We start from the raw sequence: 121,896 nt of genomic DNA, 5'->3' as shown, positions 1-121,896 counted from the left end.
AAATAACATGTGAAGACGAAGTCCAACGATTTCTGCCTGAACTGGGCCTCCTACTGGTACGTGAGGGGTAATGCATTTCAGTGAGAACAAGTCCACCATCCAGATGACCTACCTCTATGTACCCTGTTTAGCTTTGGAAACAGGCTGTGTTCGTTTTAGCTGAGCTTTCATCTCAACACATTTTGACATTGATCAACTTTCATACTCATTTGTGTTGACTACCTAAATAACGTTAAATAGTTTTTAAAGTAACTCCTCTAACTTTTCTAACACGAGCTGTATGTGAAAGTCAATTCGGAGTGAGGCTGAGTTTATGTAGGCAACATTGACACCTGATTCGCCCAACAAAGGACACTTTGGCTGCATTTACACAGGCAGACCAATTCTGATATTTTATTCTCACTAATTGGTCTTTTTACCAATTAGATTAGCTCTGAAAAAGAGCTGATGTGATTGTAAAAATACCAGTTAGTGGAAACAATATCAGAATTGGGCTGACCGTGTAAATGCAGCCCATAATTTCAACATGTAGCTAGGTATACTATCATTCATCCACGGTTGATTGGATCTTTGGAAGTAGTTACCATTAGCCCTATAAATAGGAAGCCAAATTCATTATATTGATAATACACTTTTACCTTTGGATATTGTCTTTTATATGAAGGATGGTTGATGGATTTCTAATTTAATCTACAAATTATTAATATGTTGGATTAATGTCGCCATCTCAACCAAACATCTAAGTTGAAGAATAGGACCAAATCAAACTTGACGTGAAGTTCATTTAAAGTTTGATTTGATGTAGTGCTGTTCTTCAACTTAGATTTTTGGTTGAGATGGAGACGTGAATCCAACATATCAATTGCGTTCACAATTCAATATCCAATTTCTCTACAAATGAATGACTGAGATGTTAGGGCCAGGGTTATGTAGGTAGTCTACGCAAACGAGTATGGAAGCTGATCAGTGTCAATCTGCGTTGACATAATAGCTCAGCTGAAACGAACACAGCTTGTTTCCTAAACTAAGTACAGCACATAAACACAGCAAAAAAAGAAACGTCCTCTCACTGTCAACTGTGTTTATTTTCAGCAAACTTAACATGCTTAAATATTTGTATAAACATAGCAAGATTCAACAACTGAGACATAAACTTAACAAGTTCCACAGACATGTGACTAACAGGAACGGAATAATGTGGCCCTGAACAAAGGGGGGCTCAAAATCAAAAGTAACAGTCAGGTGTGGCCACCAGTTGTATTAAGTACTGCAGTGCATCTCCTCCTCATGGACTGCACCAGATTTTCCTGTTTTTGCTGTGAGATGTTATACCACTCTTCCACCAAGGCACCTGCAAGTTCCCAGACATTTCTGGGGGGAATGGCCCTAGCCCTCACCCTCCAATCCAACAGGTCCCAGACGTGCTCAATGGGATTGAGATCCAAGCTCTTCGCTGGCCATGGCAGAACACTGACATTCCTGTCTTGCAGGAAATCACGCACAGAACGAGCTGTATGACTGGTGGCATTGTCATGCTGGAGGGTCATGTCAGGATGAGCCTGCAGGAAGGGTACCACATGAAGGAGGAAGATGTCTTCCCTGTAATGCACAGCGTTGAGATTGCCTGCAATGACAACAAGCTGAGTCCAATGATGCTGTGACACACCGCACCAGACCATGATGGACCCTCCACCTCCAAATCGATCCCACTCCAGAGTACAGGCCTCGGTGTATCGCTCATTCCTTTGACGATAAATGCGAATCCGACCATCACCCCTGGTGAGACAAAACTGCAACTCGTCAGAGAAGAGCACTTTTTGCCCGTCCTGTCTGGTCCAGCGACGGTGGGTTTGTGCCCATAGGCGACGTTGTTGCCGGTGATGTCTGGTGAGGACCTGCCTTACAACAGGCCTACAAGCCCTCAGTCCAGCCTCTCTCAGCCTATTGCGGACAGTCTGAGCACTGATGGAGGGATTGTGCGTTCCTGGTGTAACTCGGGCAGTTGTTGTTGCCACCCTTTACCTGTCCCGCAGGTGTGATGTTTGGATGTACTGATCCTGTGCAGGTGTTGTTTCACGTGGTCTGCCACTGTGAGGACGATCAGCTGTCTCCCTGTAGCGCTGTCTTAGGCGTCTCACAATACGGACATTTCAATTTATTGCCCTGGCCACATCTGCAGTCCTCATGCCTCCTTGCAGCATCCTAAGGCACGTTCATGCAGATGAGCAGAGACCCTGGGCATCTTTCTTTTTGTGTTTTTCAGTAGAAGGTCAGTAGAAGGGTCTCTTTAGTGTCCTATGTTTTCACAACTGTGACCTTAATTGCCTACCATCTGTAAGCTGTTAGTGTCTTAACGCCCGTCCAACAGTTGCATGTTCGTTCATTGTATATGGTTCATTGAACAAGCATGGGAAACAGTGGGAAACTTACAAACCCTTTACAATGAAGATCTGTGAAGTTATTTGGATTTTTACGAATTATCTTTGAAAGACAGGGTCCTGAAAAAGGGACATTTCTTTTTTTGCTGAGTTTAGATGTAGCCATCTGGATTGTTGACTTGTTCTCACTGGAGTGTGTTTCCCCCTCATATACCAGTAGGAGTCACTGTTTAGGAAGGATTTGTTGGACTGTGCCTTCACATTTTATTTCGATATACCTCGTCATTTAGGTTGATGGCATGATGCTGAAAAGATTGATGTTGATTCAAAAATATAATTTTACTATCAACCTTGAAACAAGGTCAAATAAAATACAGTCTATCAAATATGAAATTCAACATAATTTCAACCACCCCAATAAATATTGAATATAGGATGAAAATTATTTTGTAATGTTTCTACGTTTTCCACGTTGATTCCGCATCACAATATGTTGACAAATGACATTCCAACAACGTTGATTGAACCAGTGTATGCCCGGTGGGCCGTGTGTATGAATCTCTGGGTCTGTGTGAGACTGAGATGGATGTCCCATTCACTTAGACTGATCCCAGATCTGTACGAGTTGACAAGATGGCACAAACAGATCTGGGACCAGGCTACTGTTGACTGATATTGAGCGGTTGCCATAATGTATGTCAGGACAGGACAGTTATCTGGGCCTTGACTCCTACTCGACTTCAGCCCCTGACTCCTACTTTCCCTAATGTGTCTGATCAGGTATCCAGGGCGATGACAACCTCCAATCCATGATCGTTGGCACGGTGATGAGGAAGATTAAGTCTCGCACCTGGAAGAAGCAGCGCTTCTTCAAGCTGCAGAAGGACTGCATGACCATCTGGTACAAGTCCAAGAAGGCCGGGAACACCCACTCCACATGTGAGTAGTGACATTTACAGTACATGCTTAGACCATGTTTAGACAACGTTTAGACAACATCACCTACTGACAGACACACATTTTCTTACATTTGATACATATTATATCATTGTCCACATCAAGATTATGTTCGGCAGCAGGCTATATACTGACTGTACAAAACATTAGGAACACCTTCCTTATGTTGAGTTGCACCCCCCTTTGCCCTCAGAACAGCCTCAATTCGTCGGAGCATGGACTCTACAAGGCGTCAAAAATTGTCCCACAGGGATGCTGCCCTATGCTGACTCCAGTGCTTCCCACAGTTGTGTCACGTTGGCTGGATGTCCTTTGGTTCGTGGACCATTCTTGATACACACAGGAAACTGTTGAGCGTGAAAAACCCAGCAATGTTGCAGTTCTTGACACACTCAAACCAGTTCATTCACCCTCTGAATGGCACACACACAATCCATGTCTCAATTATCTCAAGGCTTTAAAAATCCTTCTTTAACCTGTCTCGCCCTTCATCTCTACGGATTGAAGTGGATTTAACAAGTGATACCTGGTCAGTGACACCTGGATTCACCTGGTCAGTCTATGTCATGGAAAGATCATGTTTTCCTAATGTTTTGTACACTGCTTTGAGTAATTTTGTCGTTGCAGTGCTCTAGTTCTATCATCACTGAAGTGAGTGATAATATTGGGCTACAGGGTTCACCGTGTACCTAAAGACTTGACTTATTCCCTTTAGCCACGAGTGGAGCAAAGGGCCTAAAGAAAACCTAAGGAGATAGCTGAATACCTAAAGAGATACCTAAGTAGATAGTATTCAGCTTCTCTTCTCCCTTTCAACAGTCTCTGTGAGTGATGTGGATACGGTGCGTGAGGGCCACCAGTCAGAGGTTCTGCTAAGCATCGCAGACGAGTTTCCCTCAGGCCGCTGCTTCACCCTGGTGTTCCGTGGTCGCCGTGGCAACCTGGACCTGGTGGCAGGCTCAGCGGATGAGGCCCAGTCCTGGATCAAAGGTATGAGGAAGCTGATAGAAAACCTGGAGAACATGGGCGAGAGTGAGAAGCTTGACCAGTATCCTTTCTGACAAGCTAAACCAATCAATCAAATGTATTTACAAAGCCCTGATGAATTTGTTCTGTTCCACAAGATGCTGACCCAGAGAGAGGACGTTCTCAGGGTGTTCCAGGACTACTCTGGCGACGTACAGAAGCTGTCTCTGCGGGACCTGGAGGAGTTCCTGAGAGATGAACAACTGGAGGAGGTGGACGGGGTTCAGCAGCTGGCCATGGAGCTCATCGAGCGCTACGAACCCTCTGACACAGGTAGTACTGACCTCTGACCCTGGCATGATTTGTGGCTATAGCTGAACAATCACACCCTACGAATTATCAGGTCAATAACCATATCATCAGGTCAACATCATGGTCAAGCAGTTCTTGTTATTTCAACCAAGAACAAATATATTTGAATGAATATCATGATGGATGTAATGAAAAATTAAAATATATGGTTTGAACTGATTGCAATGTTTATTTATTATTTTTTTTGTGTTCCATAGCCAAGATGCTGAAGGCTATGTCTATCGACAGTTTCCTGATGTACCTGGCATCGGCTGAGGGCTCCATCTTCCACCCCAGACAATAGAGCTTGTGCCAGGACATGACCCAGCCCCTCAACCACTACTTCTTCTCCTCTTCACACAACACATACCTGATGGAGGACCAGCTTCGAGGACACAGCAGTGTCGAGGGATACATATGTACTCTACACCAGTGGTGGCTGATGGGAAGGCTTAGTAGGCCGTTCTTGTGAGACGATCTTGATCTCTGTCTTGAGGTGAATTACGACACAACTTTTGGAAGACAGAATCTGAGGGATTGATCGTTGTCCATTCAAATGAATATACTCTGGGACAAAGTCCAAAAATGCTAACTTGTTTCTTCCTCATTAGGGCTTTGAAGCGAGGCTGTCGGTGTGTAGAAGTAGACTGTTGGGACGGTCCCAATGGAGAGCCTATCGTCTACCACGGACACACTTTCACCTCCAAGATCCTCTTCAAAGATGTTGTGAACGCACTGAGAAACTATGCCTTCAAGGTATTTATTTAATCCGAAGAAATTGTAATGACAAGATTAAACCTCTTTGCATGGTATGCTTCACAGGTATTCTCTGCACTATCATGACATAATGTTTACATATCAGTACAGAATACAGGGGTGTTTTTAGCATTTTCATGGTCCATTTACCAGTGTAGTACTTTACACACAGGAATCCAAGAACAGTCCTCACTCAACACCTCATTATATGTGTATGAGTCAGGAGGGGGATCATTCCGTCATGATATCCCAAAGCCACGGCCCTTTCAGAAACCAGAGCTCTCACACAGTAAACCAGCACATGACCGTCCTGTCAAAGACTTATCCTGTTCTGTGCCAAAACGGTCCTCCGTGCCGCCAGGTTCATGTTGTGGGTCAGGGTTTCAGGGCCCTGGTCAAAAGTAGTGCACTGCATAGGGAATAAGGTGCCATTTGGGATGCGGCCACTCATACAGGACAGCCCAGAATGTAGTGGATGGACTACATAGAGGGTGCCGTTTGGGACACACTCTCTGTCTGTCTGCAACTGGATGGTGGCCTGGGCTGCTCCATGCGACCCCTGTCCTGTCTGCCTGAGTGGAGAAGCTGCTGGTGTATAGAGACTGGTAGCAGGTACAGCCTTTCTCCTCACACTGAGAATGCTGCAGTCCAGTGTTGAATTATTCACTCCCCCCTTCCTCCCAGGTATCAGAATACCCGGTCATCCTGTCCACCGAGAACCACTGCGGTGTTGAACAGCAGCGAGTCAGGACCGAGTTTGGGAACCCTGCTGTAGAGTGAGTAGAGACTGTCTTGCTACCTACCTTTCTGTCAGTACTGCCTGGGCCATATGATCTGTGCTGTAAGGTGCAACACTGGCACCGTGAACTATTAAAAAGCCACAGTGTTGTTCCCTCAGCACCGAATAGAATACGATTGATTGTTCTCTCAGCCTGGTCTTTTGACATTGTATTGGGCGTGACCTGCAGGTCCATATAGGACAATGAATGCAAAGACATTATATGCCCTGTATCTCAATGTAAAGACTATGATCTGTCTGTGCATGATGTATATTTGTTCTGCCTCAGTGATTGTAGAATACTGTGCCCACAATCACCAAGTATGCAGGTGACTCTAAATATCTATTATGTTCCATTATCAATATGCAATAGAGAGATGGGTTGAGAGAGAGGTGCAGTCGAGAGGCTTTCTGAAACATGCCCTGGTACAGAAGCATGATATCTATTCCCTGGTGATGAAACAATCTAGATCCATTGTTCTGACTAACAGGAGCTGAAGGGGAAGATTCTTCTCAAGGGGAAGCGACGAGGACGACGCGGCTGACATCGATGAGGACAGCCTCCATAGCAACAGCCTCCGACGCATGGCCAAAGTAGGCTACTGGTGTGTCTGTGTGGGTGGGGGTGTGGGTGTGTGTGTGTGGGGGGACCTCCACAGTGGCAGCCAAGGTGGGCTTTTTTTCATTAATTAGTCTATTTTCTCTTGAACCATGTGGTCTATCTACTAGAAACTCAAGGACAATATGGACACAGACAAAAAACAATTTATACTATATTTTGAATATATATATTTTTAAGTTATTCAAGTATAAATTACCAAAGTTACGATAGATAGGCATAGATGTTCTGTTAATTACCAAAATTACTGGGGATTCCGGTAACTTTGGTAAACTACCGGTAGCTTTGCAACCCTAGACCTGTCACTAAACTCTGGGCCTGCCATGATGTAGTTGTATATATTTCAGTCACTCCTTCTCAACTCCATCTCCCGCTCTCATATCCACTTAGCAGAAGACGTCAGTCACTCACTTCTCCATTGTCCCTCAATTCCATCAGGGCAAAAGTGTATCATCTTAGTCCGAATCTGCTGATGTGTTGACTTAACACTGTTATAGGACTGATATTGTCCAAGAGTTGCATTCAACTCTGACATCGCTCATGAAAGATATAGGGCTAAAGCCAGCGACTAGACCAAGTGAGCCTCCTAATGGTGCCATACGAACACCAGAGATAGCCATAGACAGAGAGAGGACGAGAGAGCCGACGGCACCAACACTCTTTCAAGACTGTACTACTGTCTTGAGAAAGAAGACTGACTGACTGACTGGCTGACTGACTGTTTGTTTGTTTGTTTGTTGGGTGGGTGGGTGGGTGGAAGGTTGCGGGTAGAGGTAGAGAGCCCTCTAAAATGAGACACTTAAATTGAAGTCAGGGATCACCTATGTAGCTAAACACTGAAGCACCTCTGACTTTATTCTTGGTTCTTTCATGATATCGGTCAATAACAAGTAGTGCCCATTAACAGATTAGATGGGTGTCCATGGGTCTAAGACATCATTTAACATTGGCACTCTATGTTTAATGAACGGCATAAATTAGAATGCCATACTAGGGATGACATGGTTTGATCATTATGGCAATCAGGGGTAAAGCCAGTAGTCTACAGGAGCAGTGAGCTCTGGGAGGACCTTGACTCTGATGATGGCTGTCCTGTCCTAAACACAGACTGTAGCTCAGAGTCTCTGTTTGTGTTCGGCCCCGGATCTGCTTTCATACAGAGGCAGCCCAGGTGTGCACTAGGACTGGGACACCTGGTTGCATTGCTAATTAGTCTGTCCGTGTGCCCGCCTGCATACCTCAACCTTACGGTCATCGAAGCCTGATTGGCACTGGCAGACCTACTGTGGTTGGCTTCATAGTGAAGTATCACTTACTCCATATTGGGGTTGTCCCGGATCCACTTGCAGCTTTCACCCATGGCTAGCTACACTCCACTCCTTCTCTCGAACTTTACGAGTGCCACGTTGCTCTTATCGCACAGCCTTGTCTTTTGTCAAAACTAGGGTTTTACTGTATATATCCAATCCTCCTAGTGCAGTTGCCCCAAGCTATTGCTCAATTTATATGTAGTTGAATTGAAGGTAGCTTAGTAAGGTCAACACTCCAATTTCCCCGCTGTGGATCAAACAAGCTTATTCAATTCAACTCTCCTTCTTTTCTTCAGAAAAAATGAAGCAGCATCTGTAAAGGGAGCTGTCGGACTGTGTGGTTTACTGCAAGAGTGTCCACTTCAGCAGCTTCAAGCACTCCTGCATTCACTCCAAGTTCTACGAGATATACTCCTTCACAGAGTCCAAAGCCCGCAAACACTTGAGAGAGGCAAGTGGGGCTTGAATCCCTACAGTAACTCATGACATCATCAGTCAGGGTCAACCAGTCACTAACTCACTCAGGACAGTTTGTGTCGTTCTGTTTGGACCCCAAAACAGAAGCCAAAAGTTGTTGATTTACTAAAAGGAAATGTTGTCTGATTTGTGAGATTTAGTCAGTTATTCATTCAGTGGCAAGGGCCGAAACAGAGGCAGAACGACTAGAAGACACAGTGCTTTGTCTGTGTACTGTTCAATTGCATGGTTCCCCAAGCTCATCTCATGTATGATTAACTGCCTGTCTCTCCCAGGGGAAGAGTTTGTGCATCACAATGCCAGGCAGCTGACCAGGGTTTATCCCAATGGCTTCAGAACAGACTCCTCCAACTTCAACCCACAGGTGATGTGGAACACAGGGACTCAAATAGGTAGGTGAGGGCCATTTTAGATTGTTCTAAGGCACGACACAATGATTAAACAAAATATAAATGTCCAATTTCCCAACATGACTTTGTGAATCTAGTTAAGCTCATATTTCTGTTCATTCGGATCAGTTGGTTAATTTCTCTGTTTTCCTTGCTACCTCAGTTGCGTTGAATTTCCAGACGGCAGGGGTTGAGATGAACCTCAACGATGGACTGTTCAGTCAAAATGGCCACTGTGGCTATGTCCTCAAACCTGACTTCATGAGGATGTCAGAGAGGAGGTTCGATCCTGAGGTTCCACAGAACCGGGAAGGCTACCAACCCAGCAGTCTCTGCTTTCAGGTACAAATAACAAACTGAGACCTACCTAAGACACAACCTGAGCTACAACAGAAAAACGACAGCAACCAAGTGGAATGCTAACCTACCCATCTGACCTCAAGCTCTCTCATTGTGTGTGTGTTTTCAAGGTGATCAGTGCACAGCAGCTTCCCAAAGTGAATATCAAGGAGAGCTCCGTTGTGGACCCGTTTGTGAGAGTGGAGATCCATAGACTTCCTCTAGACCAGGCCAAGCAGGAGACCAGATACATAGACAACAATGGTAATATATACACCCATTAAATCCCAACCACATAAATGGTTATAATGTAACTTTTCACAGAAATGCTGATACAAAAAGCAGTATATTACAGTATTATATTATTTTATATATTAATGAATTGTGTTTGCTTTGTGGTTCACCATCCATGTGCCTGAACTGGTCCTGGTACGCTTTGTCGTGGAGGACTACGACAAGGCGTCAAGGAATGATTTTGTCAGACAGTATACCTTGCCTTTCTCATGTATTCAGCAAGGTAAGACTCATCCATGTATTTAAGCGTTTTGTACAAACTCAAAATATAACCTCCTAATATGACAGTCATACACTACCGTTCAAAAGTTTGGGGTCATTGAGAAATGTCCTTGTTTTTGAAAGAAAAGTTGTTGTTTTTTGTCCGTTAATATATAATCAAATTAATCAGAAATACAGTGTAGACATTGTTAATGTTGTAAATTACTATTGTAGCTGGAAATTGCAGATTTTTTTATGGAATATCTACATAGGATTACAGAGGCCCATTATCAGCAACCAACACTCCTGTGTTCCAATGGCACGGTGTGTTAGTTAATCCAAGTTTATCATTTAACAGTTGTATATTTTTGTACACACACTGTGTGTGTTTGTGATGTATAGCAGGGGTCTCCAACCCTGTTCCCGCAGAGCTACCCTACTGTAGATTTGATCTCCAATCCCAGTTATAACTAACAACCAGCTTTATCAACCAGCAAATTATTAGAATTTGGTGTGCTCGATTAGGGTTGGAGTGAAAACCTACAGGACGGTAGCTCTCCAGGAAAAGGGTTGGAGAGCCGTAATGTATAGCCAATTGTATTGTGTTATAGCATATCTATTAAATCTTTTTTGTACTATTGTCCAGTTCAGACTTCATAGACCTTTATTATTTGTATATGCATTTAGCTATGTATGCATGTACTACAGTAGTTCGTTATTTGCCATGTTATTTGCCATATCCATTTGCAAATAAAGATGATTTTCATTTATCTAAGGAGTGCAGAGGCTGGTGAGATTAGATCATGGATCTATATTACAAAGATAAAGTACATATGACATTTTATCTTAATAATTTAGATATACGGTCTTGATTTACTTCACCCATTTTGTTTTCTTGTAGGCCTATTTTTTGGGGGTCACTCCATCATTCACTGCGGGATTTTGTGAGGATGAGGCAGAACTATAGTTTGCACAAAATTGTTTCCCCCGGTCACATATCAGAGGGACGCACATTTTGTTGTTGTCAAAAGATTTTCCACGTTGTTAGCTAGCTAGAGCATGAGTGTGGTTTCGGAGACAGATTGTATCTTTATTTAACTCAGTAACTAAAAGGCAGTATGGTTGGAAAGATAAAGCGGGTCCGTGAAAAGCTTCATCAGGCTGCGGTTAAACTTGACAGTCCTCCGTCCGGTGGCGCAAGATCCACAGATTTAGAAAAGGCACCGATTCCTGTGATCACAAGTGGTTCATTCATCTTCGATGTAAACAAGACAAACAATGCACAGCTGCACATAAAGAAGGATGAAAACGCGAAGGTATTTTATCAACACATAATTTAACGTTCGCTTGCCAACTCCGTCTCTTTTAGATGGTTTAGCTAACGTTATAGCTAAAGCTGTTAGAACAGTTAACGTTAGCTAGCTAACAGTTAGCTATTTCACTAGCTAGCTAATGTTAGTTGTCAGCTAGTTAGGATCATAATGTATACATTTAGCTGGCTATAGAGAAATTAGTATGAAGCGTGTATTTTTTTGCATTATATTTATGTTGTCAATGTGGATGTTCTCTTCCAACAGAAACCACTGAGTTCCTTTCCAAGTGGAATCTTTGCTGGCACACAAATCAGCCCTGAAGCCCTCGTGCAAACTCTGAAGTGTGAAGAACCATCCAATGACACTGGTACACCTGCACAGAAAGGTAAACACTTTGATTGTCAACCAAATATTTAGCTCGTTAATCCGTGGAAATCTGCACGAGAGTACTTGTCTGTGTGTCTCAATAACGAATCATATTCTACCTTCAAGTACATGCATTTAATTTTCGTGACGTTTTAGCTCCCCAAAACGCCCTGGAGACATTGTTTATTTCCAGCCAAATCAACCAGGCACATAGTATTTTTCTGTACAAATTATGTCATTCTCTCCTACCACAAGAGGGCAGAAAATACAAAGGGATCACTCGACAGAAAGTGACTAGTGATGTGAGGATGGCAACAGCTCAAGTCTATGCAGTATATTGCTTACCATTGGTATAAAAGGTGTAATGAAGAAAACTAAGTATGATGGTAACCTATAGATAAGAAACTAACCATCCAAATGATTGCTTATATGGAGGCTTATTAGAACCCTATTTCGTTTATTCAATCTTATTCAATCTGACATGTTTTTTAACAGTGTATATTTTTCCGTTGATGTTTCCATGCTACATGCACCTGCCAACCTCTCCCCGCTTGAATCCTAGGCTCTTTCGAGTAAGTTTAAGCCCAATGTTAGTCAGTCAGAGTGGCTACTCCAGCTGCAGTGGCAGAGCTGCAGCAAGAAGCCCATCTTCCTTATTCGACAACAGAGAACCGGTTCTATTTATAGCCTCTCTGCAGCATAAATAGTTCATGCATGAAATCAAGGTTCAGTTCAGCCGCCAAGCTCCCCTGAATCAGTGTTTATCCCTGACTAGATGAGTCGTGGCACCGCTGACGCACAGAGGAGGCTGGTGCTGCAGGGTGTAGTTCTCTTGGTACGGTACCTCGCTGCGGCCCCATGGGAAAGCATCAGGTGGTCCTGTCCCTTGTGAATTACAGTGTAACAGTGATGATGTCGATACACGGTGTGTAGTAGTCAGTCCTGACTCTTTGTCAGAAAGACTGTTGGAGAGATGTATTGAGTGTCACTTTTACGGTTTGGATTTCTCAGCAAGGTTGTTCCAATGTCTTGTTGTCTCTTGCTTGTTTAGGCTTTTGTCTGTAGTGCATGGTGGGAGAGGTGTTCAGGGGTGCCCGGTCCCTGGCTCGCTCACTCAACCTCTGCAGATGGTGTCTGGCTGTTCTCTGTAGCTAGTGAGCAAGTATTTAAACAGCTTCAGTTTCTGCATTCTGCTGTTTCTTTCCTCTTCTTTCTCTCGTCCTCGCTTGCAGACGCACACACACTGCTAATGAGTACTCACTCTTCAGCCTTTTCTTGCATTGAAGCTAAAAGCGTGTTTAATACGTTGGATGTGTGTGATCTATTAACGACGGGTATATTTAGCTGTGTCTATTGATTAGGCTAACTAATTAAAGCAAGTGCTTTCCTGGCTGCTGACAAATTTATGAAATAAAAAAAGGACAGGGCAATGAGATGCAGTATTCCATCTGTTGCCATGGTGAAATGCTTGTCAGTGTGCTCTTGTTTTCCCAAAACAGTGTCTGTAGACAATTATATTGACCTCTTTGTGAAATGGTTGGTAGGTTCTGGAGAGCAAAATCTAATTTGACAGTACGTTAGTGGGAAAATAAAATTGAAGCGATATAAGTAAGGGTTTAATAAGAAGGCTGTTTTTAAATCCTGTCCACGGAAATGGTATGAATTGGATTTTTACCATCTCATCTAAGCAGATAGACATTGAGAACTGTAGGCTCTTCTAGCTGTGAAAGCTGCTGTGATTAAAGCACTGCCTCCTTCTACACATTAACAATAGAGAGCAGTTATTTTAGCCTACAGCTTATCATTTCAGCTAAATGCTGTCAATTTGTTGTGTTAATAGGGGTATTTCACCTGAATTATCCCAAAATCACTTTCACTGATTCTACTACATTAATATTACATTTCTTTTGGTTCGTCTTCGCGAGCACCCCGTCCTTGGCGCTGTCTTGTCTCTGCCCACAGGGATTAAAGCCCTCTGGTTTCTGTTCAGGCATCTATTCAGCTAGCCACTCTACTATGCTGTTAATTATAAAATACTCTGTTCTCTCAGCCAGAGCAGAAAGAAGCAAGCAAATGCTGTGAGTGTGTCATGTCTTTTCATCCATTGCCTCTTGTATAAGGCCCCCCTGGGGGCTTGTATCCGAGCAGATATAAACTCTTATCTGCCACTTTTAATTCGATTGATTTAAATTACTATTATTATGCACACTTACTGTTGGTGCTTGGTATGTTCATTGGCAGCAAATGCACACTTTGTGTGTGCATGTTTGTGCTTGCCTTTTGCCTAGTTAAATAAAAATAAATAATTCCCCATCCCGCTGACTGAATATCAGTCTCTGCAGTTGATTTTTTTTATTAGGCCTATTCAATTGCCTTAGTTCATAGTCTTCACCAGGGCTCTACGCTGACCTTTAAAAAAAAATTTGTTTACAAGGAGCCCGTGTGCACCTAAGTTAAACAATTTAGGAGCACAATTAAAAATATTTAAAGCAACAAGCTGTTTTCTTTGTAGTGGTGGTGCAAGCACTCAGTGTATTCTCCAAAGCTGCGGTACAGTGAAGGAATCATTGCAACAATTGTCTGGGATATTTTTATTTTCTAGTCACACTGGTGCGCCTAAATTAAAATTCCAGGTCGCACAGCAAAATATTTGAGCTCATTATGCGAGAAAAACGGTCGTGCTGCAGAGCCCTGTTCACTTCCACGTGTTCTGTGCTACATTAGTCTTGACCAGAAAACTCTGTTTCAAAGAGCATAACTCCTTGCTGCCATTCCACGGCGTGATGTTCAAAGTGATGTCTGCGGCAATCGATCATTCAGTGACCACCTCTGTTTTGACAAAGAGCCTTCCCTGCATTTTTTAAATAGGGGATATCCGTATCTGAGCTGGGACCCTGTGAAACCACCTCTTCATCTTTTTGTCAGCTCCCGAAAGGCACTACACCTCCTCTCCTCTGCCTGCCAGAGAGCTGCCTGTCAATTATGCCGGAGAAAAGGGGAAAGCGGAGAGGCTAAGCGGGGGCAAACCCAAGCAGGAAAGGAAATATGGAACTTTCCCAACCACTCATAATAAAGCCTAATCAAGTTTCACGTTTTTGTCACGTGCACTAGTACAGTGAAATGCCTTTCTTGCGATCTAATCGGTGCTATCTATTTCACTGTGTGCGGAGAACCCGATCCTCTCTGGGGGTACAGGGAGGACCAGGGAGGTGGTAAGTAAAGGCTCTCTCCCCACCACAAACAGCCCCAGGTCGGTTTGGGTTTCACCCATCAGCAGTCCAGGACCAGGGCTGTCAGGGACGGGGATGCAGCAGGAGTAGAGATGCCTATCTGGCCCCTGTACCTCTGCTGCTACAGCAGGACAACCCATGTTGTTGACACTGCGGTGGCAGATTAAAGATTGGACCTGGCAGGGAGGAACTAACTGCCCTGTGATGAAAGTTGGTGTGTGTTGCTGCTGGAAGAGCTGTATCTGAGCCTGGGCTGAAGATGCACATAGAAATGAAAAGAGAGCGATGAAAATACTTTTGCTTGGTTTGATAGTTAATTTTATGCCACCATGTTTTGGCTTGAGATAAACACTGTGATATTGAAGCCGTTTCCGATATAGTGTTAGAGATGACACATTTTCTGCAAGGATTTATTAGTTGCCGTGATACACCCCAGGGGTTAAGAATGACCCTGATTTGTGATGTGGTGGCGGGGTCTTGTCCTGGCCCGTCTATCGCCATGGCAGCAGCAACAGCAGTGTGGGTGGCTGGGAATTGGTGAGGTCATCCTGTCAGTGAGAAGCGAGTCAGTAACATCAGTAGATCTAGGTTGCGGTTCGGTGTGGCTCAGTTGGTAGAGCGTGGTGCTTGGACCGCCAATTATCGTTGGTTCCATTCCCGCTGGGGGCCGCCCAAATGGAAAATAAATGCGAACATGACTGTAAGTCATGGGATAAAAGCATCTGCTAGCTAAATGGCATATATACAGTATATGAGGTTAGTTGGAGTCAGTGTCACACTTTGTCTTCCGAAGTAGTAGTGATGGGGGGAAAAAATCTATACAGTTACATATCGCATGTGTATATTATTTTGGATGATATTGAATCAATACTTTGACTCGGAATTTTCGATTTATGAAAACAGCTACTTTGCTACGTAGAGTTACCCACATGAAAAAATACTATAGTATAAATACTGTAGTGTTACTACATTTATATATTATAGTATTCACTGTAGTGTTTTTTTTGTTTTGTTTTTATCTTCGGTCCCCTAAACACTACAGTGAATACTGTAGTATTTACTATTGTGTTTTTGTTTTATCTTTGAAAGAGCCACCACTTCTTTCTCACTGACGAAACCTACGAGACAAATACTAAACGAGCACATTTTTCAGAACCTATAAGTAGGTAGGACTGGAGTCTGAATGGATAGTTCAGAGCTTCTGCTCTTCTATAACCTGTAGGGAACACAACATACTTGGCATGTAGGTTTCTCAATCATGGGTGCCACAAATTGGGGGAGGGGACTAGGTGGGGTATATGCAAATTAAATCCTGTTTTAGTGTTGCTGTAGTTAGTGTATTGTTTTCCTGTCGTATTTACTACAGTGTTTTTTTGTATGGATAATACTGTAATAGTTACTATAGTATTCTATAGTGTACTACACAATTCTATAGTAAGCATTACAGATTTGACGGATACTACAGTGTATAGTATACTACAAAATTATATAGTAAGTACTACACATGATCAAGGGATACTACAGTGTGGAATATAGGGCGGCAGGTAGCCTAGCGGTTAAGAGCGTTGGCCCGTTAACCAAAATGTTGCTGGTTCGAATTCCCGAGCCGACTAGGTGAAAAATATGCAGGTGTGCCCTTGAGCAAGGCACTTAACCCTAAATCCAGAGGGATTTACAGGAGCAATAAGAGCTTTTGTGTGAAATGGCCTTTTAGAAGTGCTTTGGTGTACTTATGAATGCACGAGTCCCCTTTCCCCCACTCCTATCGATTTTTAACCTCACAATTTTTATAAAGTCATACGAAGGTTTTACTATGCGTGAAGTTTGGAATTCATCCTCGATTTACTAAATGTGTCATGTATTTGAAAATAAAATGTAAAAAATTTACACACAAGAACATTGATTAAATATTTTATTAATCTAGTCTTTTTAAATGATTTATTTTATTTTATTTAACTAGGCAAGTCAGTTTAAGAACAAATTCTTATGTTCAATGACTGAATTGTTCAGGGGCAGAACGACAGATGTTTACCTTGTCAGCTCAGGGATTCGATCTTGCAACATTTCGTTTACTAGTCCATCGCTCTAACCACTAGGCTACCTACCGCCCCAGTCTTATGATTGAAAGGGAAAAGGGGATACCTAGTCAGTTGTACAACTGAAGTGTGTCTTTCACATTTAACCCACCCCTCTGAATCAGAGAGGTGTGGGGGGCTGCCTTAATCGACATCCACGGATTGAAGGGATGATGATGATGCATTCTTTGCAAGAGGGAGTCTAATTTCATTGGTCCTCAACTCACGGCTCAAACACTTAATTCAGGGTAAGTGGAGTTAGCCTGCCCCACAGCAGGTTAGTTCTGAAGGAGGCTGAAGAAATACGGCTTGTCACCAAAAAGACTCACAAACTTTTACAGATGCACAATCGAGAGCATTCTGTCGGGCTGTATCACCGCCTGGTACGGCAACTGCTCCGCCCACAACCGTAAGGCTCTCCAGAGGGTAGTGAGGTCTGCACAACGCATCACCGGGGGCAAACTACCTACCCTCTAGGACACCTACATCACCCAATGTCACAGGAAGGCCATAAAGATCATCAAGGACAACAACCACCCGAGCCACTGCCTGTTCACCCCGCTATCACCGAGAAGGCGAGATCAGTACAGGTGCATCAAAGCTGGGACCGAAAGACTGAAAAACAGCTTCTATCTCAAGGCCATCACTGTTAAACAGCCACCACTAACATTGAGTGGCTGCTGCCAACATACTGACTCAACTCCAGCCACTTTAATAATGGAAGAATTACTCATCTCATATGTATATACTGTACTCGATACCATCAACTGCATCTTGCCTATGCCATTCTGTACCATCACTCATTCGTGTATTTTTATGTACATATTCTTCATCCATTTACACTTGTGTGTATAAGGTACAGTGGGGCAAAAAAGTATTTAGTCAGCCACCAATTGTGCAAGTTCTCCCACTTAAAAAGACGAGAGAGGCCTGTAATTTTCATCATAGGTACACTTCAACTATGACAGACAAAATGAGGGGAAAAAATCCAGAAAATCACATTGTAGGATTTTTAATGAATTTATTTGCAAATTATGGTGGAAAATAAGTATTTGGTCACCTACACACAAGCAAGATTTATGGCTCTCACAGACCTGTAACTTCTTCTTTAAGAGGCTCCTCTGTCCTCCACTCGTTACCTGTATTAATGGCACCTGTTTGAACTTGTTATCAGTATAAAAGACACCTGTCCACAACCTCAAACAGTCACACTCCAAACTCCACTATGGCCAAGACCAAAGAGCTGTCAAAGGACACCAGAAACAAAATTGTAGAACTGCACCAGGCTGGGAAGACTGAATCTGCAATAGGTAAGCAGCTTGGTTTGAAGAAATCAACTGTGGGATCAATTATTAGGAAATGGAAGACTGCTACCCCTGCTTAAGCCAGTACATGTCCAGGCCCGTCTGAAGTTTGCTAGAGAGCATTTGGATGATCCAGAAAAATATTGGGAGAATGTTGTATGGTCAGATGAAACCAAAATATAACTTTTTGGTAAAAACTAAACTCGTCGTGTTTGGAGGACAAAGAATGCTGAGTTGCATCCAAAGAACACCATACCTACTGTGAAGCATGGGGGTGGAAACATCATGCTTTGGGGCTGTTTTTCTGCAAAGGGACCAGGAAGACTGATCGTGTAAAGGAAAGAATGAATGGGGCCATGTATCGTGAGATTTTGAGTGAAAACCTCCTTCCATCAGCAAGGGCATTGAAGATGAAACGTGACTGGGTCTTTCAGCATGACAATGTTCCCAAACACACCGCCTGGGCAAAGAAGGAGTGGCTTCGTAAGAAGCATTTCAAGGTCCTGGAGTGGCCTAGCCAGTCTCCAGATCTCAACCCCGTAGAAAATCTTTGGAGGAAGTTGAAAGTCCATGTTGCCCAGCAACAGCCCCAAAACATCACTGCTCTAGAGGAGATCTGCATGCAGCAATGGGCCAAAATACCAGCAACAGTGTGTGAAAACCTTGTGAAGACTTACAGAAAACGTTTGACCTCTGTCATTGCCAACAAAGGGAATATAACAAGTATTGAGAAACTTTTGTTATTGACCAAATACTTATTTACCACCATAATTTGCAAATAAATTCATAAAAAATCGTACAGTATGATTTTCTGGATTTTTTTTTCTTTCTCATTTTGTCTGTCATAGTTGAGGTGTACCTATGATGAAAATTACAGGCCTCTCTCATATTTTTAAGTGGGAGAACTTGCACAATTGGTGGCTGACTAAATACTTTTTTGTCCCACTGTAGTTGTTGAGAAATTGTTAGGTTAGATTACTCGTTGGTTATTACTGCATTGTCGGAACTAGAAGCACAAGCATATCGCTACACTCGCATTAACATCTGCTAACCATGTGTATGTGACAAATAAAATTTTATTTGGATTCGCTGCCATAGAAATTTACCTGGCTAAAAGGTGACCCACTTTCATGTCTCCAGCTAGGCTATCACGAGTTGAACTCGAGAGTGGGCCAAAGTTAGTTCACTATCTAGATTTGTAGTATACAACTCTGATCTCTTTGTGAACCAGTTGCTGCTGTTATCCTAAGGATGAGCTTTGGTCGGGATCCGTCAAGTATTTGCTTCCCGGGTAAAGAAGCAATGAGAGCAGAGTACAATTGTCACTCTACCGATCAATACCTTACATAACTGCTGCTTGCCAGGCCCAATGGTTTTTATCCACATTGCTCATCAACCGTGGTCATTGAAATTACTGTAATTCTATTTGTTGGCAGACTGTTGTTTAACCTTTCAACCTTGTGGCTGGGACAGCAGGAGATCAATAAGGGACAAAGTAGAAAGGAGGCCAATGCAGCAGCGCACTCACCCACCATGAGCACTTTTAACCATGTTAGCTAAAGCATGACTCGGATATGGAGGACATTACCTCAATGTAGATTATTCGTCAAAGTGAATCATTCCCCTGGCATAATTTACGTTTTTAAATACTATTGTGAAAGGTATTATTGGACAGTCTATACCAGTGTTGGGGTCCATTTCAATTCAGGAAGTACTGACACCACAATTCCAAATAAATTCCAGTGCATTTCAATGAAGAAAATGTGTAATCTGAATTTGCTTTACCTTCTAAATTGATTGGAATTGAAATGAAATTGACCCCAACACCAGTCCATACCATAATGTTTGTTTGCATAAAGAGAGAAGCTGTAGGGTGTTTTTAATAGCGGTGAATAGGCGAGGAGGTGGCAGGGGAATGATAAACACTATGAATTCCCTCACGTGTGACTGACTCCCACTGTCCCACACTGACAGTTTCATTGCCGCAGAATGATATTAGCTACCACCACACAACCCGGACATCCCTGCCAGCTCTCCCTGCCAACCACGCTGCCCACTCCTCTCCTTTTAGTTTTTTCCTTCCTGCTATTATTAGAGGAGAGTCATTCCCCCCCCAAAAATCCTTTACAGTGTGGACACTGTATTGTATTATGACTAGTTCTTTCCTCCTTCACTTTTCTTGATAAGCCATATCCGTTTTCAACACGTTACGGTACCTATTCAAATACATTCTACAAGGCAGCTAGATTCAGAGATGGACAGGCACAGTACAGATGATTAGTAATAATTAGGTGGGTTCTTATAAATGTCCTATTTCACACGTGTGAATTGGACATTAAAATGTAAAAAATAAATCAAATGTATATCCGAACTCACTCTGAGACACCCTCTGAGAGTGGGGTCATGGCCAGTAACGAAGTAGCTACACTCAACCCAGTACAGTGATTAGGACCCCAAGGCCAATTCCAGCACACACGCACATTCCCGTGTGTTTCTAATGTCGGTCCTGTTGTACCAAATGTCTGTTTTCAGAAATGCAACGCGAGGACTGTGTTTTCAAAGCTTACATTTCAACTGGAAGTACCTTTTTTTAAAGCCAGAATCCTCAGTTGCTACATCCATTTTTGGACTTAATATAATGAATGCTGTACCCATTGAAGAATAGAACTTGTGAGCTTAGTTCAACTATCATACCCCATCAGAACCCAAAATATATGTTACGGCTTTCTTCCGTCGAAGGAGAGTCGGACCAAAATGCAGCGTGGTTAAATCGAGACATCTTTAATAACGATGAAAACGAACTATACAAAAACAACAAACGGAATGTGAAAACCTATACAGCCTGTCTGGTGACAACTAACACAGAGACAGGAACAATCACCCACAAACACACAGTGAAACCCAGGCTACCTAAATATGGTTCCCAATCAGAGACAACGAGAATCACCTGACTCTGATTGAGAACCTCAGGCAGCCATAGACTATGCTAGACACCCCTACTCAGCCACAATCCCAATACCTACTAAAAACCCCCAATACCACAACACAACACAAAATAACCCCATGTCACAACCTGGCCTGACCAAATAATTATATAAACACAAAATACTAAGACCAGGGCGTGACAATATAAGCTTGTTTACTCCAATGTTTGTAAAGAATGTAAATATGAACAAACACTGGATTGCCTCGAAACATGGTTAAAACAAACTAAGAAAAATGATAATGAATGGTCAGCCCTTGCATCCCTAGCTCTGTTTATGCGTTTGAGGGTGGTTACATTTCTCCAGGCCCATCCCTCAGTGTTTTACCAAAACAGAGGCGGGGTGCAGCTTTGTTATTTTTATTCTAGCTTTAACAGAATACTTTGCTGATGCACCCCATGTCAATGCCTCGTACCACCTGTCTGTCGGCCTCCATATAGGCTTTATCCAACATCGTGTTCTATCCTGCTGCCTGCTCATCTATCCCAAGCTCATCTGCGTCTTTAAATGAGATGCTATTGATCGGGGAGGTGAAGGGAGTGGTGCCCCATTAAACAACATCTCTAGGCTCTCTGTCTCTGCACTGCACAATGCTGTAATCTCAAGTTGCCATTCAATGATTGGAAGTTTCTAATTGAACACTAATGATACAATTGAAGTCGGAAGTTTACATACACTAAGGGTGGAGTCATTAAAACTCATTTTTTCCACCACTCCACAAATTTCTTGTTAACAAAGTATAGTTTTGGCAAGTTGGTTAGGACATCTACTTTGTGCATGACAAGTATTTTTTCCAACAATTGTTTTCAGACAGATTATTTCACTTATAATTCACTGTATCACAATTCCAGTGGGCCAGAAGTTTACATACACTAAGTTGACTGTGCCTTTAAACAGCTTGGAAAATTCCAGAAAATTATGTCATGGCTTTAGAAGCTTCTGATAGTCTAATTGACATCATTTGAGTCAATTGGAAGTGTACCTGTGGATGTATTTCAAGGCCTTATTTCTAACTCAGTGCCTCTTTGCTTGACATCATGGGAAAATCCAAATAAATCAGTCAAGACCTCAGGAAAAAAATTGTAGACCTCCACAAGTTTGGTTCATCCTTGGGAGCAATTTCCAAACGCCTGAAGGTACCACGTTCATTTGTACAAACAATAGTACGCAAGTATAAACACTATGGGACCACGCAGCCGTCATACCGGCTACAAAAGTATCTATATCTCCAGTAAAACAAGTCCTATATCAACATAACCTGAATGGCTGCTCAGCAAGGAAGAAGCCACTGCTCCAAAACCGCCGTAAAAAAGCCAGACTACGGTTTGCAACTGCACACGGGGGCAAAAATCATACTTTTTGGAGAAATGTCCTCTGGTCTGATGAAACAAATATAGAACTGTTTGGCCATAATGACCATTGTTATGTTTGGAGGAAAAGGGGGGAAGCTTGCAAGCCGAAGAACACCATCCCAACCGTGACGCACAGGGGTGGCAGCATCATGTTGTGGGGGTGCTATGCTGCAGGAGGGACTGGTGCATGTCACAAAATAGATGGCATCATGAGGAGAAAAATTATGTGGATATATCGAAGCAACATCTCAAGACATCAGTGAGGAAGTTCAAGCTTGGTCGCAAATGGGTTTTCCAAATAGACAATGACCCCAAGCATTCTTCCACAGTTGTGGCAAATTGGCTTAAGGACAACAAAGTCAAGGTATTGGGAGTGGCCATCACAAAGCCCTGACCTCAATCCTGTAGAAAGTTTGTGGGCCGAACTCAGTTACACCAGCTCTGTCAGGAGGAATGGGCCAAAACTCACCCAACTTATTGTGGGAAGCTTGTAGAAGGCAACCCGAAACATTTGACCCAAGTTAAACAATTTACAGGCAATGCTACCAAATACTAATTGAGTGTATGTAAACTTTTTGACCCACTGGGAATGTGATGAAATAAATAAATTCTGAAATAAATCATTCTCTCTACTATAATTCTGACATGACACATTCTTAAAATAAGGTGGTGATCCTAACTGACCTAAGAGAGGGAATTTTTACTAGGATTAAATGTCAGGAATTGCGAAACTGAGTTTAAATGTATTTGGCTAATGTGTATGTAAACTTCCGACTTCAACTGTAGATACTACATCTAATGATGATGTAATGTGTTTTATCTTAAAGAGCCTGGATGAATTGGCCTAGTTATTGATCCATCATCATGGTTATTGTCATTTACAGACTAAAACAACATCTATCAAACGAAACACATCCCCTTGTTTAGTTTGACAGGAAAAATATATTATCACTGAATAGGCAACCACAAAGTGCTGTAGGATCCTCAGAAAATGTTGTCCCAGGTTACAATGTAGCCTATTCAGAGACAATCCGTTGTGGCACTGTGTGTTGACATAAGGAACATGAGAGTAAGAAAAGTCCCTACTAGAGATGCTGTAGCGTTTGGGTCCCATTCAGTTCGACTTTATCCTCCTCTCAGACATGCCAGTCAAGGACTGCTGCATTGCTAATTACAAAGCCAATTCCGTCAGTAGGCTCTGCTAGCTATATATAGGGCCAGGCTGCAACACTGACACTTCATTTTCCCAAAGTCATGGAGCAGCGCATCGATCCTGTTTCTCTCGATTTCGTCAACAGAGAGTAAAATCACAGTGGGGGATTTAAAAAATAATTTAAATTTAAAAAAACGCAACGCAAAATACTGTCACCTGCCCGTTCAGATATCAAGGTAGTGTTTTGGGTTCAAAGCAATTCAACCGTTGTACTGTAGTTTTAAATTAGTGATTTGCTTTTCATTACCAACTCCATCTTATTTTCTCTCTCAAAAATGTATACATTTTCCACTAGACACTCCAGTGATATGGTAGACAGTGATAATACGCATACTGTCCAGCATCTGTTATTGTCATTGTCCTACAGGAAGCAACTGTCTGTGTGATAACCTCTGCTCTTATCACCCATTGTCAGAGCAACTCTTTCTTTGTCAGGAAGGGCAGAGATGGGAACAAATGCTCACACACATCACAAACACACACACACACACCACTGGGGCTACCCTATGCACAGGGGGCCTCAATGTGGTTGTCCCAATCGCTGAAAACATTCCATCCCAGGACAGGATGTTTTTCTAAAGAGGGAGAACTAGATATAGTGGGTAGTCTTTTCTGTTCTCACCCCCCTCCCTCTGTATCTCTCTCCTTTCTCCATGCCTTTGAACCAGGAAAGACAAGCCACGTGTCCTGATCTTAGCCATATCTTCTTCTGAGGCACTCACAACACTACTGTGATTACTTTCTCCCTTTGAGCGTAACGTTTTTATCCATGGTTTGTATTAAAGATAACATGTTACATGCGTTTATTTTTCCTGTCAAATCAAGCTCTCGCTGGGAAATTTCCATATATATATTTTTTTTACACCCCAAACTCAAATCTATTATTATAATTCTATTCAACTGTGAATTATTTCTTTGGCAATCGGAAACATTTTACTGGTTCCGATTTATCTTCTGGTAAAAGATCTGGCACATTTCAATTTCCAAAGCATTATAAACAGTCGTCACTCTTCCTTTATCGTTAATGAATTGAATTGCTTTGAATGTCGATGAATTGCTTTAAACGTCGATGAATTGAATTGCTTTGAACGTCGATGAATTGAATTGCTTTGAATGTTATTTTCTATTGTTGAGGATGACCTCTTCACATACCCACGAGGAGAAGCCGCAATGCATGTTTTCTCTACTGAATGTGTGAAGTACCAGTGCAACATTGTGGATGCACATCCATCCACTCACTCTTGTCTGTCTGTTCCCAGTCCCTGAGGAGAAGAAGCAGCAGCCGAAGAAAGAGAAGATGAAGGAGAGGCGAGACAGGTGGCTAAACAGTGAGTATTACCACAACTTAACATAGATCTGACTCGTACTGTTTCTCTGAGGGAGACCCTCCTATTTGTCAGCAGGAATAAGGCACCCTCACAGAGAGTTACACATAATCAGGAACTTTATTTGCAGGAACATATGTGACTAATTTGGTTCTGTACAAAGAGAGATGATGAATGAATATACTGTACATAATAAACACATGATAATGAATGGCTAAGCAGATACACCATCACACATGTCCACTTGGAGAGAGACTGAGGAGGCTCTGAGCAGGCCAGGGGACTGAGTCCGGTTCCATAGCAACCACCAGACCCTAGCAACCAATCAGTGGCCTAGTCACAGAGGTCAATAGGAGAGATTGGGGAGCCAGTTCATGACCCCCTGATCTCTGGAACTGTTTGGGGATTGGTGGAGTGAGCTTCATTAAGTGATAGGACTCGCAGGCGGGGGAAATCAATTTTTATTTGTCACATGCTTCGTAAACATCCGGTGTAGACGAACAGTGAAATGCCTACTTAGAAAGAGCGTAAGAAATTGAAATAAAATAATAATTCAAGTAATAAATACACAATGAGTAACAATAACTTGGCTATATACACAGGGTAACAGTACCGAGTCAATGTGCAAGGGTACAAGGTAGATATGTACAAATAGGTAGGGATAAAGTGACGAGGTAACAGGATAGATAATAAACAGTAACAGCAGCGCATGTGATGAGTCAGAAGAGTTTGTGCAAAAAGGGTCAATGCAGATATTCAGGGTAGCTATTGGTTAATTATTTAACTAACTATTTAGCAGTCTTATAGCTTGGGGGGTAGAAGCTGTTCAGGGTCCTGTTGGTTCCAGACTTGGTGCATCGGTTCCGCTTGCCATGCTTGCCATGCTGAAGTCTTTTAACAATTTCAACCTTCTTGTTTTTGCCTTTCGACACTCCCTAATCCCGACATTTGTGCTCTCTCCCAAAAGCGTTTGAATTGATAAAATGTAGGATTATGCCTTTTGTGTTCAAAAATGTTTGAAAGGCAAGACATGGATGCCTTCGGGACATAACAGCATTAGGTTGGTGCAATGAGGAGCTCCATCCCCACTGATCTCTACTGAGAAGCTGAGGTTTCGGCGCTGTGCCTGTCCAGCCCAGGACAGAGCTAGCTGTGTCTATGTAATTACAACCCCTTTTAAAGCTACAGTCTGGCATTTCTTATCCAGCACAACCAGCAGCCCTCTGAAACGACCATTGAACAGATTCTCAGATCCCTTATTGCGCTTTTAACACCACCACCTACTCTTCTAGAATTGTGATCACTTAGTAACCCAATCTGCTGATCCAATCAATTCTCTGTGTAACACAAGATGTCTCCTCTATGCATATCATTAGGCGCTAATGGTCCTTTTGACTCCATCTGAAATTAGAGACAGGCTGTGAGCCTCAGACCTCTGCAGTTTTCGGAAATTAACAAGGAGGAAGAAAGAAAAAAATCGGATAATTGCTTTTCTGTCGTAGACCAACTATTCCAGGAAGAGGCAGGGCTGTCTGTATCTGCAGCGTGGCGTCCTCTGGGTCTCTACTGATGAAGATGTGCAAAATATGTGTTGACGGATAAGGGTTATTATTCAGACTGTATATTCCAGAGGTGATTTTAATGCCCAATGTGTTCCTTCATTTAGCCCAAATAAGAGACAGAGGTGGCAATTCAATCAAATCCACATTGCACGAATATCTATTCTACAGTTCTGCACAATCTGGAAATAGCCTAAGGATTAGCCTAAATGACATGAACAGTGAATAATTTTTCAGCAGACATATATATATTTAAATTTTACCCCCTTTTTTTGCCCCAATTTCGTAGTATCCAATTGTTTTTAGTAGTTATTATCTGTTACTGTCTCATCGCTACAACTCCCGTACTGGCTCGGGAGAGACGAAGGTCGAGAGTCATGCGTCCTACGAAACACAACCCAACCAAGCCGCACTGCTTCTTAACACAGCGCGCATCCAACCGGGAAGCCAGCCGCACCAATGTGTCGGAGGAAACACCGTGCCCCTAGCAACCTGGTCAGCGTGTACTGCGCCCGGCCCGTCACAGGCCCGCTTGTGCGCGATGAGACAAGGATATCCCTACCTACCAAACCCTCTCTAACCCGGACGACGCTAGGCCAATTGTGCGTCGCCCCATGGACCTCCCGGTCGCGGCCGGCTACGACAGAGCCTGGGCTCGAACCCAGAGTCTCTGGTGGCACAGCTAGCACTGCGATGCAGTGCCTTAGACCTTTCAGCAGACATTTTAATACCTTCAACACATCCTGTTTATGATCTGATCGTATCCACTAAAGTCAGAATTTATACTTAAAGCCATAAAGTTTAATGACCCTCAATTTTCAACTGTTCACGAACTGTACGTCTGTACCGATGACATCTGGTTTGAATATTCCTCCCTGGCTCTGATCACAGTATTTATTCAAGTCTGTGGTGATGTAGGGTTTAGTGTTTAGCTGCTGATACTCCAGTTGATACTCACAGTCAATTACATGGGCAAGTCTGTACATAAGAAACCATATGGCTCATAGTCATCATAACTCATGGCTGAAATGGATAGGATCAACACCACTCTATGATGAAAGCCAGGAGGCCCAAACCACCATTGCTTTTAACCATATTCAAGAAAGAGAGATTCTCCTCATACACTATATACTGTATACAAAGTATGTGGACACCCCTTCAAATTAGTGGATTCGACAATTTCAGCCACACCTGTTGCTGACAGGTGTATAAAAATCGAGCACACCGCCATGCAATCTCCATAGACAAACATTGGTAGTAGAATGGCTTTACTGAAGAGCTCAGTGACTTTCAACGTGGCACCGTCATAGGATGCCACCTTTCCAACAAGTCAGTTCATCAAATTTCTGCCCTGCTAGAACTGCCCCGGTCAACTGTAAATGCTGTTATTGTGAAGTGGCAACGTCTGGGAGCAACAATGGCTAAGCCGTGACATGGTGGGCCACACAAGCTCACAGAACGGGACCGCCGAGTGCTGTTGCAAGTTCCAAACTGCCTCTGGATCAACGTCCGCTCAATAGCTGTTCGTCGGGACCTTCGTGAAGTGGGTTTCCATCTGAGCAGCCGCACACAAGCCTAAGATCACCATGCGCAATGCCAAGCGTCGGCTGGAGTGGTGTAACGCTCTCCGCCATTGGACTCTGGAGCAGTATAAAAGCGTTCTCTGTAGTGGTGAATCACGCTTCACCATCTGCCAGTCCGACGGACAAATCTAGGTTTGGCGGAGAACGCTACCTCCGACTACGAGCCAGGCCTAATTGTCCAACCTCAGTGCTCGACCTCACTAATGCCCTTGTGATAAATGGAAGCAAGTCCCTGCAGCAATGTTCCAACACCTAGTGGAAAGCCTTCCCAGAAGAGTAGAGGCTGGGGCCAACTCCATATTAAATGCCCAAAGATGTTCGTGTTGGTGTCCACATATTTTGCTCATGTTGTGTATCAATGCCATTCTACAAAGGGTTTTAGGTAATCTTGGTAAGGCTACTTATTGTTGTGGAGGCACATCGTTGACATACATTAAGTCTCTGCTGCTTGTGCCATGGTGGAAACATAATAACCTCCCTGAACCATCAGACAAGCAAAGCGTCAATACAGGATTAAAATGGAATCCTACTACACCTGCTCTGACGCTCGTCAGATGTGGCAGGGCTTGAAAACTTTTACGGACTACAAAGGGTAACCATGGCGCGGGCTTCCCAGTGACACGAGCTGACCAGGTGAGCAAAATGCCTTTTATGCTTGCTTCGAGGCAAGCAACGCTGAAGCATGCACGGGAGCACCAGCTGTTCTGGATGACTGTGTGATAACGCTTTTGGTAACCGATGTGAGCAAAACCTTTAAACAGGTCTGCAATCACAAAGCTGCGGGGCCAGATGGATTACCAGGACTTTTGCTCAAAGCATGCGCGGACCAACTAGCAAGTGTCTTCACTATTTTCAAACTCTCCCTGACTGAGTTTGTAATACCTACATGTTTCAGCATGTTTCAGAAGACCACCATAGTCCTTGTCTCCAAGGAAGCGAAGGTAACCTGCCTAAATGATTACCGCCCCGTAGCACTCACGTCGGTAGCCATGAAGTGCTTTGAAAGGCTGACATCAACAGCATCCTACCGGATACCCTAGACCCACTCCAATTCGCATACCGCCCCAACAGATCCACAGGTTGCGCAATTTTAATCACACTCCACACTGCCTTTTCCCACCTGGACAAAAGGAACACCTATGGGAGAATGCTGTTCATTGGCTACAGCTCAGCGTCCAACACCATAGTGCTCACTAAGCTAAGAACCCTGGGACTTAATACCTCCCTCTGCAATTGGACTTCTGACAGGCCGCCCCAAGGTGGTAAGGGTAGGTAACGACACGTAGGCCACGCTGATCCTCGACATTGGGGCCCCTCAGGGGTGTGTACTTACTCCACTCCTGTACTCCCTGTTCACCCACAACTGCGTGGCCAAACACAACTCCAACACCATTATTGAGTTTGCAGACGACACAACAGTGGTAGGCCTGATCACCGACAGTGATAAGACAGCCTATAGGGAGGAGGTTAGAGAACTGGGGTGCCAGGACAACAACCTCTCAGTCAATGTGAGCAAGACAAAGGAGCTGATCGTGGACTTCAGGAAAAGGTGGGCCTAACAGGCCCCCATTAACATCAACGGGGCTGTAGTGGAGCGTGTCGAGAGTTTCAAGTTCCTTGGTGTCCACATCACCAACGAACTATCATGGTCCAAACATACCAAGACAGTCATGAAGAGGGCACGACAAAACATTTTCCTCCTCAGGAGACTGAGAAGATTTGGCATGGGTCCCCAGATCCTCAAAAAGTTCTACAGCTGCACCATCGAGAGCATCCTGACCTGTTGCATCACCGCCTGGTATGCTCGGCATCTGACCATAAGGGGCTACAGAGGGTAGTGCGTACATCACTGGGGCCAAGCTTCCTGCCATCCAGGACCTACAGTTGAAGTCGGACGTTTACATACACTAAGGGTGGAGTCATTAAAACTCATTTTTCAACCACTCCACAAATTTCTTCTTAACAAAGTATAGTTTTGGCAAGTTGATTTGGACATCTACTTTGTGCATTACACAAGTAATTGTTTACAGACAGATTATTATTTTACTTATAATTCACTGTTTCACAATTCCAATGGGTCAGAGGTTTACATACACTAAGTTCACTGTGCCTTTAAACCGCTTGGAAAATTCCAGAAAATGATGTCATGTCTTTAGAAGCTTCTGATAGGCTAAATTACATCATTTGAGTCAATTGGAGGTGTACATGTGGATGTATTTCAAGGCCTACTTTTAAACTCTTTGCTCTTTGCTTGACAACATGGGAAAATCAAAAGAAATCAGTCAAGACCTCAGATTTTTTTTTAGACCTCCACAAGTCTGGTTCATCCTTGGGAGCAATTTCCAGCCACTTGAAGGTGCCACGTTCATCTGTACAAACAATAGTACGCAAGTAAAAACACCATGGGACCACGCAGCTGTTATACCGCTCAGGGAGGAGATGCATTCTGTCTCCTAGAGATGAACGTACTTTGGTGCGAAAAGTGCTAATATATCCCAGAACAACAGCAAAGGACCATGTGAAGATGCTGGAGGAAACCGGTACAAAATATCTATATCCATGTAAAACGAGTCCTATATCGACGTTCTGACCCACTGGGAATGTGATGAAAGAAATAATAGCTGAAACGGATCATTCTCTCTACTATTATTCTGACATTTCACATTCTTAAAATAAAGTGGTGATCCTGACTGACCTAAGACAGTTAATTGGCGTTGTCAGAGGAAAGCCCATCAAATTGTCAGTCTCCAGTCACCCAAGTCATAGACTCTTTTGTCTGCTACCGCACAGCAAGTGGTACCGGAGTGCCAAGTCTAGGACCAAAATGCTTCGTAATAGCTTCTACCCTCAAGCCATAAAACTGCTGAACAATTAATCAAATGGCCACCTGACTATTACATTGCCCCCCCCCCACCCCTCCATTTGTTTTGTACACTGCTGCTACTCGCTGTTTATTATCTATGCATAGTCACTTCACCCCTACCGACATGTACAAATGACCTCAACTAACCTGTATCCCGCACACTGAGTCGGTACCCCCTGTTTATAGCCTCGTTATTGTGTAACTTTCTATGTTTTTTACTTTAGTTTATTTGGTAAATATTTTGTTAACTCTTCTTGAACTGCACTATTGATTAAGGGCTTGTATGTAAGCATTTCACGGTAAGGTCTACACTTGTTGTATTCTGCACATGTGACAATTAGTTTTATTTGATTTATATGCATTTTTTGTGTGATATTTAGAGATCAGCTCCATCAAGCTGGCCAAGGAGCAACAAGTGGCCCAGGCTAAGAGGGCGGCCATGCCTGTTGTGGGTGACATGAGGCCACTGGCAGACGCCCTGCCAGAACTCTGCCAGCTCATCCCCGCCACCACCAGGACCTCCAGAAAGGCCTCCAGAAAGAATAGGGTGTAAGTACACATCCCTGTGGAACACCCCAACAATACTATGATTTCACACCATCCTCTTTCTCCTCACACCCACTGACTCTTCTTACAGCTGTTGGTTTGTCTAGCAGGCCTTGTTTCATCCATGAAATGGGTCATCGTTTTCTTTACCGTCATAGTTTACGTTTTTGGCACTCTGTCGTCTCCTCACACTGTCCAACCCTTCCTCTGCCTTTGTCAAGTTGAGTTTATCCAAGTGAATTTCAATCCTCTGTTTTAGGTCTTTCTTAGCATTTTTGTCAGAGGAATACGTGAGCTCATAATGTCCCAGTGGTTGGTCTCAGGGGCCCCTGGTAGAAGGGGCCAGCCCAGCAGCAGTGCTTCAAGGCGCTGTCACTGGGGTTAATGAGCCATGTTACAGGACAGACCTGGATGTAAATTCCCATATATTTTCCACACAGTACATTATGACAGAATCAGAGTGCCACAGCACACAATACTACCCTACCTCTACAGTATGGCCTTCAGCACAGAATTATTCAGACGTTAGTAAGTCATTTTGAGGTGTAGAGGACAGATTTAGCTTCTGTGGCAGGGTTGCACATATTAAGGAAGCAATTGACTTCCATTCAAAACAGGAAGAAGGAAGAGAATTGGGGTGTATTCATTAGTTGGATTCCATTGCAAAACATTTGGTCAAAACATTTTGCAACAGAAACCGTTTACTCGAAATGGAAAATGTTTTGCAACAAAAAACTTTCTGTTAGACAAATGCAGGTAGGTCCCTCCCTGTTTCATTCCATTTGGTTCCTAGCGTAAACGGTAAACACACCAAACATTTTGCAATGGAATTCGACCAATGAATACACCAATGGGTTAGATTATGCCGTAAAATGCACAAAATAAGAGGGGAAGAAATCGCCTCCAATGGCAATCCTGCAAGTAAATGAAGTCTGGTATTGTTCTGAGGACATTTCAATAGTGCATTATAACATTCCTCTTTGGTTTCTGGATTCTTCCAGGGTTATTTATTGCAGTCAAATTCAGCTCAGGAAAGCCTCAGTGGAGCTTGTTTATTGTGATGAGCAGTTTTTCACTCAGTCATAAATGTCTGTATGACTTAATGCCTTGCTTTTGTTTTTTAATGCGCTACTGAAGCTCTCTTTCTTTCTCTCCTGTCTGTTTCTATCTGTATCTCTCTCTCTCTCTCTCCAGCTTAAAGATAAAGTAAACCAAGATGGCGAGCTCAGCTGAGCACACATTGTTACAGTTAGGAGGTAGCCCTATCAGACTCAAAAAAGCAATGCACCATATAGGTCGTATAAAAGGGCCCTTTAGACTATTCCAATACATGCAATTAACTTTTTGGTTCTTACAAAGCCTTCCGTCAGAGTCCACGGAGACATGGTTGCTAGGCAGTGGCGAGGTTAGCTCACTTCTCACAAGTTCCTTCTTCCAGGAGTCCGAAGTAGCAGGCACTATAGAGAAGGTCAAGAACAAGTCTCGGAGAAAGGTTATTGGTTGATGAAAGGCAGTCTTTTGATGAAGACCAGGCGCTGGATGTAGAGTATTGCTTTTGTACCCGTTTTTGATATGCCTGTTGTATATTCATACAAGGAAATCATGTGAGGCTTAATACTCGTCTCTCAGGCCGACATATGGATGTAGTTGAACTGAAAACAGGGATCCTAACATAAGCCAAGGCCAGAGATGTCAGCAATGACTATAAGTGTGTGTGAAGTGTGAACAAGACAGACTTATGACCACCTGCTGTGTGACACTGGAAATCCTCCCTGACTGAAGTTAGAATTTTGGAATTCTCCAGAGTGGATAAAAACAGTACCAGGCAGATCCTGTTAATGGAACATTTGTTCTTTTTCCATTCCAATGATTTGTTTGACTTAATGTCAGATTAATATTCCTTCAATTCCACCTTTTTATCAAAATCCTAAAACGTCTTTGTTATGTTAAAAAAAATGGAATTAAAGGGGACCTGTACCTGAACTTTCACCCCCAGAGGAAGGTTGTTCTTCTTGACACTGACAGACACCTCCTAGAAGAAGATGGGGGTTGTGTGGTTCAGAGTGCAGATGGCGCCGATACATGCTGGCCTACCCATGACAACTTGGACCCTCTTGCCATGTATGTGGTAGATAGAATGTTTGTTGGGCAAAAGATGTTTATGTACACTGGGGTCTGAAGTTGTTGACACCTTTGATAACGATGAGCAAAAATGACTGTAAAACAAATAATCAAAGAGATTTTGTTTAACATGTAAGGTGTCGCCCGAGTGGCGCAGCGGTCTAAGGCACTGCGTCGCATTGCTTGAGGCGTCACTACAGGCCCGGGTTCGATCCCAAGCTGTGTCACAGGGGCGGCGCACAATTGGCCCAGCGTCGTCCGGGTTGGGGACAGTTTGGCTGGGGGGTTTACTGTACTTGACTTGACTTTACTCATCGTGCTCTAGCAAATCTTTTTGGCGGGCCGGGCGCCTGCAGGCTGATCGTTGGTCGTCAGTTGAACAGTGTTTCCTCCAACACGTTGGTGCAGCTAGTTTTCCGGGTTAAGAGGGCTTGTGTTAAGAAGTGCGGTTTGGCAAGTAATGTTTCGAGGACGCATGACTCGACCTGCGCCTCTCCCGAGTCCGTAGGGGAGTTGCAGCGACGAGACAAGATCGTACTTGAAATGAGAAGAAACAGGGGTAAAATAAAAACAAATGACAAGTAATCATTTTTTTCTCAAGAAGGTAGGGGTCAAAATGATTGACACTCCTTTTTTCAATACCTTTCGATACCCCACATTATGAGGATAACGGCACTGACCCTTTTTATGAAATGTTTTATGAGTTGGAGAACACATTGGGATGGCTCTTAGACCATTCCTCCACACAGAATCCTTCCAGATCTTTGATATCTTTTGTTTGCGCTTATGGACGGCCCTCTTCAATTCAAACCACAAGATTTCAATGGGTGTCAAGTCTGGAGACTGAGATGGCCTTTGCAAAATGTTGATTTTGTGGTCAATTAATAATTTCTTTGTGGATCTTGATGTGTGCTTGGGGTTATTGTCTTGCTGGAAGATCCAAGTGTCAGCCTCCTGGCAGAGGCAACCAGGTACTGGGTAAAGGGCATGATGCCTTTGACCTTAACAAAGGCCCCAGGACCAGTGGAACCGAAATAGCCCCATAATATCAAAGATCCACCACCATATTTAACAGTAGGTATGGGGTTATTTTCTGCTCATGCATTCTCATTTCGAAGTCAAACCTACCACAGGTGTGCGTGGCCCAAGAGCTATATTTTCATGTCATCCAGAAAATGTAGACGCCCAGAGTTTGCTAAACGGCGGTTAGCCGAGGTTTGAAATGAGACTGTATGAGCAGAAAAGAGCCCCATACCAACTGTATAATATGGAGGTGGATCTTTGATGTTTTCTTCCACTGGTCCTGGGGGTATTACTTGTTAAACAAAATCTATTTCTCTGTGCAATTTGTATTAGTATAAAATAATCTAATTTCCCTTTTTTTTTTTAAGCATGCAATTTGTAAAAATTTTTTTTTAACCTTTATTTAACTAGGCAAGTCAGTTAAGAACAATTTCTTATTTTCAATGACGGCCTAGGAACAGTGGGTTAACTGCCGGTTCGGGGGCAGAACGACAGATTTGTACCTTGTCAGCTCAGGGATTTGACCTTGCAACCTTCCGGTTACTAGTCCAACGCTCTAACCACTAGGCTACCCTGCCTCCCCGATATAGATCAATATTTGAAAGATTTACCTCACACAAGCCTTGTGAGCATAAAAATTGTGGCCTCCCTCGTGACGGCGAAGATAATTTTTCCCGTTTTAAGTTAACTTCCTGCAATTCTACACATTTTGATATGGGGCGGGAGATAAGATTGTCACGCCCTGGCCTTAGTATTCTGTGTTTTCTTTGTTATTGTGGTTAGGCCAGGGTGTGACATGGGTGATTATGTGTTTGTCTTGTCTAGGGGTTTTTGTAGATTGATGGGGTTGTGTTCAGTAAAGTATTCTAGGTAAGTCTATGGTTGCCTAGAGTGGTTCTCAATCAGAGGCAGGTGTTTATCGTTGTCTCTGATTGGGAACCATATTTAGGCAGCCATATTCTTTGGGTATTTTGTGGGTGATTGTTTCCTGTCTCTGTGTTTTGCACCAGTTAGGACTGTTTCGGTTTTTCCACGTTTTCTTATTTTGTATATGTATATTGTTCACGTTATCATCTTTATTAAAGATGTTCAATCATAACCACGCTGCATTTTGGTCCTCCTCTCCTTCCCAGGAAGAAAACCGTAACAAAGATTATGCAATTTTACAGCGGATTTCCTGCAATTCTACCCATTTTGCCATAGGTTGGGTGCAAATGTTTGCAGTTTTTTAATATCATAACTGATGATGAATGGGTCCCAACTCGGTCGGTAATTCGACCATGCTTGCTACAAGTTTAGATAGCTGGCCGCTAGACTAATTTACCAATACATTTTTGGGGGGCTGACATGGGCTAATTGAGTGACTGCTGATGCACAACCAAATTTTGAAATTGCACCTTGTGTATTCTATTATTCTAACTCTCAACAATAAGTTGAGACCCCCACTGAGTTGTTTTTGTTTAAATTGGTCCGCAGGCCTACAAAAGGGGTACAGCCCATGGACCGCCAGTTGCTCATCCCCGCTATAAACCAAAGCCTTCAGGCATTATTGACTAACTAGCTATTCCGCCAACACATTCTCTCTTCAGTTGCCAAAGAGATCAAGTTTTCAGTTGTGTTCCATCTGTGTTATTATGGGCAGAGTTGATATTTATGATAATATTTGATTAATTCCCGAGTTGAACTCTTGTAGCTGTCCTTGATGGACCTTTTAGACTAGACCTGTGTTTACTGTAACTCCACAAGGCTGTTTTCACCTTTGACCTTTGGCTTCCCCACTGCCTCCAAGCTAGCTGCAGTTCCCATGACCCCTCTGGTGAAAAACACATTTCTTGGGATTGAAATAGTTTTAATTCGCAAGCAAATCCGTGTCTACCCATTTCACTCATGTCTGTCAAACTTGTCACAACTCGCAAGAGCATATGTTTTGTCCCGTCGTGCCCTTGTTATATCTTTGCTGATGTGTTTGGTAAACTCAACATCCATTTTGCCATAGAAAACAAGGTTTTTCTGTACATCACAACTTGGCATGGTTACTTGTTGGACAAGGCCAGAATGGATAATTGGTGGATCAGCTCAGTTGGCCGGCCTCCATCTCTGTCTGTTGTTAATAAATTAAGTACTCGTCTGTCTGGCCCCAATCCTAAATAACTAAACGCATACAGGAAAGTCCTAACTATGGCACTGCCTGGAACGATCGCACATGGACAGCACATTGTGGTCCTAACTGCCATTTTATTTTTTTACCTGTATCTTGTTTTTAATCATAATCATTCCATATGAAATCAGTCACCTTTTGACCATCTTTATCATTTTGTCTTTCCCTCTCAGGCCAGTGAAGAAGAAGCCAGAACCAACAGACTTCAGCCTGATGAAGCCAGCACAAAAACGCAAACTCCTGTAAGACCTCACATTGACCTGTACCCGACCATGGCCAAACCACCACTGATGATCACACGTCGAACTTATTATTCTCCATGAGAAAATGACATGAAGCTAAAAATGAAAATGTTATCCTGCTGATTATCAGAGCAACCAAGATAATAAACTGCCCATCTGCTATTTACTTTTACCGTTATTATTACTCTTTTTAAAATTTGTATTATTACCTTACAACCTACGTGTTTTGTTTTGATCTCAGGGAGAGTGAGACCAGTCGGTTTAGTGAAGCTGTGAAGAACCTGGCACACAGCAAGACTAACCCTCTGGCAGCTATTGGTGAGCATCTCAGGAAGAGACTGAAGCAGGAAGAGGAGCAGGGGCCTAGCTAACCTGTTCGACTGGAGACGCCATTTGGATCTGCAGTTGAGCATTCCCCACCCCCACCCAGAGACAGGGATCGTGTTTGAGATCGACCACGTTGCAGTCGGCAACTGCAGACTAGCTGACTGATCTAGAAATAACCTTGCACACTAAATAACTACTTATTATAATTGGTAGATCAGTCATAAATTGATGCTTTCGAACACGGTCATGACACAAGAAAGCCCCTGCCTTTTTTATTTAAGGGCAATCCTGATGCCTGCATCCCTGTTCCCTGTGCCCAATCTACCAAACCTGCCAAAATCAATGAGATCTTTTGATTGAAGTGGTTTTGGTCATTGTGCACTATACCATTAAAACATCAGAGGACTTACAGGTTGTCTGAGTAACGGCGATGTTTACGACACCTAATTAGATCATGCCCCCAGTTCTGGAGAAGTTGAAAATGAATAGTTACTTTTGTGAATGAGGAAAAATAAACTGATGTTGTAAATGTTGAGATTAGATCTGTCATCAAAATGACTCCTTTCAATTTTTGTACAGTATCTCTTCCACATTTCTTTTAGGCGATATTAAAAATGCAGTACGGTACATTAAAACTTGCCTTTCATTTTGTATAACACTATGTATGTGTCACGTCGTTGTGATATTGATGAATATGAATTTAGATCAGATTGGAAGTCATGTTCTGAATTCTTTATATTCAAACTGCGTTCTGTAATCCCAAGGCCTGAGGCTCAGAACAGCAGCATATCCATGGAAACCAACCCGTCATAAGTAGCAACGGCGGTGTGCTACGCAGGTCCAGAAATAGAAAGGAAACATCTTCAGCCTAGAACTGATGATAAACATGGACGTAGATGGACACTTCAGACTGTTAGAGCCACAGAGGTTACATCCCAAATGGCCCTCTATTCACCATTGCGCTACTTTGGGCCCAGGTCAAGAAGAATAGTGCATTATAGTGAATGGGATGCCATTTGGGATACATCCAGAGGCTACGGAGAAGATTAAGAGGGAACGAAGAAAGAGATCAGAGATGGGGGGGGTGGGCCTAGAGGTTCATTGCCCATTCAGGCACCAATCTGATTACGGTTGAGAGAAGAAGAAATAGCCAATTAATAGAAGGTATGTTTATTGCTGGCACAGGCCATTAGCATCCATTAGTAATGCATGATATGATTGGTTGAATATCTATAGACAATAGTGCTGGGTGAGTCCTAATCAGAGTTGTGTAGCCGATACATGCTTAGTACTCTGCATGTAACAGGGACATTCTTTCCTTCATATCAACACAGGTTGAAGACTGATAGCCAGTGGACCTACAGTAGATTGATCCTGTGGTCCTCTGGAGCTCAGTTGGTAGAGCATGGCACTTGCAATGCCAGGAAAGTGGGTTTGGTTCCCGAGACCCACCCGTATGTCAAATGTATGCACGCATGACTCTGTCTCTGGATAAAAGCGTCTGATAAATAGCCTCTATCATTATGATCTGTTGATGGAGGGAGTAGGTCTAGGTTACTCCATTATGAATCATGTCAGCCTCTATGGTGTTCAATGAAGCATTAATACAGTTTATAGTGCAAATATCAGTCCGCTATTACCCCCCGGTTACAGGCTAATGTTTTAATCATTACAGTGCAGGCAATTGCACTACTATTCAGCACCACCTATCCATCCTGTTTTAATTTCAAATACTGGGCATGACCTTGTAACAAGAAGCAAAGCTGTTCAGTTCCTCACTGCCTATTTCAAAACGATACATGGAATTTGTGCTCTGTATATGTCAGTAGGGTTACACTAGTCTCTTGTAACAGAGGTTCTCGGTGTGAGGTTCGGGTTACTCTGACAGCTTTGTGAGTGATTTGCTCTAGTCTTCCGTCCAGTATAGGGGCTTTAAATGAGCAGTGCTTCCACTGGTACTCTGGGTAGCAGGCTGTTGTTACTGTGATGGCCAATGTCAGTGGGAGAGCATAGTGTGTGATATGTTTTTCAACTAAACTGCAAATAATGATCTGTTGCTCTCCACTCTACATGAGTGATGTGTTGTCTTGTCTATTCATTTTCGTGAACACATATCCTTGGGTGGTTTGTAGATGTTTTTCTAGAACCGGGGACGTTTTAATGTCTGTCTGTTGTATATTCTGTCTGTTTTGTCTGTATCCGTTCCTCAAGCCCAGCTGCCCTATTTCTCATACATGACCCACACTGTAGTTTTATTGTGCATCTGCAGTACCATCCATGACTGTTTTATTAGGCTCATGTTCTACACAGTCATCTGCTAGTAACCTACTCATTAATGAGGGAATTGTGCTATATTGAATACAGCACTATGCAGAATGACTCCATCAGCGTTAAAGAAACTACAGTATTCCCATATCCCCATGTCTTTAGTGGATCTGATGGTTAACTAACTAGAAGTGACTGTTAGCCTCAAATGCTCTGTTGTCGGCTGCAGTCTTCAGGACATTGGGGAGTGACTCACCATACACCAGAGTGCAGCTATTATGTGATTCATGCAGGAAGCCAGCGGTGTTGTGTGTGTGTGTGTGTGGTTTGAACACATTTTCCTTGCTCATCAGTGTTTTGGCTGGCTGGCTCCTGTGGAACGTCTTCAGGGCTGTTTGCAGACATGACTAGTCGCTAAGTCGTTCTCCCTCCAGGCAGGTGAGGTGAGTCAGTGAATCTTAGACACACACACACTTATTCTGTAGTCTTTATTTATCTGCCCTTTATTTAGTGATTTAATGTAAATATTGAAACATGCAAATCGGCCTACTGCTTTTCGTAAACAGGATTCACAGAGTACATTCACTGTTCAGTGCAGTGAAGACCTGTCTATAATGAATGACATAGCAGAGCTAGAAAAGTATCACATTTAAGGTATATTGTGATTGTGGCCTGATCATGTCACGTTTGTCGTATAGAGGAGACCAAGGTGCAGCGTGGTAAGCGTACATCTTCTTTAATGAAAGAGAGAACACTGAACAAACTATACAAAACAACAAAACGAACCGTGAAGCTAATATGAAAAGTGCAGAACAAGCAACTAAACATAGAATAAGAACCCACAAACTACCCAAGGAATATGGCTACCTTAATATGGTCCCCAATCAGAGACAACTCTGATTGAGAACCAATCTAGGCAACCATAGACATAAACACCTAGACTACTAAAACCCCTAGACATACAAAAACCCCTAGACAATACAAAAACTAAACAAACCACCCTCGTCACACCCTGACCTAACCAAAATAATAAAGAAAACAAAGATAACTAGGGTCAGGGCGTGACAGATGAACTCTATGTGAAGGAGATGTTTTGCTTGATGTAAATGGTGGTCACACCAGATACTGACTGGTTTTCTGATCCATGCCCCTACCTTTTTTTTTTTTAAGATAAACTACCGTTAAAAAGTTTGGGGTCACTTAGAAATGTCCTATTTTTCCATGAAAACATACCTGAAATTAGTTGCAAAATTAATAGGAAATATAGTAAAGATGTTGACAAGGTTATAAATAAAGATTTTTAATTGAAATAATAGTGTCCTTCAAACTTAGCTTTCATCAAAGAATCCTCCATTTGCAGCCTTGCAGACCTTTGGTATTCTAGTTGTCAATTTGTTGAGGTAATCTGAAGAGATTTCACACCATGCGTCCTGAAGCACCACCCACAAATTGGATTGGCTTCATGTGCACTCACGTACCATAAGGTCAAGCTGCTCCCACAACAGCTCAATAGGGTTGAGATCCGGTGACTGTGCTGGCCACTCCATTATAGACAGAATACCAGCTGACTGCTTCTTCCCTAAATATTTCTGCATAGTTTGGAGCTGTGCTTTGGGTCATTGTCCTGTTGTAGGAGGAAATTGGCTCCAATTAAGCGCCGTCCACATGGCGTTGCAAAATGGCCTTCTTCAAGATCCCTTTTACCCTGTTCAAATCTCCCACTTTACCACCACCAAAGCATCCCCAGACCATCACATTGCCTCCACCATGCTTGACAAATGGCATCAAGCCCTTTTCCAGCATCTTTTCACTTTTTCTGCATCTCAAGAATGTTCTTCTTTGTAATCCGAACACCTCAAACTTAGATTTGTCTGTCCATAACACTTTTTTCCAATCTTCCTCTGTCCAGTGTCTGTGTTCTTTTGCCCATCTTAATCTTTTCTTTTAATTGGCCAGTCTGAGATATGGCTTTTCTTTACAACTCTGCCTAGAAGGCCAGCATCCCAGAGTCGCCTCTTCACAGTTGATGTTGAGACTGGTGTTTTGCTGGTACTTTTTAATGAAGCTGCCAGTTGAGGACTTGTGAGGCATCTGTTTCTCAGACTAGACACTCTACTTGTCCTCTTGCTCAGTTGTGCACCAGGGCCTCCCACTCCTCTTTCTACTCTGGTAGAAATAGCTGGTTAGAGCCAGTTTGCGCTGTTCTGTGAAGGGAGTGGTACACAACGTTGTACGAGATCTTCAGTTTCTTGCCAATTTCTCACATTGTATAGCCTTAATTTCACAGAACAAGAATAGAATGACGAGTTTCAGAAGAAAGTCCTTTGTTTTTGAGCCTGTAATCGAACCCACAAATGCTGATGCTCCAGATACTCAACTAGTCTAAAGAATGCCGGTTTTATTGCTTCTTTAATCAGGACAACAGTTTTCAGCTGTGCAAACATAATTGCAAAGGGTTTTCTAATGATCAATTAGCCTTTTAAAATGATAAACTTGGATTAGCTAACACAACGTGCCATTGGAACACAGGAGTGATGGTTGCTGATAATGGGCCTCTGTACGCCTATGTAGATATTCCATAAAAAAAATCTGCTGTTTCCAGCTACAATAGTCATTTAAAGCATTAACAATGTCTACACTGTATTTCTGATCAATTTGATGTTATTTTAATGGACAAAAAAATGGGTTTACTTTCAAAAACAAGGACATTTCTAAGTGATCCTAAACTTTCCAATGATAGTGTATCTGTGTCCAACAGATGCATATCTGTATTCCCAGTCAAGTGAAATCCATAGATAAGATACATTTTTTTCAATTGACTGATTTCCTTTATATGAACTGTAACTCTGTAAAGTCTTTCAAATTGATACCTTTGTATTTTTGTTCAGTATACAATCATTTATGCCTGATCTCTTCAAAGATAGTCAATTATTATAAAGAAGTGTAGTGTTTCACTTAAATTAAACTGAAATAAAATGAAGGTCAAAAACTCTGTTTTATTCAGTGTCACTGTTTAGGAGACTTGCTTCACAGTACTAAATGTTCGATTCATGAGTGGATGACAGATACAGTATTTGGGAGATTATGAGGAGGGAAGGGAATTTTGCCATTTTGCGCATGTGCCTACATGACTGAGAGGATGCCTCACTTAAAAATGATGTTGAACCGTAATTAAGATTAACACAGCCATGGCAATGGAATAAATATTTGTGCCTTGGAAGTTCTTGACATTGAAGGACTTCATACAAAAATTCAGGACGTTGACTATTAACTATTTAACAGTCTGTTACCACTTTTTTTTCCAGCCAGGGAATAATGGTCCCAATTAATGGAGCATTCATACCTTTTATGAGGCTCTGGGCAAATTGGCTCTGATAAACCATTTCATGCCTCAGAATATACATAGGTAATTGTCTATGCTCTTATGAATGCTTTATATATGATGACTTTGCTGATAAATTATTTGTGAAGCATGTATGTATAGTGCATAAAGCCTTTATCAATGATCTATACAGACATTTAATATCAGAATAATTTAAATAGTTACACGTTTGAAAACAGTCAGTGATGAGGATGATTGTGTCCAATCGCCGTGCGCAATTCACTTGTCAAAGTTCACCAATCTTGTCCAATTTATTCGTATCCACCTATTTTCTCTTATCCAATCCGGACACGCATCGTCTGACTTGTGTCCAATAAGGAAGCAACAGCATCGCTCCAACATTTCCTTATCCAATGAAGTCGGTGCTTCTCTTAATTTTTATTTCTGGCTGCGTAGATTTTTTTTTTGCCTGCCAAGTTTCGTTGCGGTCCATCACCATTGTTGTGCTCAGTGGGATTCAGCGTAAGCGCGTCTGGACACACATCACCCGTCAAGTGTCTAGTGAGCAGGTTTTGACAGAGGACGAGGGACTGTAGATTGAGCAAGCTGTGTGAGGAACAATTCCTTTCTGGTTGCCCCAGAAACTGTAAGTACCGGCGTCTTATATGATGTATTGCATACGAGATCAGTCATGTTTTATTATATTATCCTACGTAGGCTATAGTTTACGGTCTACATGTCTGTTCAAATAGCCATTCTGGTGAATTGCAGTAGCCTAGGCTACACGCTTTGTTTATATTAATGTCCTTTAATAAATTGCATACCCCCCCAAAAAAAAACGGTGTGTATTTTGGATTTCACATCGCATGCAGTGTTAAGGTAGTTATTCCCATCACGACAGAGATAGCATTCCCTAGCATCACCATGGTGATCATTAGGCCTATATTCCAAATAAAATAACTGATATTAGGCCTATTAGAAACTTTCAGTCAAATCTCCGTGATCATGGGATGGTTTAATTTTATTTGAAAGGAACCTTGCGACACCTCTTCACCGCATAACAGTTCTCTGATACCTCTGAGAAGAGGTCACGATTATTAGGCTAAATGGAAATTGCGTTTGTAGTTTGACTTTCCATAAGGGCAGGTGTGGACAAGGGCATTCAAGTTGACATGTTCCTAAATAGGCCACAGTGCTGTATACATCCACGACTAGGACGCTATGGCAATGTTACTGGGGGAAAACATATTTTGTCACACATACACCAAATAGGTGCAGTGAAATGTGTTGTTTTACAGGTCAGCCATAGTAGTATGGCACCCCTGGAGCACATTATGTTTTTGTGCCTTGCTCAAGGGCACACCGGCAGATGTTTCACCTTGTAGCAATGGGAATTCAAACCAGCGACCTTTCTGTTACTGGCCCAACACTAACTGCTAGGCTACAAGCTGTCCTGTAGCCTGAAAGTGATTGCTGTCCTTTAGAAAGAATCACTAAACATATATAAAATGTGTTATTACTAATGTAGGCTATAGCAAGTATAACTCTGCTGAATGCCTCTTCTCTTTGGTCCAGGAGTTTTTGTTGTTGATTCAAACACTTTTCTTGTCTGTTATTTAAACGTTTTTTTTTATTTCATTCCCTATTAAGTTCAATGTTTAGTACATTGAAATGAATCTATTACACTTTCTCCAATTTTCTTTCATCAAAAAACATGATTGGCTCGTCTTGGTTTAAAGTAGGAAATGAAGACATTACATACGGTAAATAGTTTCACAGCGCCACACTCCAAACAAAGCACCAGTGGACAAAAATTGTATGTGTTCTCAATCAGTCAACCTATTGGCCTTTTGATGGTTAGTGGCTAATGCCTAGGGCTCCAAACATCCTCAATTGACTTATTTGGTGTTTCAATGTGTTACCAAGGTCAGTGCTCTATGCAAACTTTGTGCGTTTATAAACCTGGTTTGAGTCTCTGGTTGTTGTGTAGACTAGTTAGATAGCTTTTATTCTTGCTTTTGTTAAATTGCGTCTTTGATCCTTTATCGTTTCGGTAATGAGATGTATCTTTGTTTTACGTCCATAGACCTTTTATGGGGTTTTCACTTTGAGCGTAAATATGATCTTTTGATGAATAGTACTGAGATCACAGATCACTGGAAACAATGCCATCAAAGATGTTTGTGATAAAATATATTTAAAAAAAATGGTAATTGATAAAATTCTTTAATTTATTCATCTTGGTTTATTGTAGATTGAAGTTGTATTTCATTTTATATTTTTTATTTTGATAGGGAGTAATGCTGAGACCAAGGTCTCTTTTACAGATGAGCCCTCTATACACATCAATATACACTATACACATCAATATACACATCCATATTAACATCAATGCACGAAAAGCAAAACACAAATCATAGAAAACAAACAAATTCTTCATTAAAAAGGCCCACAATCAGCCTTTTGAATTACACTAGAGGCACAAATTCATAACAATTTTGAGAGACTTGGAGATTTGAACGTTTGAATATATATATATATATATATATATATATTAGAGAATATAGACTACCTATTGTAGTTTGAAAACATGTTTTGAAAAGTGCTCAAGCTCTCCATCGATAGGCACAGACATGGCCAGCTAAAAGTCCCCTCCACCTACAATCGAGAGGCCTTTTCTATGATTCTATAAGCCCCTTCAAAGCATACTAGTGGCAACAAATGAGTGATTTTAGAGGAGAAGGATTCTTTGGACAAGTAGGGATTAGGGGAGGGGAGAGTGTAGTCAGAACTAGAGGTTATGGATTTGAGGGGAACTTGTTGTGAAGCCTCTCCATCACTTAATGTGTCTCTCTGACCTTTAACCTCCGTAGTAAGCCATTTCTAGTCCTCATCATTATTATGAGACTATCCCCAATATGGGGACCTGCTACTGTGCTGTATAAAACCTTTTTATGGAACAGAAATGGAGGAGAAATGATTATTCACGTTGCTGGACAATTGTGCGATTGTTAGGGAGACAACGATACATTTGTCATGTATGGTGTTATTTGTTGACGCCCCGATAATGCAGAACACAGGTAGGTATTTACAGCTTATAGACCCCGGCTTTTATACAGTCAATTCATTAAGTCTCCATTAGTGCTGGGAATACCCAGGGACCTCGCGATACGATATTATCACGATATTCACAGTATGTGCCGATAAGATATGTATCGCAACTCTCACGATTCTACGTGTTGTAATTTGATTGTGATTTGATGCTCCAAACATATTGCTCACCATATGTCTGCTGCAGAGGGACAAGAGAGAGAGCCATGACAAAATGTGTTTTGATCAGTCATGGAAATAAAAGTCCTGAAAACAAATGGGCTCTCTATTTTGAAAGAAGAAGGGGAACAAGCTACGCTGGAGTTTTGGTGCAGGTGCAGCAAACTAGCACAAAAAATGACATTAAGGTATTGTCAAAACGCTAAGATACATCATCAAAAAGAATACCCCCCCCCCCACACATCACTAGTCCCCATTAACTGATTATAATGCACTGCAGCATTTGTAATTCTCTGGGCGTAATGTAGATTTCCTCTTTATGTCCTGGCATGATCTCATGTCAAATGGATAAAGGCTGTGTTGTGTGCCGGAGAAAATACACAACTACTGGTCAAACGGCTGAAGCATTGCGTGAGGACATGGAATGATAACAGGGTGTGTTTTTCATGCGGTCCTTGGGACCATTTTGCTGAAGTCATTGATGTATTTGTAGCTGTCGAGAGTGAGGCGACTTGGGGCTTTTTTATTTAGGCAAGTCAGCTCATTGTAACCTTTCAACAGTCTTGCTGATTTGAGGGTGAGGCCAGGCATGGCAGACGCACGTTAATGGACGGACACGCACGCACACACACACACACACACACACACACACACACACACACACACAGCAGCGAGCAGTAAAATGTGATGAAGAAGAAAAGCTGTGTTGTTTTCCACCCTGTCACTCGTTGTGACATTTAAATGGCAGGAAATGATTTGTGAGAACAGAACAGTGAATCCTTTGTAATTACTGATAAGAGCTGGGGTTTTGTGCAAAGGAAAATACTTGGATCCATTTTTTTTGGGGGATCTAGGCCATGGGCTATGACTATGAATTTCAACGTGGTCATGTTTCTCAGCATCATGCCACAGTGTTGTAGGCTTCTTCCAATCATTTCTCATTGTGTTTTGTTGGGATTTAAGGCAACATTCACTCTTTCATTGTTGTACACTGTTAATAATTTAATATGTCATACTACTAGAATCAGGGTGACTTGTTTTCTCTCCATTTGATTGTAATTGGGGATTTGTGTGTGTGGGTGGGTGTGAGTTAGTGTTGGTGACAACAACAGATCTGTTGTAAAGGAATCAATTTAAGCCTCATGAAGATTAGTGTCGCTTGTTAGCATATTAGCCTGTCTGCCTTGTTTTACAGTCGTAATATTGTACAAGTAGAGTTGCTTATCTGCAGGGCTGTACTGTGCGGTTCTACAGCATGGCTCACTGCCTCTTTCTATAACGAATCAAATGTCCCTCCCTCCATTATACCGTCTTGCCAATTCAATTTAAGGGCTTTATTAGCATGGGAAGCAAATGTCTACATTGCCAAAGCAAGTGAAATAGATAATAAAAAATTAACTGTAAACATTACACTTACAAATGTTCCAAAAGAATAAAGACGTTTCAAATGTCATATTATGTATATATACAGTTTGTAATGCAAATAGTTAAAGTACAAAAGGCTCTTCACTTGAGAGCCAGGTCTGCCTTCGGCAGCCTTTCTCAATAGCAAGGCTATGCTCGCTGAGTCTGGACATTTCCTTAATTTTGGGTCAGTCACAGTGGTCAGGTATTCTGCCACAGTGTACTCTCTGTTTAGGGCCAAATAGCATTCTAGTTTGCTCTGTTTTTTTGTAAATTCTTTCCAATTTGTCAAGTAATTTTATTTTTGTTTTCTCATGATTTGGTTGGGTCTAAATGTGTTGCTGTCCTGGGGCTTTGTGGGGTCTATTTGTGTTTGTGAACAGAGCCCCAGGACCAGCTTGCTCAGGGGGCTCTTCTCCAGGTTAATTTCTCCATCTATCCTCCCCCCTCTCTCTCTCCTCCCCCTCTCTCTCTCCTCCTCTGTCTCTCACTACTCCCCCTCTCCTCCTCTCTCTCTAGCTATCTATCCCCCTCTCTCTCTCCTCCTCTGTCTGTCTCGCTCTACTCCCCCTCCTCCTCCTCTCTCTCTAGCTATCTATCCCCCCTCTCCCTCCTCCCCTCTCTCTATCTCTCTCTCTCTCTCTCTCTCTAGCTAGCTATGTAGGGGCAGCAGGTAGCCTAGTGGTTAGAGTGTTGGGCCAGTAACACAAAATGTTGCTGGATCAAATCCCTGAGCTGATAAGGTAAAAAATATTTTGTTCTGCTCCTGAACAAGGTAGTTAACCCACTGGTCCCCAGTAGGCCGTCATTGTAAATAAGAATTTGTTCTATCCTAAATCTATGCTCTCTCTATATCTCTCTATCTCTATCCTCCAAGCTCTCTCTCTTTATCTATCCTCCTCTCCCTTTTCTCCGATAAACACCATCACTTGCCACTGCAAAGAGAGAATGCCATCACTTCACTTATTAAAAGTGATAGTGGCCACTTCGTTCTATTGCTATCTGTGGAATATCTATGATCGTATATGGCTGCCATGTTAACAGGTTATGAGAGGAAGGTACACCAACATTGATGGCTAAACGAATGGCAAATAAGATGTATTTAACAGATGCCCATTGTGTGACATTTTAGTAGAGTTTTTCTAAAATGACCAACTGGCTAGTCTAACAATGTATCATCAGTGCTGTGGACGGTGGACTAGACAGAGCTTGAGACGGGGTGATCATATAACCCTCAGGACAGGAGCAGTGTAGACCTCCCAACCTCTTGCCCTTCACCAGAAAGTTTCTCCCCACTGCAGCAAAGAAAAGAGCGGTGCTTTTGTCCCTTCCCAGCCCTTGGACTCTCAGCCTTATCGTCAACATAACACAGCCTCTCACAGCCTTTTATCCCTCCCTGAGCTTCTGTCCAGTGTCCTCTCTCACCTTTCTAGTTTAACTCAAGTCCCTCTTCACATACATGTAGGCCTAGCTAGGGGTTCTAGCTACGGGTACTAGCTACGGGTACTAGCTATGGGTACTAGCTACAGGTACTAGCTACGGGTACTAGCTACGGGTACTGGCTACGGGTACTAGCTACGGGTACGGGCAATGGTACTAGCTACGGGTACTAGCTACTGGTACTAGCTATGGGTACTGGCTACTGGTACTAGCTACGGGTACTGGGTACTGGCTACGGGTACTGGCTACGGGTACTGGCTACGGGTACTGGCTATGGGTACTAGCTACAGGTACTAGCTATGGGTACTAGCTACGGGTACTGGCTACGGGTACTAGCTACGGGTACTGGCAATGGGTACTAGCTACGGGTACTAGCTACTGGTACTAGCTATGGGTACTGGCTACTGGTACTAGCTACGGGTACTGGGTACTGGCTACGGGTACTGGCTACGGGTACTGGCTACGGGTACTAGCTACGGGTACTAGCTACGGGTACTAGCTACGGGTACTAGCTACGGGTACTGGCTACGGGTACTGGCTACGGGTACTGGCAATGGGTACTAGCTACGGGTACTAGCAACTGGTACTAGCTATGGGTACTGGCTACTGGTACTAGCTATGGGTACTGGGTACTGGCTACGGGTACTGGCTACGGGTACTAGCTACAGGTACTAGCTACTGGTACTAGCTACGGGTACTGGGTACTGGCTACGGGTACTGGCTATGGGTACTAGCTACAGGTACTAGCTATGGGTACTAGCTACAGGTACTAGCTACGGGTGCTCAATGGGCAAAATGTTTCAAATCAAATGTTATTGGTCACGCACATATTTAGCAGATATTATTGCTGGTGTAGTGAAATGCTTTTTTTTTCATACCGTCTAGATTACTGAAAGGCAAAATTAAACCAATATGCAAATATTCCTGTTTGTATTATTCAGTTTATATTCCAAACAAACTGCTTCGCTATTCCGGTACCCTTGACTTCATTAACTTGCTAATAGGGAGCGAGGGCTCTTCTCTATTTGAGGCAATCACACAGAGGAACGACGCAGGCGCAGAGCTACGGACTGACTGACTGACTGACGGCTGAGTTGATCCAGTAATTCTCTGCCAGGCTACACAGCTCGTGGGTCATTTTAAAAAGAAGTTGAATTTCAAGTACCTTGAAAATATTCTACCGGAAATGACTGAAAAACACTTCGATCCACAAGGACGATTTGATCATTATGTGAGTGATCGTTATGTGAGTGATGATTATGTGAGTGATGATTTATGTGAGTGATGATTATGTGAGTGATGATTATGTGAGTGATGATTATGTGAGTGATCGTTATGTGAGTGATGATTTATGTGAGTGCCTGGTGAAAAAAAAGTTGAATAATAGAAGTCACTGTGTAGTACGTAGTTGTCCAATGTTCTCCTCTTGGTTGAGGACTGGAGTTACTGCCGACAGTCACCAGCTCGCTTGGGTTTCGGAGGCCTTTCTCCGAAGACCGGCTGTGGTCCCACTCTTCCCTCCCGCTCTCTCTCTCTCTCTCTCTCTCCATTCCACCTTCATCTCTCTCCAACACTCGAATCAACCCGGGGAACAAAGGACACTGGTTCATTACTAGACTCCTAAATGTTATCCCTGCCTGCTGGAGATGCTTGGCCCAGAGCCAAGAAACCACAGGATGCCTTTAATGCTGTTTCAATAGACAGAATCCCCCTGTACCTCTCATTTGACCACCGCGGTTATTACCAAACCAGCACCTGCTACAGACAACAAATAGCATGATGTCAGTACGTCGTCACAGTCGTTTAGTGAGCGAACATAGGCTCGACGTTATTCCTTTCACGCCGTTGTCGTTTTTGTCTTGGGGGGGACTAATTTGTTCCGTTTCAAGATCATGCATGCATAATCTGACCACCTTCACGTAATGAGACAAGCAAATGAGTGTCCTGCGTCACCTCTTCCCTCCTCCCCACCTGTAACACGGAGCCGGTGCTGCTCACTTCCTGTCTGTCCCCCTGTGTTATTGTTCTATCACAGGGGTCGTGCCCGCGTCTGTAATATGGTGCTGTGGTCCGTTAATGATTCATAACCGGTCTCTTTAATAGAGATAGTGAACAGGCCGGAAGAGTGTGTGTGTGTGTGTGTGTGTGTGTCTCTCTCTCTCTCTTTTTCTATTTCTCGCTCTCTTTCTCTCCCTTTCTCTCTCTCCTGTCTCCATCCCTATCCTCTCTCTCTCTCCCTTCCTCTCTCTCTCCTGTCTCTCTCTCTCTCTCTCTCTCTCTCTCTCTCTCTTTCTCTTTCTCTCTCTACCTCTCCGTAGCGCTGACTGAGAAGATTAAGTATTATAGGCTAGCCCAGCCGGATCCTCTGTGACACGGGGAGAGCGATGGCCTCCTGTTCTGTACAGATCCCTCACAGCTGCCCCTGCACTTGTAGCCATTCAGCCTCAATGAATTATATATTATGTTGGGCTGGTATTAATAAGGCCTTTGAGTCTGTAGCAGGCAGCTTGTCTGGCCCCCCTGTTTCAAACAGACAGTGTATGGTATCAGAGGACATGTTGGTTGATGTATCCCAATTACAGGGAGATGAATGGCTGATAAGACACCACTGTCTACACTCTTTGAAAAAAGGGTTCCAAAAGGGTTCTTCGGCTGTCCCCGTAGGAGAACCATTTTTGGTTCCAGGGAGAACCCTTTTTGGTTCCAGGTAGAACCCTTTTGGGTTCCACGTAGAACCCTCCGTTCAAAGGGTCCAACATGGAACCTAAAAGGGTTCTACCTGGAACCAAAAGAGTTCTTCAAAATGGTTCTCCTATGAGGTCAGCCGAAGAACCCTTTTAGGTTCCAGATAGCACCTTTTGTTCTAAGAGTGAACCTCTGAGACTGGTTCCGCTTGAGGTTTCTTCCTTCTAGGGAGTTCTTCCTTGCCTGCCGCTGTGCTAGTGCAGGGCTACATCCATCATGCTCAAATAGAGAGCGGTGCAGAGATGTAGGTCACTGTGACCAGGACTGTACCGTGGGACTGGTGCAGTGTCGTCACCGCTGCAGGTCAGGTGCAGTGCAGTGCAGAGCCAGGTCAGGTTGAGTGCTCAGCTGGCGGTGCTGTTTCCTGGGAGGGAATCAGCCAGGATACCCCATACCTCCACCATATATCCACAGAGGGTGAATGACTGACACAGTAGCACTACCCGAAAAGTTAGGCAACGCCCTCTCATTTGGCAACCGACGCAGTAGAGATAATAAACAACAATCAACGTTTGGACAGCGAAGCTGCCATCATCAGGGTTTCGTCACGGTCACATTACCAGCCAGATGTGTCTCTGATTGGGCTTGCTGCTCAACAAGATAGAACATCGGTCTTTTGTTTGCCGCTAGTCTGACCCGTCAGTGCTGTACCGGTGCCGGGCATCACGTCGGCAAAGAGAGTAGTAGACCCACTGGACTTGGTGATTGTGTGTCTGTCTTTGTGGTTGCTGTTATGTCCATCAAATCCTAATCTGGTCCTGGAAGCCAGTTCCACTGCTTTTTAAAAAATTCATCCCCTCTAATGGGGGACTCATTTAGACCTGGGACACCAGGTTCTGTGCAATTTCATTATCAGGTAGAACAGAAAACCGCTTTTATTTGTCTTAAAAGGGTCCGTGTTGTCTTTTGAGGCAGGCGAGAATAAGCTACGAGGGTAGCATCATGTCTGATTCTCTGTAAAAACGGTCGTGGTTTCTTGCATCAAACAGCACAACAATATTTTCAGTCACTTCCTTGTCTGAAGGACAAGTGGATAAAACAGGTTCACGTCAAGCCCTCCATGTTTTTTTTTCTTTTCTTCAAAAGTCTCATGGAGTGTAGGCCTACATTGAACACCACACATTGGCTGCTACTGTAGACTGAATGATAGATTAGCTATTTCCAAGTTATGGGAAGAATTTTCTCCATTGTTTTTGATGGTAGGCCACTCTGGTAGGCCTACATTAGGATCAGATAGCCACAGTAGCCAACTTGGCCACTGTCAAAACTGTGACTTAAAAGCGGGTATAGCCTCAGTGTTCACAGTAAGCACACACTGGAATTTGCACAACGTTTAAGTTTGAGCTCAGTAGACCTGAAATATGCTCAGTGCCGAAGAAATTTAGAGGGAACATTGACATGAGAGTGTCAATCCTGTCTAAATTGGTTATTTTAGTCCCACTCTACAGACCTGCACTCTCCCTAGTCCCTCCCTTGAGGGGGATGTGAAGTGGCCAGCAGAGTTATCAGAGTATTAGCCTGGCACTATTCTCTCATTACCATGCCCTACTTTACCCATCTGTATTAAAACCCTCTTTGACAAACTGAGCTGAGTGAGCCTGGCCACCATGCTTAAGGGCATTACAGGCGACGGAGGTTCTACCCAGCAACCCCATTGTTCTCTGAGTTCTCATACAGATGTAGGATCTTAATTTGATCACTCTTTTTTTGCTGAGAATTTTCCTGCAGCAGGAAATGCAAACTTGCCCGAACGAAAAATGTTATCAACCCCTACAATAAATGTCAATTTGCTATAATTCACATAATAATTCACATTTCCTGTTGCTGCAGGATTAGTTTCCTGCTGTAGCAAACTGGCTCAAATTAAGATCCTACATTTGTATAGGTCAGAGGCTCTAGTTTAGCTGGCTACTAACGCCGTTAACTTAACATTGCTGTGTTGCTCTTTTACAGGGATGAACTGAACTGGCAGAACAGTGAGTAAACTGATTGATGACTCTTGACCCTGAACTACTTCCTGCTTGTCTTCTCCAATATACTGTGAGTAGCTAAGATATCATCTGTGGCTTTATGAAGGCTTTTCAGAACATAAAAATCAAATTTATAACCGACAGTTATTATCTCTGGTTCAGACTGTGAGAGTCTGAGAGTAAGATACTGTAGCAGTAAGATAGAATGGTGTTTGCTTGGAGCTGCTTAGTTCTAGTTAAATGTCTGTGGCAAATGCATACATTTCAGAATGGAGTTCTGTAATTCCATTGTAATTCAACACTCATTGAATAATTGTTGAGGATCTGTTGAATGAGATCGCTTTCCTGTGATGAAGTGAAGAAATCCCTGCTTTTTGGTTTATGAGAATGTGCCGTCACACAGGGGTTACTTTGGTGATGGATTATTTAGACAAATCCGTTGTTGTCTTTGCCCCCTTAGACATGGCACATTTGGAAGAGTCTAAATACCCTGTTTCTCAGTGTTTACACCTCTTAGTAAATCTTCGTGGGTGGCTCTGTACCCTCCTATAGACGTTTATCTGGTACCACTGTGGTTCAGTACCAGGCTGAAGGCACCACGAGGGGCCCCCCACGTGACCAGAGTTCCTCTACTTAGACACAGGGTCCTTGAGGGCTACCAGTGCCCAGAGCAGCCTCGTGTCCCGGTCCCCTTAGTCAGACCAGTGGGACTCAGATGAGAGGGGGAATAAGACACATGACGGGGTAGCGTGCAGCGCTGCTCTGCCCTGTTGGAGAATGCTAGACTTGCTGAGTCAAACACCCCGTGTCCCCCTGCCCTCGACCTCCCTGCCCCGATTTGGATGGCGCTGAGTCATTGCGCCGCACCCCTAGCCCTCTGGCGGGAGGAAGGGAAGGAGGGAGGGAAGGAGTTTTCGTGTGCGCTGTGTGGCGTTACTCAGTGGTGGCCTGGGTAGAGTCATTATTCTCCACCAACACGCTAACCTGACCGGTCACATTCTTCCGCTGGCTCTGTCCCCCAGCTGAAAACGTTGCAGTACAACAAAGGGACTTAGCCTAATGACGCGGCTGTGAGTTATGAGTCCTCTGAATGTCATTTCGGGTAAAGCATCTAGTTAAAACTAATAACCGAATTCTATAGTGCAGTAATGTAACCGTAGTTGCTAAGACAAACTGTTTTACAAAAGTAGCAATTTGCTTACTGCACATTTCGGTGTCCCTGACAGTCATCCTCTAAGAGTGTTGATAGCCTTCTTTAACTGTATGAGGCTAGAAATCTGAGCAAGTCAGCAACCATCCATAGCAGGTTTTGCTTCACTGCACGTTTTTCTCCCTTCCTGGTGAGAATTGTGATGAGTGTGAAACAGCTCGACAGCCTAAGTGCTGTGCTTAACTGCCTATGAAACGTATTTCATCTTCCGAGGTGTGGATTCTCATTTGAATTAGGCTACTGTCACAATAACTCAAGGCTATTGGGTGTAAGAACAGGAAGTGCCTCAGGCATCCTTGTGTCAAAGCCACTGATTGGCTGACCAATATGACTAATATAGGCCTACACAGTCATTAGTAATAAAGTTCTCTGCTGTCTACAATCATTAGTTTATCCTTCTATTCAGGTTGGTTATTGAAAAAAACTGATAGCAGGAGCTCAACCGAGCGGTTGGCTTCAGATGCCATCCCCCGCTAGTACTTAATGCTGATTGTTAAGGTCCTGACTCAATACAGGCTGTCCGGCGAGAATAGTACGGATGCTTCACAGTTTTATCTTCGTCACCATCACACATACAGTGGCAAGAAAAATAATGTGAACCCTTTGGAATTACCTGGACTTCTGTATAAATTGATCTTCATCTAAGTCACAACAATAGACAAACACAGTCTGCTTGAACTGATAAGACACAATCAATTATACATTTTCACATCTTTATTGAACACACCGTGTAAACATTCACAGTGCAGGGTGGGAAAAGTATGTGAACCCACTGGCCGAGCGCAGTGCACGCTAACCAAGGTTGCCAGGTGCACGGTGTTTCCTCCGACACATTGGTGCGGCTGGCTTCCGGGTTGGATGCGCGCTGTGTTAAGAAGCAGTGCAGCTTGGTTGGGTTGTGTATCGGAGGACGCATGACTTTCAACCTTCGTCTCTCCCGAGCCCATACGGGAGTTGTAGCGATGAGACAAGATAGTAGCTACTAACAATTGGATGCCACAAAATTGGGGAGAAAAAGGGTATAAAAAAAATTATAACATTTAAAAAAATAATTAAAAAATAACCTCAACCAAAAGTTTTCTGTAGTTGCGGATCAGACCTGGACAACGGTCAGGAGGAATTTTGGACCATTCCTCTTTACAAAACTGTTTCAGTTCAGCAATGTTCTTGGGATGTCTGGTGTGAACCGCTCTCTTGAGGTCATGTCACAGCATGTCAATCAGGTTGAGGTCAGGACTCTGACTGGGCCTGTCCAAATGGCATATTTTCTTCTTTCTTTCTTACTTTCTTTCTTTCTTTCTTTCTTTCTTCTTCTGAAGCCATTCTGTTGTTGATTTACTTCTGTGTTTTGGGCCGTTGTCCTGTTGCATCACCCAACTTACATTGTAGAATAATAGTGAAGACATCAAAACTATGAAATAACACATATGGAATCATGTAGTAACCAAAAAAGTTTTATTTTTCTGAGAAATTAAGGCACTGCCATGCAAGAAATTGCCAAGAAACTGAAGATCTCGTACAACGCTGTGTACTACTCCCGTCACAGAACAGCTCAAACTGTCTCTAACCAGAATAGAAAGAGGAATGGAAGGCCCCGGTGCACAACTAGTTTGAGAAACAGACACCTCACAAGTCCCCAACTGGCATCTTCATTAAATAGTACCTGCAAAACACCAGTCTCAATGTCAACAGTGAAGAGGCGACTCCGGGATGCTGGCCTTCTAGGCAGATTTGCAAAGAAAAACCCTTATCTCAGACTGGCCAATAAATATAAAATATTAAGACACTGAAGAACACAGACACTGGAAAGAGGAACTCTGTTTCAGAAGAAAGTTCTTTGTTTCTGGTCATTTTGAGCCTGTGATCGAACCCACAAATGCTGATGCTCCAGATACTCAACTAGTCTAAAGAAGGCCAGTTTTATTGCTTCTTTAATCAGGACAACAGTTTTCAGCTGTGCTAACATAATTGCAAAGGGTTTTCTAATGATCAATTAGCCTTTTAAAATAATAAACTTGGATTAGCTAACACAACGTGCCATTTGGAACACAGGAGTGATGGTTGCTGATAATGGGCCTCTGTTCGCCTATGTATATGTTCCATAAAAAAAATCTGCTGTTTCCAGCTCCAACAGTCATTTACAACATTAACAATGTCTACACTGTATTTCTGATCAATTTGATGTTATTTTAATGGACAAAAAAAGTGCTTTTCTTTCAAAAACAAGGAAATCTCTAAGTGACCCCAAACGTTTGAACGGTAGTGTGCATATCTACATCAAATAGTTCCTATCTTATTTCACTGGAGCCAGTACATCACTGGGGCTGAGCTCCCTGCCATCCAGGACCTCTATATCAGGAAGGAAGGAAGGCCCAGAAAATGGTTAAAAACTCGAACCACCAAAGCCATAGACTATTCTCTCTGCTTCCGGTGCATCAAGTCTGACAACCAACGGGCTCTTGAACAGCGTCTATCCCCAAGTAATGAGACTGATAAATAGCTAACAAAATAGCTCCATGTACCATCTGAGTTGACCATGTATCTTTATCTTTCTTTTTGACCGTTTATTTGTATTTTTGCACTGTTGCTATTAGAGGTCAACCGATTAATCGGAATGACCGATTAATTAGGGCCGATTTCAAGTTTTCATAACAATCGGAAATCGTTATTTTTGGGCGCCGATTTAAAAAAAAAAACGTTTTAATTACATTTATTTTTTATTTTTTTATAAAATAGGTATTATTAATAATAGGTATTATTATACCTATTTAACTAGGCAAGTCAGTTAAGAACACATTCTTATTTTCAATGACGGCCTAGGAACGGTGGGTTAACTGCCTCGTTCAGGGGCAGAACGATGGTTAGCGTGCACTGCGCCCGGCCCGCCACAGGAGTCGCTGGTGCGCGATGAGACAAGGATATCCCTACCGGCCAACCCCTCCCTAACTCGGACGACGCTAGGCCAATTGTGCGTCGCCCCACGGACCTCCCGGTCGCGGCCGGTTACGACAGAGCCTGGGCGCAAACCCAAGAGTCTCTGGTGGCACAGCTGGCGCTGCAGTACAGCGCCCTTAACCACTGCGCCACCCGGGAGGCAACCTAAAACATCTTACCTGGGAATATTGAAGACTCATGTTAAAAGGAACAACCAGCTTTCATATGTTCTCATGTTCTGAGCAAGGAACTGAAACGTTAGCTTTCTTACATAGCACTTATTGCACTTTTACTTTCTTCTCCAACACTTTGTTTTTGCATTATTTAAACCAAATTGAACATGTTTCATTATATACTTGAGGCTAAATTGATTTTATTGATGTATTATATTAAGTTAAAATAAGTGTTCATTCAGTATTGTTGTAATTGTCATTATTACAAATACATTTTTTTTATTTTTAAATTGGCCGATTTAATCGGTATCTGCTTTTTTGGTCCTCCAATAATCGGTATCGGTATCGGCGTTGAAAAATCATATTCGGTCGACCTCTAGTCTCTATGCACACTCACAGGGCCCTACACGCTTACACACTCACTCACTCCATCACCTGCTCACTCACACGTAATATGCACATACATTTATACTGACTCTACACACAAGCACACCCACTAACATACAAGCTGTTGCTACTCTGTTTGTCTTATATCCTGTTACCTACTCACCTTACCCCTAACCGTATCTACTTCTATCGATCCATTATCCCTACACATTGTAAATATGGTGTTGGAACTAACCCTGTATATATACTGAACAACAATATAAACGCAACTGCCAGATGGTGAAGCGTGATTCATCACTCCAGAGGACGTGTTTCCACTGCTCCAGAGTCCAATGGCGGCGAGCTTTACACCACTCCAGCCCGATGCTTGGCATTGCGCATGATCTTAGGCTTTTGTGAGGCTGCTCAGCCACGGAAAGGCATTTCATTAAGCTCTCAACGAACAGTTCTTGTGCTTCTAGAGGCAGTTTGGAACTTGTGAATGTTGCAACCGTCGCTCCTAGATGTTTCCACTTCACTATAAAAACACTTACAGTTGACCGGGGCAGCTCTAGCAGGGCAGCAATTTGACGAACTGACTTGTTGGAAAAGGTGGCATTCTATGACGGTGCCACGTTGAAAGTCACTGAGCCATTCTACTGCCAATGTTTGTCTATGGAGATTGCATGGCTGTTTTCTTATAGTTATACTATTTGGATATTGAATACTGTACTGTTGGGCAGGGCTCGCAGGTTAGGCATTTTTACTGTACTTGTGCATGTGACAATAACACTTTTTTCCCAGCGTTTTATTTACTGCTCTCTGTCAGCTTTCATTTGTCCAGTGGCACGCTGGACTGGACATGGCTGGACTGCTTTGACAGAACAGATTGAATCCTCACAAACAAAACACGCTCTACCTCACTCTCCTGTCTCTCAGGGATTGACGGTGGTTCTGCTTCACTGCGCCACCTGAGGGGAGAGCCATTCTCTGTCTCGCTCCCCTCTCTCCCTGTCAGTGTTCGGAGGCCTGTTTGTCTGCGGCCTCCATCGGCTGCAGGCAATGTGGACTAGACAGGCCTGGGACTGGAGCTCTTCCGAGGGTGTGAGCTACTGCATCCCACTGCTGCCCTGTCGATCACGATCATCCGCCTCCAGCGTGTGTGTGTGTGCGCTTGCGTACGTGCATGTGTCCGTGCGCGCGCGTGCGTGAAAGTGCAGTGCAGATGTGGGCCGTGGCAGCAGACAGACAGACGACATAAATAGTAAATAGTGTCTCGAGCAGTACGTTAGCAGATGTTAGCCTCTTCTTCCAGCCTGAGCTGCTTCGTGTCGGGTGTGTATGTTGTCCAGACATCTCTCTGTCCGCCAGGGATTCTGTTGTTCCATTCACCACCCCTTTCTGATTTATAACACACCACACATGGTATCGGTTCAGAAAGATTTTTTACACTCACTCTGCATGGTTTGTATATTTATTAAGTGCTATTTTCACAGCTGTAGGACATTTTGAACTTGGAGGTGTGGTGGTGTCACCCTGGGGTCTTTTCCTGATCTGCTTGGTAGCCAAATGTACTGCCTGCTTCTACAGGCATGTCCTTGAGAGAGTGTTTAGCAGCTTTTAAGTCTGTCCAGAAGAACAATGAATTCCGACCTGCTAGAAAAGCTAAATCAAAAAAGGGATAGGGTCTTTGGGGGCTTTTTAAAAAAGGCTTCCAAAGTTGGTAATTTCCCGCTTTGACATTTCAGATTTGATTTGCCCTTAACGAAAAATGTATCAACCCCTACAAAAAAATGTCAATTAACTATAATCCACATAATAATTCACCTTTCCTGTCGCTGCAGGATCATTTTCCCGCTGTAGCAAATTAAGACCCTACATCTGTAGCAAGGCAGATTTCATGGCCTGGCTCTTCGTGGTCCCAAGACAGGGCGAAATCTTGCTTTCATTTCTCTGAGCTTTTCTCTTTACGGCCACTAAAGGTGAATGAGTCCCCAGAGTACGGTAGAGTTACATGGAGACCGAGACCGCTCGATGCGTTGTCTCTTAATGCATCAGAAACCATCTGTCTCAGTGGAAGCACTGTTGTTTGTATTGACAGAAGTGAGTCAAATGACTCCAAAGGGACACTTTGCTGCCTTTTGGATTCTGGTTTTGAGAAGGAGCACAAGTCTGAAGGTATTTATAAAGTGTAGGAGTGGTGACTTTTTAGATAACAATTAATAAGATTATCTGGACAGGGGAGACCTGACCTAGATCAGCTATACTCTTAGGCTGTGTTTACAAAGGCAGCCCAATTCAGATTTTTTTCTCCCCACTATCTGCTCTTTTCACCAATCACATGAGATCTTTTCACATCAGATCTTTTTCAGAGCTGATCTGATTGGTCAAAAGACAAATTAGTGAGAAAAAAAACATATCAGAATTGAGCTGCCTGTGTAAATGCAGCCTTAGGCAGTGTCAATACAGACCAAGAACTCAGACCTCCCATAATACATGATGTTTGTCAGAAGATAGGTCAATAGGAGTCAGTACCTTGTCTCACAAAGTAGCCCTTTCCTACAGTCAAATGACCAAATCACCCTCTAGTGGCCTCATAGGTGGAATGTTATTCATATTTTTCATAATTTCGTAAATAATAAAGAAAACAAAACAAAAAGAAATGACGATGAAAATCTGGTGTTTCTATGTCAAACGGTTTTGTTATATTTCAGTCTTCTGTGATGTATATAAAGTGTAATATTGCAACGCAAACTCAAAATGTAATACAGTTCAACTCTATATCTGACATGGTACAGGCTTTTTACTCATACCCATGTCTGTGAGGTTTATACTTTTGTTTCAAAGTATTTGTTCAAGAGTACCAAGAAACACTCTGTGTGACCCTGATTTAGCCCACTGCAGTAAAAGGTTAAAGGTGAAAAATCTCCACCACCTGTGAGGTGAAGAAGAATGTGTACTGTACTCCCTGCCCCTACAGGACTTGTTTTTTCCCTGATGGTTAGTGAACTCAGGAAATAGACAGGGAATAACACAAAAAGGTGACATTAACATCATTTCAGAGGCCTGTCTGTGAGGTTTTTCTGGTGTTGTGTAAACGAGCTCTAGGAAGTTTAATAAACCATGCTTCAGTCCCTACGGTCATTATTCCGGCTATCACAGATTAGGAGTGATGGCTATTGGCTACACCTTTTTCCACATAATCATTTAAATATGAGCAACAAAGGATGTTAAAGTATTCTGATACAGTGGGGCGGGCATCCTCTCCTGGATCTCTCTATTATTTCTTCAAGGGCAAATGATTTATTTCTGTGTGGATTATTTTCTTTTGCCATCCCCCACTGCAGGTGCTCATCCTTCATACAGTAGGCCCAGTAATATAATCCCCTGAATCTTAATCTCCTCTCTTGGAAATTATTTTTGGAAAACAGATTAAATGCAGAGAAACCAGGAGAAGCGCCATCTGGCCCCGTGGGCCCCACCCTGATAGGAACATGTTGATCTGTGCACTATAGAGATATAGTGTGCAGGGAAGGCATCACCCTTACTGTGTTGCCTTGAATCGGTTATGTATGTATCCCTACACTAAAGGGGTTACCATGGTTTTCACAGTAGCTTACAGGCAGCTCGGTGGCAAGTAGAATTCTGTATTTCATTTTACAGTACACCTACTGTAATATAAATACGGCATCAGAGCAAGTACTGTGTAATGACACAATACAATACCGTAAAATGTACTGTATTATACTGTAAAAAAAAAGTCAACGCTACCTTAATCAGAATGAATGAATGAAATTCATTGAGGGAAGGGTTTGTATTTCACAATATTTTACTGTAATTACAAGCGGTTGGTGCAAGCAGGTTGGCTGCTAGGTAAAGTGTTTACACATTACACCATATTAATGAATATTCGGTGGCACTTCTAGAGGCCTTAAGGCTTCCATCTTGGCAGCAACTACAGGGCAAAACAGAACAAAAGGACATGGGAAATTGCTCAACCATTTAAGGTTTAAGACTTGCTGCCACTCCATTCTGTCCCCTATACAAATTGATGGGGCACTATAACCACATGAGTTAAATTGGTTACAGAATTCTCACTCACGGGTACTAATTTATATAGCCTCTTACAAGGCACACCTCACAATATGTTAATAATGAGCCAGAAACAACAAACCATGCAACTACTAGTAGTCAAAAGGTTTTTGGCTCTACAAAGATACAGTGCGGGACACTGTATTCTGTGGGGTTGATTACAGTGCCATTGGAGATACAGCAATTCTTTCCCCACCCACAACCTTTTCCCACAATGCACCATAATTTACAGTATGCTGCAGTAAATCATTTCAGAGTATTTTACTGTTGACAGTACTCAGAATGACTGTATAAATGACAGTTTTCCGTTACAGTGGAAGAACAATCTGCATGTATCGTGTGTACAGTTGGATATGTATGTAGGCCTGTCCTATGATGATTACACCACACACGGTGGAATTGTATTATCAATGGCAATATAATGGTCTTCTAGAAGTTTTAGAGCGTGGGGCCAGCAACCGAAAAGTCGCTGGTTTCGAATACCCGAGCCGACAAGGTGAAAAATCTGTCGACGTGCCCTTGAACAAGGCACTAGGGGCGCTGTACTACTATGGCTGACCCGGTGAAACAACACATTTAACTGCACCAATCCAGTGTATGTGGCAATAAAACATAGAAATATTTCAGGTATGCAGAATATGTATTGCCATATATCTCCATCAGTACGCCATTGTCATTTCAAAGGGACGTTACCGGCGGTGAATAGATGAATAGGGATTTTACTCTTGTGCTTGAAATAAATCCGTAACATTCAGTCATGTACGTTCCACCGCTGAGAGCAGTAAAACTGGTTTGATGGTCACATGGGAGTCATTCTCTGTAGAGACTGTCACCTCAGGGATTTATTGGAGCCTGTGCATCAGCTCAGTATCGTAAACCCGATTGTTAAAGGTGAAATCTGTGATTGCTGCATCAGTTTTTGTACTTTTAAATTCACTATATTTTTGAAGAATACACTTTTGAAGAATGTAACTTGTAAATTCCTCATAAGCTTAGTTCAGTTGTCTTACCCAATCAGAATCCAAAATAATAAAAAAAATATGAATTTTTTGCATTTATTAACTCAGCAAGTCAGTTAAGAGCAAATTCTTATTTACAATGACGGCCTACACCGGCCAAACCCAGACAACGCTGGTCCAATTGTGCGCCGCCCTATGGGACTCCCAATCACGGCTGGTTGTGATACAGCCTGGATTTGAACCAAGGTGTCTGTAGTGACGCCTCTAGCACTGAGATGCAGTGCCTTAGACCACTGCGCCACTGTATAGCCTTAAAACATGGTTAAAACTATCATATTAATCTCAGATGGGCAGTCCTTTCATCCATAACTCTGTCTATGAATTTTAAAGGGGTAACATTTTTCCAGTCCATCCCTCATCTGTTTACCAAATCAGAGCTGGTGGGAGACCGCTTAACTGCAGATTTCCCAGTAAAAAGATTATTGTACACTTTTTAGCCAGTAGTTCTGAAAATAGCAATCACGAGCCAAAAGTGGTCCCCGTAAATTGCGTACTACATCATATATGTGTGCCACATCATTGCGCTCTCTCTCTCTCTCTCTCTCTTACTCATCATTGGATAACGCTGGGCAGACCTCTTGCCAGCTGTCGCTTAAATGCGAGGGGCTGAACCTCATTGGATAGAACTCAAATTGCTAGAGGGCTTGCCAAGGTGGGGGGAAATGTAGGGAAAATGGCATGGCACAGCTTCAAGAAAACAGTCGCTTTCAAACTAGGGATTTTGTGGCTAATTGAGGTACGACAGTAATTATGCTCGTAGATTATGCATGTATGAACTACACATTGACACATCCAGCCCAAAGCGGGAGGTTTACAAAATGCTTTCTCAGTCGCTAAAGTACCAGAGAATGCCTTTAATGTTTCTCTCTGCTTGTAAATGAACCGTACATAGGCTACTGTATAAGTTTCACACAGCAATACTTAACAGTGAAAAAAAATCGCTCATCACAATGTAACGTTAATGTAGCGTCAATGTAAGATTAATGTAACATGAATTCCATTAAGTGAAACTGTAAGGAAATAGCTGTATAGACACTAAAACCCACATGTTTAAAAGAGCCACCCCCGACTGCTCATCATCAGGACTGTCCGAAAGCAAAGCACTCTTGACAGTGAGTCAACATCACCGGTTCCTTACTCCATGCTCCCGTCTCACTACTGTACTACAGGAATTGGTTTTGATTTCCATACATGAGTTGTGATGATGGGCTTGCCCTGCTCATTCAAGAGGCATACAACTGGAAGAGTTTGGACAAGTGTACTGGACCGGGAGGGAGGCGTACAGGCCAAGGGGTCGGAACAGACGAGTGAGGAAGTGAACTCCCCTCAGGAAGAAGGTGGGGGAAAATCCATGGGCTCATCGTCACACAATACTGTATGCATGTGCGTTGTTAGCTGCAACCTTCTACCTGCCAAAATTGTATTCCTCCTCTCATTCACTCTCATTCTGTCGTCTGGTTGTGGACAATGATAGCTCTATCAGCCCTTTACGAGGGCCACCTTCAGAAAGAGACCCTCTCAAACAGACTTGGGAATGTTTGGTTTCTCTGCATGGTTCAGTGAGGAGATATCCAGTCTTTTTTTAAATTGAGCTAGTGCAGGTGCTATTTGCATGTGGCTCCCACAAAATGTGCTCTAATTATATTTTTTTTGTGTCATATTTCCTTGGCAATTAGAAGCACAATGGACTCTGTAAACTGTACCAATACTCTGTCAAACATACTGAGTTTTCAAACCATTGTCACTCGTGACCACAGTCTCTCTATGCACAGGGAAATTACCCTAAACATCAGGCACCATAAAGCATCAAATGGAATCACTGGTGCACCAAATTACCCTCAGCACATGTGGGTCTGCCTGAGTAACCTACCCCGTAGCCATGTGTCCCAAATGGCACTCTATTCCCTATGTAGTGCACCACTTTTGACCAGAGCTACTGGCATACCGGACACCCCCTGCAAGGTGTGGGGGGGGGCCGTGTGCCTGTCATCGATGTCTATTTTATTTATTTTATCCTCAAAAAATCATTCATAAACCTTTTTCATTTCCATATGCGCTAGGAAGCTTAAGAATTTGTTTCTTGGGCTTCAAGAATGTGACTGATCAAAGTGCCTCAGGCCTTGAAATAGAAATAATTGATTGAAAGTAAAGGGGATATCGGTGAACAAGTGCCGTGGTAAAGGTTACGACGGTGCCAGTGGAATGAGTGGCGCTTATTCACGGGTTCAAAAGCACATGTCAGGCCGAGAGTTTCACGCATTGTTCTTAAGGTAGAGTTTTAGTTTAGAAAACGATCTCTCCGCAGAAGTGACAGATTAGTAAACAAAAAAACGTAATTGCCGTAGCAACATCAGGGAAACTTGGGCAGAAGGGAGTGGTGCTTCAAACGCAGCAGTTCTGTAACATCTTTAATTGAGCCTCGCGCATTCTCCTTATTTTCCCGCCTCAACACATCACGGAAAGAGATGAACTGTATAGGATGCTCTGGGATATGTAGTCTGGATACTGGACAGGCAATTCATTGGCAGATGCAAACAGATCATCTTTAGTGGAGAACAGTTCTTCAAGGGCTTAAACCAAAAAATATGGGTTGCTGATTAGTGTGCTGTGTTTCATTTCATTAAATCATGGCAGCTTTGCGACACCATGTATAGCTTCGTGAAATGTTTGGCTTAACATGAGAAAATAACGACCAAATAGGCCTACCAATAGATACAGTGGGGCAAAAAAGTTAGTCAGCCACCGATTGTGCAAGTTCTCCCACTTAAAAAGATGAGCGAGGCCTGTAATTTTCATCATAGGTACACTTCAACTATGACAGACAAAATGAGAAGGAAAAAAATCCAGAAAATCACATTGTAGGATTTTTTTATGAATTAATTTGCAAATTATGGTGGAAAATAAGTATTTGGACAATAACAAAAGCTTATCTCAATACTTTGTTATATACCCTTTGTTGGCAATGACAGAGGTCAAACGTTTTCTGTAAGTCTTCACAAGGTTTTCACACACTGTTGCTGGTATTTTGGCCCATTCCTCCATGCAGATCTCCTCTAGAGCAGTGATGTTTTGGGGCTGTTGCTGGGCAAGACGGACTTTCAACTCCCTCCAAAGATTTTCTATGGGGTTGAGATCTGGAGACTGGCTAGGCCACTCCAGGACCTTGAAATGCTTCTTATGAAGCCACTCCTTCGTTGCCCGGGTGGTGTGTTTGGGATCATTGTCATGCTGAAAGACCCAGCCACATTTCATCTTCAATGCCCTTGCTGATGGAAGGAGGTTTTCATTCAAAATCTCACGATACATGGCCCCATTCATTCTTTCCTTTACACGGATCAGTCGTCCTGGTCCCTTTGCAGAAAAACAGCCCCAAAGCATGATGTTTCCACCCCCATGCTTCACAGTAGGTATGGTGTTCTTTGGATGCAACTCAGCATTCTTTGTCCTCCAAACACGACTAGTTGAGTTTTTACCAAAAAGTTATATTTTGGTTTCATCTGACCATATGACATTCTCCCAATCTTCTTCTGGATCATCCAAATGCTCTCTAGCAAACTTCAGACGGGCCTGGACATGTACCGGCTTAAGCAGGGGGACACGTCTGGCACTGCAGGATTTGAGTCCCTGGCGGCGTAGTGTGTAACTGATGGTAGGCTTTGTTACTTTGGTCCCAGCTCTCTGCAGGTCATTCACTAGGTCCCCCCGTGTGGTTCTGGGATTTTTGCTCACCGTTCTTGTGATCATTTTGACCCCACGGGGTGAGATCTTGCGTGGAGCCCCAGATCGAGGGAGATTATCAATGGTCTTGTATGTCTTCCATTTCCTAATAATTGCTCCCACAGTTGATTTCTTCAAACCAAGCTGCTTACCTATTGCAGATTCAGTCTTCCCAGCCTGGTGCAGGTCTACAACTTTGTTTCTGGTGTCCTTTGACAGCTCTTTGGTCTTGGCCATAGTGGAGTTTGGAGTGTGACTGTTTGAGGTTGTGGACAGGTGTCTTTTATACTGATTCAAACAGGTGCCATTATTACAGGTAACGAGAGGACAGAGGAGCCTCTTAAAGAAGAAGTTACAGGTCTGTGAGAGCCAGACATCTTGCTTGTTTGTAGGTGACCAAATACTTATTTTCCACCATAATGTGCAAATAAATTCATTAAAAATCCTACAATGTGATTTTCTGGATTTTTTTTTCTCATTTTGTCTGTCATAGTTGAAGTGTACCTAGGCCTGTAATTTTCATCATATCTCATCTTTTTAAGTTGGGGAACTTGCACAATTGGTGGCTGACTAAATACTTTTTTGCCCCACTGTATATATCCATTAGCTAAAGTATGAAAATGCTGTAAGGTGCTCCGGATAATAGCGTCTGCTAAATGACTCAAATGTAAAATGCCTAAAGCAAGGCTAAAGGCTACATGCCCTGGTACCACAGAAAGACTATCATCGATGTAAGTTTAGCTGACGCATTCCACATTTGTTTTTTATGGAGGGGGGGGACATTAACCTTGCGGGGGGGTCAAGAAGCCTGTGTTACGCCAAAACTAGTGCACTGGGTAGGGAGTAGGATAGGCGACGTTTGGGACGCAACCCCCCAGAGCCTCGGAGCAGGTTGGATGTTGAATGGGCTGATTACTCCCCTCTCCCCTGTCCCTAGTCCCTAGCATTTTGATGTGCCGGGGGAGAGAAATGATGCAGCTGACACCAGCAACTGATTAACCTGTCAAGATATTGATGAAACCTGCATGCAGATAGGATAGTGAAGGAGGGGAAAGAGCAGGCCGTTTGCTATAGAGTGCCTGTTCTTCATCACCACTTATCTGCAGATTACCTTCTGCGCAATGCATCCCAGAATGCTTCCATGGCTTTATAATGAATAACTGTTTTGAGGAATGACCTGGAGTGGTCTATGATGAAAATCGAGCAAAACAAGAGATTCGGAGCTGTTTAAGTAAAGCAATTAATACATGTTGGGGTTGAAAGGGCCAAGAGAACACGAGAGTGCGTCCTGCTTAAACATCTGGCACAAACCATGATGCCGTAAATTAAGCTGCAGCTTTGGAATGGGGCATGCAGTCAACCTGTGAAGGAGCGGAGGACCTCGTTAGCATTCTTCTGGAGCCGTGAATGCCTACAGCTGTCTGTAGAGGAAGTGGTGATGTGTCAAAGGAAGTGCTTCTCTGTGATGTCCAGCGGGCAGCATCTGTGCCCTTGAGTTAAATGCAGATGTTGTGAATAAGATGCGCGTGCGCTTATTTTTGCTTGATTCGCGGGCGTAACAAGAGCACACACTGCGTTCGACTTCTTCGCAGACCACGAGTGACGGTACCCCGTTACCGTAGCGATACCAATGCTATGTTCAATTGTTCTCGTTTTCGGATGATTGTGGCCGGCCCTGGCTCCCTGCACCTGCAACTGTTACTTTGACTTTGAGTTCTGTGGGCTGCCAGAGTAGGCTGTAACTGTGTTGATATTAGATAAGGGGAGAGTGTCATTCTGTCCAGTACTTAGTTCATTTCTGGCCTGTAGTTTCAGGTTGGGGTTAGAGGCAGCTCTGCTGTCAAGTCAGACCGGCCCCGTGGCACACTGACAAACCGAGCAGTGAGCGGGGTCCCATACACTCACCCTCCTAGTGCGTCCACTTCTGATCATCATCACACCCCTTCATGTGCACTCTGTCTGTTACCGTGTGTTCTCAACAGGATCGGGCAGCCACTGAAATGACCCTACTGTCGTGAGGGGCTATTCCGTGCTGTGTTGTCAGTTTGGGATCTAGCCCCAACTCTGCATTAACGGTGTGATTCAGCATCATACTGCAGCTGACCAAGGAGCATGATTAATGAATGTGCCCTGTGTGGCTTCCAGACACCACACCACTGCATTTCAATGTGATATACCAAAATGTCATAGAAAGCTAAAATGTGAGTAGTTCAAGAGTTCCATCTAGTGGGTGTTTGATGCTACTACATGATTGTCCACTTTTACCACAGCCAGAGGACTGCAAAGGCTTGGCAGTATGAACTGTACAGGTGGTTTTACTTACTGTTTTTATATATATTTTTTTCAGATCACTGGATCCACCAATTACACCCAGAGCCCTCAGCAGATATAAATCAGGTGGGTGACACCATTTTCTAATTTGATTGACTTTTCATTTTCAGGCCCAGGGCCGGCCCGCTCGTTAGGCAGGATTAGGCGACTGCCTGTGGCAGCTGTTGGAAGGATGCATCACTGCTGCGCTCCGCCAACATTTCGTCCAGAAAAACAATCGAACGTAAATCATGTATCAAGTGAAGCATATGGTAGAAAGAGTATGTGGCCTTTTCTGTAGCCTACAGGCTGGAGATAAAATGGATGACAATGTAATGAGACAGAAACGTTAACATGATGTAGGTTTTCCCAGATCAAATTGCCGAACCTAAAATGGCGCCCAATCAAATAAAAAAAACGACGCTGACATGTTAACAAACAGTATATCCTAAAAACAGGACAGGTCAAAGTGAAATGGACAATATGGAATGGACAAGCAGGCTACTCACAACTGATGTCCAGGAGTTTGATCCCGTGGGCTAAACAGCCGTGATCAGTGGTTTCAAGTTTCAAGGTTTCAAGAGCTGATCATAGCGAAAAAGAAAACACTGCTACATTTCCCGCTGTGTAAACACATTGCTGATATGTTCATGTAGCTGATGTTCAGAGCTTAAATAGCCAAATTCATTAAAGCCAAGGCAACAGCCTGTTTTACAAACGGTGGGCCTACCACATAGATGGGCATTCCTAAAATTCCACTGTGGCCAATATGGTAGACTACACTCCGTCTTTTAGATGTCTTTTGTTTGGTCCTGACCGGATCGGCCGTCCTTTTTGTTGTTGTGTTTTACAGAAGGTAGGCCTACCACATAGATGGGCATTCTTAAAATTCCATTTCAGGCGACACTGTAGGCTGTACCTCAGTAAGCACGGACTGACACTGACGCCTTTTGGATGTCTTTTTTTGGTGCAGTCCAGACCGACATTGATTTGCACGTCCAAGGACGTCGGTTTTTGGTCCAGTCCAGATCAAATCTGAACCAATCATAGGCGTCTATTTTTGGTTCAGATTTTGTCCGGTCTGGACCAGCCTTGATTTGGCTCAAGCATAGAAGTCTATAAATTATGTCTTTTCAACTTCATTCAGGACTGAAAATGAACCTGGTTTCAATGCCCGGGAAAAAACGTCTTTTCACCTTTCATTTAGAACCTAAATTGAACCTAACTTCAACGTTTGGAAAAATCCATATCTTTTCAACGTAATTTTGCTTACTTGGACTATTCTAGTAGTGGCTGCAGTTTTTTGTCATGCTAGGGTGGCAGAACGCCCAGGACCGTCCCTGCCTCAGGCCACACACCTGTTGTCATTTTCTCTATGGATTAACAAAATAGCAGGCGTTAAAAATATCTATAAATACAAAATGGATAATAAAAAAAGTATTTGTGTCCCGACTTTGTATAGCCAACTTTATATAGAGAAATGTTTTGTTTACAAGCAAATGTCATGTTAAGTGATACATACGTGCGCATGCTTGCATCAAAAAGCCCTGTAAGCAGAATAGCTATACGCTGATGTCCGGACATTGACAAACTTAGCAGTGAGTGAATGATTGCTGTGTAAACGCACAAGACTGATTAGCTATGCTCAACAAGTATGCTCTTCTTCGGGCTTTATCTACCTCTATTTGTGATATTTTGCCTTGGCTTGCTGGGTAATCAATCATCCGTTGTCATCTGCAATGTTGTAGAGGATAACCATCTTATTGCGTATTTGTTAACCCTTTAGACTTGTGTGGAATTGGCCTATATGGATAGGGATACATTGAAATGTTTCTTACAGAAGAACTATGAAATGCATAAGCATGCACACAATAGAAAGCGACCATTCGGAGATTACGGGAAAATGATTAGGACAAAGTTGAGGACACACATGAGACTCATTCCAAACATTACACTGTTGATTTGATGTGCGTTTTACATTGACTGTACTTTTTGCCGCATTTTTGTTGTTGTTGATAACAACATCTGAAAATGCTCTGGATACACTCGGTAACATGATAAGAATATTCCTGGGAAATGTGGGGTAGGTGCAACATAAAACAAACAAAAAACAAAAATGACAAGGGTTTGAGTGAGAAGACAAAGGGTTTTAGTGAGACGTGGCCACACACCTCACCAAAGTGTGCACAGTTCCTATGTCATTTCAATGCACTTTTATGACTCAAAGAACAGTCTTCCGGTGCTTTTTTTGAGGACTTCTAGCTGTGCCGTTGAGGAACTAGAGCAAGCACACTTGTAGTTGTTTTGTTTGGAAGACAACCCTGCACCCCCCAATCACACAATTACTTTTGTTGTTCACGCAATCGAAAAACGGCCCTTTACAAATCGCAATCTGGCTCAGGCGGGCATCATTGGAAAGCTTGTTCTATTGCCAACATGACTAGTTAAGTTATAATCTTACAGTGATAGGCTTTTCACGAGGCAATTCAGAGAAACAAATTGTCATTTTGGTGCGCATAGAAAGGAGCCATGAGTGCATTCAGGTGCGTGTTCTTCACAATAGACAAACCCAGGCCCATTCTGTTCAGAACAACCCAGGGTATGACGCCCTGTCATCTTGTAACTGTACATCAAACATACGGATCATGAACGCTGACACTGTATGTGACATGAGTTGCATGATTTGGAAATGTGAAGTGCACCTTGCTTGTATGACGTCAAAGCGGTATTTATTATAATCGTCAACATCTCATCTTTTAAATGAGGTCGAGTCCTCTTAATATACAGCATTTCCATCACTCAGACAACAAAACATGAGTAAAAGTTGCCCAATTAGCGGAAGAGATGGGGGGGGGGCAAATTCTTCATGGGGTGCACAAGTTCAGAATGTCTGTCAGTCAAAACCCATACAATGCTGTGAATCGCAGAGCCTGAGATCTGACGTCATTGATAGTATGTTACTGTACAGCCACTGTGTTCCAATTCAGGCGCTTATTAATGCCCAAATCTGCCATTTTCAACCCGTGTACAGGTACAAGTATAATAACTGACAACTTCAGATGCAGTTTATGTATGTGTTCATATTCCCTTCAATGTAAACAAGCCCCTTACTGATTCTAAACGGCGTGCACCTTTTCATGACACAGCTGGGAAATGGGTCTATTATGATGTTGTTAAAAAATGGGCTTGGTTCATTTGTGGTGATTACACCACTCCAAGACATGCCACAGGGGGGCAGTGTAGGCCTGAGAACCTGTTTCTCATCTGGTGTTGGTACAGCATACTATCAGTAGATGCACGTCATCGCGTCTAACTGTGCATGTGCAGGCCGTCAAATGAAAGGCACTCCTTCGATATGAAGTTGTTTTTCGTCGAAAATGAAAACGTGTTAGTTTGTCACTTTCACGAGGTTGGAGTAATAGCATGTTCAACTATGTAAGACATTGGCTATAATCGAGGTATTGCCTTTAGATTTCAAGAAAAGTAACAACTCAGGTAGAATTCCTCACTTCTCTCATTGACTTCTCAAACCCCAAACTCCAACCTGGTCTGTTTGGTCTGTTTCGCAAGCGCTCCTGGAAGTTTCGCGATGTTGTGCCTCTTGGGTTTAGGAACTCTGTGATACCATGTCAGGTTTTGGTTCCAAAATATCTGGATCGCGTTCACTGTTCACTGGAGGGAGACAGAGGTCCACTAGTAAGTTATACCGTCTTTTTTGTGTTGTCACGAAACCCACAATGCACTACTTGTATTTTCTTACATTATGTGTAATTAATATACAATTACAGCTCATCTCCCTCTCTTTATGAGGGCGAGGAGTTTCATAATAACCCGGGCCAGATTTAGCTGATGCCTGAATGATAGTAGACATGGACACTAAGTGGTGTGGCACTTCTACAGAGACCCAGCCAGGGAGCCACTGGTGCATGTCAGGACAATAATTACACCCAGGATTAGAGAGGTCTGGATGGGGGACAGGTGTCAGGCGATACCTGAATGTGACACTGGGGTAACTGTGACACCATGACAGCAATGGGACAATATAGATCCTTTGAATGTGACATCCGTGACTGTGACATGTGTCTCCTCAGATCACGGGGGTCCGTAAGGAGAGGGCGAGTATTGGCCACCACTGGAGTGACGTTGGTTCGTTTTACAGCATCCATATAAAAGTACCGGCTGGCAAAGCTCATGACATCTGAGGGTGCGAACGACAGACAGGAGAGAGAGAGAGAGAGGAGAGCAAGAAAGAGAGGCATATTTTGCTATATTCATTTGACAGCTGTTTACCATGCTGGATCAACATGCCAGACATCACCCTCCTCCTCCTCCACTGTCATAGCCTGACTGCACCTCCTCCACTTATTCCTCGCCCTTCCTCCTCCTCCCAAAGTTGAGTGTGAGGGGAAGGAGGGAGGGTCTGCGCCTGGCGCCTGTACAGTACTTAGCGGAGTGAGAGAGGGAGGGTCTGCGCCTGGCGCCTGTACAGTACTTAGCGGAGTGAGAGAGGGAGGGGAATTGCAGTGCCTCCTAGACTCTCCAGGCTAAAGAGAGCCTAGGGGCAACAGGGCAGCCTAAGGGGCAAAACGACTGCTTAGAGGCAACAGAAGAGCCCTGTTTGGCATGGCTCTGTTTCTGGATAGCTCCCAGTCCATGGGGACCGTGGGGGCCTATTACTGCTTGATCCGGAGGAGGTTCAAGAGGAGGCGCAAGAAACGCTCCGAGCGCAAAGGTACTCCTCTCCAGGAGGGATAGGCATTGTGTGTGTGTGGAGGGGAGTGCTCGTGTGGAGTTGTGTGTGTATCTGTAGGTCTGTGATTATTTTTTATGTCACTGTACGTAACATTGATGTACTATTGGTTGATTGACGAATGCAAGGATTGCTCTTGTGTGCTTGTGTATTTAGTATTTACGGAGTTGTGAGCGTTATTACTGCACATGTTGTGTCTGAGAATGATGCCGGCAGTTTTCAGATATTGGAAATATGCCATTGAGTTTGTGATAACAATATGGTGGAGAATTCAGGCATAGAAATGAACAATGTTGTGGTTGAGTGCCTCAAATGCACGTTAAAAGTTTTTGAGGCAAACCTGTATTTCTAGTAGAATATTACTTTATTTTCCACAGAAACAGAAACATCTATTTGTGTTGTGGTATTTGTGTTAGAAGGATCAAGAACTGTGTTTATGTCACATATAATCTTGCTGACTTGGACTATTCTAGTAGCGGCTGCAGTTTTCTGTCATGCTAGGGTGGCAGACCGGCCCGGCCTCAGGCCACACATCTGTCATTTTCTCTATGGATCTAGTTTTTCCCCTTTAAAACAGCACTATAGTTGTCGTACATTCAACTCTGAACCGCACTGTCAGTGCCACTCAGACTTCACACACCATATACAGTACGGGTTATGTATTCTGTCATTTTATATGACAGGATACATGCTCAGCCCCTTGCTTTGGGTGATGGCAATAGGCAGATATATTAACTTTCTGCAACAATGGGGGAACCGGTAGTCTATTGCAAGACGAGCAGATAGGAGATTCAATTCAGAGAGGTGTCCATGCGGAAAGTATAAACCCTCCTTCTACTCCTGGGCTTTAATCTCTGGAGCGTGGATACAGCATGGTGATAGGCTGTTTGGTCTCTTTGCATACTGTAACGTGTCCCCGTCATACACAGTCTTTGAGATCCAAAGCTCTACGAGAGAAAGGAGAATCTGAAAGGAGATGAGGAATGTGATGGTTAAGTTTTTAAAAAATGATCTGATGTGTTTGATTAATAAAAATACAACTCTTATAATGTTCCTGATGTGGAGGAACTTTTGTGCACTTGTTTCTTCAGTTGTTCACCCTGTATAGAGTCTGGAAGGTATCGAGAGAAATAGCAGTAGTGTCTCTCCGCCATGCCTCGTTGGTCAAAGCCTATGGGGAAATTAATGTGTTTTGGTTTTTTGGGGGGGGGGGGTAAATGCTAAAAATAAGGTTTATGGTAAACAAAGGCTGAGGATATCTTCTATGTTTTGTTCCATGAGATAATCTTCACCAGCTAATGTCACTTTTTGTGAATTTGTAAGCATTTATGTCATTTTAAAAAAAGCATGTAAAGAACATAAAGGCTTCATAATTCATAAAGTAATGTTAACTGCCAGATATTGTCTCATAGAACAAAACGTATTAGATCTCATAAGGCTGTGTCAATCTCAGGCCTTATTTTTGGCGTTTATGCCAAAACCCCATTCGTTCTCCATTCATTTGCCCCTTAGGAATGGCTGAACAAACCAGAGGTAACTCCTTTCCGTTTTTTAGGAAAGGGAAAGGGGGATACCTCATCAGTCGGACAACTGAATGCCTTCAACTGAAATGTGTCTTGCGCATTTGACCCAACCCCTCAGAATCAGAGAGGTGCGGGGGGGGGGCTCCCATAATCGACATCCACGTCTTCGGCGCCCGTGGAACAGTGGGTTAACTGCCTTGCTCAGGGCGACAAGCTGGCGAGCGCTATAGACAATGTCTAACTTTATAAGGAGCTAGAGGATTCGAGTTTTCCCCAGTCTTCCAATGATTTCTTGGAAGTGCTTGGTCTGATTCCTCAGAGCTACAAAATATCTGCTGATGCATTATATCTGTTGATGCATTACGAGGAAGGACGCTAGTAGGGATTATTGCTTTGTTGCTATAATAGTCTGTCAAGAGGTAAACAATGAGCTGCCACCTTGGCATATTAATCATATGAATGAATTAAAGGGTAGTTCAGCAGAAGCTTTTAATTATTAGACACGTTTAATATTCTGGCATAAAGCCGCCTCCCGTGACTGAATGAGTAAATCAAATCTATTGTAGTGAAACATTTAGTAAGTATATTTGGGACTGGAGATATTGTAGTCTCTCCGAGCATTATCTGTAATGTGCTGTGCTGCCTGCTGAAGTCATTTTTGTAATATCCTCGCTTCATTGGCTTTTGACACGATTGCCAATGGCTGCTAATATTTCGGGGGCTAAATAACTCTTGACGCTTACTCAGCACAACCCTCACAGAATATTTGAATAGCAGATTCCCTGTCTTCTTCAAACACTGAAAAGGCAACGCAGCAATTACTTTGGTCTCATTCTGTCCCATGTATTAAATACATAAATGTAGCTCTAACCCATTGTAAAAAGGTAAATAGTTTAAAAAAATAAAATAAATATGACTAAGATTTTTCCACTGTTTACACCCTGCACACTGGGAAGCTATGCGTACCGTCATTTCCGCTGAACCTTGATGCCAACTGGTGTGCGGCGAGGTGAGGTGAAGTGTGAGTGGAATCTACTGGGGAGGAAAGTGAATTCCAGACGAGGTAAGCGGACGGACGGCGCACACGGCTGCTCTGTGAGACGTTACCTGGCTGCCCTGGGATGCTAAAGGATGTGTCTGCCTGAGCCGTACGCCATGAGCCTCTTGTCAGTCTGTCTGTCAGACGTAGCAGTATCCTCTTCTCTGATAGGTGGGGGTTGATAGTGATACTTGATAAGTGGCTGTGCTGTATCCAGATGATCCGGGTATCCAGTGAACCCTAAGATAGCTTGCGTTCCATTCTAGGTGGTTCTAGGTATATGATTTAATGAACCTAGGTTGTGTTGTAGCTTTGGTACCAGCGCCACTATAATCAGTGGGTAAAATCCCATTTTGCACACACAAAATAAATTGGCCCACCCAGCGAAGGAAAAGCACCCTGTGTGAAGAATTCGATGAGAAACAGTGCATACAGTGACATGCACTAAATGACCTAAATTGATCAACCCCATATTGGTCTCTAACAGTCAGGCCAACCCAAGCTGTACTGTGCAAGTAGGCTACTAGTAGGTCTGCTATTGAAATAGATAAATGAGGCTGTCAACTGAGTCCGAATATACGCAGGTGTCACACTGTTTCAATAGAAAAACAACATAAGCGGATGTTCAAAGTCCACAACAATGCTTGAACCACATCAGGAGACCACCTTTGAGGTCAGATTTTTTTGTGTCGTTACCCTTTCATTGAAGTGTGCAGGCACCTCGCACTGTTTGGTTAGCGGAAACACTGTTGCACATGAGATCGAGTTTGCAAAACAAATGGCCACTGGATTAATGCAAATAATCGGGATATCATTCTGCCAGGTAGGCATAGGCTACTTTGTAGTTCACATTTAATTGACAAGGTTTTTGGGAAAGCATTTTAATCTACCAGAAGACGGTTAGGGCCTGTCATTAGCGTCGCTATTTTGCCTGTTCTTTAATTGTTTGAGACCTGGACGTTTTACGTCAGATTATTTTACAAAGACATCTTACGTCAAAGTAGCCTATAGTGTAAATCCCACCATAGAAACACGGAAGCAATTATTTTATAGAGACGGCCTCATTTGCGTTCTCCAGTTCTGTTGGTTTTCTTTAAACTTTCTTTCGCTGTCTAGAAGGCATTATCCTCGTCATATTAGCAGCCTGTGATAGTTGTTGCATCTTTAGATCTCCCCACTTTCTACGTTTTGAATGGATATTTCCGTCTATGGAACCACTTTTAGAACACGTGTTTTCTGCAAATGTTGAAGAAATAGTAGTTTATCAACATTTCAAGCTAAACATTCTGATCTATCAGCCTTATTAATGGATATGGCATATACCTCCACCACGCTACCATGATACGCATCCTGGGGCTTAAGAAGTGAGCATACGCAATGCCCACTGAAAAATAAATGGGTATACATTTAGCGCATGTCACTGCGGATATAACCTCCACTACACCACTCACTAACTATAATGTTACATGCAGCTGACCCTCTCAAACAGGGGCCACCTCTCCCTCCCCATCCCCCACCTCGCCCCTCTCCTGGGTAGTCGGCCTGTCTGTCAACATTACCTCCAGACCTGGTTAATCCAGGAGCCGTGAGGTGTGAAATTCAACATCTTACCCTTCCCCTCTCTCTCCATTCCCTCCCTTCTTTCCCAGAGATAGAGGAGCACCTGGCCCGGCCTTGACGGCAGCGGCAGCGGGGGAAGACAGCGATAGTCATCTGTTGTGAGCTACGGGGGTAGTGGTGCGGAGAGAATGGCTGGGGATGGGAAGAGAGCTAAGGCAGAGCTAGGCAGAGCTAGGAACCTGGAATCGCTCATCTGTCGTATACCTACCTGCTGAGCACCTGAAAAAAAATGGTGTGCCTCCTCAATGTACGGTGTGGGAGAGAGTACAAAATCACCTGCCTGAGTCTAGGAAGGTAACTGGCTACATGTGACACAGTTGGACCGTCACATGCAGGGCAATTTACACAGTAGCAATTTTCAGCACTGGAGGCCACAGGGCAACCCGTGATGGCGTTAAATGGATTTGATCCAACTGGCAGTCAGCCAGCTGGTTAGGAAGGACGAGGGGCTGCTTCGGTGGGTTGCATCAAGGTTTCAGGACTCGGGGCAGCTAGAAGAATTGAACAGGAATATTGGCTTCCAGTCTGACCTGGTATTCCCAGAAAGATCCAATAATGTCAACTTGTGATTATGATTGTGTGTTCTGCCTTTGTCGTCATCAGGCCTGCAGACCAGAGGCTGAGAGTTATAAGCCTAAGGTTAACCCTTGTTAACCCTTGTTAACCCTTGTTTACCCTTGAGCATGACAGTGACAGACCCCTCTGCTCTGCCTAGCCCTTAGAGTGCAGGTGAGAGGTGATGGCGTAGTGTGTGTTTGTGCCTGTGTGCGCAAGTTAAGAGAGAGAGGTGACTGAATACTGCGTATGAATGCCCGGCTGTCATCAGCATAGATCTGGAGACTTCTCTTCCATTCAAGAAGACCCACAGGGGAGGCTGACCCCCTCCCCCTGACCCTGTAGCCTGTTAAGTGACACTGATTAGCGTGTAGAATATATACAGCTTCCCTGTTGTCCCCTGTGCCATCATAAAGATTTCATTAGTTCCTATGGGGAAAATGGTAAAGGGACCGAAGTCACTTAATGTCCTTGAAGACCAGGAGAGATTTTATTAGCTGTGCAGCAATGGGAGCACTGATCTATATTAGCTAAGGCTACCATTTACAATAAAATGGACAGGACTCACCCTTACTAAGAAGGTTGGGGGGAAAAAACTCATATATTCCAGGTGACTACCTCATGAAGCTGGTTGAGAGAATGCCAAGAGTGTACAAAGCTGTCATCAAGGCATTTAAAAATTTTAAAAAATTCAAGGCATAGGGTGGCTACTTTGAAGAATCTAAAATATAACATATATTTTGATTTGTTTATCACTTTTTTGGTTACTACATGACACTATGTGTGTTATTTCATAGTTTTGATGTCTTCACTATTATTCTACAATGTAGAAAATAGTAAAAAATAGAGGAAAGCCCTTGAATGAGTAGGTGTGTCCAAAATGTTGACTGGTACTGTATATCAGACAGATTGATATATACTGTAATGTTTTTGATTTATTGCAGTTCAGTTTCAGCCCATTTCAAGGTTTAGACAGGTATACTTTCTTCATTTGAGATTTTCATGTGACTACGCCCTAAATGTCACATTTCCATCGACTACTGCAAAATGATTTTTTTCCCCCCTTGGAACTTTCAGTTTAATAGCCACAACATTTGTAACTGACAAACTGAAAAAGGTCAACCAAAAAGGTTGATTTACCCGATTGCATTATAAGGTCAAAAATTGTGGAATTTTAATAACATGTCATTGTTACATCTTCAATTAGCTCCCTCAGTTTGTACACTATTGCTGATGAAGAAAATAAGAGGAAAAGCTATGAACTAGCCTACTGCTCAGTTCCCTCTTGATCTGGTAGTTGATTGTGATTTGATTCATTTCATAGCCAATGAGGTACTATGTACAGTAGGAACTCTAGGAACAGGTACTATGTACAGTAGGAACTCTAGGAACAGGTACTATGTACAGTAGGAACTCTAGGAACAGGTACTATGTACAGTAGGAACTCTAGGAACAGGTACTATGTACAGTAGGAACTCTAGGAACAGGTACTATGTACAGTAGGAACTCTAGGAACAGGTACTATGTACAGTAGGAACAGGTACTATGTACAGTAGGAACTCTGATGATTTGGTTGGAGGTTTGGTCTTCTAGTTTGATACATCTTATGTTTGGATTGTCTCTCTCAACCTGTTGTAGGAAGGCAAATAAAAAGTAGTGAGGTACAAACAGCTCCCGAGTGGCGCAGTGGTCTAAGGCACTGCATCTCAGTGCTAGAGGTGTCACTACAGACCCTGGTTCGATTCCAGACTGTATCACAACTGGCCGTGATTGGGAGTCCAATAGGGCGGCGCAGATTTGGCCCGGCGTCGTCCGGGTTAGGGTTTGGCCAGTGTAGGCCGTCATTGTAAATAAGAATTTGTTCTTAACTGACTTGCCTAGTTAAATAAAGGTTACTGTTCCTTTCCGCTCTCACATGCCTCCGTCTCCCTTCCACCATCTCATCTCATCACCTCACCATGGCACATCGATAAGTCACGCCTGTGGCTTGACGGTGCCTGGTCGAGGGTCCTATCCAGCGTGTCTAAAATGATGTTTCACGGAGAGAAAATGGAGGGTGTGAGAGAGAAATATATGCTGCCGCTGCTGCCGGCACAAAAAGCTTCCTTGAACATTGCCGGCAGCAGCAACACCTTATTTCCCCCCAGTCCGCCCAAACCCTGTGGATCAATCCATCTGCATTAGACCACCGAGGGGTGGCTCTGACAGTTGGTTTCAGAATTCCCTTCCAGCTGTGGTACTATTCCACTTCTAGAACCAGAACTTTCCCCAACTTTCCATTCATCAGTGTCTCCTCATGGGTTGTCTGGTTAGCTCTGACACCTCTGGCTGGTGTCTTCCTCACAGCGTCTCCCATCATCCTCATCATGAGTTTCGCATTGTTTTCCTCTCTGATTGGATTTGAGTCAGCGGATTATGGAGTGTGTTACCGGCTCTTGACAAGGGTTGATGATGGTTGACTGCTGATTGAGAGCAGGGTACCAGGTGGTTAAATACATATTGTGGTGAACTTCATAACATTACATTTCATATTTCCACATTTTCCCTCGCAAAAATTCAAGTTGTTCTTTTTCATCCCCAGAAAGCATGGAATGGGTTTATCCTATATTATCAGGGGACAATACCTCAGGTTTTTAGGAAATATCGGTTTTATATTCCAATAATGATAATAATATTCTTATTTTCTCTTATTTTCATAGGTGTTGTCAGCAAAGCAATGACAGAAGGTATGTTGCTCATATTGTCTCGTTCTATGCCCCTTCAACACACTTGAATGTGGTCCTGCCATTTCACCGCATGTGTGTGTGTGTGCGCTCACGTGCAAGCCTGCTTGTGTGTACAGGATACTATGAGCACATAACAAGAGTTGTAAGATATGTTCCGGCCTGTGTACCTGTGTGCGGTGATGCGTGAATGTCTATGTATGTCGGAGACACGAGTGTATTCTTTGAAGGCGAACGACATCGGCGCAGACATGGTAACTAGGTGTTGGTCTCTGGGGCCCAGGCTGTGTGAGATACTGTCTGTTTCTCCGTAGGATGTGAATGACAGGCTTCATACAGATCTATGTATCAGACATACAGCTCCAGACTCTCCTGGATTTCCTATTAAACACATGTTTACACCACACAGACAGCATACGCTGCTATAGATACGGTACTGTAGAACCACATATTTGATGGTGGATCAGCAATGTAAATATGGCTGTAGCAATCCTTTATGGCTTTGACATGTTGGTCTTAAGGATGAAATAGTGTGTTCGCATTGATTTGCTAATATCGCGGGTTGATATTCATAGTCCTAAGACTCCCAACATTGATAACTTGAGGGATAGGGAATGTGGATAGCAATATGCTCAGATGTGTTGATGCTACATATCCTTGTAAACATACAGTTGAAGTCGGAAGTTTACATACACTTAGGTTGGAGTCATTAAAACTAGTTTTTCAACCACTCCACCAATTTCTTGTTAACAAAGTATAGTTTTGGCAAGTCGGTTAGGACATCTACTTTGTGCATGACACAAGTCATTTTTCCAATAATTGTTTACAGACAGATTATTTCACTTATAATTCACTGTATCACAAGTCCAGTGGGTCAGAAGTTTACATACACTAAGTTGACTGTGCCTTTAAACAGCTTGGAAAATCCAAGAAAATGATGTCATGGCTTTAGAAGCTTCTGATAGGCTAATTGACATAATTAGAGTCAATTGGAGGTGTACCTGTGGATGTATTTTAAGGGCTACCTTCAAACTCAGTTCCTCTTCGCTTGACATCATTTGAAAATCAAAATAAATCATCCAAGACCTCAGAAATAAATTGTGGACGGGGGAGGCTTGCAAGCTGAAGAACACCATCCCAACCCGTGAAGCACGGCGGTGGCAGCATCATGTTGTGAGGTTGCTTTGCTGCAGGAGGGACTGGTTCACTTCACAAAATAGATGGCATCATGAAGCAGGAAGATTATGTGGATATATTGAAGCAACATCTCAAGACATCAGTCAGGAAGTTCAAGCTTTGTCGCAAATGGGTCTTCCAAATGGACAATGACCCCAAGCATACTTCCAAAGTTGTGGCAAAATGGCTTAAGGACAGCAAAGTCTAAAAACGTGTGGGCAGAACTGAAAAAGCGTGTGCGAGCAAGGAGGCCTACAAACCTGACTCAGTTACACCACCTCTGTCAGGAGGAATGGGACAAAATTCACCCAATTTATTGTGGGAAGCTTGTGGAAGGCTATCCGAAACGGTTGACCCAAGTTAAACAATTGAAAGGCAATTCTACCAAATACTAAACTTCTGACCCGCTGGGAATGTGATGAAAGAAATTAAAGCTAAAATAAATAATTCTCTCAACTATTATTTTGACATTTCACATTCTTAAAATAAGGTGGTGATCCTAACTGATCTAAGACAGGGATTTTTTACTAGGATTAAATTGTGAAATTGTGAAAAACTGAGTTTAAATGTATTTGGCTAAGGTGTATGTCAACTTCCGACTTCAACTGTATGCTAGCTAACTTCAATCGTGTTTTAATGTGAAACCTTTTAACATGAATGGCTAACAGAGGCTATAAAGGCTGTGGATACAATCCAGTGTTGATATCTGTGAGCTTTGACAGTGAACAGAATGCCACTCCAGATCCTTGAAGTCTGTCTCCCTACTTCCTTTTTCTTCAAACGTGTGTCCACAAACTCACTCACAGATAACTACATTTGTTGACATTTTCTCATTCCCGCCCTAGCTAAATTCTGTCGCCCATTATCTTTGTGAGCGAATGACAACCTAAGCCTTGGTCTCCGTCAATCCAGCACACACAAAGCACGCAGCCGGCATTTCCAGCGAGGCGCCAGGGCTCGACGGCCTGATAACATTGTCAGCGCTAATGTTCGGGAGGAAGGAGTTGAGTGGCGGCGGGGGTATAAGGCCACTTCTTGTCACGCGGAGAGACGAGATTACACTGTTCAGGCTGAGAGAGAGAGGCTGGTTTGGTTAACACAAAAGCCAGCTCTGGTCTTCGTACAACCAAAGCCGCTTAACAACAAGGCTTTCTTGGTTCTACTTGGTTCACTTATGTGATTTACTTACTATGGTGTGCGCCGTTCACTGTTGTGTGTATAATTCTTGTGTGTCGTCCTACTAAAACTCTAAAACCAGGCTCTTAGAAAAAACCCTGGGAAAGATGACTGCCATAAAGAATATAAGAGGCATATGGTTAACAAAACCACTCTGTATGTAGCACTGTGCAATACCATGTGTCAAAGAAAGGACGGTAAAGACCCTCTTCTCAGCCCTGTCCATCAGCGCCTAGCACTAAGAGCAGCATTCATATCTTGCTGATTTCCCTTCCTGGAATGTGCATTGACCACCCTGCTGATTCTGGTTGTTGTTGTTCCCCTACATTGAATATTAGCTCAGCTGTGGCCCCTAGCAGTCTACAGCTATGTATGTGGCCTAGGAGAAATATAGCAATGAGCACATTACCACACCATATGCTTATTGCTATGGTTCTGGCCAATTCAGTGGCCTGCTGTGCAGCACTAGCGCTGTCCATGGTGCTGACTGCTGACAAAGAGCTACTATATTCCTAATGAAACCTATTCTGGAGGCTATGGCAGCCATGGCCGCTGCCCTTTCTTTAATACCCATCTGGCTCCCTGCGCCTGGCCATTATGAATCTGACACATGTTGAGCCAACAGCCACGCAGTTGCCTCCAGCACCATGTTAGTGGAATAGGACGTGGTGCAGCTGGGTGGCTGTAAGGGGTCTGGATGGATGATACCATTATAGCAAGGTTGGATATCACTAGCTACAGACACCTTGTTTCAGTGAGAGCTCATTTTGGCGCTGACACATGCTTCATCACTCAGCTAAACTGATCTGTTCATGCAGGGTCAAGGCAATATGAAACATCATAGACCTGGTGCTTCATTCAGCATTTGTCCACTTGAAAGTGAGACCAAACCAAACAAAGATGACATTTATACAAAGTAATGAGTAAGACTGTAACTTAACCCAGACCTCCATTTAATCTTCAGTGATGCAAATATGACACTTCCTTGACCTTGGACCCCTGTCATGAAAAAGGCCACTCTCCAGGAAGTGACCGTTCAGTCACCGCCCCCTGAAGCCAGGAAAGCAAGGTCCCTAAATCCCTAGCTAAGAGTGTCACAGTAAAACCTTCCCGTCAATGTTTGTTTCAGCCCAGAAAGCAGCGATGATAATTATCTGGTCATTCATTCATTCATACGTTTCCTGCCTGCTGGATGACATGTAGAGTGGCAGTTTGGTGATTAACCTAATGTGAATAACAGCAGCGTCGCGTCCCTTATCGTCCTGGAAGGCGAGCGCTGCTGTCTCACGGTGAGCGCTACAGCTTAAGACGGGAGGGAGGGGGGTTGCTAGGGAAGTGATGGCTCTCTTGACAGGCAGGCAGGAAGGGGTAGGCAAAAGGGGTATAGGAAGAAATGTGAGCGATGTCATTTAATAGCTTAGACTCACTTCCCTTCATTGACTACAGCTCAGCGTTCAACGCCGTAGTGCCCTCGAAGCTCATTACTAAGATCCTGGCACAAAACACCTCCCTCTGCAACTGGATCCGGGACTTCCTGACGGGCCGCCACTGGGTAGTGAGGGTAGGTAGCAACAGATCTGCCACGCTGATCCTCAACACTGGATCCCCTCAGGGGTGTGTGCTCGGTCCCCTCCTGTACTCCCTGTTCACCCACGACTGCGTGACCAGACACGACTCCAACACCATCATTAAGTTTGCAGACGACACAACAGTGGTAGACCTAATCACCGACAACGACGAGACAGCCTATAGGGAGGAGGACAGAGACTTGGCCGGGTGGCGCCAGAATAACAACATATCCCTCAACGTATGATGATTGTGGACTACAGGAAAAGGAGGACCGAGCACGCCCCCATTCTCATCGACGCGGCTGTAGTGGAGCAGGTTGAGAGCTTCAAGTTCCTTGGTGTCCACATCACCAACAAACTAGAATGGTCCAAACACACCAAGACAGTGGTGAAGAGGGCATGACAAAACCTATTCCCCCTCAGGAAACTAAAAAGATTTGGCATGGGTCCTCAGATCCTCAAAAGGTTCTACAGCTGCAACATCGAAAGCATCCTGACTGGTTGCATCACTACCTGGTACGGAAACTGCTCGGCCTCCGACTGCAAGGCACTACAGAGGGTAGTGCGTACGGCCCAGTACATCACTGGGGCTAAGTTTCCTGGCATCCAGGAAAAATTGTCAAAGACCCCAGCCACCCCAGTCATAGACTGTTCTCTCTACTACCGCATGGCAAGCGGAGCGCTAAGTCTAGGACCAAAAGGCTTCTCAACAGTTTTTACCCCCAAGCTATAAGACTCCTGAACAGGTAATCAAATGGCTACCTGGACTATTTGCATTGTGTGTGTCCCCGTCCCCCCTCCCAACCCCTCTTTTACACTGCTGCTACTCTCTGTTTATCATATATGCATAGTCACTTTAGTTATACATTCATGTACATACTACCTCAATTAGCCCGACTAACCGGTGCTCCCGCACATTGGCTACCCGGACTACCTGTGTTGTGTCCCGCCACCCACCACGCGCCAACCCCTCTTTTACGCTACTGCTACTCTCTGTTTATCATATATGCATAGTCACTTTAACCATACCTACATGTACATACTACCTCAATCAGCCTGACTAACAGGTGTCTGTATGTAGCCTCGCTACTGTTATAGCCTCGCTACTGTATATAGCCTCACTACTGTATATAGCCTCGCTACTCTTATAGCCTCGCTACTGTTATAGTCTCGCTACTGTATATAGTCTCGCTACTGTATATAGCCTCGCTACTGTATATAGCCTCGCTACTGTATATAGCCTCACTACTGTATATAGCCTCGCTACTGTTATTTTTCACTGTCTTTTTACTGTTGTTTTTTTATTTCTTTACTTTTATTTTTGTTCACCTAATACCTATTTTTAACTTACAAATTGCACTGTTGGTGAGGTCCTGCAAGTAAACATTTCACTGTAAGGTCTACACCTGTTGTATTTGGCGAACGTGACAAATAAACTTTGATTTGATTTTGACTCAGGTTTGATTTATCTACTCTGCTTTCAGGTTGACTACAACAACAAACGTGCCCGTTTGCTCCCAAATAGTATTGTCTTTTCTCATTGTCATTGAATGAGAAAAGTTGTAAAAAAAAAAGCAACTTTTCAGTTGGACATTTTTGATGTGTTCTATATCTAGTTGTGTCTGCACCCGCTTCTTCTTGAACGTGTCATTACCGAAGGGATATATGGAGTCTGTATTCCTCAATCACTCCGTCTGTAGTGGCTGGCCTGATTGGATAGATTTAGCAGGCTGCTTTTCTGTGGGAATGCTTATCAAATGCAACCGCTTCAAGGCAACGGCACCAAATAAATGCTTCTGCGGTAATCACAGATCATCTCCATTCAATTCCCTCCCTTTTCTCTCATCTGCAGGAGGACTTAGCATTTGGTTCCTTTTGAGAGAGGGGACACCAATTATACTGTCCCCGTCTATGTGAAGTATTTATATCAAAATATTATTGTTTCTATTTGAAACCCTCAGTCATTTATTTCCCCCCCCAAAATAAATAACGTGTGTTTCGAGATTACTCCAGTAGTGTTTTGAAATGGTATGTTTGAGCAATAGGTGCTGCTGTGGTCCTAGTTGGATATATCCACTCCTCTGAAACTCTGAAAATGTGCATTAGAAATCTCTGCTTCTTTCCGGGCCTATTTGCAATTGTCCTTCAAGGGCCTCTCCCCTCTCTTCTGAGGAAGAGCTGTGTGGACAACACTGAGTTTCTGTGACCCGCCAATGCAATTGCTTTCCCCCCCCTCAGTGTTCCTATGAAGTTATTGCATCTCATTCTGTTGGCTACTCTTCCCTCTACAGAAAGTGCTATGTTGTTATCGCCACACCACAGACCGTTGGGGGGGGGGGACAGAATACAAATCTAACACCCTATTTAATCCCACAGGGAGGAATAGAGAGAACAGGCGACTACTTTTCCATGTTTCTTGGCTTTGGTCAAGATAGATTGTGGAGATGAGTATTGGGGAAACGACCGCATGTCCGATACAATACAGCTTGTATTGACTGATGTGTAAAACTGTAGATTCAGTCACTATTTCCTTATATGATTTCCTCGGCAAACGAATATGTGCAACAGCTTCCTTATTAATGCAGTGACTGTAGGGTTGATTGGCTGGAGAAATGCCCCGTGTAAAATTGAACAGGTGAGTTAGATTAGCTTAAGGCTGTTTCTTTTTTACAATTATTATATTGATTTACTCTCTCTCTCCTTTCTCCTCTTCCCTCTCTCCGTTACATTTTGCTCCATCTGTTCATGGGTTGATATAGTATCTGAGATGAACACCACGAACAGTAGTTTCCTCCCTTTGATTTTTTTTATTTTACCTTTATTTAACTAGGCAAGTCAGTTAAGAACAAATTCTTATTTTCAATGACGGCCTAGGAACAGTGGGTTAACTGCCTGTTCAGGGACAGAAAGACAGATTTGTACCTTGTCAGCTCGGGGGTTTGAACTCGCAACCTTCAGGTTACTAGTCCAACACTCTAACCACTAGGCTACCCTGCCGCCCCCCCCTACAGTTGCTATCACTGTCATGCACATTTGTTCGGGTTACACTATATTCAGACCTCCGATACTCCATTCCGTCAGTGGGTTTCAGTCTTATACACTGTAGTATTGATACTGTATTTTTAACATAAATTTTTTTTTCATGGCTGTCTGGGGAAATATAATTGAGGTATTATATTTCTGGAGGACTTCCTGTGTATTCTCAAATGAACAACATTGGCTACTGTACTGTGTAGTGTGTGAAATGCAGCATTTTCCAGAAGAGTTAGTTCAGGGTTTTCCCAACTTTTTTTGGTCCCACGACCCCATTTTCATATCAAAAAGTGTTTGCGACCCCACCGAGTTATGTAATCAACAGCTTACTTTTTTTTTTTTAATTGGGGGGGCTATGACAGTTCATTACAAATCAGCCTGATAGTACTTTTGACAATATTTCAATCTGAAGGAAGTGACTGAATTGCACCAGAACGGCATTGGGAAGTTCAGAAGATCATCAGGCCGTACTTTTTGTATGATCTTCTGCATCGTTCTTTTCCCCGCTGTCTGATTTCGTGTCCGGTCCATTCTGAGTCCTGTGCGGCTTGTAGAGGGAAACAGAAGACAACTAAGTGTTCCTGAGAGTCTTATACCTTTCAGGGACGGGGTCATAATATTTTCTAGCTTTAAACGGTTTTAAAAGATAGAGACACATTTGTAGGAAGGAAACAGGAACTTCTCTGTTTATTACAACTGTGTCTAGCGGCTCTATGAACCAAGCGCAATGAGCTAGTCGAAACCAAGCGATAATGGGACAGATATTAAAGTCACTAAAGACTGCCCAGACCTATATGGTCAGTCGGCATGGACAGGATTAGTCCAGATGCTGAATATGGACAGTACCAGTCAAACGTTTGGACACACCTACTCATTCATTTGTGGAGTTTCTTTCCTTCTTATTGTGTTTGAGCCAATCAGTTGTGTTGTGACAAGATAGGGTGGTATTCAGAAGATGGCCTTATTTGGTAAAAGACCAAGAACAGCTCAAATAAGCAAAGAGAAACAACAGTCCATCATTACTTTAAGACATGAAGGTCAGTCAATGCGGAACATTTCAAGAACTTTGAACGTTTCTTCAAGTGCAGACACAAAAAAACATCAAGCGCTATGATGAAACTGGCTCTCATGAGGACCGTTACAGGAAAGGAAGACCCAGAGTTTCCTCTGCTGTAGAGGATGAGTTCATTAGAGTTACCAGCCTCAGAATTTGCAGCCCAAATAAATGCTTCACAGAGTTCAAGTAACAGACACATTTCAACATCAACTGTTCAGAGGAGACTGTGTGAATCAGGCCTTTATAGTTGAATTGCTGCAAAGAAACCACTACTAAAGGACACCAATAAGCAATAGAGACTTGCTTGGCCCAAGAAACATGAGCAATGGACATTGACTGGTGAAAATCTGTCCTTTGGTCTGATGAGTCCAACTTTGAGATTTTAGGTTCCAACCGCCGTGTCTTTGTGAGACACAGAGTAGGATGATCTCTACATGTGTGGTTCCCACCGTGAAGCATGGAGGAGGAGGTGTGATTGTGTGGGGGTGCTTTGCTGGTGACACTGTTAGTGATTTTTTTTTAAATTCAAGGCATATTTAACCAGCATGGCTACCACAGCATTCTGCAGCGATACGCCATCCCGTCTGGTTTGTGCTTAGTGGCACTATCATTTGTTTTTCAACAGAACAATGACCCAAAACACACCTGCAGGGCTGTAAGGACTATTTAACCAAGGAGAGTTATGGAGTGCTGCATCAAATAACCTGGCCTCCACTATCCCCCGACCTCAACCCAATAGAGATGGTTTGGGAGGAGTTGGACCGCAGAGTGAAGGAAAAGCAGCCAACAAGTGCTCAGCATATGTGGGAACAACTTCAAGACTGCTGGCAAAGCGTTACTCATGAAGCCGGTTGAGAGAATGCCAAGAGTGTGCAACGCTGTCATCAAGGCACAGGGTGGCTACTAATGTTGAATAATCTAAAATATGTTTAACACTTTTTTGGTTACTACATGATTCCATATGTGTTATTTCATAGTTTTGATGTCTTCACTATTATTCTACAATGTAGAAAATAGTAAAAATAAAGAAACACCCTTTTAACTGGTACTGTATGTATAATATATACTCTAAGATTAACCTTAAAGGAAGAGTACATTTCCTCTAGTAACATCTTGTGTTTTTTAATTTAGCTGTGAGACATGATATATTTTCCAAAAGCAAGCAGTAAAATGTACAGTGGAATAAATTCTATCAACGGTGCATTCGAAAAGTATTCAGACCCCTTGACTTTTTTCACATTTTGTTATGTTGCAGCCTTATGGATTAAATGCATGTTTTCCTCATCAATCTACACACAATACCAAATAATGACAAAGTGAAAATAAAAACAGAAATACCTTATTTACATAAGTATAACGACACTTTGCTATGAGACATGGGGAAGGGTACCAAAACATTTCTGCGGGCATTGGTGGTCCTCAAGAAGACAGTTGCTCCGTCATTTTTAAATGGAAGAAGTTGGGAACCACCAAGACTCATCCTAGAGCTGGCCGCCCAGCCACACAGCAATCGGGGGAGAAGGGCCTTGGTCAGGGAGGTGACCAAGAACCCGATGGTCAGTCTGACAGAGCTCCAAAGTTCCTCTGTGGAGATTGGGGAACCTTCCAGAAGGACAACCATCTCTGCAGCACTCCACCAATCAGGCTTTTATGGTAGAGTGGCCAGACGGAAGGCACTTTTCAGTAAAGGCACATGACAGCCAGCTTGGAGCTTGCCAAAAGGCACCTAAAGGACTCAGACCATGAGAAACAAGATTTTCTCGTCTGATGAAACCAAGATTGAATTCTTTGGCCTGAATGCCAACCATCACATCTGGAAGAAACCTGGCACCATCCCTACAGTGAAGCATGGTAGTGGCAGCGTCATGTTGTGGGGATGTTTTTCAGCGGCAGGGACTGGGAGACTAGTCAGGATTGAGGAAAAGATAAACGGAGCAAAGTGCAGAGAGATCCTTGATGAAAACCTGCTCCAGAGCACTCAGGACCTTAGACTGTGGCGAAGGTTCACCTTCCAACAGGACAACAACCCTAAGCACACAGCCAAGACAACACAGGAGTGGCTTCAGGACAAGTCTCTGAATGTCCTTGAGTGGCCCAGCCAGTGCCCGGACTTGAACTCGATTGATCTCTGGTTAGATCTGAAAATAGCTGTGCAGTGACTCTCCCCATCCAACCTGACAGAGCTTGAGTGCATCTGAAGTGAAGAATGGGAGAAACTCCCCAAATGCAGGTGTGCCTAGCTTGTAGCGTCATACCCAAGAAGACTCAAGGCTCTAATCGCTGCCAAAGCTGCCAAAGCTGCTTCAACAAAGTACTGAGTAAAGGGTCTGAATACTTATGTTAATGTGATATTTCAGTTTTTATTTTCTAATACATTTGCACAAAAAAATCTAAACCTGTTTTTGCTATGTCATTATGGGGTATTGTGTGTAAATTGATGAGAGGAAGAAAAAATCTATCAATTTTAGAATAAGTCCAGAACGTAACAAAATGTGGAACAAAAAGTCAATTGGTCTGAATACTTTCCAAATGCGCTGTATAGCAGGATATCTCTTGATTCCTTTCTGGTGTGTGTGTGTGTGTGTGTGTGTGTGTGTGTGTGTGTGTGTGTGTGTGTGTGTGTGTGTGTGTGTGTGTGTGTGTGTGTGTGTGTGTCTCTGTCTGTCTTACAGGTCGAGCTGGTGTGAAGCAGCCCCGTAACCAGCCAAGGTTCTTCACCATGGAGGGAGATGAAGAAGAGAGCATGAGTGAGTTTCTTCCCCCCCCATTTCACTACACTGGTCCCTCTACTTGCTGTCATGTTGTTTTGCTTGTGAAGTGCTTACACATACTAATAGTAGAATATCCCTAGTTGTGCAAAATTATTTACTTGGTTATATGTTTTCAAGTTGGATACTGTTACCAGTAACACCACATTATTGGAAGGAATCCAGGGAGGAGAATTGTAGGCCTATCGATGTATTAAATCTCCTCTTCCTGATTGGTTTGTGTGGGATTGACCTTGAGAACGTGTCATCAGACTGGGTTTCCTGGCTCAGGAGGGTAGGATCAGAGTTCAAATCTCCCATTCAGTGGGAGATGAGGGGATATCTCCTGTGTTATTTCAGACCATTTTACGAGAAGGATTCTAAGCTTGACCCCCTGCTCCTCTTCTCAAAGCTTCTAAAACCCCACGGAGTACCTCCTTTAGGTTCCGAGAGCAGTTATAGTTCACCCTTAAACTGCCTGCAACAAGCCTGGGAGGGTTATTGAGGAAAGGTTGCTCTTTCTATAGTCAAAGTACAGGGTTTGGCAACAAAACATTTTTTTCCCCCAAGCCCAATGAGGCTTTCTCATGTTGTAAGGTACTGAGAGAGTGAGGGGCTTTATGTATCTATGCCCACAGTATGGAGCAGATGTTGAATTCAGTACTTTGGCCCAGGAACATCATGCGGATCCCATTACACACTTGACAGTTATGATGTTAGGACATGTTATGGGTTAGGACAACCCTAATCCTCCTGCTTCCCTGTTACACCAAGCCCAACCCAGACGGGGGCTCACTTGGATTACTGTGTTGGTCAGGGACGTCCTCGCTGCAGGGAGGGTTGTTGGCAGGCCGACAGGCATACGTTGCCAAGGTTACTCAAGGGCTTTCTGGTGGATGTGTTTGTGTGTATGTGTGTCTGGGTCAGAACTGAGCATGGTTGGCGACGGACAGTGTTGTCGTGGCGTGATCAATCACAATGCTCTGTTGTTTAAAAATCTCTTTCCCAATGGGGTTGTAATCACTACTCCCCTCCTGTTGCGCAGGGCGTTAGCCACATTGTGTTTTTTACAGTTTATATTTTCTCTTGCATGCTTGTTATTTACTTTACCACAACCACCAGCCTAGTCATACAAAATAAATCTGATATATATACTCTGTAAACTTTGTTTTAGAAAATGATGATATGCAACTTGATCAGGAGCTAAGTAAAATGAAAATAAAATTATTATTTGAATACATTTCTGACTGCAGTGGTGCATGAAAATCCCAGAAAACACTTGTTTGTTTGTCTCCATTTTGGGGAGGTGGCGATATCCTTATGTTGTCCCTCTTCTTTCCAAGCCCCTTGTCGCTACCTTCTTCTCTGCTCCTGCATTTTGTACAAGGATGTATTTAATCCCTGAGCGCCGAAAGGAGTAACCTATCGAGCTTTTGCTGGAGGATGTTATAAATGAAAATTTACACCCAGTTCCATCAGCTTTATAATCAGGACGTGGCGATATGTGTTCCCTCAACCACAGCTAGACCTAATTTATTGATACCATGATTAATACAAGCCTTACAGTTAAATTGGTCATGCAGCCCTTCACAGGACATTTCTAGATGTTTTCAGCCCATTCTTCAATAACACAGATGAATAGATTAACACTGAAATGTTTAGACATTTTGGTGGGGCTACTTTTGTATTTACACTGCCATGTCTTTGGTAGTGCTTATTCTGAAAAATACAGAAAAAAACTATGAAGATTTTCCTCAGAAATCTGTCCTTTCCTCAAGTTTTTTTCAGGCCCCCCTTGGATTGTATTGAAGGTTAATGTTGATACTAATATTACTGTGTATTTAACATACACTGTTTTCTGTAATGACTGCTTTGAAAATCTAACATACAAAGGAACACACATCACTTGTCCAGTTACAAAGAGAGATAAAGGAATCTATAAATTTTACATTTACAAGATCCTGCAACGAAGGCGTTGTAAGTTACTCTTTCTGGGCACCGCAGGTTCCAGCAGCACCGACGTTAAGGAAAACCGCAACCTGGACAACGTGGTCTCCTCCTCCAAGGAGGGGTTGGGGGGTGAGGGGGCAGCTCACCTCCCTAATGGGGGCAGTGCAGGTTGTGGAGGGGGCAGGAAGCGTCCCTTAGAAGAGGGTAATAACGGGCATCACAATAACAAGTACAGGCCCAAGAAACGTAAGAAAATGCCCGGGCCCATTCTGCCCAAAAATGCCCTGATGCAGCTGAATGAGATCAAGCCTGGACTGCAGTACAAGCTGCTGTCTCAGACCGGTCCGGTCCACGCGCCCGTGTTCGTCATGACTGTCGAGGTCAATGGGCAGCTGTTCGAGGGCTCTGGCCCCACCAAGAAGAAGGCTAAGCTCAACTCAGCTGAGAAGGCTCTGCGGTCGTTCGTTCAGTTCCCCAACGCCTCCGAGGCGCACATGGCAATGGGTCGGACGCTAACGGTCAACACAGACTTTACCTCCGACCAGGCTGACTTCCCGGACATGTTGTTTAATGGGTTTGAGACCCCGGCCCCTCCGGAGGAGTCCTTTTACCTGGGTTCTAACGGTACCAATGGCTCCTTCAGCTCCCTGGGACTAGTAGAATACCCCCTGCTAGGGAACTCAGGTGCTACCGGCCTGAGTCAGTCCTCGTTAGGCCTACCACTCACCGCCTCCGTCCCGGCCTTCGTCTCCCCCGCTATTGCCAAGAACCCTGTCATGATCCTCAACGAACTACGACCCGGGCTAAAGTACGACTTTGTGTCAGAGAGTGGAGAGAGCCACGCCAAGAACTTTGCCATGTCCGTGGTGGTGGACACACAGACGTTCCAAGGCTCAGGGCGCAATAAGAAGCTGGCCAAGGCCCGGGCGGCACAGGCTGCTCTCTCTGCCCTCTTTAACATGCAACTGGACCAGACACCGTCCAGACAACCCATACCCAGAGAGGGCCTGCAGCTGCACCTGCCGCAGGTAAGAACTACTACTCCCTACATCATGTTCACTCGGAGACTGTTGGATGACATGCTTGTTTCATATGGTTATTTGAAAAGCTTTACTTTGACTCTATGGCACAGAATAGCACATAGTAAACTCATAACGCAGGACAAACTCCCTCTCCCCATCCAACATCTTGTGGAGCAGTAGAACAATTGTAGTAGTATGCAGAGACTCTTCTTAACTCTATCTGGGTGGTTTAACCCCATGAAATAAGAGGGCATTGGTCACATATGTCAGTTTGGTTCATCCTGCATTGCAGGCAGTATTCAGTGTTCACTTCCTATGAACTATTCTCAGTTTAATTGACCTAATGGTTTAACCAGCTCATTATAAGCCTCTGACAGGGCTTAATTGAAAAGGGAGACGAGGCTTTGAGAGACAGTGGTGCATTACAGCCTTGAACGTTCCACGTTGCATTGTGTACACTCAAATCTATTTACACGTCACTTAATCCCGTACCCCTAATCCCTCCTGCCTGAGATAGCGACTGACGAGGCAAGGTAAATTAAACTGCAATCTTAATTAACATCAGCTCCCGAATGCTATTCAAACATACCTATTGATCAGACAAGCTGCCTGCTCCGTTGGCCTGTTTAAGAACAGATCAGTCAATGAAGCGGACGGATGATTTGCGTTGCAGAGTTTAAGCTCCCCGGTGTCTTGTCTGTCACTCATCCCTATCTAAACCCTTTTATCTACAGTAGGTATGTCTGATCCCTGAAGAAGTAGGCACCTCGAATCTATTATACTGCACTAGCCTGTCTCCTGTTCTGCTACCTGAGCTTCAGTTTGAGAAAGCAGTGTCTCTTAGGAGTACCCTGGGTTGTCATTGCCTCTGTGATTTCTAATGTACACATTCGTGTGGAGGTTGGGGTTAGATTTTCAATTGATCATAGATGTTTCATCAGAGCTATATGATAAGCCAGAAGGTGATCGTCGTAACGTTTCAACTTTTCTATTCTGTCGAGGTTTAGTCTCTGGTTTTAAGGCCTGGGTTTTTCTTCGGATGTTATGATGCAGAACCTCGGTATCTCATGCTCTGCTTGGTGGTTATTTCAGGTTCTAGCTGATGCTGTGTCCGGTCTGGTGGTTGACAAGTTCAGTGAGCTGACGGATAACTTCACATCCCCTCACGCACGACGGAAAGTCCTAGCAGGCATTGTCATGACAACAGGTACTGTTAGAATAACTTTTTTATTTATTTTTTACTTCAACTTGATTGTTAATCTCTGACTCTCTGTCAAATCGAGAGAGCCCCGCTGGTGCTGCATGGATCACAACGGGGGCTTTCATTAGAGACTAATCACAAAAGATGTTTGTGTAATTTACATTGTGGATTAGGTATCAATTCACATTTCCTAGTTGATTTTATCACTGCATCATGAAACAAGAAGAACAAATGATACACTGTATTCAGTAGACGATGTCGTTGATATACCATTTTAAACCATTTTTGTCTCACAATCCACACATCTCAACCAGGCACCGATGTCAAGGAGGCACAAGTGATCTGTGTTTCCACCGGGACCAAGTGTATAAACGGCGAGTACATGAGCGACCGCGGCCTGGCTTTGAACGACTGCCATGCTGAGATCATTGCTCGTCGTTCCCTCCTTAGGTACCTGTACGCACAGCTGGAACACTTCCTCAGGTAAGTCACTGTAACCACGGAGACTAGGGTTAGTAGAAACTGACTGGTCAACAAGACTCCAAAAATGTTTTTTTTTTTTTTTTACCGGAAGAAACAAATGCCAATGTAGAGAAACGGTTACCCTTTTCTTACCACGCGTCCGTCTGTCCCGTCTGTCCGTCTGTCTGTCTGTCCGTCTGCCATAGTAACAACAGAGAGGAGCAGCAGAAGTCGATATTCACGAGGTGCGAGAACAAGCAGGGCTTCCGTCTGAAGGACAACGTGCAGTTCCACCTGTACATCAGCACGTCGCCCTGCGGAGACGCACGCATCTTCTCACCCCACGAGGCTGCCTTCGAGGGTGAGACTTCTCACTAGGTGGCTCTTCTTCGTCTTCATTTGAAAAATGCTTCTTCTTATTCCCTTTCCATTTCATCCACAGATCAGGGAGACAGGCACCCTAACAGGAAGGCTCGTGGTCAGCTGAGGACCAAGATAGAGTCTGGGGAGGGGACCATCCCTGTGAAAGTCAGTAACACCATCCAGACCTGGGACGGAGTACTGCAGGGAGAGAGGCTGCTCACCATGTCCTGCAGTGACAAGATTGCCAGGTCTGTGTCTCTCTTTGACACCCCTCCTTTTTTAAACTTTGTCTACAGTTCGATAACCAGTCAAACTGTAACCATACAGAAGGTGTCTAGTCATTTTCATGGAATGAAGATTTACATGTGATATTCATAAAAACACCAACAATGTAAATCTACCATTTTTTTGCCATTATTGTGAACTTTGTTACGACTTTTCACAAGTCAGAGACAGCCGCAAAGGCTTTTGCTTGAGCAAATCCCATGGACAGAAAAAGGCCCAGAGAACAAGCCTCGAAGGAACAATCTAACAACCTTTACTGAGATCTAAAGTGTGTAATCAACAATATTGTTCATGATTACGCACCTGCAGTTTGACGAGCTGTTACAGTTCCTAGGGCACTCCCAGCAGGGATGCCATTTCCGTGGAGATTAATCAAAGGGCTAATCACGGCTCTAGCATAATCACACCTGTAGCACTGCTCTGTTGGCAGAATGATACACAAGTGATTGGGACTTGAGCGAGGGTAGCTAGCCTAAGGAATGCACCAATCAGAATCATTTGAATAGCATCTGACTCCAGGCAATAAACACCCTTCATCACTAAAAGTGGAGCTTAATGTTCGAAAAATAGAAAATGTCCAACTGAGAGGCTATTACATATTATTTTCTTCAACCCAGGATGCATTATCAGGTGGAGAAAAACCGGGTACAAGTAGACACTTTCAAATTCAACCTCTACGTTCAGATTGATCCAAATGTTCAGGGTAAAATCCGAAATGTCAAGAGTTTTTAAACTTAGCCTTGGGTCTTAGTCATATCTTGCGCTCGGGAACGTCTGTGCTTTGTGGTGGTGAGACTCAGAAAGGTCATGTGACTCAAAAGAAAGCAGTGCCTCCCTATGAACACCACTTCTCGCTGCCTCCCTTCTCTCAGGTGGAACGTAGTAGGGATCCAGGGCTCTCTGATGTGTTACTTCACAGAGCCCGTCTACTTCTCCAGCATTATCCTGGGCAGCCTGTACCACGCAGACCACCTCTCCAGAGCCATGTACCAGAGGATCGCTGACATTGAGGACCTGCCTCAGACGTTCAACCTCAACCGGCCACTTCTGAGCGGTAAGGGGTCTGGCTGTCATCCTACTCATCCTACATCCTCCTCCTACGTAGTTTATGTCAGACAACAGCCCCTGGACTGTCCTGAAAAACATACAGTGCCAGAACAAAATGTGTTCTATTTTCTACATTGTAGAATAATAGTGAAGACATCAAACCTATGAAATAACACACATGGAATCATAAAGCCCTTACGCTGCCTGGAGGTGTGTTGGGTCATTGTCCTGTTGGAAAACAAATGATAGTCCCACTAAGTGCAAACCAGACGGGATGACGTATCGCTGCAGAATGCTGTGGCAGCCATGCTGGTTAAGTGTGCCTTGAATCCTAAATAAATCACTAACAGTGTCACCAGCAAAGCACCATCACACCTCCTCCATGGTACACGGTGGGAACTACTGTACACATTCAGAGATCATCCGTTCACCTACTCTGTGTCTCACAAAGAAGTGGTGGTCCATTGCTCGTGTTTCTTGGCCCAAGCAAGTCTCTTCTTCTTATTGGTGTCCTTTAGTAGTGGTTTCTTTGCAGCAATTCGTCTATGAAGGCCTGATTCATGCAGTCTCCTCTGAACAGTTGATGTTGAGATGTGTCTGTTACTTAAAGTCTGTGAAGCATTTATTTGCGCTGCCATTTCTGAGGCTGGTAACTCTAATGAACTTATCCTCTGCAGCAGAGGTAACTCTGGGTCGTCCTTTCCTGTGGCGGTCCTCATGAGAGCCAGTTTCATCATAGCGCTTGAGGGTTTTTGCGACTGCACTGAAATTTTCCACATTGACTGATCTTCATGTCTTAAAGTATTGATGGATTGTCATTTCTCTTTGCTTATTTGAGCTGTTCTTGCCATAATATTGACTTGGTCTTTTACCAAATATGGCTTCTTCTGTATACCACCACTACCTTGTTACAACACAACTGATTGGTTCAAACTCATTATTAAGAAGGAAAGAAATTCCACAAAATAACTTTTACCAAGGCACACATGTTAATTGAAATGCATTACTGGTGACTACCTCAAGAAGCTGGTTGAGAGAATGCCAAGAGTGTGCAAAGCTGTCATCAAGGCACATGGTGGCTACTTTGAAGAATCTCAAATATAAAATGACCTCATGATTCCATGTGCTATTTCATAGTTTTGATGTCTTCACTATTATTCTACAATGTAAAAAATTAAGAATAACCCTTGAATGAGTAGGTGTGTCCAAACTTTTGACAGGTACTGTATATCTCACAAAGGAATCGTTTTATGTCACTTTCTCTTCTCTGCAGGAATAAGCAACGCAGAAGCACGGCAACCGGGTAAAGCGCCTAACTTCAGTGTGAACTGGGCTGTGGGAGACCAGGGGTTGGAGGTTATCAACGCCATGACAGGCAAGGACGACTTGGGACGGCCCTCGAGGCTCTGCAAGCACGCCCTCTACAGCCGCTGGGTGCGCCTATACTGCAAGGTAGGCTACTTAACCCGCACATCACCATATATACTCTCATGTAGCTGTTACTGTGCATGGCTGAGTAGTTGAGACTTATTATGTTCCAATAACTCAATTTAAATGGTTTAACATTCTGTTTGTTCACTTGATTGTTCACTTCAATCATGTCTTACTGTGTTTTATTCTTGTCCAATTAAAACCTCTCTCTTCCTGCCTTTTAGCTTTCACAGACTCTGAGAATCAAAGGTGCCAAACCCAGCTTGTACCATGACGCCAAACAGGCAGCGTTGGAGTACCATGCTGCCAAGCAGACTCTGACCAAGGAATTCCACAAGGCAGGACTGGGAGCCTGGGTCAAGAAGCCTATCGAACAGGACCAGTTCTCACTCCAGTCCTGAGTGGATTTTTTTTCATAGAAATAGAATGACTATGTCGTTCTAAAATGTGTATGGTTGTTGTCACGGGAGGAAGAGGGAGGCTCAGATGACGATACTACTCCTACCAGCTGTTTCGACTTTATTTGTTCTGTGTGTGGACGACACTCGCCCAACCCTTGTTCCCTCTCCTGATCACTCCACTTTTCACCGTTAAGACATTGAATTTGGTTGAATTTTGTCTTGTTGTTTTTCTCAATGACTTACTGTAAAAAGCCTTTGTTTTCATTATTGTTCGTGTCAACAGAATGATGGTTATCGATGTTTTGTTAGTTTAATGTCGTTCATTCCACTTACACTAGTAACCTAACATGTGACATACGACAGCTGTACTGGAAACCTGGGATTTTTTTTACCGGATTTTGTTGATTACATTTTATAAATCAATACATGCAAAAAATCAACTGAAATCAGTTGGCTATCTACAGACAAACCTTGTCTACACTCACTGTATAATTATGCCAAATATATAGAAAGCGTTCAAGCTTACCTCCCAGTAGTGGTCATAACAATAACTATTTTGCTGTCTTTTCCCTAAGTATTAGTGCTGTGGCCGTTCCTCTTGTCTTGAAGGCTGATGTCCTCTCTTGCACTTTTCATGTGCAGTCTTTTCTTTGTTTCCGCTGTGAGGTGTAAAGCATTGCACTGTCTGAGGACGATATGCTCGTTTGTTTTTGAATAGTGATAGATACGTGTGTTTTTTGATTCCAAAAATCTGATTGAGAATGCTCTCTGATAATGACATGTTTTTATCTAAGTCTATCTGAGGTAGGCCTAATTCACTTCTGAAAAATGTTTGATTCCTTTTTCCCTTTACAGTGAATGACGTAAATGATACTAAAGTGCACATGGCCTTTGAAACGTACATTTCTATGGATATTCTTGCAGTGCGGTTATTTGCTATGCAATTGCAGAATGGCTCACACTCTTGTGGTTGCCAGACAGATGCAGTGGACTTTATGTACTGCTTTTTTATTTGAACACACAGACAACATTTTGCTATCACCGTGTAGCATTTGTTGGGAGCTTGACAAAAAAAAAAACGACTGAAATTATTTTAGCTCATATTTAGCCATGAGTGTTGAGGTAACTTGAGCTAATTTTCTTTGTCTGTCATCATAAGCCTTACCTCACCAAAGACGATTTTTATTTGCTTTTTGTTTCTTTAATCTGTCATTTTTGTTTGAAACAAAGTTTCTGGTCTCTTCATTTTGATTCCTGTGTTTTATACTGCTCAATGTCATCTCTTTGGACTATTTATTTTTAATGAATTGAAATGGATCCCTGTGTTTAATGTAGCAATTTAAAAGTATGAAACTGTAGATCATTTTGACCTGTTCTGTGTCGTTTTTAACAATTAACATGTTACCAAAAAAAAGAAAATATACCCAAAATGTATTTCTAACAGGCTCGGAAATGTTCATGTACAGTACTTTATCTAAGTATACTCATTGGAATCAGACACCTCTCGTGAAAAAGCCCATTTTGTAATTTTTTTCCCCTTTTGTGTTGTCACACTTCTCATCCACACTTGGCATGTTTTCTTATTTGTTTATTTTGAATAGAGTTGTAAGAATCCACAAGAATCAAGGCAATTGCAGTTTTTGAAAGGGGACCAAGCACAACTTGTGATGTAAAAAAAAAAAAAAAAAAAAAAAAAACTTGAACTGCATCAGAAGTGAATGGCTGGTTAACCATTGTGAATAACTTTTGATCACTCCCTCCCAACCTTTGGGTGTTATGAGGGGGTCTGCTCTACGTATGTTTGCTTTCTCTGACCAAGTTGTGAGCGTTGACTGTGAACTTTGACCGGGTCTTTTGCCGTCCTGTAATCGTTCATGCACCGTTTGATTGATGTGCCCAGTCCACTGTAGTCTCTAGAATAAGGGCCCTAATGCATGAGCTCTCGCTATAAAGCATGAGGAAAAGTCAAATAAAACAAACCAGATAAACAAAAATCATACATGTAGAAAATGAGAAAAGACCTATAAATGAGAAATATAATAAATGGTAATATAGGTAGATGTTGTATATAGTTGTCTTTCTTTATTTCATACACTATTTTCTGCCAAGTTCACTGCATTAAGTAATTTCTTATTTAATACAAAAAATAAATTAGATTGACAATACAATACTTTAAAAAAATGTGACATATGTATGAAAAGTAAAAAGTGGCACTATGATGATTTTATAGAAAATAGTGTAATAGCGATGGTGTTAACACGACGCTAGGCAGCTGCTCTGTTTGCATTAAAGTACCTGTCCAGTGAAAATCAACATTTAAAATCTTATATTCTGTTTGCTCATACCCAAATAATGTTGTTGACTCGTCCTTGTAGTTGTGGACAAATAATACATTTGAGAAAACACACTCAGTTAAACCCCATCTCAAAAAATGCTTGAAATTTGCTTGGAGAATGACATCATCCTCCTTGGCCGGGACAGGCCTGTCTGTGATTGGTCCAGCAGCTTTTTCCTTTTAACCCCCAAATTCTATGGGAGGCCGCACAAGCGGCTAGTGTTAGCAAACAGGACAAACGCCTATACAACAACTATCTCGCCAGTCACTTCTATTTCAAATGTTGTGGTTTGTAAGAGTTGGCCTGCTGGCTGTTTAGAATCGGTAAACTAGTATGCTAACGTTAGCTATCGAGACTAACTTAGCTAGCTGTCTAGCCAAAGTAGATCCTCCACACAACAACCATCTCGCCGTTCCCTTCTATTTTAAATCCTGTGGTTTGTAGTTAAAAGTTGGATGTCAAGAGGAAACCTAGGTAGCTGTGATTGACTGATATATGTAGCAGCAGTTAGTTAGCTAATTTACAGTAGCGCCTAGAAACCACAAACAAAAATACAGTAATAGTGAAAGCAATGGACGGAAACGACTCACGCTTGTAAAATAATCATTCTGCATTTATTGCTGTTATAATAAAGTGAGGCTGTGCGCAGCCCTGTGGATTTGGTAGCTACCTTTTATATCCAAGTGTATGCTTGTTTTGTCGTTGCCAAAACCACTGTTGTTTCCACTCAGACCTAGCAGGGACACATAGAAAATCTGCTTTTTAACATCCTTATTTATAATCTATTTAATTTATATTTTAATTAAAGGTGGACTCAGCGATATGCCATATATGCAGAAAGTTAACTGCATAGTGGGTCAATTTCTGCAACAACTGAGAGCGTTGAAGCGCGAGGCTCAATTTCTCCGCTGTTTTGGTCCTGTGGCTACCACGCTTTACACAGTGTGAAGCGGACCCGTGCAAAGGCGCAGATACTGTGTGAGAGCGAAGTGTTGCATCTCGCTCATCTCAATAGCTCTAGTGCTGTTTGTGGCAACGTCATTTCATTGAGTCTACCTTTAATTTTAGGTAAATATTTCATAGAAATCTGGAACGCTGGACAGAGACTTTAAATGTTATCTGGACAATCCCTAACACTATCTCCACATGAGGTGGTGCTGGGGTGCTACTTTGTGTCATATCAGCCTCTTGCACCTGTGCTACATGAGAGCCAGATAATCTCCGCGTGGATTACCTGTCCTTTCTGCCTCAACAGGGAGCAAAACAAACAGAAAATAGAGTGAGAGAGACCTTCTCAAGAATCAGTTTCCTTGCCAATTCAGAAGTAAATGTGTGTTAGATGGAAATGTGGCAAATATGTTTTTTTTTGCCCATTACAGTTGTAAATGAATGAATGAATGAAAATTGACAAATGAAAGAATGATGCTGGGAAGTGGGATTAGTGGAGAGAGCTCTTCATGCTTTCCCCACTTTCATGTTGTATCTGCAAATTATGTTTCAGGAAGTTAAGTCTCTAAAATGTGAAAAATAAAACGGTTCTCCCTTCATGACCTTGACAGATGTGACAGCTGGGAGATTTGTTGTAGCCCTCTCCTGTCTATTTCAGTTCATGGTATTGTAGAGACAATTCTCCAAAGTCCAAAACAATACATCAAGTTATATTATTGTAAAAGACAAGGCTCTTAAGTTAACAACTGTAAATATACAGTATTATTTGGTTGTAGAATACGGTCAAAATGGAAGCTACTTTCTTGGCTTTCCAATAATATTGTGTCTATTCAATTGCACAACATTGATAATACAACATGGACATAAACTTACGTTCATATAGCTTCAATTTATATTTGTTATACCTTGTGCATACTTTTGTAACATCCTCCCCCCCTTTATTTCCCACCTCCTGACTTGGATACAGTAGTGGTCCATCCTTTTGAACATCTTTTTCATTTATCACAGCTCATTTGCCCTGACGATGATGATCAACCTCCATTACCCACCTAATGGAGCGGTGGACCCAACGTACATCCAGCACTAGTCCTTAACAGATGGTAAGGAAACAGACAGAACTCTACATCAGCAGTGTTTATCCTCCCTTCCCATGCCCTGCACAATAAAAACTAAACTCGAGTTCCTAACAACATTCAGTTCCTATAGCAGCATTTATAAGAGCAGAAGGACATCCTCATCAGCAGTATACCACCCGCACTATAACCATGCTGCTGTGTTGGCCTAATGTTAGTTTTGGGAGCATCTCATTCTCAACTGCAAATAGTGGTGATACAATGCTGACTTCTACACAGTACTTTGGTCATTGGTCAGCAAAAGAGAAAGCTACAACAGAATGAACCAGTGTGCCATGCAAATAGCCTTAGAATAGATATCAGATGGCACATTACACGTCGCATAGTTGTTTGTTTCATAGAATAAGTCTCCTGAGACTTGAAGAACCGCAGCCAATGCCAGGCTTTCTGCTGAGGCTGCAGAAAGAAACACATTTATACCATCAGGCCACGTGAAACAGATGCCACTAAACTGTTTCATTTAAAATACAAGGACAGCATTAAAAGCTCTTTAGATTAATTAACTGACACAAACTGAAGATAGGCAACTTGCAGTAGAAACAATAAAATACAATAAAAAACCTGCATCATTGAAAAAAAGATTATACAATCCCCAAGTACGTTTTTTTTTTTTTTTTTACAAAGAAGGATGCCAAATTCTACGTTGCAGAGCTGACCTTGGCATGAGGTGATGTGAATGTCAGCTCTTGGCATTTGCAATCAGGAGGTAATTGTTTGGAGACATTACGTGGCATTTAACAACATTTCAGATAACAACATGAGGTTAATTAACTAGTTCTTTGCAAAATATCTTACACTTTTAGAAGTGTAAAAGTAAATATTTAATGAGACAACATTGTTTTTCTCGAAATTTGAAGACATTTGTTTATATGGCCCAATGTCTTCTTATATGGTTGTTGGTAATGGTGGTTATCCAATATCCAGTATCCACTTCGCTTACAGGTATCATTCTATAGGGACCACCCATCTACCATGAATCATTGATCTAAGGCTGCGTTTACACAGGCAGCCCAATTCGGATCTAATTCAGATTTGTTTTCACTAATTTGTTTTTTGATCAATCAGATCAGCTCGGTTCTAATTCAACAATATCAGAATTCGGCTGCCTGTGTAAACACAGCCTTATGTCAACAGGATTGGGCTACCTGTATGAACTCCAGTCTACCTTCCACAGGGAGGCAGGTGATGCCTAGAATGAATAAGGCCTACAGAAATTCTCTAGCTGGATTTGAAAGCCTCACAGCATTCACACATACTCTAGGGATAACATATGGGATTTCTTAGATGGTTCGGCTATATCCAATAGTCTCAAGTGGTTGTTTACTGTATCTGGCCACTGTTTTTTTCAACACCACATTGGCCAATAAGGGAGACATCAGGTAATGTACAATATTTATATTTTTTTTGCCTGGCCAAAAGTCTGAAAAGAAGCAGACAGAATAATTAAAAAACAGACCGTCTATTTATTCACGAGTATACTGTATGGGTGATAGTGTGGCGGCTAAGATTTGCATTTTGACCTTCTTGAGACAATTACAGGTTTGCCCTTTCTCCAGTGTGGCTGTCCAGTGACGGGAGAAAGACATCAAATGCCACCAGCTTGCACCTGCTCATGTGTAAGAGGTTGACAGATATCCTTTTAGTCTCTTTCTTACTAACATTATTATCTTAGGGCAGAGTGATTTTCAAATGTCCATACTGTGTTTAGGTCTATGAAATGATGGGTAAAATTCATATCTAGAAGTCATTGGAGGCTGCTGAGGGGGGAACGGCTCATAATAATGGCTGGAAAGGAGCGAATGGAATGGAATCAAACCATGTGTTTGAACAAAAATATAAATGCAACATGTAAGGTGTTGGTCCCATGTTTCATGAGCTGAAATAAAAGATCCCAGAAATGTTCCATATGCATACAAAGCTTATTTCTCTCAAATTGTGTGCACAAATTTTGTTTGTATCAGTGTAAGTGAGCAATTTTCCTTTGCCAAGATAATCCATTCAACTGACAGGTGTGGCATATCAAGAAGCTGATTAAACAGCATTACCATTACACAGGTGCACCTTGTGCTGGGGACAATAAAATGCCACTTTAAACATTTGCAAAGTATTTGACTTTTCCCACATTTTGTTAGGTTACAGCCGTATTCTAAAATGGATTAAATCGTTTCCCCCCTCATCAATCTACATACAGTAACCCATAATGACAAAATCTAAAACAGGTTTTTAGAAATTTTTGCAAATTTCAGCAAAGTATTCAGACCCTTTACTCAGTACTTTGTTGGAGAACCTTTGGCAGCGATTACAGCCTCAAGTCTTCTTGGGTATGACACACCTGTATTTGGGGAGTTTCTCCCATTCTTCTCTGAAGATCCTCTCAAACACTGTCAGGTAGGATGGGGAGCGTCGGTGCACAGCTATTTTCAGGTCTCTCCAGAGATGTTAGATCGGGTTTAAGTCTGGGCTCTGGCTGGGCCACTCAAGGACATTCAGAGACTTGTCCCGAAGCCACTCCTGCATCGTCTTGGCTGTGTCCTAACGGTCATTGTCCTGTTGGAAGGTGAACCTTCGCCCCAGTCTGAGGTCCTGAGCACTTGTGAGCAGGTTTTCATCAATGGTCTCTCTGTACTTTGCTCCGTTTTATCAGAGAATCTTCTTTCTCATGGCCTGAGAGTCCTTTAGGTGCCTTTTGGCAAACTCCAAGTGGGCTGTCATGTGCCTTTTATTGAGGAGTGGCTTCCTCCCTGACCAAGGCCATTCTCCCGTGATTGCTCAGTTTGGCCAGGCAGCCAGCTCTAGGAAGAGTCTTGGTGGTTCCAAACTTCTTCCATTTAAGAATGATGGAGGCCACTGTGTTCTTGGGGACCTTCAATGCTGCAGACATGTTTTGGTACCCTTCCCCAGATCTGTGCCTTGACACAATCCTATCTCGGAGCTCTACGGACAATTCTTTCAACCTCATTGCTTGGTTTTTACTTTGACATGCACTGTTAACTATGGGACTACATATAGGCAGTTGTGTGCCTTTCCAAATCATGTCCAATCAATTGAATTTACCACAGGTTCACTCCAATCAAGTTGTAGAAAAACCTCAAGGATGATCAATGGAAACAGGATGCACCTGAGCTCAATTTCGAGTCTCATAGCAAAGGGTCTGAATACTTTTATAAATTTCAGTTTTACATTTTTTATAAATTTGCTAACATTTCTAAAAATCTGTTTTAGCTTTGTCCTTATGGGGTATTGTGTGTAGTTTGATGAGGGAAGAAATGTATTTAATCCATTTTAGAATAAGGCTGTAACGTAACAAAATGTGGAAAAAGGGAAGGGGTCTGAATACTTTCCTAATGCACTGTAATTGAATGTTAATTTCTCTACCATAAGCCTCCTCCAATGTAATTTTAGAGAATTTGGCAGTATGTCCAACCTACCTCACAACCGCAGACCACGTGTACGGCGTTGTGTGAGTGAGTGGTTTGTTGATGTCAATGTTGTGAACAGAGTGCCCCATGGTGATGGTGGGGTTATGGTATGGGCAGGCATAAACTACGGACAACAAACATAATTGCATTTTATCGATGGCAATTTGAAGGCAGAGATAACATGACAACATCCTGTTATCTCAAGACATTCACCATCAGCTGGTGAATGTCTTGTCATTCACCAGCTGCCATCACTGTCAGAGCAGCTCACAGATTACTGCACCTGTACATAGCCCACCTATAATTTAGCCCAAACAACTACCTCTTTCCCAACTGTATTTAATTAATTTATTTATTTAGCTCCTTTGCACCCCATTATTTTTATTTCTACTTTGCACATTCTTCCATTGCAAAACTACCATTCCAGTGTTTTACTTGCTATATTGTATTTACTTTGCCACCATGGCCTTTTTGCCTTTACCTCCCTTCTCACCTCATTTGCTCACATTGTATATAGACTTGTTTATACTGTATTATTGACTGTATGTTTGTTTTACTCCATGTGTAACTCTGTGTCGTTGTATCTGTCGAACTGCTTTGCTTTATCTTGGCCAGGTCGCAATTGTAAATGAGAACTTGTTCTCAACTTGCCTACCTGGTTAAATAAAGGTAAAATAAAAAAATTAAAAAATCACCTCATGTTTCAGCATGATAATACACGGCCTCATTTGTGCACAATAAATTCCTGAAAGCTGAAAATGTCCCAGTTCTTCCAGGGCCTGCATACTCACCAGACATGACACCGATTGAGTTTGTTTGGGATGCTCTGGATATACGTGTACGACAGCATTGTCCAGTTCCCGCCAATCTCCACCAATTCGCACAGCCATTGAAGAGGAGTGGGACAACATTCCATAGACCACAATCAACAGCCTGATCAACTCTATGCGAAGGAGATGTGTCGTGCTGCATGAGGAAAACAGTGGTCACACCAGATACTGACTGGTTTTCTTATATGAACTGTAACTCAGTAAAATCTTTGAAATTGTTGCATGTTGTATTTATATTGTTGATACCATTCCAATAATACTGCTCCAGTCATTACCACAAACCTGTCCTGCCCAATTAAGGTGCCACTAACCTCCTGTACAGACGTTTATCATTTTGAGATAAGGTTATTTTGAGATTTATAGCAGATGGCTTTATTCAACTGAAGCAAGTTTGACATATCGTGGGTCAAGATGCTCATTGCATCTTGCTTTCAATAGTAAAAAGCTCAGTAATCATAATAGCTTTAATTCACAAACTATTCTTTGTCATATTCGACTGCAATAAAATGATATGGAACGTATTTTTAAGGTTGATGTGTTAGGTTACTGGAACTCAGAAACCAAACTCGCCCATGTCTGAGAAAAATCTGTCTTCACCAATCAAAATCCAACATGAACTATCCCCTACGTGTTGCTTTATTTTATTGGTTGAAACCGTCCACAATAAACTACTTTACTTCCGCGCGTTTGGTTTGAAATTTGGGAATTGACATTTTTGGAGAAACCAATCATCACAACAAGCACATACATGGTGCATATGTTATGGCCAAACGTTATTGTAGGAAATCTATCTTTTGTTTTGTGGAACATGCAAAACTTGCCTAACTAGTTAGCAACGTAGATTGCTCGCTAGCTAACAGTAGATAGTTATCTAGGTAGCCTATGTGTTCAACATCACTGCTATCTCAGCTAGCTAGTAAACGAACCTATTTTCACTCCTGCAGGTGGAGAAGAGATGGCACAGGTATTACAACTATGTGTGTTTGTGTGTTGTCATGGTGGTCTAAAAGGGGACCAAGTAATTCGATAACCCCATATAACGTTGACTGGGGGGAGGGTACAGTAGGAGGCTGACACACCGACAGCCTCCTGTCAAATAGAAGATGGAGCAAGAGGAACGCTTGGAATTTCTTTATCTCGTCAGGAACAGACAGGGTAGTGTGTATAGCCTTAAGTGTATAACATACTGAGGAAATGGATAGGGAGAACACAAATGCTGTGTTTCATTCAAGAGACAAGACATACGTGTTTCTGTGGACCTACAGCCAGTTTCAGGTAGATCTCATATTAAACATTGTATGAATTTTTTAAATAATTGGGAACAATCTGCATCATACTGCATCCTTTGTGTGTTGTATTGTAATGAACTGTGTGATGTGGTGGTTTTGCTGTGTGTTTGGACCTATCAGCAGGAGCTGTCAGAGTGGGATGCTGTGAACAGACTCCTCCAGCACTATGGGTTCAAGCCGGTTCACTTTGCTGATCCCGTCGCGAATAAGAACCTTGCAGGTAATGGTTTAGTACGTTTTTGTATCATCTTCTTGCTGTAACATTCTGAACTGGCATATCTTAGCTAAATGTCTTAACTCACTTCTTGGATCATGTTGAACAAGTCTATAAGGAGGAGTGTTAATGCTTTAGATTGCTGAACATTCTACTGTCTGTCTTGTGTTTCTGTGTGTGCAAATAATGAATAATTATTGGCTCTAGGTGTGTATTGTCTCGTCTAAGTTAGCACTCAAACTCCCCCCTCTGTGTGATGAGCCTTTTCCCAAAGGGAAACCATTCGGCGCATGCATTGCTCCTATTCTACTTACTGGCTCTTCTATTTCCAGTAGGCTGCCAGCCAGGGTCTTAATGTTTCTGGCTAGTTTTCTCAATGTTATTTAGTGAGGCAGTGGTCATGGTCCCCAAACAATATAGGTCTATAAGTAAAAAGAACAGGAAAGAAAATGGACAATAAGATATTCTACTTTAATGTGTGTCGTCTTGCTCATAGACTTGGTTCTTCTGGAGAAGAAGTCGGCCTGTGACATCAGGACTATGCTGCGGGCGATGCTTACAGACTCGGAGAGGAGACAGACCTTGATTCAGGAGCTCATCGAGTCCAACAACCAACTTAAGTAAGTAGTTATAAAATGTATATTAATTAGTTATATTTATCATTTTAGACACTCACGTACAGGCAGTACATTGCTTTTCCAGTATGTAGGAAACCTCACTTCTTGAAGACTAATATTTTTTAACCCCCAGTTACTTGATCCTATTTCTAACCTCTCAAAACATTCCTCCATCACACCCATCACCTTATATGATTTATTAGAATAATCTCCATGTCAGAAAGAAATATGTTTTTGGCAGGTCTGTTGTTCATCCATCTACCTAATAATATAGACCCATGATCATGTACCTGCCAGCTGTTGTCACACAATAGTCTTAGTGGACATGAGTAGGAAGCCTAATACAGTGAGACAGAGAGGGGTAAGAGGTAGACATGGGGCCGGCTTACACCAGCTGCTCAGCCAGCAAGTGTTAACCATTGGGGCGTGACAGAGGGAGATCACCTGGCCTGAACATCAATCTATCACCATGTTAAGCCTGTCTGTCAGAGACCCTCTCTTTAGCCTGGAATTCAATCTGATATGGTATTTTTTCCCAAAACATCAGTTCGGATTCCAGGCTACCTCACTTTAGCTTCTCTCCTGGAAAGATAATTGATGGTTTTTGACTATGTTTTTCTAGGCTAGGTTATTGATGTATCTGACGAATCAATATATGATTGAAAGTTGGATTTTATATTTCATAATGCCCAGTTGATCACTTGAATAATTATGTATATTCTCTTAACCATTATTTCCTGCGAAAGATCTTCTGTTTGATATGTACTAATCCCAATTAGTTCAATATGGCCCTCAATTTTTATTATCCAATAAAATAGGAGGGTGGCAGGTAGCTTAGCGGTTAAGAGCGTTGGGCCAGTAACCGAAAAGGCACTGGTTCGAATCCGGAGCTGACTAGGTGAAAAATCTGTCTGTGCCCTTGTGCAAGGCACTTAACCCTAATTGGTCCTGTAAGTCGCTCTGGATAAGAGCGTCTGCAAAATGTTCAAATGTAAATGTAGGATTACATAGGATTTAATAATCCTATCTAGCATTTAGTAAGGGTTAATTGTGTGTCCCAAAGGAGTAGTAGCAATGCTTCGAAGTGTGAAATTTCTGTCTTTGTGTTGCTTTACAATTATCTGTATTGTATCAAAATCCATTAGACCTGCCAGCTTTAAGTAAAGTGTTACCGGTGTTTGTTCCAGAGAGGAGGCTCAGCAGCACGTTAGCCGCGCTGCCCGTCAGTCCCAGAAGGTGACCGAGTTGGAGGGAGTTCTGGACAGGGTGAAGAGGAAGCTGCAGGACCTGGAAGACAGTTACATTGGCAAGGCCATGCAGCAGCACAGCAAAGTGCACCACCTTCAACAGGACAAGAGAGATGCACAGGTAGGTGGTGCCCTGGAAATAGCCAGGGCTGGTTTACAGGCAGACACAGATTAAGTCTAGTCCTGGACTAAAAAGCACTTTCAATTGAGATTCTCTATTCACCATGCTTTTTAGTCCAGGTCAAGGCTTAATCTGTGTCTTGGGAACTGGCCACGAGTTGGACACTAATATTTTTTTCCCGACAGCACATGATATCCCCTGATTATACTGTAACTTTCTTGTTTGTCTTTTCTTGTTGTTGTTTTGTTTGTCTGCTCTGCCGCTGGTAGAAATGGTGCCAGGGCCTGGAGCAGAAGCTGTCTGAGGAGAGAGATGTGGTTTCCCAGCTGCAGAGGAAGCTCTACTTCACTGTGACAGAGGAAGAGAGGCGTTTTGCTAGGCAGAACCAGGTGTTCTGGCAGATCCACAAGAGATCAGCTCGGCCCAACTCACTAGTGGACCAGCAGTAAGATAAACCGCTGCTGTCGTTAAGACCATAGATTAGGATTCATAATACAACATTTTACCCTTGGTTAACTAAATTATTACAGATTTATGGCTAGAAGTTATAGGATTTCAAAGACCTTTCTTTTCCATCAGGGTGTTGGATGTAATTGATATCTATGAGGCCCAAATGGAACAGCCCCAATCACAAAGCTCTCCTGAAGGTGACTTCCTGTACTTTTCTAACATGATAAACACCAGAACTCTTCATGGTTCTGGATGACTTGTCTTGAACAGTGTAACGACTGTTCCTCTTGCCCTTCATTCCATGATCTTAGTTCTGAATCAGGAATGAATTAGGAAGGAAATTCAGCAGTTGAAGCAAGACTTGGAATCTAGACCCACAGTGAAAGAGCTGAAGTCCTACAAAGAACAACTGAGACGCCTGGACAGACTTATTCACCAGAGTAACATGAAGTGGGGAAAAATGACTGTCATTCTTCTTGGATATGACGAGCACCACAGCTTAACCTCCTAGTTAACCCCTTCCTTACCTTAACCTAGAATGCTGCCTGTCCTATCGGTAGTCATATCTCCTTTACCTCCACCCCAGGTCTGTTCAGGAGTTTAAAGAAGAGGGGAGGGCTGCTCTGAGTAACCAGGAGGTGGCGAAGGCAAGGGCCTTGGCTGCCAGACACGAGAAGGTACTCCGTTTATCTCCCCTCGTCTAAAGCGGGAGCGAGTATCAACTCACTTTACATTTTTGATTCAGACTTTGCTGGACTATTTATCTTACCTGACTTTCAGGTTCTGAATGACATCAGAGCGGTTTTGACTACTTCCGGGGCTCCACTGAGGCTCCATAGACCGAGGCCATCAACCAGCCATCCCCTGTCCAACAGGGCCTCAGAGATGGTCGAGTTTGACGAACTCCTCTCCACTCTGGAGATGTGGGCTGACCAACTGGCTTCACTGAAGATGAGAGCTGACTGTCTATAAAGCGCATCAAACATGTATGCAGCCAGGTCCAATAGTCCAGTGTCAACTTGCCCTGTCATTGAAAGCCAGAGTTTAAGAACTCTTCATATCTACAACATCTGTTGTCTGTGATATGTATGGCTAGAATAGGCTTCTTTAATCACGTCTGTTTATCATTGTCTAGAGACCCGAGTCTTTACTTGTCTGTCTCTCTCTGTGTGCTTAGGACTTGCACTGTGCCCTGAGTAAGTTGATGCTGAGACTGTTACCATGGCAGCCAGCAGGCGCTACTAGTCTTATGGAAAGTGTTCGAGTGGAGGACCTTATGCTACTGGTGGACAGTCTGCTAGAGGAGACCAACTCTGGGGAGGATAAGGTTGGTAGTCCTTGCTTACAGCAGTGGCTGGAGTAACCATGGAAACTACATCTCAACTTTAGATGAGGCAAAACATACCTCAGATCATTTCTCATGTACAATGTTTGTGATACAGCGATATTCTCCAATTATTTTTCTTTACAAAAAATGTATGAAAAGTTGTGTATCGGTGAAAGCCGAACTCTATGTGAAACCAACTCTAACCAGTTGCTGAGGAGCCCCACTAGGAACACACTCCAGTCCATGGTGTCCCACTTCCAGAAGCTGTTTGATATAACCTCCCTCAGCGGAGTGTATCCACGTATGAATGAGGTCTACTCCAGGCTTGGGGAGATGACCAACGCTATGAGGAACCTCAGGGACATCCTGGCCCTGGGTAGGACTGTCTGTCTACAACTCATTTGAGCTATTCTACAGCACCATTGGCACATACTGTACTGGTCAATTCATGTTCTCCAGAACATAACACTGAACAAAAATGTAAATGCAACAAAATCATTCAATTGAAATAAATGAATTAGGCCTTAATCTCTGGATTTCACATGACTGGGAATATAGATAAGGTATCTGTGACCACCAGATGCATAACTGCCCATTTTAAGGTGCACCTGTATAATGATCACGCTGTTTAATCAGCTTCTTGATATGCCACACCGGTCAGGTGGATGGATTATCTTGGCAAAGGAGAAATGCTCACTAACAGGGATGTAAACAAATGTGCGCACAAAATTTGAGAGAAATAAGAATTGTGTATGGAACATTTCTGGGATATTTTATTTCAGCTCATGAAACCAACCCTTGACATATTGCGTTTATATTTTTGTTCAGTATACTTGGTTGAGGGATGGAATTCCTTTCCCACTTCTAACAATTTAATTTCAGATGACAAAGCACCCCTTAGTGAGGTGGTAAACCAGGTAGCCAGTCTGGTCAACTCCCCAGAGGCCACGTTCGGCTACGAGCTCCACGTCCTCCTGGGAACCAGTGATATTGACAGGTACAAGCTGCAGAATTTATTTTGTTTTTTTCTGAGTAATGTTGTGTTAATATCATAAAATTTGCCTATTGCCTGGGGTTAAATATGTGTGTTGGTCAGTATTATTTTGAAGGTAAAGGAACATGAGGTGTTCTTCCCTGCATTCTACTTTTTGGTTCAGGAGCTCCTCCAGACTCTAGGTAGGGAAATGTTATTACCATCCAATAATGCATTTGTTTGAAATCGTTTACTGATCATGTGGTTATTAGTACATCTATTTTGGTTGATCTTACAGATGTTGACTGTCTAGTGACCTCAGAACAGGCATGATGTCATCCAAAGTCAACAGCAGCGTAACACCGGTGCTTTGTAATTAACAATGCTTTTATGTTTTGTGTATTTGATTTGGAGTGATTTTATGGCGTTCTACTTTTGATATGTAAATTAACATGAATTAATACCTCTTCCAACAACAAGATCTCAATTCATTAGTACAAGTGAAATAACAACATGACATGTATGAAAAAACACAAGTTTTATTTTTTAGTGATATAAACCCTTCTTTCTCCACACCTAAGAACAAACCTCAGTTCATATGAGAGTTAAGAAAAAAGCTGTGGACAAAAATATTGCAGGTAAGAGTTATTTTCAAAGCTATCCATTCTGAGAGGGGGGAAGTTTGGTAATTATCATTCCACACGCACGACGGTTCTTTACAAAGTCAAAACCACTTGACCTAGTGTTCCATTTAGATTGATCATTGAGCAACAAAAAAAACATGGTTTCACTCTTCAAAAATGAATTCCCATGTCAGCAGCTGCTTCATTCTTTAGCATTTGAATAAAATACTAGTAAGGCACATAAAAATGCATAAAATAAGTGTTTTTAAAAAGTCATATCAATAATACCTCAGTAATTGGAATGTAACACGTGCGGTGGGTATAACTTAGCTCTGGTCCAGGTCGTTGGCACGCGTTCCTCCACTAATGTAACATGAGGTGAGGAACGTGTACTAATGTCCTGGATCAGAGCTAGGTATTTCTAAACATGGAATCCATCCAGAAACCCACGAGTCTACAATAATAATGCATGGAATAAATATCAAGCTATATAAAACACACACTACTGGTGAATAGCATATTTAAAAGACATGCAAATATATATTCTGCTATCTGCAGAATTAAGTGAAGGTTTACAAAACATTATCTGATATCACATTTAAAGTGAATACTCAAGACAACCCGGTAAGAAAACGAATTCCGAGATTGGATAATTAAATACATCTTGAATGTCAAACAATTTGTATTTCTGTTTGGTGTAAAGTACAGTATTTTCAAAGGATGACCTTGATCATTTGGCGCCCTCTAGCTGTAGAAGTGAAAAGTAATACAAAAGGGTTACCAGTCTTAAAGAGCCTTCTCAAATACTCTGGCTGGAATTTAACTAACATTTGTGATTTGACTAATAAGGCACACAACGACGACTATCGGTGAATGTATTCCATTTTGTATTTATTTGTCTTCTGACTGATGTGAGGGGGTCTTTGTCCATTTATTTCTTCACATGAACCCAGAGCTAAAGGAGACCCAACGAGAAAGAGGAAATATAAAATCACTCAATTGGCAAAATGTGTCAACACATCTACACTCCTTAACTAAGCTTTCCTATCAACTGTCAAATCAATAGTTTCCTCTTATCTAAAAACACAAACTGACATTTTCTTTATACCCTATGTCCCTCACTGACTTCACAGGTTTCTGAAGCAACAGTTGTGGTTTTGGTTAGTAGCCTCGTCACAAGTCAAGTTAACATCCTTAGCTTCCATTTCTGGACTCCTGTCAATCAGAAATGCAATCACACTGATTAACTAAAATGGCTGTATAACGCCTGCAGTCCACACACAAAATATATAATTCTGGTGTACATTCATTTTTGTTACTCTGCAAATGCATCATGAAATTGAGAGGGGAAATAAAGTTTGAATAGGGGAAATAAGTTATGATTGAATGTGATTGACAATGTGTAATAGAGCTTTGAGCTGTCCCAAATCATTTCAGGAATAAACATCTTGAAGGGAATTAAACAGCCGTCCTGAAAAATATTTTACAATATCATACTTCTTGCGGTCTTTGTTCTTTTTGCAACCATTTAGGCCTGTGTGATTAAGTATCAAAACTTGTATCTTACTTTTTACGGTCTTTGTCCTTCTTGAGGTTGGCGTTAGTGTTGAAGGACTGGCCTTGGAGCAGCTCGGCAGCTGCTTTCTTCTTGCTGAAGGTGTTGATCTCGTCCTCCAGAGACCTTCTCTTCTCATCCAGCTTGCTCTTCTCCTCCGAGTGCAGTCTCTTCAGCTGCTCAAACTTACCTTGCAACTGAGGGAAAACGTCAAACGTCAGTGTTTTTAATACCTCGAATTTCTAGTGCTTTTCTAAAACCCAAAGACACTTCTCACATGGATCTCTTCAATCAAAAATACATTAATTTATTATGAAAGATCATTGAAGATGGTTTTTCTGTGATGACTTCCACTACATTTTTTTGTTACAAATCATGAGTCTGAAAGCCACGTCTAGGCCTATATGTCTCTTGCTGACCTGTATAGCATGCTGTCACAGTAGGACACTGTGTGTGTGTGTTCAGTACCTCTCGCTCGGCTTCCTTCAGCTCAGTCTCCTTTTCCTTGACTCTCTGGACAAACATCTGCCTCATCTCCTCCTCTCTCCGCTGCAAGTCTCCAAGGAACTCATGACGCTTGGCTTCATAGGTCTCCTGCAGGCTGCAGACACAATTTAATACAAATATACAGCCTCCTCTCGCTGTATAATGTTAAATGTTTTTTTCACAGACCTTTTCAATCTATGCAGCTTATCTAGTTATCACAGGCCCAAAATGATAACTGTACACGCACACACTGCTCTCTCTGTACCTGACTGGCTTGCTCTCTGGGTTTGTGTCCGTGAATCCCATCTCCTCCAGTTTGCAGCGGCGGTAGAGCTCGTAGTGGCGCGTGTGGGTCTGCTCCCTCAGGTCCTCCATGTTCACACAGATCAGCATCTCCCTCAGCTTCACAAAGTCACAGTGATTCTCATTCTCCACTGAAACAAGGACAGGCAGACATACCTTTACCCCCCTGGCATTTGTACTACAGAGCCATAGACACTTCACTTCATAGAAAGAACGCTGTAAGCCTGAAGCCTACATGGTCAAACAGGTTTACCTACCTTGCACCACACCCCAGGGATACTGCCGAGCTTTGACCATTTTATTTCCAATCTTCACCTCCTCTGAGCTCCCCACAACAGCAAAAGGCAGGATACCCTGACATTAGCAAATAGATCATAGGCATAGAAGACACTGAGTACATTTACATGCACACTCAATATTAAACAGATTTCGGCAGTAGGATAAGTATGGCATCAGTCATGTAAACACTGCACTCTGCATATCTTAATCGGAGTACGGTCAAAATTGAAGCATACGATAGGGTTGGGCGGTATATTCTAATTTACTATATACACCGGTATTGATGGATGGACTGTTTACTTTCTTCTATAACGTTATTTCAATGTTTGGTTTGTTAAATGTGATATGCGACTCGTCACTCTCCCTCCCTCTCATCAATATGTTGATGATAACGATGCTGCTTTCCACTTTGCTTCTTAATATTAATCAAAATAAAACAATTGAATTTGTCACATCCACAAGCGTTCTATAATGACAACTATTAGTCTGTATATATTACTGTCTGCAAATGTTTTTATTGTTAGCCACTGGCTAGCTAATAAATGTACTGAGTCAGAGAAAACATAGCTAGCTAATACACCCCGATACCAGTACTGTGGTAGGCCTAAATCAGCATGTAGTTTGTGCAACAGTATCTTCTAAATCAGAGAGGAATAGGTGAGGTATGAATAAGTTATCTGCGCATGTGCTAGCACCAGCCAAGTGAGTTTGGGGGAAAAAATGAAAGTAGGAATATTTGAAGTAGTTCTCATACAAACTTTAGAAGTCCGAACTCTTTTGGGGGGAAAAAAAAACACGTCACTGTCGTGGAACATTTATTTTTATTGCATATTTTCTGTATTGATCAAAGTCCTATCAGGTAGTCCATTAGGGAAATTGTTCTTCTTGCAAAGCATGTAAATGTTTTCATCAAACTATCCACAATAATCGTGTTACTGTGTGCATGTAGCCATACTCACAGAGGTGCACTGTCTAGCAGTCAAATTCACCACTGTGAGGAATGGAATTGGGCAGAGATCCTGAAAGATACCAAGGGAGTGTTCTACAACTCACATTCATGGCAGTGTTGATCTTGGAGACTGTCTCGTCGTCAGTAGGGAACTGGTAGATCTGGACACCGTTACTGACCAACTCACTCATGATCTTGATCTTAAACTTGTGGAGCTCGCTCTTGGAGATGGTGTCTGCTTTGGCGATGACAGGAATGATGTTGACCTACAAAAAGTACAGTTTGTCTTATAAATAATACATTTTCTTTCTGAATTGACATTCCCTCAAGAATCAAACAGGACATCATATTCATATTACAAGTAGAAACAAATTCCCTTTTGTGAAAGAACAGTACTGTAGAACACGACTATGGGGCTCCCGAGTGGCGTAGCGGTCTAAGGCACTGCATCTCAGTGCTATAGCCATCCCTACAGACCCAGGTTCGATAACAGGCTGTATCACAACCGGCCGTGATTGGGAGTCCCATAGGGAGGCGCTCAATTGGCCCAGCGTCGTTAGGGTTTGCCCGGGGTAGACTGTCAAGAATTAGTTTAACTAGACAAGTCAGTTAACAACAAAGGTTAAAAAAAATACATACAACTAAAGCACAGTCAGGACAGACTTCTGTGATTGCCCAATGTCAACATTATGCTCTGTCCGACTTATTCAGTCCTGCCACACTAACACAGTAATTACTCATCATGCAAATCCCAGTTTTTACCAACCGCCATGACACTTCCTAAACTGCCCAAATACTCCATAACACTAAATAAAATTCAAAACGGAATTATACATTTAAACACAACAATTATGAAAAAGTTTATATTTATTGACTAATGCTGTATAAATGTGCCAGAAACAAAATCAAAAGAGAGAAAAAATGCAATAGTGACAGCTTCTTTTAGTTTTAGGCCCTCACCTTGCTGTCCAGTTTCTTCATGGTGACCAGGTCTAGGGACTTGAGAGAGTGTCCTGAAGGGGCGATGAAGTAGAGACAGGCATGGATACGGGAGTCGTGGTAGTTGTGAAGGGACCGCTTGATCTTCAACTCCTCCTGTAGATACGACTCGAACTGGGTGTCAATGTAGTCCACAACATGCTGGTAGCTGCCAATGGAAACATTCAGAGAGGACATTCCATCAGAAGTTGTGTAGCATATGTGGTAAAACAAGTGATTTGTGGTGGATAGAAAGACATAATAATGTGCTTTGTTTTGTCATTCAGCATCAGGGTCATATTCATTCGGGCATAGGCTACCGTAGCAAAACGTTTGAAACGGAACACTAAAACAAGGGTTTCTTAATTAAGTTATTGGACAAGTTCAGGTAGGCTGTTAGGTTTGGTGCCTAATGAATACGACCCAGGTATATGACTGCACTTCTCTCACCTCTCCTGCTTGTTCATCTGGTCCCCAAAGCCCACTGTGTTGACGATGGTCAGCTTGAGTCGCACGTTGCTCTCCTGCAGGTCATAGGTCTGCGCTCGCAGCTTCACCTTGGGCTCGAAGTGAGACGACTCAAAGTTCTCAAAGTTAGTGTTGAACAGTGTGTCCATTAGGGTGGATTTGCCAATACCAGTTTCGCCTGCATAGTGAGGGAAATATTGTTTGCTAATCTTAGTGATAACATTGCTTTGGGGAAGAAAAAAAAAAGAAAAAAAAACATTTTAGAGAGTTCCAAAGACATTGAGGATTCTGGGCATAAGTCCAGAATAAATTTTAGAAATGAATTTAGAGGAAATGGGCCAACATTTTTTTTCCCCATCTAAAAAAGGGATACTGGTCTGCTGGCTGAACTTTTAATGTAACATCACAACGATACTCACCAATACAGAGGATATTGAAGCAGAAACCTTGACATGTTGATTTGTTGACCAGCTGGTGAGGTAGGCTGTCAAAGCCAACATGGCCAGACAAGGACAGGGGCCGGGCATTTTTGTCCTGTTATAGGGAGACATAGCCTAACATTAGGCCAACTCAGTATATGATTATA

The 121,896-nt window shown here is 42.8% G+C and overlaps 4 protein-coding genes and 1 pseudogene across 7 annotated transcripts in view; 4 read left to right on the top strand and 1 right to left on the bottom strand.

The window, feature by feature from the left end:
* Positions 1-2,911: 2,911 nt before the first annotated feature.
* Positions 2,912-9,971, top strand: LOC112267725 (annotated as a pseudogene).
* A 759-nt stretch (positions 9,972-10,730) lies between these two features.
* LOC112266548 (protein FAM207A) lies at positions 10,731-38,026 on the top strand. Its single transcript, XM_024444115.2, has 6 exons — positions 10,731-11,131; positions 11,393-11,513; positions 24,912-24,980; positions 31,363-31,531; positions 37,004-37,072; positions 37,314-38,026. Exons 1-6 carry the CDS (start codon positions 10,934-10,936, stop codon positions 37,441-37,443), a joined length of 756 nt encoding a protein of 251 aa, XP_024299883.1. The 5' UTR covers positions 10,731-10,933; the 3' UTR covers positions 37,444-38,026.
* Positions 38,027-43,445: 5,419 nt separating this feature from the next.
* Positions 43,446-104,657, top strand: LOC112266547 (double-stranded RNA-specific editase 1). Its single transcript, XM_024444114.2, has 13 exons — positions 43,446-43,632; positions 53,799-53,885; positions 69,674-69,723; positions 81,823-81,849; positions 92,529-92,603; positions 94,608-95,581; positions 96,668-96,782; positions 97,091-97,259; positions 97,445-97,599; positions 97,681-97,849; positions 98,759-98,940; positions 100,207-100,385; positions 100,589-104,657. Exons 4-13 carry the CDS (start codon positions 81,840-81,842, stop codon positions 100,763-100,765), a joined length of 2,205 nt encoding a protein of 734 aa, XP_024299882.1. The 5' UTR covers positions 43,446-43,632; positions 53,799-53,885; positions 69,674-69,723; positions 81,823-81,839; the 3' UTR covers positions 100,766-104,657.
* A 6,751-nt stretch (positions 104,658-111,408) lies between these two features.
* LOC112267724 (centrosomal protein of 70 kDa-like) lies at positions 111,409-115,213 on the top strand. The gene is made up of 5 exons (XM_042296646.1): positions 111,409-111,554; positions 112,739-112,919; positions 113,189-113,364; positions 113,499-114,046; positions 114,150-115,213. Exons 1-4 carry the CDS (start codon positions 111,409-111,411, stop codon positions 113,623-113,625), a joined length of 630 nt encoding a protein of 209 aa, XP_042152580.1. The 3' UTR covers positions 113,626-114,046; positions 114,150-115,213.
* A 977-nt stretch (positions 115,214-116,190) lies between these two features.
* LOC112253960 (septin-10) overlaps positions 116,191-121,896 on the bottom strand; it is a 6,982-nt gene continuing 1,276 nt past the window's right edge. For all 4 annotated transcript variants that reach the window (XM_024426110.2, XM_024426114.2, XM_024426111.2 and 1 more), the window contains 9 exons: positions 121,730-121,844; positions 121,293-121,488; positions 120,825-121,011; positions 119,969-120,130; positions 118,894-118,990; positions 118,599-118,767; positions 118,316-118,448; positions 117,860-118,044; positions 116,191-117,247 (listed from right to left, as the gene is read on the bottom strand). In XM_024426110.2, the coding sequence (XP_024281878.1) occupies positions 117,232-117,247; positions 117,860-118,044; positions 118,316-118,448; positions 118,599-118,767; positions 118,894-118,990; positions 119,969-120,130; positions 120,825-121,011; positions 121,293-121,488; positions 121,730-121,844 (1,260 nt within the window). In that variant the 3' untranslated portion in view covers positions 116,191-117,231. The remainder of the gene's footprint in view (positions 117,248-117,859; positions 118,045-118,315; positions 118,449-118,598; positions 118,768-118,893; positions 118,991-119,968; positions 120,131-120,824; positions 121,012-121,292; positions 121,489-121,729; positions 121,845-121,896) is intronic.

Source organism: Oncorhynchus tshawytscha, linkage group LG14, assembly GCF_018296145.1.
Source record: "Oncorhynchus tshawytscha isolate Ot180627B linkage group LG14, Otsh_v2.0, whole genome shotgun sequence".
Classification (NCBI taxonomy): domain Eukaryota; kingdom Metazoa; phylum Chordata; class Actinopteri; order Salmoniformes; family Salmonidae; genus Oncorhynchus; species Oncorhynchus tshawytscha.
Note: the sequence above shows the minus strand (reverse complement) of the source record. Positions and strands in the feature narration are given on the sequence as shown.

Excerpts from the sequence above, each read along its gene's own strand:
- LOC112267724 (XM_042296646.1), top strand. The coding sequence starts at position 111,409 with ATGTGTGTCGTCTTGCTCATAGACTTGGTTCTTCTGGAGAAGAAGTCG. Across the intron at positions 111,555-112,738 it reads GAGTCCAACAACCAACTTAA|AGAGGAGGCTCAGCAGCACG; the intron begins GTAAGTAGTTAT and ends TGTTTGTTCCAG. Across the intron at positions 112,920-113,188 it reads AGGACAAGAGAGATGCACAG|AAATGGTGCCAGGGCCTGGA; the intron begins GTAGGTGGTGCC and ends TGCCGCTGGTAG.
- LOC112266548 (XM_024444115.2), top strand. The coding sequence starts at position 10,934 with ATGGTTGGAAAGATAAAGCGGGTCCGTGAAAAGCTTCATCAGGCTGCG. Across the intron at positions 24,981-31,362 it reads GCGAGACAGGTGGCTAAACA|AGATCAGCTCCATCAAGCTG; the intron begins GTGAGTATTACC and ends TGTGATATTTAG. Across the intron at positions 37,073-37,313 it reads GCACAAAAACGCAAACTCCT|GGAGAGTGAGACCAGTCGGT; the intron begins GTAAGACCTCAC and ends TTTTGATCTCAG.
- LOC112266547 (XM_024444114.2), top strand. Across the intron at positions 97,600-97,680 it reads CCACGAGGCTGCCTTCGAGG|ATCAGGGAGACAGGCACCCT; the intron begins GTGAGACTTCTC and ends TTTCATCCACAG. Across the intron at positions 100,386-100,588 it reads GGGTGCGCCTATACTGCAAG|CTTTCACAGACTCTGAGAAT; the intron begins GTAGGCTACTTA and ends CCTGCCTTTTAG.